The 144,179-nt window shown below is 41.3% G+C and overlaps 3 protein-coding genes and 2 non-coding genes across 10 annotated transcripts; 2 read left to right on the top strand and 3 right to left on the bottom strand.

Annotated features, from left to right (window-relative positions):
- Positions 1 to 28,365: 28,365 nt before the first annotated feature.
- Positions 28,366 to 53,376, bottom strand: TRMT11 (tRNA methyltransferase 11 homolog). Of its 2 annotated transcripts, XM_053381845.1 has the most exons (13): positions 53,235 to 53,372; positions 48,364 to 48,429; positions 45,829 to 45,902; positions 45,322 to 45,403; positions 45,107 to 45,199; positions 44,721 to 44,855; positions 43,536 to 43,692; positions 42,401 to 42,481; positions 40,818 to 40,982; positions 38,671 to 38,743; positions 37,128 to 37,259; positions 35,017 to 35,137; positions 28,366 to 28,922 (listed from the first exon to the last, which is right to left on the bottom strand). In XM_053381845.1, exons 1-13 carry the CDS (start codon positions 53,340 to 53,342, stop codon positions 28,791 to 28,793), a joined length of 1,419 nt encoding a protein of 472 aa, XP_053237820.1. In that variant the 5' UTR covers positions 53,343 to 53,372; the 3' UTR covers positions 28,366 to 28,790. The 2 variants fall into 2 exon arrangements, with proteins under 2 accessions (XP_053237820.1, XP_053237821.1); XM_053381846.1 differs by lacking the exon at positions 37,128 to 37,259 and having other exon boundaries at positions 53,235 to 53,376.
- Positions 53,377 to 57,273: 3,897 nt separating this feature from the next.
- On the bottom strand, positions 57,274 to 63,477 carry HINT3 (histidine triad nucleotide binding protein 3). The gene is made up of 5 exons (XM_053381847.1): positions 63,175 to 63,477; positions 61,507 to 61,624; positions 60,001 to 60,070; positions 59,632 to 59,758; positions 57,274 to 58,985 (listed from the first exon to the last, which is right to left on the bottom strand). The coding sequence occupies exons 1-5, from the start codon at positions 63,367 to 63,369 to the stop codon at positions 58,938 to 58,940; spliced, it is 558 nt and encodes a 185-aa protein (XP_053237822.1). The 5' UTR covers positions 63,370 to 63,477; the 3' UTR covers positions 57,274 to 58,937.
- A 2,940-nt stretch (positions 63,478 to 66,417) lies between these two features.
- NCOA7 (nuclear receptor coactivator 7) lies at positions 66,418 to 134,161 on the bottom strand. 5 transcript variants are annotated; one of them, XM_053381844.1, is made up of 16 exons: positions 133,391 to 134,161; positions 115,681 to 115,824; positions 104,685 to 104,929; positions 97,718 to 97,797; positions 93,918 to 94,025; positions 92,825 to 92,938; positions 92,173 to 92,298; positions 90,989 to 91,173; positions 88,383 to 89,347; positions 87,490 to 87,658; positions 80,702 to 80,849; positions 72,314 to 72,457; positions 71,605 to 71,757; positions 69,099 to 69,194; positions 68,020 to 68,093; positions 66,418 to 67,031 (listed from the first exon to the last, which is right to left on the bottom strand). In XM_053381844.1, exons 2-16 carry the CDS (start codon positions 115,728 to 115,730, stop codon positions 66,896 to 66,898), a joined length of 2,793 nt encoding a protein of 930 aa, XP_053237819.1. In that variant the 5' UTR covers positions 115,731 to 115,824; positions 133,391 to 134,161; the 3' UTR covers positions 66,418 to 66,895. The 5 variants fall into 5 exon arrangements, with proteins under 5 accessions (XP_053237819.1, XP_053237817.1, XP_053237818.1 ...); XM_053381842.1 differs by having other exon boundaries at positions 88,383 to 89,380; positions 133,391 to 134,160; XM_053381843.1 differs by lacking the exon at positions 133,391 to 134,161 and adding an exon at positions 132,917 to 132,937 and having other exon boundaries at positions 88,383 to 89,380.
- Positions 134,162 to 137,321: 3,160 nt separating this feature from the next.
- On the top strand, positions 137,322 to 137,393 carry TRNAE-CUC (transfer RNA glutamic acid (anticodon CUC)). Its single transcript has one exon. It is a non-coding gene; the product is annotated as a tRNA-Glu (tRNA).
- A 2,799-nt stretch (positions 137,394 to 140,192) lies between these two features.
- TRNAE-CUC (transfer RNA glutamic acid (anticodon CUC)) lies at positions 140,193 to 140,264 on the top strand. Its single transcript has one exon. It is a non-coding gene; the product is annotated as a tRNA-Glu (tRNA).
- The last annotated feature ends 3,915 nt before the right edge of the window (positions 140,265 to 144,179 follow it).

Raw genomic sequence — 144,179 nt, 5'->3', positions numbered from 1 at the left:
GACTAACAATAATATCACATGGGAAAGGTTGTTTTGCATCCAGGATGAATGCCTCATTAAGAAGTATCTGTCTTTCTTGAAACTGTATGTCTTAACTTTGGATTTGTGGGAACCTACCATAAAAAGAGATTTTTGATGAGGAAATACATGAGATAAAGAGTTTGGGACAAAAGGAAAGCAGGAATGGAGAAAATTTATATTTAATGTCTGGAAAATTTCAAAGATATGCAAACCACATTTTAGTTTAACTTGAAGGCAACTCTGTGTTTCTCTTTTAGTAATACTAACAGGATCTCAGTAGAAGACGCATCTGTTCAAAAGTAAATATGCCCAGAGGCGTTAAACTTTATCATAATCTGATGGCAGATTTTGGATTGTTAGCCTGCAACTCAGTGCACACTGATCTGAGAAGAATCTTCTCAGAACATAATGGGACTTATTTCTGAGTAAACATGCACAGGATGGCACAGTAGGTGCTTCATCCCCAACATCCTGAACTTGCTGAGACAGAACCAGAAGAAAACATATTATAGTTTTGGTTTGGAGGCCTACAGCAGTCAGGTTGCGATTGTTTCCCTCCAGTTTCCAACCACAAATGTCCAGCAGAGGATAGAGGTCTGAGATAAAAGGTTTGGTGCTCAGTTACATCATTTTAATAGACACAGTTAATGGAGCTATTTGGGGTTTCAGATCTGCCAAACCTCATCATTCAGGTTTGGCTCTGGAAAAGCAAAAACATGTTCAGAATGGTTTGGATCTTGTTCCGTTTTATCCAGATCAATAAACTGAGGAGGTGGGATTTGGGAAAGGAAGAGAATGGTTGAATAAGACATCTAGTCAGGCCCCCACCTTTAAATTAGACAGCAGATTAATAGCATAACATTTCTTTACAATGAAAGAAACCAAATTTTAAAAGCACCAGAACTCATGATTTAATTTAGGGCTCTATCCAGCATGGCAATGAAACCTTTATATGACCACAGCAACCAAGAACAACTATGGTGGCAGGACTGATTATTTAGTCAATTCTGGACAGGAAGAGATAAATCTCAGTCCAAGAGTCTATCTGCATGTGAGCCTTCTGTGTAGTACAGCACTATGTATAACAGCAGTGTAGGAATGTATTTGACATTATATAGTTTCCACATAGCAAGGTTCTACTCAATTAAAATTTCTGCAGATTCCATTTGAATAGACCTCCATTAATAGAAGCTAGACAAAGTAGCATCTGGTCTATTTTGTATTTCTCAAGTGCTTGCACCAATATGCCAACACGTTATGCTGCCAAGGCATCTATGAGCACATGCAGAAATTATTGTATAAACTGGGTGATATATGGACAGCAAAACAGTGGCTGTTGGTAGACAATACATCCAAAATCTTTTCTTCTAGTGGTTTTCAGTAAGACAGAGAAAGCATGCTACCAAATTAATATTGATGATTCTGAATGGTTTCATAAGTTTATACAAGTCATGTCTACATTGGTAATAAATTGTACCACATTGCATTTTTGGCTCACTCAGAGCTGGAGTTCTGAGCAAACTATCTTCAAAATCAATTATAACGTTCTGAAATTTTCTCTTGCTAGACTTTTAGCAAATTATTGAATTACAGAATAAAGTATTTCCTCCTAAATACACAGAAATTAAGTTAATTTCCTTTTGTGTTCTATAGATTCCATGAACTGCACTGCTATTCCTTAGAGATTCCACCCTATATCCCTACTCTGGTTTCCTTTCACATTTCCATTCTGCAATATGGTTCCATTTAGACACAGCTTGATAATTTCATAACCCAATTTATATTTTCTTCCACTATAAAGAATGGCTTTAGTTTCCTTTTATGCACCCAGTGTGTAACAAATGGGGAAATGAACAAACACAATATACAGTGCCATTATGATTTTATGACTCTATATGAAATTAATTGTAAAAATCATTTTGCTTCAGTAACAAAAAGGAGGGTTATATTTCCAACATTAATGCCTGGATTTGTTTTCTAGACTCAACTAGTTCAAATATACATTTTAATTGCACTGGAATAGTGCTTCATGGCTCATGAATAGTTCTTCCTGGCTCATCTCCTTGACACTGGCTAAGCATTCTAGTATATTTCTGAGCAACAAGTCCCCTGGTATTCTCAGGTACTTCTTTGTTATCTTCTCTGTGAAATGAGAGGGGAGGATTAACTTGGAAGATCCACTCTAGCTGCAGGCAACAGCATTTCACTTATCAATGAAATAATGAATGGATTCCCTGGTGAGGTATGATTACATGCCCGCCCCCAGCACAGTACCCTATTATTACTCAGCTAAAAGGAGATTAAGTAATCTAATTCTGCATAGCAGCAGCTTTTTTTTAAGAATAACAAGAGTGCAACAATACCCTTCACAACTACTTTATCCCCATCCCTAACCCCTTTCGTGACAGAAAATTAAAAACAAAGTAGTGGTCCAGCGATAACAATTTTAAAAAAACAACTCACCAAAATTAAGGGGAGTAAGAATTAGAAAAACTCTCAGGAGATACCATAACATATGCAATAGCAGAGAGAAACTTTTTTGGAATCATGTAGATGGAGCAACCTCATGATGAAAACACTAATTTGTGCAAATAAGGTAGAGACTGCATACACACTAACCCATTTGTAACACAAAAGTGTAGTTTTTGTCAATCCAGAATCTTCCTGCTCACCCTCAACATGCTGCCTTCAATCAAAATTGATTTGAGAATTAGCTTTTATGTTTTGAATGCATCCAGTTTCTCAAGAAGCACTTCTCAGGGGCAAAACATGTGCAATGGAACTGGATTGTGCGTGAACTACATAAAAAAAGCAAGTCTCCCCAGTCCCCATGGATTCTGGGATAAAATGCCATGTTACGCAACCTGTGCTTCTGAGGACCAGGGATCACACATTTGAGGGAAGGGGAAACTGTAGCTTTTAGAGTTTCTTTCCCTGCATATTACACTCCCAACACCCACATTTTTGTGCAGCCCACAAATATATAACAACAATATATAAAACACATCATTTTAAACTAAAGGAAAAACACTAAAAGTAACAGGATTAATATATAGCGCTCAAGACCAGACCTATAAAGGGAGTCTCTTCTAAGATGCTATAAAGCCTGCTGCCTCTTTCGTTTCTCTCCACTTCTTTTCAGTCCCAAACCTATTCAAGAGATGATGTCTGCACATTCCTAGAGTCTATCTCATTACAATAATTTTGATAGCACAGATAATAAAGGGGCAGGGAAATGGAACTCTTGAAATAAGGGAGACGAAGTGGTCAGTTGAACTTGAATTGAGGAAAGGCTACAGAGAAGAAGAAGAAAAGCAGACTTTTAATTATATGCCGTTCAGCAGTCCCTCTTTAATTGTGTTGTGATGGTAGGTGATGCCCTTCTGCTATGGACCTTTATTTTTTCACAGTTCAGATGTTATTGCCATGAACGTTTTCCTCAGAGCTAAAATTTGGCACAAGATCTCAGAAAAGGGGTGTTGTTAAATCTGAATGTCAGCATATTTCATGCTTATGAAATGTTCTTTTATATTACCGTTTCTTCTACCCACTCTGAAAAACGATGGTGTCTATTTACAAAATGGGTACATTATTAGTCCTTAATGGAGCATGGTAGCTTTAGATCAAAATTGTTATGTGGTTTTCAAGGAGACGTTATTGTTCCCATGTGTGATGACTTTTTTATATGGCCAATGGATTTTGTTGTGATGTTTTCAGCATATGGCATGAGTATCACACTTGACAGTTGACTTTAATTTTAGTCCAAACCAGTCAATCGACATGACTTAAACAAAAGGACTTCAATCCGGGAATAAGAAACTCCTAAATTTAATGTGACTTGCTACAAAGCTTTAAGCAAGTCTTCTGACCGCTAACATGGCTCCGCCAATTTGGATTGCTGGAATAATTGAATTGCCCAATTTATGATGCCTTAAGTTTTGTAAGATCTAATCAAACACAAGGCCAACTGATTCAGTAAAAATACTTCTCATTTCCAGAAGATTATGGAGAGGTAGCGTATGAAGGACCATGTGAGTTAGAAAGTCCAACCCCTCTCTAGAAGCAGGGGATCTATCTACATATTCCATTTTCAAAAATCTGTAAACCCTTATTTCTATTATGATCGCTCACATTTAAGACTGGAATAAGACTTTAAGGAAGGTATGGGGAATCACTAAGCTCTGATGAAGACACAGAAATGCTCCCCTCCCTGGACAGTTTTCCCTGTTATTTCAATGGTAAGCTACAAGCCACACATTCATTTATTTGAGGATGTCTAAATTAGTGTTACCAGACGTCCTCATTTCCCAGGGACAGTCCCCGGATTTGCAAATAAGTTCCCGGACAAATTCCATCCCCAGAATGTCCCCAGATTTCAACTAATGTCCCCAGGAAACGCAGTCTCAGGAGCTTGGAGCAGTTGGCTCTGGCTGGCTTCAGGAGCTGCTCGGAAGTCCCCATATGATGGTAGTGCAGGGGCTCTAAGATGCAGCTTCCGGACTGCCTCCACCTTCCCTGACCCCAGCAACTAAGCTGCGAAGAGAGGCTTCACGCTGCCTATCAGAGCTTGCGTGCAAACGGGAGGGGGCAGGGATCTCTCAGTTAGGCAATGGGAAGCCTCCCTTCCCAGCTGAGGGATCCGCGCCCCCTCCTGCTTGCAAGCAAGTAGGAATGGGATTGGGGCTGCTCCAATGGGAAGGGAGGCATTGCGCTACCCGAGCCTTGCTGCCACTGCCACCCGCGGCCCTCCTTCTCCGTCTTCCATGCTTGACCCACCACACACTGCTTCCCCACTACCACCACCAAAGAACCAACAACTCAGGGGCTGCCCAGGCTAATGGAGAAAGGAGATAGAAGCCTCGGAGGAAGGGAAAATGTGGCGGTTGAGGTCAAAGCAGCGGCCGCCCCTCTGCCACCACCATCGCTGCAGCATCAATGTCCCGAACATGTAGTATTGATTGATTGATTGATTCTGTCCCCGGATTCATTGAAAAAAATCTGGTAACCTTAGTCTAAATGCACAAGAGATATGCCTGCTTACAGTTGCATACACACATGTTTAAAACACTGTATGTTGTTTGAAAAGTCTATTATGTCTCCTATAAGCGGCCAACAATGGCAATACCCTCAAATAAGCACATATTCATGTAAAATAATACTTCAAACTAACAGTTCAGCACCCAATTCTATGGCTACAGTGCTAGAAATATTATCTGTTAGTACTGAAAATGATAATTTGTCATTCATACTTTTAGAACTATAATTTAAAACATTTCTATACTGCCCTTTGTCAATATTACCAGGGTGGTTCACAGCAACACAATTAAAAGACAATAAAATACATTGCACTCCACATTAGACCAGCCAGATGCCACCCAGGCTCAGTATTAACAACACACAAATGCCTGGGTGAGCAGATGGGTCTTTTAGCAAGCATTGAAAGCACATCAAAGTCAGTGCTTGCTTTATTTCAGAGAGGAGGCAGTTCCATATGAGTTGAGATGTCCACATATTCCACTTGCAGAAACTATCAAAAGAACAAAGCAACAGTACAAAAACAACCCTGCTATTTGTGGGCCTGCTGGCAATGATTTAGTCCAAAAAGCTTTCACAATGGAACTAAGTATGCACAATTTAGAGACTCGTGTAATTAAACAAAATATTGTCTAGAGTATTGTCTGCTCTGCAAGCCAAACTAGATGCAGTATTTTTAATGTAGTTTGGCTTTATATAGCTGATTTTTGTTTAGTAAATTATGCCTGGAGAGGGTGCAAGCCAGATCAGGCCCATGGCTCGGAGGAGGTGGGCTATAATAACCCTTTGGGCTCTGCCATGGTCCCACTTGGAATTCCTCCTCCATGCCTCTTATCTGAAAGGGGGTGAAAATTTCCAATGGTGCCAGTGGCAGGTTTCCTGCACATTGTCAGTAGAGTGCCTGACTCTGACTGGTACTGTAAGGGTGAAGGGGAATAGTTAAAATACAATGGTCTTGCTCATTGGGCCTGATGGGACAGAACACCTGAGGCCAACAGTAGCTGATGTCTCAGCTAATGATAGGCAGCGCCAACTGACTGTAGTTTTGTCTCCATCCTCCTCTGTTGAGTTGTAAAAGGGCAGCACAGAAACTAAGGTGAGGGAAAAAGCTGGCAGGCAGTGCCATCCCCTGGGCGGGTTGTTAGAAAAAAGGCAGGCAGGTGGAGGCTGGCTGAGGGCAGACTGGGCTCGATGCGGCAGTGCTCCATTTGTCCTCCTCTCCACAAATTGGTCCTGCTACACCAACTATCTGTTGAATAAATATAAGCAACACAAAACAAAACAGTGTCAAGCCTAGTTTGTCCCTGAGGCTACATTTAACAACAACAACAATGGAAAGTCTCTCATTATTTGAGAGACGAAATACTGATGATTGAAGCTAGACAAGAATTTGGAGGTGATGTGGCTTCTAGAGAAAGCAGCGCCCAATCTGTCATTGTCTTCTCTTCCTTGGAATAATCAGTAGTGTGACAAGTGTGCCATGTCAATAAGTGCTGCGGAGTTCCTCCATCGTTGCCAATCACTTGCAAGAATGAAGGGAACTCACAATGTGAATATCCTTCCAGCAGAAGTTCCATTTCAGATGCATTGGCTACTGCTGGTCTAACGCTAATGGAAAGAAAGCTAAGACGGAATGGGCCATCCCTTCCCAAAACATTCATAACCATTTCTATATCTTAAGCATACCAATGTCAGAGCTCAGATTCAAAGAAATGGACTGTTGGGATAGCAATTAGACAGGAAATAAGGTGGCCAACAGTATTGCAAAGAGAAAAGTACCTAGGAAATATTATGAAATGGCCCTAAGAAAGGCTGTCCTGAGGTTGGCAGCTTTTTAACCAGCTTCGAAGTCTTGTTTGTTCCAAGGTGCTTTTGACTGATAATTTAATGTCCTCTAATTTAATTGCCAGTATTGTTAATTTTGAATTCCTGTCTGTCCTTGGGAGTGCCAGCCAAAAGCTGAGAACAAATAAAAGCAAACTGTAGCAGTGACAGATATTAATGAGTATAATAATTAAAAATAATTGTTTACAGCCCCTGGTTGTCTGATTCAGCTCTTATCTACAGCATGCTAATTTGAGTGAATGTCCATGTACAGAGCTTCAAGAAAGCATCAAGGCCTGCATGGACATGTCTCCTATATGTTAAGTTGTGGGTGAACATATCAGATGACACAGCGATTCTCCAAACAGCTCTTGTTTATTCACAGGCCAGAACAGAACTGAACTGAAGGGTTCAGCCAGCCTGCTTATATAGAGCTCCACCAGAATGCAACAGTAGCAACTTCCTGTAACTAGCCAATCACTGAACGTCACTTTCAATCCCTTATTTGCATATGTGGACCTGCGTAAAAACTATCTACAGTATCCCCCTGCTGGCCCAGGGTGAGAACTTCAGTACATAACACTATATATCCCATTGTTGCGCTTTCTACTAAGTAGCAAAGGTGTTGATATTCCATATCAATGTTTTGGGGAATAAGTGGGTGGGAATTGGGTAGCTATCATGTGGTCTGATTCTACTTTAAGGATTTATGCAAGGAAAAATAAGTAGAATTTGAAAGCGTGAATTTAAAATAAATAAATAACACCATCCAACCTTAAACAGTCTTAGAAAATAATATTTGATCAATTGACAAAGCATGCAAGAGGCAACCTTTTCATTTCCTGTTCATGGTGAAGACATAATTTGCATAATTTAAGCTGTATTTGGGACATATAATGAGAAGCTGAGCAGATATAAATGTTCTTTGACATATTATTTGTGCGTCCTTGGTACTTATCTGCCAGGACCAAACACCAGTAAGGTTTATGAGAAGCCAGTCGTGTTCACTTTCCTCACACTGATCCAACTTTTGCAGATAAATCTAATGAAGCTCTCCAACCTGGAGGAAGATTTGTTTTCTGTCAGTGGGATTCTGACTCCAAAGAAAAAGAGAGGATTTGCTGGGAAGGTGGGTGGAGGGGTAGACCACCAAGAATAATATACTGCATTTGAACCCTTCTTGGTGGTATTTAATATAATGCTCATGTGGTTATTTACATGACTACAGAAAGTTTTTATTTGTAGTCACCTCCATTTCAGCAGGAAAACAAAGAGCCAGGAAGGAAATTTCATTAAGAAAGTAATATTTCACAATTATAGGCTCACTGAGCATCACTCATATTGCAAATGGTCAATGGGGTGGAGGGTGGGGATCCATACAGAATAGCTTAATAACATGCAACAGAATCAAAAAGCTGGCTGCAAGCCAATCAGAAAGATTAATATTAATATTCCCACTGCATCCTAAAACAATCTTTTCTACGGTGGTTGAAAGAAGCATATTGAGCTTAAGTCTGAATTTCCTTTTGATACAGGCACTTAAAATAATAGGCCTTTATATAAAAATTGTCCTGGCAAAGTCTCAGTGTTTCTTCTTGGTGCCAGGGCTGGTTAGGTACAAGAGATACTTAGTAAGAACATAAATATTTGCTTGGTAGATCACACCAAAGATCCATCTAGTCCAGCATTCTGTTTCCAACAGCCATTAGCCAGATGCTTCTTAGATGCTCAGAAGAAGAAGAAGAAGAAGAAGAAGAAGAAGAAGAAGAGGAAGAAGAAGAGTAGTTTGGATTTGATATCCCACTTTATCACTACCCGAAGGAGTCTCAAAGCAGCTAACATTCTCCTTTCCCTTCCTCCCCCACAACAAACACTCAGTGAGGTGAGTGGGGCTAAGAGACTTCAAAAAAGTGAAGCAAGCACCAACACTCATATGTTTTCTATGTTTGCTGGAAACTTCTCTTTTTCACCAAGGCTTCATAAATTAGGGCACAATTCAAACTCCCTTTGCATGGCTGGTGGTGGATTGGATGGAGATGTTCCTTCACCCAGCCCTGCTGGTCTCTTCCATCCTCCACTCATGGAGTGAAGCTAGTACATATTTAAACTCGTTGTCGCCAACTTAAATGGATGCCCCAAGAGCCAGTCTAAACTATAGTTACTGGCCCTTTGAAAAGAGGATAATCATTACCAAGCCTGCAGTTATTTTCCAATACGGCACATATTTTTAATACTTTATACTTATATCATTTCTCCATTGGTGTTCTTGCTGAATGCAGATGGAATGTGTTTCCTCCTAGGAAATTAGACTCCAAATTTAGAATAAGCTCGTGTTTCCTCTACTTAACAAAAGAAAATTGAAACATAAAGCCTCATCAACTTTACTACTCATAATTGCACTGAAAATGAAATGTATTTGGCTCATATAAATTTGCTAGCAAATTGTACTTGCTAAAACCCTGGTGTGCAGTTTAGAGTCATAAATCCTCCCCATGCCGAAAATGTTCATAAATTATGCGATTTCATTGAAGAGCCAAGCTCTGTCCATGGAATGTTTCAATTGTATTGAATTTACAGCTTTCAAGGAGCCTTTTTATTATCCTTAATTCTTTGCAATAAAAAGATCAGCAGGGATCCTTTGAATGGAATATCATTTGAAAATGGAAAGAAGTAAGAGATACAAGTGAGAGTCAATTCAGACAGAACCATAGTAACTCCAAAGCCTATCACTATGAATTCCTGTTCCAAAACTAATCATGGAAGATCTGAATACTAACCTTATACCTTGCTGAGAAAATGTCCATTAGCATTTTAAATTCATTCATCTTCCACTTAGAAAGTGTGTTTTGCAGCTATCCTTATGTATGTCTTTGAATCTTAATAAATGTATTGACAAGAAAGCTGAATTCATACCAAAGCACAAAATCAAAGGACTACTCCATTTTTTCAGAAGACAGGCAGAAATAGCTTTTTGTGAACAGCAAGCACCTCTGTATTGGCAGAAGAGAAAATGCTTTGTTAGCACACATGATGCAGCATTTTTGCATTCTTACAGTGCTGTCTTACACATACATTTTGCATCTTCTTCCAGTTTTATGATAGCCTTCTTGAGATGATGATGATGATGATGATGATGATGATGATGATGATGATGATTGATTTTATATACCGCCTTCTATCCGGAGGTCATTCTTGTATTTATTGTTTTTACATAAACCACTTAGAGACTTTTATTATATTAAGTACAAATACTAAAATGCAATAGAAGGATGTGTTGACTGATCATCTGTTCAAGCACTAATTGAACCTAGGACAAAGAGCAAGCATTATTAGAAAAATACTCTCAAACTCTTTAATTAATGAGCTTATTACAGGCAGACAACATGTACAAGACCAAATGAGAACTGTGTGTGCTTTTTGGAATGTTTGTGGTTATTAAAGATAAATTCTGTGCTTTATGAGTTCTGAGCCTTCAAACATTCTTATGCATTATCACTGCCACAGAAATTATAGCCTATAAAAGAGAAGTAGGATCATACATTAATTCTCTGTCTTGGACCACTCCTATCTTTCCTACAAAGAAAATAGCCCCTCCAACTTACGCTGACTGCTATTCTCAGAGGCAGAGCCCTTTGCCACGAGATCTTGATGTGATGACAGCAGCAACTGAAAAGGAGTTAAGAGTTCAGCCCAACTCCTTCAGAATTTGTTTTTCGTGGTCTCTCCTGGCTCTCTGGTGTACCAGGAATCCAGGCAAATTCAGGCATATTTCTGTAGTATATATAAGCCCAAGTGCTGACATCTATATTCTCATTCATTGCTTACACCCCAGTGGAGACCTATGCATAATCATGCCCTGATATATTCAGTATTCAGTGCATGTTGTAATTCAGGCATAGGCAAACTCCGGCCCTCCAGATGTTTTGGAACTACAATTCCCGTGATCCCTAACTAACAGGACCAGTGGTCAGGGATGATGGGAATTGCAGTCTCAAAACATCTGGAGAGCTGGTGTTTGCCTATGCCTGTTGTAATTGGTAGGTTAATCTCTACTTTTACTCAATAGGCCCACTTTGCTCAATGGTTTTCTCCCTCATATAAGCGTGCATAGGATCATAAGCGTGAAGCCCAATCCTATTGTCATGTACTAAACTTGGATCCTAGAACAATAGGCAGGTAGGATCCTAGAATACAACAACCAAATTGGCCTGCAGGAGCAGCCCAATCAGGCTCCAGGAGAGAAGCAGAATCAGCCAGCCAGATAGGACTCATTGTGTAAATAATGTATATAAAGTCTGAGGTTTGGGGGGAAATTCATTCACTGTTTTACGAGCTGTAATAAAGAGCATGAAATCACTACGCGACTCCTAGTATATTTCACCTATGAATGTTTAATTGAAAATCTTGGCACCGGGCAGAAATCACATCATATCAACATCCACTGCAGACCTTAGCGGTGCTTTGTTTTAATGCATCAGTCAGATTCCCCTGATCTGCATCAGGTCTAAGTTGGCTGCCAGGCGTCGGCCGAGGCAGAATGCTGCCTCACCCATTCCCATGAGGGAGAAGTCCCACTGTGTTCAACCTCAGGCCACTGTATCCTGTCAATACTTAACTAGGAGTAAGTCCCATTGAACTCAGGATTGCACCTACATTATGCTGCTGAAATGAAGAAAACTAACCAGAAATGGAAGCTGACCAGATTAAGCTAACCAGGAGTGAACTTTTAGCAAAAGCACTGTAAACTTGTAATTGTTCAGTTCCCAGGCTGAAAAAGACGCCTGCCTGAAACTCTGGGGAGAAACTGCATGTCTGGGGATCACTAACTTCATCTGGAGCTCTTCCATACTTATATACCATGGAATAGACTTCCACATAAGACAGCTTCCTATATTCCTATCTTCCATTCCCTTCTGATGTAGCCGGCAATGGAAAAGATACTGAACCTAATCTCGGCTGCTCTTGCTGCTGCTTACGAGTGCAGAACCTTACAGTCCAATCCAAACTGTGATCATAATGTCTTTCCAGAACACTAGAAGGCACAATTTGGAGATAAAGTGCTGTGCAGGCTGTCCTCAAGCTAAATGAGTCATAAGGGGAAACAATTTTCCAAATTATAAGAAGTTTTAAAATGACAAAGCCACCTGAAAAAAAGACATTTGCTTAATCGTAACCAGATCAAAATGAATTTCGGTGTCATGAATCTGAAGCAAGGCTTTGGAACTGTCCTTTGTTCTTGATGTCAGCTATGCTCAAGGAAAGCCAGTTCAATCCTGGGGTGGGGAAAAAGGCATTTTAACATACAGCTGTCACAGCTTTTCAAACATAGGGCCCACCAATTTAAGTAAGTTTTTGGAACCTCTGCTTCTGTATAATTTTATGTGGTTTCCTGGTATTCTATAAACAATTCTTTTTCTTCTCCCATGAGGTAACAGGAGCCTATGAAGCTGACTACCTTTGTTGCTGTTGTTGGCTTCTGTCTGTCTTGAAATACGAAGGAGTGAGCCTCCGGGGGTGAAGTTAAACCACTGAGTCAGCAGCACTGAAGTGACCTCCTCGGGGTGCAAGCCTGGGCAGTGTGTATCTGGGCTGCCCAAACAACAAGACCCTGTTCTCAGCTTCACTGATGCAATACATTTGGCATCAGCTTGGCTGCAAGAGTTGCCATTTTCAATTTCAAACTCCATTCAGGAGTTGCTAAAGACCAGTTACCATGGATCAGGGGAGCTGTAGTTTAACAACCTATGTTGGGCTGTTGGTTAATCAACCTCAATTTAGTTCAACGCATGCTTTAACCTAATGGTTTTTGTTGTTTTTGTTGCATTTTTTACTTACCAAAAATGATTTCCCCCCTCTCTTAGTAAAAGGACTTAGGACTATATAGTTGTCAAAGGCAGGCTGAAGCTCTTCATTACTTTAAAGAATACCTCACAAGCCCAGTCTAGGGAGCTGCCCATGATTAACTGCTTCTGCCAATCCATCGGTTTAATTGAGAACAGTTTATCTGTAACATTTACCTCAACTTGTGGGCTCCATTTATGTTTTTGCTGGCCTCTGCTCTCAAAACGCATTACTGAGGTTGTAATTACATCTCTTTGGATGACATCCAGAGATATGAGACAGAAGATTGTGGTCACATTCTGCTAAAAACGCTACTAATAAGACCTCAGAGCCAGTTGACATGGTGGCCTTGTGCAATCTATAACACTCTTCCCCTAAGGTAGAATTCTAAGTGAGCTTCCTGTAAAGGTCCCTTGGACCATTATAATTCAGTAAGTCAATGTGAGACTTTCTATGTGGCTCAGATCCCAACTATAATAGCTATGATGGGACATTTGTGTACACATTTGCCTCTTTCACATATACAGTGGGGACATATAGAGTTTCACATATAGAGTTCTATATTATTCTATATTATTATTTTAATCAATCAGAGTGGAGATGTGGTAGTGTCTTTTGTTTACATGACAGGGAGCATGTGGGGGAAGGGAATGTGTGTGTCCACACACACACACCTCATAGTGGCCTACTAATTTAAATAGTGTTTTTTCTGGCCTAGGTTGGATACCAAGTGTTAGCCGATAAGTGACAAATCTGCTTTAAAACAGGGCTGGGGAATATTCAGTGAAAATGAGTTTTCAAGTAACAAAGCAGTGAATACTTGGGGGGCGGCTGCCAGACAAAACTAGACTAGACCAAACTCCTATAATACTCAATGTATTGTATTAGGATATCTCTAGCCCACTCTTTATCACAATGAATCTCAAGGCAGGGTACAACACAAATTACCCCCCCAAAAAAAAATCAATTAAGAGGTGCATGGACATACCTCTTGTTAAGTCAACCTATCAGCCACCATCCTTGTACACTCCATTCATTCATTGGTAAAACTTGAAAATTGTGCTTAAGCATGGATTCTATCAAACAGTTAGCAACGAGGGGTTCCAGGTATTTTGAGAAGGGTGAGCATGCTTTCAAAGTTGGCCCCAAGCACTTACCGTACTTTTCCGTGTATAAGACTATGTTTTTTTACTCTAAAATAATGTTCAAAATCTGGGCTCGTCTTATACACGGATAGTATCTCCCCCCATTTTCTTAAATCGGAGTCCCCCAAAATAGGGGGTGTCTTATACATGGGGGCGTCTTATAGACAGAAAAATATGGTATCTATTTCATCTCATCATAAAGATTTAGTAGGAGTGGAGATTTTAGATAGATGCACAAGCAGGACCAGCCCAAAACATTTTGCTGCCTGAAAGATGGTGCTTCTACACACACCAGCCAGACTGGTAATTGAGTCTTGCTTCTTCCACCGCACCTGAGGCAACCTGACTAGTTTAAGGGACCCTTTAGCCACAGACAGCTCTGTCCTCCAAGGGAGAGAGAAATAACTGTGGGGCTCAGAAATAATTGTGGGGTTTGGGGCTACAGCTACTGCCTCACTCTGGCTAATGGTAGGACCCTCCCTGTATACTGGAAATTTCTGTTCCAATACCACTCATTTGTAACATGGTCTTAGCTGAGCACCCTTAACCAGGAATCATGGCGAAGTTTTGCACAAGGCTCCCCACCTTCCCATAAAGATTTTCTGTCTCCTCAAAAAACAAAAGGAAACACAAAAGAAAACAGGAAACTGGCTTTCTCTTTGCAATGCTTGGCTTCCTAAACCTTACCAAAGCAGTCTGTAGGATTTTGACTGGGTGTGCCTACATGCTAATAATGATCTGACAGCAGAACACTTGCTTGATTTATTATGCTTTGTGTGAAAGAAAGCAATGCTCACCCTTTTCCACCATGGGGATAAACCAGCTCAGTAGAAAATGAAAACAAGAACAAATGAAACACCAGCCAGAAATGATTCAAACATGCAAACTTTCTAATAAAAAATTGGAACCAGATGTTGCAAAAAAAGAGTGATAATTAAAGAAGATAAATTAAAGACATGTTTTCCAGTGGATGACTCTGTTGTACTCCAAATTGCTTTTGCATGAGAAAGAAATTAACAAATTACTACTGCTGTCTGTTTTGAAGAGTTTCCATTAATAAGAGGCAGAGCAGGTTCTCTCTCAAATCTACATCCCACTGGGCTTCAGCTAGTTTAATCCCAGTGTGGTTTAGCAGAATGAATAAGGCCACTGGGAGCCAGACTTTCTTGGGTTCCAACATTGACTCACTGTGTGGGCTAGAGAGCAAGGAAAGTGTATTTTTGCACCTTAGAAAATGACTTCATACAAAATAGAACTGTAGCACTCCATAAGTTACCCATGTCCCACTTGTTTCTTTATCAGGTATTTCTGGTTTAAGACTAGCTGCATTGGCTTTGATCCAACTGTGGCCGCAGGCAGGTAATTGCAGGTAATAAACTAGTAGATTCAGATGTACAGCAAAATATGTCTCCAGTCGCTTCGATGGGGTTCAAATGAACATTATGATGTGGGTGAGGACTGATTATTTTAAAATATTTATGTGTCATTCTTCTGTTTTGAAAAGAAACTTACAGAAACTTGAATAATCATCATCATCATCATCATCAACCCTACATGGCCAGCAGGGATGGGAGGGCGGATTAAAACCAATAGGTCAAACAGAATGATCAGTTAAAGGCAGGAAGGACAGATTACTCAGCAACAAATTGCACATTACTTTAAATGCTAGATCACATTTAATGTGTTTTTAAACACATTTGCATCTGGAAGAATTAGAACCAAGGCCACTGTGCACGGGGACAGGTTTAAACCTGTTCCCAGAGCCATGGTCCCAGTGAGACTCCCTCTCCTCACACTGCTATTATACTTTGGCCATAATTTAAAAGCATGCAAAAATGAAATGTGCTCACCTAATGGTTAAAAGTGGGGGTTTGCATCAGACTCAGATGACTCCTAACCAAACTTGGCATTTTGGGGCAGATTTGTGGCTTGTTCAAACTGAAGTGGGGCATCTCCAAAGCATCCTGAAACAAATTTGAGGACTTCTGAAACTTTTCAGTTGCTCTGGAGATTCATACAATAAAACCCCCTGCATGCAGTGTTTCTGCAAAAACTTGCTATTCTTCCTCTGGCTAGTGGGGTATTCCAGCAGGCCTTTAGAAACTGACTGTTTTTAAGGAAAGGTCTGGTGCTGTGATGTTTTGATTGTTGTTTCCATTTGTATTTTTAATAGATTTGTATTTTCATATTGTTTTGATTTTATAAGTGCTTAGTTACAGTTTGAGGGTAGCCTTTTCTATGTTTTTAGCATTTCTGTTTTATCTGTAAACTTCCTTGAGAAAAGTGGGATACAAATATAACCATGACAAACTGTTCTTCCTTCTCACTGATTTCTTCTCTTTTAGTAACTACTTGCTACTTTCTTGCTACTTTCTCTTTTAGTAACTACTTTCTTTCAGGCTTTTATTTCCTTCCTCCTTCTTCTTCAAATGAGTTAGTTCAAGCCAGTTGTAGTATGAGCTAGTGTTAACTGCTTGGCTTCACTTGGCCATACATAAAACCTATCCTTGGAATGGCTTTGTTTGCCATAAGCTGTAAACCTTATGTTTTCTTTATCCCTTCAACCAGCAGTCCCACCATACTTTTTCTTTCTGCTCACTGCTGCAATATATTCACTGAACTCCAACAGAAGGGGGGGGGGGCGTTGTTGATAGCAACAAAAAGAATATATAGTGATACAGAACATGCTGTGCATGCTGATGTCCTTAAAAATGATCCAGAAGCTCCATCATGGGCCAGCAAACTGTCAGCTCCACAAGACCAAGTTGTTCAAAAGGCTTATTTTATTACCAATGTCAGCATTCAAGAAACATGAACCTTGCGTGTTGTAAACAGCTTGATCCAAAGGAACATCAGGTCTTTTCATGCAGTGAATTCATCACAATTAGTTCCAAATCACATACATTACAGGAACTGAAATGGCTTTACTTTTTGTTGGCCGACTGTAATGCTGTTAGTCAAGCTTACTAAGCTACAGTGCAGAGTCTGGGGTCACAGATTAGTATGAATTTTCTTTAAACTAGGATAGAATCTTTGTGCTTTATAGAAGGTAATGATTGCAGTTTGGGGCTAGATTGAACAACAGTCCATTAACTTAGCATTTGGTCTTCAGTAATGACCAGGAAGAAGTTCAGAAGCAGGTTATGCCCTTTCCTATAATTCCTATTACTGGATTATTATTATTATTATTATTATTATTATTATTATTAGTGTTAGAGTGTTGAAAGGACTTTGCATGCAGTATCTTGGCGTAATAAGCTTGTATGGTAGATTGTATGGATCTGAGGTTGAGATACCATCTAATCTGTCCATGGAAGAGACAATATTCTTGAATCATAACTCAATCTCTTGTACTTAACTGTCTTCACCTGCTTTTCAATGAGGCAAGTTGGATCAGCACTGGGCAAAGAAAAGGTATCGTCTACTCCACATCATTTATCTGTTTGGAATTTCCCTCCTTCCCTTGAGATGAAGATCTCCTCGCTCTGGGGAGACAGGTACAATACTGATACTCTTGGAAGGTGAACTTCAAGTGTGGCAACAGGCAATCTGAAAGAGTTAACTGTGCTTCTTCCAGCTGTGTGTTCCAAGCAAATTGGAGGGTCATGAATACTTTTCAGCTCTGAAAACAATGATAGGAGATCCAGTCACAATCTTCTGTGCCTCACCTGGTTTAGTTTGGCTTTAAGTGGTGTTGGACACGTCACTCTTACCCTCTGTCCTGGCCGGCCCAAGACCTTTTAGTGCCTGAGGCAAAGTGCCACTGAGGCTCCCCCTCAGACAAAGATCTGGGCCCATGTGCCAGGGGGTGAAAGAAGAATGCTGCCCAAGGCAGGTTGCCTCAAGTCGCCTCCTTGGTATGCCAGCCATGCTAGTGCAGCAAGTTAGCTTAAGGGCTGCAGGGCAGACTACGTGGCACACATTTCTATTTTTTAAAAAAATATATATATTAAATTTTACATAACAAATTTAAATTCAAGCATTAAATATCCACATCATCATTGAGGATTCCCTGAATCCTTTGACTCCCCTCCACCCTTCCATGGTTACCATTATCAATCTTTTCTTCCAACTGCTTCCCTTATTTTCTCTATTTTTAAGAGAAAAATAATCTATTTTTATCGCAGTTTTTGGTACATTAAAGCATTACTCAAATCCTGCCAAAGCTTTTAGTTGTTTACAATGTTCTCTTAAATACTTTACAGTTTTTTCCATTCTTTCTTAAAATTCTTCTCTTCCTGGTTTCTGATTTTCCCAGTGAATTTTGCCATTTCGGTGTAGTCCATCATCTTCATCAACCATTCGTCTCTGGTTAGGACTTTATCTTCTTTCCATCTCTGGGCCAGTAATATCCGTGCAGCTGCCGTTGCATACATAAATAGTCATTTCTGTTCCTTCAGAATTTCTGTACATAAAATACCTAGTAAAAAAGCCTCTGGTTTTTTCACAAACGTTATTTTAATCATTTTTTTTCAACTCATTGTAAATTATTTCCCAGAATGCTTTTGTTATCTTGCACATCCACCACGTATGGTAGAATGTGCCTTCCTTATCCTTGCATTTCCAACAAACATTGGAAGCAGTTCTATACATCTTTGCTCATTTTACAGGTGCTAAATACCACAGATACATGATTTTCATACAGTTCTCCTTCAACGCACAGCACGCTGTAAATTTTAAATCTTCCCTCCATAATTTCCCCAAAGATGAAAATTGGATATTGTGACGTGGCAGGCCTTTCTAGCCCCTTTCTTTGTTGGCATGCGTTTGTCTCAGGGGACAATGGAGGAGTTCGCCTTTGGGGTGAAGTCAAACCATTGGGGAGTTACAGCGCCTGCTGTGCCTATAGAGACCGATACAACTGCGGTGATGCAGATGCACCATCATGTTTCTACTTTCTGTGCTCCTCCCAGCAGTCATTCTACTTTTCATCCCTCATAATTTGCCGTCTGAGACAGCTGTCCCACAGTAGGGCCAGCCCTGCCTCTGTTCCCTAATTATTATTTTAAACATTTTTAGGATAGGAATTTCAAACAGGAAAAAGAGAAACATAAAGGATTTTGCATCAGAAACTTTCATAGTATGAAAACAATAGAAGAGGAAGTAGTAAGCCTTTTGGTTGCTTTAGTTCCAGCGTTCTTTGAAAAATATGCTTTATTATAATTCCAGTGAAACTTTTACTACTACGATTAACAGCCTGATGATGCTTTTAAAGAAGAGGTTGATGATCTTTCTATGAGAGCTCACAACCACTTGTTTCAGTCCAGTCTCAGGAGAATAGCCGTGTTAAGCTGTTGCAGAAACAACCAACATTTATGTTGGCGTTTATATTAGCCACACAGGTCATTTTCTTTGGGGGGGGATGAAAAAAGGACACAGAACATTAAAAATAGTACATAGGCATAAATTACATTACACTGCAGTAATGGAGTCCCATTACAATTTTCTTTACTTTTTCCAAAACCTAAAGCTGTGGGGCAGATTACATCTGAATAAAAGGTCAATGGAAAGTGGTCCCTCTGGTTCTTCTTACCTCAACATGGCCCTCTGACTTCTCCACATTGCTTTTTCTTTGTGTGGGGAAGCAATAACAAAAAGGGGGCACTGGTTGTTTTTTCCTGGCCAAAAGTATACCATTGGAGGGCACAAAATCAATCCACAAGATTCTTATATGCCATTAATGGTCCCAGTTCATAAATTTAGGAAACAGGAAAGCATATAATCAGAAAACAGTTGGTTAATCAAATGATTAATTAGTTCATGAAAGCACAAACCATGCCAAACTTGCAAAATTCTTAAGCATGACAAATAAAACTTTAAAAGAAACCCAGAACCCTTTTTTATGCTTTATTAATCCAGGCTACTATTATTCTAAATACAGTATTGTCCCCCTACACACTTGTCTGTGTAGAGGCAGTGAAAAGCAGGTGTTTGCCCATCTTATACTGTATCCCTCTGAAATGTGACTTCTGGGATTAGAATCGGGACAAGGGGGGGTGCATCTTAAAGATATTTAGAAACGTTAAGATGTTAAACCACAAAAGAGCTAAACCAAGATGGGGATTTGGCATCTCTTCCTATTCCTATAAAGTCACAAGGCATAAAAGTGTCTCTTCCTGCAGCTTTCAGAAATATGCTACGAATATAAATGATGATGTTTTTTCTTATCAATATGGTACTTGCATTTCTGAAATTAGTGATGGACACACGATGGAAAATAAAGTTTCTGGATCTGAAATTACCTGGCTAAGCAGCCAGCTAAAACTAAGTAGTTTTATGCCACAAGAGATCCAGCAACTGTGAAAACACATTAAAGTATAAATCAAGTCAGATGGACTCCCCCCTCATCTCCCCACATAGTCTTCATGCTGTTATAATCATGAATCTAGTTCTTCTGAAGAGGGGGAACACACATCCATGCAGATTCAGAACGACTGTGTTGTTAAACACTTACCCAAATCCTGAAAAGTCCAGCAATAGTGCTATAGGGCTTGGGCTGCAATCCTATACTGACTTATATGAGAGTAAGACCCATTAAACTTCCCAATGTGCAATTTGCGCTGTTTGCTTTGGAGAAGAGAACAGGTCTGTCTTATTGACAACTTTACATAGTGGAAGGAGATGAACTCCAAAATCAGGCAGAACTACTGCTAATCCTACTTAAGATACCTCAGACTGGGAATCTGAATCTCCCATCTAAACTCACAAGTTCTCTCTGTCTCAGTCAGTATCTAAATCAAAATTGCCAAATGTTTTCTTTTCTTTTATTTCAATAAAAATATTTGAAATAAAATATACAAAGGTTAATATAAAATATGCATTTTTAATCAAAGATTTAAAAAACTAATCTAAATACAAACACAAACCAAAAGGAGGAAAAGAAAAAAGAAAGGGGGGGTTGAGAGAAAAGAATAAAAAAGTAAAGAGAAAATATCTCATTCTTCGTCTGTCAGCTATATACAGAAGAATATTCAAAACATCTACTCCAAGATAACATTTCCAACATTTCCCCTTTCTATAAAGTCCTCAAATCCAGATATCATAAATTCATTTTCTTTTTCATACGAATTCTATAAGGAGTTTCCATTCTTTAATAAATATTGACAATGATTTTTCTTAAACATGTCAACTTTGCCATCTCAGCTAAGTCCAATAATTTTACCAATAATTTTAACAACCATTCCTCCATCATAGCTAATGACGAATATTTCGGTCTGTGCATATAAATGTCTCACAAATGTTTTCATTTCTCACATACAATCCAGCAGGACATTAGTCTCAGACTCTACCCAGAATATTGGTTATTCCTTCGGGGGGAAATTGCCATACCGGTAGCACTTGAGGAAATATTAGACATTTATTCCTCTGAATTATCTATCAGCTTAACCAATGATGGTCTCCCAGAAGCCCTAATAATACTTTGCTTCTATAGACTGCAGCATCATATTTGTTAACAAATGTGGATATCCAGCAACACGTTGCAAAACTATTTTAGTGTAATGCATTTTAGTAGGGTGCTGCAGGATTCTATCCTGGGCCCATTGTTGTTCAATGTCTTTATAAACAACTTGGATGAAGGAATTGAGGGGTGCTCATCAAATTTGCTGATGACACGAAACTGGGAATGGTGGCTAATGCCTCAGAAGACAGATTCAAAATTCAAAATGAACTTAACAGATTGGAGAACTGGGCACAAGCTAACAAAATGAATTTCAATAGGGACAAATGAAGGTTCTATACTTAGGCAGGAAGAACCAGCTGCACGCATATAAGATGGGGGACACATGGCTTGCCAGTAGTACACATGAAAAGGATCTAGGGGTCTTGATGGACCACAAACCTGAGTCAACAGTATGATGCAACAGCAAAAAAGAAAAGAAAAGGAATGCTATGCTAGACTGCCTCAACGGAAGTATAGTGTTCAGATCAAGGGAAGTACGCTAATAGTACCACTCTATTCTGCCTTGGTCAGACTACACCTGGAATACTGTGTCCACTTCTGGATGCCACAATTTAAGAAGGATGTTGACAAGCTAGAAAGTGTGCAGAGGAGGGCAATCAAGATGATCAAGGGTCTGGAAACCAAGCCTTATGAGGAACGGTTGAAGGAGCTGGGTATGTTTAGCCTGGAAAAAAGGAGACGAGGTAATATGATAGCCATCTTCAAATATCTAAAGGGCTGTCACATGGAAGATGGAGCAAGCTTGTTTTCTCCTGCTCTGGAAGGTAGGACTTGAACCAATGGCTTCAAGTTACAAGAAAGGAGATTCTGACAAAACATGTAGGAAAACTTTCTGGCAGTAACAGCTGTTTGACAGTGGAACAGTCTCCCTCCAGAGGTTGTGTACTCTCCTTCCTTGGAGGTTTTGAAGCAGAGGTTGGATGTCCACCTGTCATGGATGCTTTAGCTGAGATTCATGCATTGCAGGGGGTTGGACTAGATGGCCCCTTGGGTCCCTTCCAACTCTATGATTCCTTCCATTCTACATATCAGCCTTGATCCATGTCTCCCCCCCCCAAAAAAAAAAAATCTGGTAAAAAGTGAAGCAACAAACTAGGAAGCCAAAATATCAATTGTCCTGTTACCTATGCATCCTTTGTGTGTGGGATAGTTTTGTAATAAATTAGTTTTGTAATAAATTATGTATTTAAGTTTTACTTTGGTTATTTCACTATATATTAACAAGTGCAATAGAAATACATTTTTCATAGCCATCTTTATTTCAAGGATTCGTTATGGGTATAGGGGAACAGTAGTTGAGAAATTCTACTCCATCCTGGAAACAAAAATGCAGGCTGTCATGACAGCTAACAGGATAGGTCAGAGACATGGTGTTGTCTTACCTCTCACCTTTAACAAACAGAGTGTCACTCACCACAGAGGGAATTATTTTCTAGGAGAACAAATAGAGAAACTTTGAAAAATAATCTGCTCTGCATATGCTGCAGTGACTCTATCCCCACCCCACCCCCGCCGCCACCCATCTCATGCTGATGTGCTGCACCCTCTGAAGAAGACTAACTCAGACCCACTGAGATGTTGTGGCACTTTTTTTCCACACCTTGTCACCATTTTGCTGAGTGACAGAACTGGTTCTGAAGGGCCCTCTCTTCCATAAAGGAAGTGTCATCACTGCTCTAGATTTCAGATTTGGTCAAGTATAGCTGAAAGCAATGCAGAAGAGAATTAAGGTTCAATTCTTGGGTCACTCACCAAGTAAAGCCTATCAAAAAAAAGCAAACAAGCAATGTAAAATCTCTCAGAATATCATTATGCTTAATAATCTGAAGTGCTGCAAAGGCAGGTGAAAAGAGCCTACGTTTAAAAGTTCACTGCAAGGGCGATAGGGTTGATCAGTAGATTTATTGTGGTGTAAACTATTTTATTTTTATTTATTGTGACACATCCCACCTTTCCTCCAAGGAGTTCAATGAGGCACTTACGGTTTACCCTCAAAACAACCCTGTCAGGTAGGCTAGACTGAGAGACAGTGACTGGCTTAAGATCTAAAAAGCTTGTTTCTCTAAAAATATACATTTTTAAAGAGCTGAAACACTGGGGAAGTGTGGCATCTGGTGAAATGTGCAGATCAGGTTCGTTTGATTGATCAGAATTCACAAAGACTGAGTGTCATAACGTTAACAAGTGTCGTAGGATGGTGCTGTACTTAAGCAAAGGTCACACTGAGACTACAACTGTATATCCATTTACCTGAGAGCAAGCCCCAATGGACTCAATGGGACTTCATTCTGAGCAGATTTCAGTCACCATAAAATAAAATTAATTGTATATTGTTATGTATGTAACATTTAGATATGTAACATTTACCTACCTACCTATATCCTCTACAATTAATTATGTTAGTGTGCATGTTTTAATTTTTTTAAAAAAGAGAGCCTCCTGAAAATGGGATTTTTGAATATTAAAAATGGAGTATTCTTTCATACAGTTAGAATTCCAAAGCCCAAGGAAGAGATATAGCTAACAACTGAGATTAACCAAATTATCCTGTGTTTATTTATATTGCCTCAGCAGATAAGAGCTGTAAGAATACTAGATGCTGTGGGGCCTCAGCATTTCTTTTGCCAGGATTTTCAGTTTGAGGCTTCCAAACATATACTTTAATCCAAATTAGTAGGAACTTCAGAAAAGCACTTTGGCAAGGTCGCAGCTGGAAGGATTTTTGTCATTGATTTTGCCAAATGTAAGAAAAACAGGCGTTAAAAAGGAGGCAGAAAGGAAACTCTTGGCACTGGCATTCCTTTTACTTTTTAATATATTTTAAAAATCAGGTTTAATTATGAAACATTCCATAATTTTGCTCACTCTATAATTTTCATGCATTGGTGAAGAGGCTGTTAAAAAAGCTTCTCTCTTTTTAGAATTAGGAATAGTTACCTTTGTATTGTGTAATAGCAATTCATAAATCCAACGTCTTTCACAAACCTTTTCATTTTTGAAAGGTTGTGCCCTGGACAAAACTTGTATACAGTAGTTAACTTAATTTTCCACCCTCACTGTGTCAAACCTGGAATTCAATTTGATGGGCAGACATGTACTTTCATGTGAAACCACTGGTAAAACTGTAGGGCAATCCAAATGCATTACTTAGCATTACCTGCAAGCAATCTCAGTTAATAGCAGGTACTGATGAAAATTTCTGAGATCCAGCACAATTAACAAAGTAGGCCTTCGCTTCCTATACAGTACTGTGTAAGATTCCCTTCCTCCACCAGTGGTTAGTGTCAGATCCTCTTGAGGTGGTTTTGGGTCCATCTCAAGCTACGTAATGCAGTTCCCTGACTTTACCTCAGTGGAATGAGCTTTTCCCCACTGTATTCCAGTCACATCAGAAGAGCAAAATCACATAAGGAAACAAGCGAAGTTGTCACTACACTTAGGACCACACTCCACAGTTATGACCCAAACTCTTTCTGTCATTATAGACCTGTCATAACCTGGATCAGGGTCAGCAACCTTTTTCAGCCATAGGCTGGTCCACCGTCCCTCAGACCATGTGGTGGGCCAGACTATTTTTTTGGGGGGAGGGGGGAATGAACGAATACCTGTGCCCCACAAATAACCCAGAGATGCATTTTAAATAAAAGGACACATTCTACTGATGGAAAAACACACTGATTCCTGGACCGTCCGCGGGCCGGATTGAGAAGCAATTGCCTACCCCTGACCTGGATCATTTCCCCAACTCTTCATTTTCATGGGTGGCCCCCTATGTCATGCAATTGTCTCCCCACAGAGGTGTGCCTCACATCTTCCTTATGTACTTTCTATGGTGTGCTGAAGAACCTCTTTACCCTCACTTTTGGCATGTGTGTGTAGGTAAAAAAAGTAAAAGGTAAAGGACCCCTGGACGGTCCAGTCAAAGGCTACTATGGGGTTGTGGCGCTCATCTCACTTTCAGGCTGAGGGAGCCGGCGTTTGTCTACAGACAGCTTTCTGGGTCATGTGGCCAGCATGACTAAACTGCTTCTGGCGCAACGGAACACCATGATGGAAACCAGAGCGCACAGAATGCCATTGACCTTCCCTCTGCAGCGGTACCTATTTATCTACTTGCACTGGTGTGCTTTCAAACTACTAGGTTGGCAGTAGACCCAGGTGTGTCTCAAAAGAGATGGCAAGCAAGGCATTTGGACTTGCAGCATACCATTGCTCTCTGTGGCCATGTCAATAGCAGCACACTGCAGCTTTGATTAGATACACTACCGCTTTAGCAGTTAGGAAGGACACTCCCTGTATTGTCTTACACTCCCTTGTCCATGTCAAAACAGGATTTTCAGTGGGAAACTTAAAGCTCCATTTGCCCTGGTTAGCTATGGCAAAATAGAACTTCTTGAGACAAGGCACCATTAACAGGACACACAAAATGATGGTGGGACTGCAGCACCATGCTTTGTGGACTTTTCAGAACCCCCCCACACACCTAAAGCTCCATCTTGGAAAAGTAAGAGTCCAGTGAACACAACGAGGACTCTTGGAAGAGTGGCCTCGTCAACCTAAAAATGCTAGTTCTTCATCCCTAGTGGCTAGAGATGAGGAAGGGATCGAAGTCTCAAAGCAACTACAGAGTAATGGTTTTACCAGATAAGATTTTTTTAAAAAGCTTGGCAGAAATTGGACATACCTTGCTCTCTTGATAAGAGGGCAAAAAAACCTTACTGATATTTGTCATTCTCTGCAACAAGAGGGCCAAATCTCTTTTCTTTCCTTGCATACCGCAGCAATAAAAGAGCAGTAAGAAAAGAGAAAAAAAAGTGGTCCAAAAACAATATTTTTAAAACTCTGGAAAAATCTTCAAAGCACCCCAAAGAACTGTCAAAGACAATGATTTCAGAGCAGGCTTCTGAACAGATCGTCTCCGCCAGGGGTAAGAGGCTGGAATTTAACACAGGCTGGAGTCAGTTTGGCTAGGAGGCTGCTGCAAATGACCAGTTTCTGGCAAGGGCAAGCATCTATCCATCTCTCATGGAGGCAAGAGGTCACAGAGAACTTGCAAGGATATGAATAAGAGAGGCCCTGATTCAGCCACTTTATTTTTGAGCAAAATAAATCTACCGCTGCCCAAGGCAATGCTTTCTCTGCAGTGGCACTGCTGTTTTGGAAAAGCCTCTCAAGGGAGCCCACCTTATTGCTTTGTTTCAAGAGTGCCACTAAAACCTTATTACCAGTAATTTCAGCAAACAGGTTAAGGTCCTTTTCTCTGTAGTGCTAATGTCTTCTCTCTCTCTCCATCACTGCTGATGGCTGCCTTCAGATATGCTTACTGTATGGGGGATCTTATTTTGGTTACACCAGCACCATGCATTTAAAGCACATGGCTTTCCCTGCCCCAAAGACTCCTGGGAAATGTAGTTGCTAAGGGTGATGGGATTGTAGCTGTCATGGGGGAAGCTATGATTTTATAAATGTGACTTGTATCTATCATGTCCTGTTTAAGAGAAGCAAACAAGGTAGGCAGAGCCTACCTTCCATTTCTCTCATGCCAACCTATTCTTCCTTCCCTGAAAAGTCCGCCACATACTAGCACTAGGAGACAAACACATCGTTCATTCCATTGTCCTCCTTACCTCAAAAAATCCCAAGTTAAAATATTAATTGTATTGCCAAAATACTTACTTATTCTTTGATATCAGTGCTATGCCTTGGGGGTTACTCTGCAACAGTGGAAATGGATCTTCTGCCTAGGATCCTTAGTACTGATTATATTATCTTAATTTATCCTTACCTCAAGTCAAAAATTAAGGTTATAACTGCCCATGGCCATGAAAACCACATTACAACTGCCCCTAAATGAACATAGCCGAGGAGGTGGTAGCTTTTCCAGTTGCCAGACAGCATTTTCTACAAAAGGTGGTGATGATTAAGTTTTGCATAAGCAAGTTACTACTGGAAATGGATTTTCAAACTGTGATAACATAAAAGGTACAGCTAGCACCTAGTGAGACATGGAAAATGGTTAGAAACAAGAGTAAATATTTACAATGCAGGCTGGAGCCAATTCAGCTAGGAGACATAAACTCTTATACAAGTAACTAGTTTCTGGCAGGCAGAGGAGAATCTGTCCATCTGTAATGAATGATACAGAGACCAAATATCCATGTTCTATGTATTGTGCATGATTTCTTGTCTTACAGCCAAAACTGTTAAAAAAAGGGGGGGCTCCAGAGAGTCATAGGTACCCAGCATTGATATAATACTGTAAAAGCTGGGATGAAGAGTGGTATATAAATTTAAAGTGAAATAATAATGTGTGGCTTAAATTTTCATCATTGCCAGAACTTATTCTTATCTGATCACATCACTGCTGCCTGAGAATCTTATTCCATGTTTGGCAACTAAGGGCAACTAGCTTGCACTAAGGTTAGATTGAGTGTTGAATACATAAAAAGTCGTAAACACAATGTTCAATGCTTTCCAGACACCATAAATTGTGAGTATCAGATAATTTTCATTGAAAAGCAAAATCTTCTTGCCGTTGTGTTGACCATCATGATGCTGAATTAAGCCAGCGAACTTACATGAATGTGCACTGACCTATATAGCAATAAACTTGCATGGGGTCCTGCAATACATAGAACAATACAGAATTGTTATGAGCCACTAAATTTAAATGACAGTGATGTAAAGGAAACTGGAAATGACGTATTTTTCCAATATCCCATGGGGATAGGCACAAAAAGCAGAACACAGGTTTCATGGTTTTCAAAAGTAAGATGTTGTTATGGATTCCTTATTCCAGATTTGAGGAACTATTAGTAAGCATCCACTGGCCGCATTTATACTTACTAATTTATCAGCTTCCAATTCCAAATGCAAAAGTAGACAGATGAGCTTCAGATGTATAATGGATTGAAAAGGTTTAATAGCCTCTGGATCCTAGACCTGGGTGCGGGGAGGGAGTGGGTTTATGGTCCCAGAAATGTTGGTAAGAAATGATAAACTGCTGCTGTATGCAACTCAATTTTTAAAATGCACAACAATTCTTACTGACTTTATTGCATATCAAATACAAAAAAGAAAACAAATGAAATCAATCTTCCTAATAATAAAAAAACTTAATCATTGTATTATGTCTATTTAAGACTTCCAGATGTTCACAGTTTAAGAAGCCAAACAATACTATTAGTTTTTTCTAGAGGTAATGGGTTAAAAAAAATTGTGATAAAAAATGTAGTCAATTATCATTTGAACTTTAAGTACAAAAATAAATTAAATAAGGGTCAAAAAACCTTTTGCAATAATGTGGTATAAACAAAGTTAATGAAAAAGAACTGTTCTTAACTTGTGGTTTTTGCTTTGAGTTTTTAAAAAATTCAAAACAGTATTTGTTCTCTGAAGTATCCATATAATGTTGAGGTCCAGATGTGCGTTCTTTGCTTTTAGTCTCATGTATATATATATAATTATTTTTGGCTGTCTTTTTCTTCCTTGGCAATCCTCTTTGTCACTCCACTGAAATATTTCTCACGAAAGCTATTGTGACTTTTGTATGGCAGGTACTGGCTGTCCAATATGTAAGAATCACGGTCTTCATCCTGGTGTTAAAATACATTGTTTAGACATACAGTATATATTGCATCAGTGCAACTCAACAATTTTCTTCAGAATTTATTTACAAGATCTCAAAGGAACTATTAAAAACAAGCTTGTCGCTTGGTCCTAGGAACTGCTGTAATGGCATATAATAATTTTGGATGGAATGTATGCCATTATATTATCAGCACTGTCACAAAATTTGAAAGTCTCCACCCCATGCTGTAGTTAAATGCACCTGTAGCTGGATCAGGCACAAATCTGTTGTTGTAAAGGCACAATGACAGCTTTGCCATGCATTTTCTGTGAATCAGTGGGATACTTTTGTCATCAGATATTGGAATCATCATCATCATCATCATCAAATGTTTCACATATATTATCTCAGCAATCCTTGCAAAAATCATGCAGGTAGGTCATTATTATATACCATATATTGCAGGTGATGTAATAATGCTTGCCTAAAGCCACCTAATGAGTTCACAGCAGAGACTAGATTCAAATCCAGCCCAGCCGCTCAAACACTATGCTATCATCAGGTTATTTTAGACTGAGATTTTGAAGGTTTGAAACTTATTCCATTCCCATCCTCCTTGATTGGTCTAGCTATGTGACTTCTTCCTGCAACACATCTGGGTCTTCAACTGAAGTCTGTTCATCATGGCAAATTAAGCCTCAGGTCCTTTTAAGCCCACCAGTTTACTTCCTTGACCAAAAAAGTAGGAAGGTTATTTGTTTATGTGCAGTTTGGAAAGACTGCAGTGATCCACCACTCATCTTGTTCAGTGGCATTACTTTACCTTTAGAAAGCTTAAGTGCCAAGTTATGTTCCAGTCTTTTGACTTTATCAGTAGGCAAGGGCTTCCAACATACATAAAAAGGTAAAGGGACCCTTGACCATTAGGTCCAGTCGTGACCGACTCTGGGGGTTGCGGCGCTCATCTCGCTTTATTGGCCAAGGGAGCTGGCGTACAGCTTCTGGGTCATGTGGCGAGCATGACTAAGCCGCTTCTGGCGAACCAGAACAGTGCACAGAAACTCCATTTACCTTCCCTCCGGAGCGGTACCTATTTATCTACTTGCACTTTGACGTGCTTTTGAACTGCTAGGTTGGCAGGAGCAAAGGGAGCTCACCCCGTCGCAGGGATTCCAACCGCCGACCTAGGCTCTGTGGTTTAACCCACAGCGCCACCCGCGTCCCTTCCAACATACATACTCTTGAATAAATCAGTTGACAGCTCTTGTGCATGGTAGATTTACAATCCTTTCATCAACATCTGGAGAACACCACACAGACTACCCAGGTTTACTAAAATAAGCCAACTTCAAACCTTGGCTTATTAACCTGGCGTATTTCAATGAGCTATAAAAATTAACAACAATTCATTGCTGTGTCCAAAAGTAGCCATTAATTTTAGGTCTGGTCGAAAAACGTTGCTGGAGTTTGATGAAACACACCCCAGAGCAAGTTATAATCTGCATAAACAGAACTGCTTTGTTTACTTATTGCCTTTATATTCCAACTCTTCTCCAAGGAGCTCATGGTACATGGTTCTTCCCCAACCTCATTTAATCCCCACAACAACCTTGAGAAGTAGGTTAGGCTGAGAGGCAGAAGCAGGCTCAAGGTCTGCCACTCAGTGGACTGGGGATTTGAACCCTGGTCTCTGAGGTCCTAGTACAACAGTCTAACCAACATTGTAGCTTTATGTCTACGCACTAAAACTTAACATACATGGATTTTATACTCAAGGGCTACAGCGGACTGGGGAGTTAATAGGGAAAGCCCAGTAGTGTTGGCTTCTTTATCCTTTGCTTTTTGCTTTTCAGCAAACTCTAAAATTAAAACAAAATGCCTTGAAAAGAGCAGTTTAGAACCTAGCTTTGTTATTTAAAAAACCAACCCTGCTGCTTTTAAAAAAAAGATGAAGAATTTGGCAATGATTTCTATTTATTTAATTTCAGATACATACATGTACCTCTAAGAGATGTACTGTTGCAGTTACACAGGTTTATTTGCTCAAAGCAATGCAAAGTGGTTTTTTTAAAAGAGAGACTGAATAGTGAAACACAAATCTATTAAAACAAAACAGAAGAAGAAAAAACAATACAAAAGCCAGTTTTTCACCTCTCAGTTTTCCTGTTTTTGCAGTATGTATATTCAAATGCAAGTGCTTAGAATAGGTTAGAATAGGTTTTATTCCTTTGAATTTTTAAATGTTTCCTTCTTTAATTATTCCTGAGCTTAAACTGCAGACAAACGCAAATTTCACTTAAGGGAATAAAATCTGCAAACGCTCACATCTCTCCAGGCGCTACATCCCACATGCTTCTGAGTCTGATTTCTGAAACAACTCATATGTTGAGAGAGGTTAGAGTCAGCAGAAAAAAGATTATGTGGGTAAATCCTTGAGAGAATGCAGAGTATAAAGGAAACTCAACCTGCCAGTCAAACATTCTCAAGGGAAGATTATTATGTGTTTGCTGCCCTAATAGCAGGCTCTCTTGTGCTGAGCTGTGCTGAGATCTCAGAATTTGATCAATCAACACAGATACAATTTTCAAGTGAAATAAGGAACCAGTCTGCTTTTTAAAACAATCTCTTTCAAAACTGTATTTACAGCCCAAGATGAAACTAGCTGGTGTAATACCTCCTCAGCAACCTTAGCATAGCGTTCACCAAGTACTACACTAGGGCAAAGTCACAGGGAGCCAGCTCAGTTCAGAAGTGTATAATCAGGATAGGTATGTGTGCATAAATATATGGAAACTGTTTCGTTGCTATCATAGTTGTCATACAAACAGTAAGTTAAGACATCAATACTCATTCCTTGTGCTCAGAGTGCTAAGAGTTTGTCTGCTGAGTTCAGTGCTATTTCTGACCATGGGAAGGCGAGGAATATTAATCTCTGCACTATGCTCAGCAAGGACTTGGAATGTTCCATAAAACGAAGCAAAGGCAGAAGTTATTCCACCAACAGTATAGGCAAATAGTAAGGTAAAGGGACCCCTGACCGTTAGGTCCAGTCACGGACGACTCTGGGGTTGCGGCTCATCTCACTTTACTGACTCAGCTGCTTCTGGCGAGCCAGAGCAGCGCATGGAAACACAGTTTACCTTCCCGCCAGAGCGGTACCTATTTATCTACTTGCACTTCGTGCTTTCGAACTGCTAGGTTGGCAGGAACTGGGACCAAACAACGGGAGCTCACCTCGTTGCGGGGATTCAAACTGCCAACCTTCTGATCAGCAAGCCCTAGGCTCTGTGGTTTAACCCACAGCGCCACCCACATCCCTAGTATAGGTAAATAGTTTACTGCTAAATATGCCATGTTTTGGACATTATCAAACCCCTGTGCATTTGTTGCATATTTTCCCTTCCAAATACAGCTTCTCGTGATGTAGCAGACGACCATCTAAAATGTCCTTTGGGGTTTTTTTACGAGCTACTGTGCTGGAATGAGAAAGTTTTGGAGTGTGACTTTTAGGATTCTGTTCTTGTTGTCCCTACCATGCATTTCCATCTATAAAAACCAGATATTTCCATGTACAAAAGTTGGAGAAAGAAGGCAAAAAAGATAATGCATAGTTTTATCTTTCCATTCTAAAGAAAATATCATCACCACATCTGCAAAGGAACATGCATACATCTGAGAGTGCACAAATCTCTTAATAAAATCTCTTAATAAACTGCATTAGGAATTGATGTGCTGGCATGCCCTTGTAGGTGAAGGTAGGAACTGACGGTCAACTATCAGATAAAATCCCAGTCACAAACAGAACACAGCAAGGATGCATTTTTACTTGATATCTGAGCAGTGTGGTAGTTTAGAGGGAGGCCACTTATTTCCAGAAAAAGTTGGAAAACGCTGTCATATAATTCACGTTCTGTTAAATGTGTTTCTTTAAGGCCGACAACACTGGACATATAGGAAACTTTTCTTGAAGTATTACTATGGGTTTGTGTAATTTAATAGTGGTGTAGAAGTTGGCGTATCTCTTCACAGGGTGTGAATCAGATATGAGACTACAAGGCAATTCTATTCCGATCATTATTGTTAAAGTTTAGAAGGAATGCCAGCCGTGAGAAATTAATGCATTTACTGACTAAACGGGTAAGACGTGTTCAGAACTGCAAAATCAATTGCAATAGCTCTGGAAAAAGCATTCAAATTTTAACAGATCTAGAAAAGGATGTGCAAGTGAAATTTCTGGTTAGGGTTTTCCATCTGTATTTTATGAACACAGCCGTAGGAAGAGTCTATTTGTTCATTATGCTCATTTGTATTTTATTTCTCTTTCAGTATGCATGAGTTTATTCTTTGGGTTATAATGATCCATATGAAACTAAATGGCTGTAAGATCTTCTTTCCCCCCCCCTCCCAGGGAAATTGAATAATGGCTTGTCGCTAAAAATGTAATAAAATATTGATCTAAATCTAAAGAATCTTTTCGTCAATGGGGCCCAATGTATTTGGGGTGTGGACCAATCATTGGGTGTCTAGCAGCAGAGGGAGGATGCAAATACACCTGGCATGGACCAGGGAGTGGATGCACCCTCTTTTGGGGGCTGCTGTCAGAGGAAGAATCTACCTCTGAGGATTCCTACTGATAAACCTATATTCTCTCCATTTGTGTTTACCGAGATCTTATTTTTTTATCCTGATAAATTTTTGGTCGCTTTTTAAGTGGTTATTTATTTTAAAAGGGAACTTCAAAGCTGATAATCAGACCCTTCACCATGTACAAGGTAAAGGTAAAGGTACCCCTGCCCGTACAGGCCAGTCTTGACAGACTCTGGGGTTGTGCGCCCATCTCACTTAAGAGGCCAGGGGCCAGCGCTGTCCGCAGACACTTCCGGGTCACGTGGCCAGCATGACAAAGCTGCATCTGGCGAGCCAGAGCCGCACACAGAAACGCCGTTTACCTTCCCGCCAGTAAGCGGTCCCTATTTATCTACTTGCACCCGGGGGTGCTTTCGAACTGCTAGGTTGGCAGGCGCTGGGACCGAGCAACGGGAGCGCACCCCGCCGCGGGGATTCGAACCGCCGACCTTTCGATCGGCAAGCCCTAGGCGCTGAGGCTTTTACCCACAGCGCCACCCGCGTCTCACCATGTACAAAGCCCTATCTTAATGCTGCATTTAGACAACCCCAAAACTTAATAAAAGTTGTTGAGGGGAGAACAGAGGCTCCAAGGAATGTAGGGCTAAAATCCAGACAAAATGCAGGAGTATCCTCCTAACTGAACTTTAAAATCCATCTAGGAATGTACTGGAAGCTGTTGTTCACCTTTGACTAAAAAATGCTTGAAAACTGCGCTTCTTTTAGAAGATGACAACATTTATTTCCTTATGCTGCATTGCAAAGTAATGCTCATATGTATATATATATTCTTTTAAACTGGGCTTGCTGTCTTCAAGGTGAGGGGCACAGAAAAATACATAGCCTGAGCAGTTATGCATATTGACTAAACAGCAGGTCCTATTTGGGAACTTAGAGCCAAGTAACACACATGGTTTTCTGCATATGATAATGACGATGATTGATTACCTACCCTTACCCTAAGGTTCCAGGGCGGGTTACGACAATGAAAACACAATGTTAAAAACAATGTACATAGAATAAGGTGTTTCACTCTCTTCTACACCCCTAGCAGGTATTTACAAAAATATACACAAGTTTTACCGATTTCAGTGGGGCTTGCAACTACATCTTGCAACAGGGTATAATAGAAACAGCAAAATTAATCGTTCTCGTTACTTCAGTTCTAACCAGACAGCACCTCAAAACCAAAATAATAAAAATGGAACAAGAAATTCCCCTGCCTCAGTATTAACAAGTTTACTTAACGCACACGTACAAGTAAGACAAGCATCCTTCAATCACTGCCGCCCATGTACATCAGCGCAACAAGTACTTTGGCTTCCTGTTTTGACATTTATGACTCTTTTACAAACCTTCTAAAACCAACTTATAAAAGCGCTTTACGGCACACTGAGTCTGGTACGGTGAATTCTCCCTCCGTTTCTACAGTAGAAAAACCTGTTCCGAATCTGACAACTGCTATTTTGCGAGAAAGCCATCAAAACAATTACCTCAAAATCTTTTACTTTTTCCATGGTTATCAGGTGTCTCGACGTGTGGCTGGAAAGCGTCTGTTCACAGTTGCTAATAAGTTTCAGGCATGGGTGTCGGGGTATAATCTCTTCTGTATATCTGGAAGAAATAAACAGTCAAAGGGCTACAAGGGCTTAGGAACTGTAATAAGTGAATCTGAAACAGAACAGCCAGAGGGCTGATTCAAACTGAGTTAAACTGTACACTTCCACATGGTTCACGGCCTTATTAAATTTCCCAGAAACAATGTATGCTAATTGCTTTCAGAATCCACAGCCACATGTGCAGCACAAAGAGAGAACAAAACAAAAGGCAGGATGCAGGTGAAAGTTTGGCTGCAAACAGGAAAAGAACGTTTCATGTGGGTTTCTCTTGCGCTTCAGCACCCAAACCATTTAAAGAGATTATGAAAAGATGTCTGCCAGCAAGCATTCCAATAAGAACTGTCCTTTATACAATGCTTAGCTGTTTTTCAGCTCTACATCCAGCAAATATACTACTGCCATCCTGAGCTCTTTGGAGGAAAGGCAGGATACAAATGAGATAAAAGGCAAACTGCTCAGTCGGTATATTCCTTAACAAACTACCCCCACCCCCAAAAAATGACCACCTGAAATTATTTCATCTGCAATTAAATCTAGCCACACCTAAATTCCTTAGCAGTCACCAATATATCCTCAATTCCAAAGCAATCAGTACACTAATATGCAGTACAAATGTGCAGTACAAATGTTTGTCACTTGTTCTGATACTAGCTAGTATACGGTGCAGCGTAAAACTGCTAGCACCTTTGCAAAGCAAAGCAGGGTCCAGAATGGTTTAAAATTGGATGGGGGACCATGTGTTGAGATTCCTGCATTTGCAGGCGGTTGGACTAGATGACCCTTGGGGACCCTTCCAATGCTAGGTAAAGTGTAAAGGGACCCCTGACCATTAGGTGCAGTCGTGACCGACTCTGGGGTTGCGGCGCTCATCTCGCTTTATTGGCTGAGGGAGCTGGAGTACAGCTTCCAGGTCATGTGGCCAGCATGACTAATCTGCTTCTGGCGAACCAGAGCAGCGCACGGAAACGCCGTTTACCTTCCCGCTGGAGCGGTACCTATTTATCTACTTGCACTTTGACGTGCTTTCAAACTGCTAGGTAGGCAGGAGCAGGGACCGAGCAACAGGAGCTCACCCCGTTGCGGGGATTCTAACCGCCGACCTTCTGATCGGCAAGTCCTAGGCTCTGTGGTTTAACCCACAGCGCCACCCGTGTCCCAATGCTACAATTTCCAGTGCTATGATTCTATAATTCCATTCTCCCAATGCTACGATTCTATAATTCCATGTCATCAACAGAGTTAATTGAGAACGACCCCATTCTTACTGCTTCCCAACCACTGTCTAGGACACCCTTTCCTAACCTGGGGCCCTCCAGATGTTGGATCGTAACTCCATGATAACTGGTCATGCTGGCTGGAGCTAATGGGAGATAAATGCTACATGCTAAACTAGCTTATGCATTTACCATGTGTTATTTTTAGATATGCTATGGTACCCTGCAGACACTATTTATTTATTTATTTACTTATTTGTTTGTTTGATGTCTTTAAATCCCACCTTTCTCCCACATTGGGACTCAAGGAGGCTCACAACATGTTTAAAACATTCTTATAAAATCCAACGTAATGAAAACAAACTAGTTAAAAACAATTGTCAAAATAATAGCAAAATGTATCTAAAGCCAGTATTAAGATAGCAATTGCCCTGATATCAGTTCAGTGGCCAATATCATCTGCAGCTGGTTTTCAAAGGGCTATCAGAATAGGGAGGTCTTAGCCTGCCGGTGGAAAGATAACAAGGAGCGAGGCAAGCTCACCTCTCTTGGGAGGGAATTCCACAGTATGGGGGCAGCCACAGAAAAGGCCCTTGGCTCTCCCTTGTGTCACCAACAACTGTGCCTCTGATGCTGGTGAGACCAAGAGAAGGTGCTCACTTAAGGATAAGTCTGCCCCAGGGTTCCCCTAGACCATGCCCATCCTTAAAGTCTACAGAAGTTACCATGTAACATATTAAAGACATTCAGTGCATCTGAATATATACATACTCTGGTTTATACACAGGAAGCCAGTAGACCAGTCTTCCTCCAAGTACCAAGTATTCAGCTGCAAATTTTAACAGGTCGAAAAGGATGTCACTCAGATGATAATTGGAAGAAATTGAGATGTGATTTTCTGCGCTGGGTAAAATTTTGAAAAAATAACTAATTGGTAGCAGCTTCATTGTTATTTTGTATTATTTAAACACAGCATGCTGATTTCACAATAAGAACAGAACCTAGGGTATAGCATCCATCACAGGTTTGTCAAGTCTCTCTCCCAATTTTGCTAAGGTTAAAAAAAATACATTGAAATATGACCTAGATTTATGCTGGCCACAGAAAGCAGTTCTGGAGGGGAAAACAAAATATAGTGAAAGCAGGGATTATCAGAGTTGAAGCCTGACAAATTCCCATGGGTTCCAAATCTGAGTCAAAAGTAAGCTAAAGGCAACATAATTGTATGTGTGGGTGGTTGCATGGTAGAAAGGGAAGAGGCAGTGCATATTAAAATAAGGCTGTGTTGAGAAATGACAATACAGTACCACTTTGTTTCAATTTCAGGAAAACTGCCTTTCTGTTCAAGTTTTAATGCAACACACCATCACAGTAGGATGCAGATTATAATGTGAAATATAGAACTGGGCCATAGCAAACCCTGATTTGGCAGCAGGCAGCAGGCACTGTCCTCATAACTTACTGAATGTTGTATTAGTTTAGTTAATTAATTAATTACATTTATCGCTTCACACAGCCTGAAGGAGTCATAAAGCAACATACAAAAATAATGAAATACAGTCGTACCTTGGAAGTCGAATGGAATCCGTTCCGGAAGTCCGTTCAACTTCCAAAACGTTCGCAAACCAAATTGCAGCTTCTGATTGGCTGCAGGAAGCTCCAGCATCCAATCAGAAGCTGTGGAAGCCCCATATGACATTCAGCTTCCAAAAATAGTTCACAAACTGGAACAGTCACTTCCGGGTTTGTGACGTTTGGGAGCCAAAACATTCAGAAACTAAGCCGTTTGAAAACCAAGGTACGACTGTACAAGAATATAATGATATATCCATCACAACAATACTAAAATACCTGGGATTTCAGGCGCTAAAAAGGTTGCTACCTGCTATCCCAAGTCCGAAAAGCCACCACATCATAGTGGTGAGGCATGGGGTTAGGGTTCAGAAGGAAACCTCCACTGACATTACTGAACAACTTTCCCCACCAGTTTTCTACCTGCTACTGTGTAACTGCATCAAGATGCACACTAGGTGCCAGACTCCGATGTCGAAATCAGAATGAAAGAGGCTCCCCATTTTCCATATGGGAAACATGTAGTAGTCAGATTCCTAATCCCTGTGTTTTAAAAACTCGAGAGACACACTGACAGAGTGGTTGCTACGTACATACAAGCAACGTAATTAAAAACAGCCCTGTCGGATTTGTCGCTGGTTTGGCAGAAGTCTGGAATGTTTAGCAAAATGCAAAAATGCTTCTGAAGCCACAGCTGTTTTTCTATTTGGACACCTGCATTCTCAACCCACCGTTTACCTACCCTCTTTCTGCCATCTTTGCCATTTCCTTCTGCGAACCGGTTCTTCTGGTGGCTTCTCGTATGCCGTATGGAGCTGCACAGATCAAGAATGTACGACACGTATCCATCAGTACAACCTGTTCAGAAACTCTAGCTGGGGCTGAAGGCAACAGTGAGCATTCAAGACAAAGCCTGATCCCTGGAGCCTGAAACTATGCTATCTATAGAGGTTTCAGATTCATTTCAGCCCAATTCAAGACACTTTCAAAGCCCTCCATGCCTCCTCCCACACTTGAATAGGCACATCCACTCAGGAATAGGCGAATCTCCACATCCTGCAGCCATCAGAGACACGACTAATAGTGATGGGAGAGAGTCAGCTTTCTCTATAGCAGCATGGAAGTCTGTCGCAGAAAAATCTGCTTGGCTTCTAGATAGACAGGGCTCCAACACCACCCTGTAGCCTTTTTATTTCTTTTCAATTTTTTCAGCAGACTATGTTTTTATCTCACTGTTGGTACTTGGTTTCTTCCTTTGTTTTTCAGACTATTGTATGTGATATTTTGCCTGCCATTCATATTTCATCATTGTGTTTGAGCTTCGGGCAGCTCAAATGATCTGGCAAACTAAGATACAAATAAAATAATTATCATAATTTATTCACCCTTAAAGCACAGGGTCTCATTAGATGTACATAAATTTGAAGTTTTTTCTTTCTTTTAGTAAATCTTAATAAGTTGTGCTTATTAAGAAATTATAAAATTTATTACAGTATTAGATTGTTTTTACATCAAATGAATTATAACACTTCAGTGACTGTAGACAATGCCTCTTAAACTTACACTTGATGCAATGATTAAAATGTGTATTTTTAACAGACCACACTTCCTACTGCTGGAAAACCATCCACGCATTTTCTAAGCTATTAGTATGTTTTTCTCCATCCATAGCTAGTGCACTGTTTTATTAAGAAAACAAATGCCTTTCGTACTTGTATGTGGAAACTGTAAAATTTAGAAACTTGGTACATATTTTCTTCAGATATTATATATTCCATGTTCAGATATAACTGCATGGTGTCAAAGTGTTAGTTGAACATTATTCACAGTCTTAAAAGCTGCTTAAGACTTTTCAAAGACACTTGGGGGAATATTTTCGTAGTCACTAATTAGAGAGAGGTGTTTAATTCACAATGACTTGCAATTAACATTGTGGAGTTAATTTCCAGTTCTGCATCTGAAGAACATTTCTCTGCTTCCCAAATATTGCCAACACCTACAAGCACTGCCTTGTAAAGGCTGTGTATTCAAAAGAAGGAGATTGAAGAGTGAATTCTCCTGTTTAATAAGAAATGGCATATCTTTTTCACGAACAGCTTGAACAATCAATACATAGTGAGAGATGGTTATGTTTTGTTTTCCTAAGCTTCCTGTATATGAATAGGCATGAAAGAACATTTAAATTCTTTAACAAATTACTGGCAAGCTAATGTATAACCAAACTGGAAACCAAGAATTTTCAGTATGGAAACACTCCAGTAAGCAACTGTCTATTAAGATCACTGCCACATTCAAAATGGCTTCAAAGTGCTAATCTCAGAAACAAAAAAGAGAAAAATTGAGTATTTCCCCAAAAAAGATACAACTCCTAATAATATACACATTCAATGTAAAGAAATTTACATTTACCGGTACACAAAAAATTATTCAGTGGATACTTGCAGGTGGTCAAACTACAGACCACAATCTGTTTTTACAATGCGAACTTGAAAGCTGCCAGCTTCAATATACGGGGTCTAGATGTCAGCATGAGATTTGCGTTTAAGGCTACACAGAAGCATGTTTATATCCATTATGAGGTTGAGATGCAATCAGGGAAAATATGCTTACTCTCAGGGAAAAAAGCTATTTTAGCACTACTAGCCCCAAGTTACCGGGAACTGCTCCTGCAAGACTTCGTTCTTCATAAAATAAAAGATGCATGAACTGAGGAGCAATTGGCTCACTACCTCCTTGCAAACAAGTCAGCAAATTTCATTCAGTCTGGATGTTATTGCTCTAGCATTCTCTTTGGAAGAGCAAACTGTATGACAAGCTTGCAGATGTTTCCAATATCACTACAGACTGAATTTATGAATCATACATATTTTAGGCTGTGCATTAACTTACGGTCTGTAATTACTGCATCAAACTTCACCCCCTTCCTCCATATGGCTTTTGATGCATCAGAAACTAATACGTCAAGGTAGTGCTTCTCCAGACCATACTGACGGAGGTTCGCTCTGATATTTTCATCAGGTCCTCTCCACTTCTGGTTCTTCCTGCTAGCTTTGCCTGGGAGCAGTGGGGAGTAAATAACGCCAACTCAATTTCATGTCATATTGGATTCAAATGATTATCCTGTGGCCTTCAATTCCTGCTGCAATTTATTTCAGTTCCGCTCACATAAGGTATCTCTGGCAAACATTTCCAATTTTAAATCTATAACAAGCACAGCTACTGAACACATCCCGCATCATCCATAATAAGTATAAGAAACTTAAAAGTTATTCTAATAGTGTAAGAAAATGAAGTAAATGTCATGGACATAGTTTGGATGCCACTTAACCCTTAGAGCTGCAGCTTTATTTATCAAGTGGCTTTGTAACTTCAAAAAAGGTAAAGGTAAAGGACCCCTGGATGGTTAAGTACAGTCAAAGGTGACTATGGGGTTGCGGCGCTCATCTCACTTTCAGGCCGAGGGAGCTGGTGTTTTTCCACAGACAGCTTTCTGGGTCATGTGGCCAGCATGACTAAACCACTTCTGGTGCAACGGAACACTGTGACAGAAACCTGAGCGCATGGAAATGCCGTTTACCTTCCCACCACAGCGGTACCTATTTATCTACTTGCTTTCAAACTGCTAGGTAGGCAGGAGCTGGGACAGAGCAACGGGAGCTCACCCCATTGTGAGGATTTGAACTGATCAACCTTCTGATCAACAAGCCCAAGAGGCTCAGTGGTTTAGACCACAGTGCCACCCGCATCAAAGAAACATTGGCAAAGGTAGAAGTGACTTCTTCTTTGAATGCGGTAACATGAAAAACTGGAACTCATCCATCCCTTTCTCTGCTGTGATATGTGAGCTCAACACATATCTGTAATTTGTGTGTCTTCTGCACAACCTAAGCATGAGTTCTCTATCTGCTTGGAGGTCATACATCTCATCGTGCAGCAGATGCACAGGGATCACGTAAAAAAGGAAACTCCAACATGTGCAGGCAGCTCCTAGGGCAATCATGTGTAGGGATCTGTACATTGTGACTGCAAAATCCACAGGGAAATCTCTACATTGTGAATGCAATATGGTGTGTTCTCTTGTGAAAAGTACTACTCAAAATCAAAGCATTTTAGGAAAAACTTTAGGAGGGTTTTTGACAGTTACCTTAATTTCGTCTTGGGTTTGGGTGTAGGTAGTTACCTGACATAAACGTGAATCAAAAGCAAACAAAAGAAAACTTGCACTCTCATTTGCATCATCCACTGCAGTTCCATTAAAAAAAACCCTTTCTGCAGTCAACTTGCCTGTTGCGCATGATCCACTATGCCCAGGAGCGCATAGGTATAGAGGGTAGGTTTAAGTGAATGTGCCCGTCTCTGACCAAGCTTGAACAGGAAGATCTCTGATTCTTTTCCAAGATCAAGCAGTTGCTAAACTTGTGTAATAAACCAAATAATTACATTTTCACTGCTAAGAACTGAAGGCAACATACCCAGTCCATGTACGGTGTTATAATCTATATCTGTCCCACATACATATGCTCCAAAGTGTGCTGAAGCGATAAGAAGTCCACCTGCAAAACAAAGAAAAAACCACTTGGTGCTGACAATGCAACTATTTGGGAATACAACAGCAAAAGGTATTTGATACATGTATTTCATATTGCAGAAATATAGCAGAGAAGCAAATAGATGTGTGCCAAAACAAATAACGCCCCTCAATGCCACATGTTGCCTGGCAAACACAACTGGCATACACACATATTATTTAAGAAGGGTGTGAAGCATTGCCGGCTAGAAGGACAAAGGCAAGAGCCTATTTCTGAATCTAAATCAAATCTCATACTTGACATCAGCCCCAAACTTGATACAGCACCATTTGCCTTTAATCCCTTGAACGTCTTATGTCTTCTGCCAGAAAGCCTTCTTTTTTCATATTATTGCAATTGCTTTTAAACTCCCTTTATGCCCATTGCTACTTGCGGTTTATCTTGTCTTGAATACACACACACACACACACACACACACACACACACACACCACAGAGCTGCTTCTAAATGAACAATATAAATGGGATAAACTCGCCCCCTGCTGGTATATCAGAAAAAGGTCATCAAAGGAAGAAAATAGGTTTTCTATCAAGCCTACAGAATGTGAAAGAGTATTTCCTACCTACAAACCTGGAAACATGATTGCAATGTTTATTCCTATATGTGCTACCGACACTCCCAGTCTCCAGAGAAAGCTCTGTTGCACATTCACTCTCTGTTCCTTGACTTCCAATGCACCACTTCTTAGAAGTGAAGTAGATGTATTAAGAGTACCACTCCCTGAGCAGGCAAGTGAGGATAACAAAGGGCTCTATTGTTCTTTCAACATCAGAGATTGCTAACATGAACTGTCACAGGATAAGGACAGATCACAAATGGCCAAGCAGTAATATGGAACCAGTGTTGTCATGGATGAGGTATACTTAAGAAAAACAAATTCTTCTAACATGTTAAGAGAAAAGATAGAACCCAGGGAGATAACTTAACAAGTACAAATTAGACAGGCAACTTTACACATGGTGCGGGCTGTATACAAATTACAGTAATTTTTTTTCCATTAGAGGAGAGAAAAAAATACCTGTTCCCACAAATGGATCAAAAACAACATCATTTGGTTTCACTCTCCCATGGTTTGCCATAAGAAAAGCCAAGCAGGCGTCCATGCTTGTGTTCCCAATAAAATGTCTCCTTTTTACACTGTATGACTCAATAAGGTCCCTTTGTCCATCGGCAATCTGTGGCAAGGTGGAGAGAGAAAGGAACCATTAACTTTGGTAACCAATAACTACCCAAAATACTCAGAACTGTACTGGTACCTTGGTTTCCAAAAGCAAACACACATGCTATGCCGGCTCATAACACTGACTGACTAGCCCTCTAATACGCTTTCTTGTCCAAAACTAAACTTAAAAAAAAAACCAAATCAAAAAGCCCTAGAATCCTAGAGTTCAGCCAATAGGTCTAAATTTTACAAAGCATGCTAGGCATCTCTTAACCTGGGGCAGGTGGGCTGTGACCCTCCAGATGTTGCTGGATTCCACCTCCCATCAACCCCAGCCAGTATGGCCACACTATGTCTTAACTGATGAGATGTAAGTTATCTCAGCTGGAGCAAGTTTAAGAATGTAAGAACTGACTATCTGAATTAGGCCGAAGTCACATAGTTCAACTTTCTTTGCTAGGCAGCTGATTAAGGTTGGACATCTGCCCATCACTGCTATTTAGTGTTGCAAATGAAAAATGTGTGTCAGAAATATTAATATGTCATCAAAGATGCTGATAACTGGGATGGCAAGATTTCAGGCAGGATCTCTTTGGATTCCGCCCCCCCCCGAACCCTAAAATCCACCGACAGGAACTGGGTACAAAATAATTATGAAAACCTAGGAATTTGTTTTGTGTTACCTGAACTGAGCTTGCAGTCCTTCCACACAAAAATACACTCCTAGTTAAGCCTGTCCTCCAATCAGTTTTATTTTGGTAATATAATTTGGAGTGGGGGTTGGGGGGAAGGGAAAGACTCATTTTGTTGCTGCCATGGTTCAAACAATTGGGAGTTAGAAATCCTTGCTGAGCTACTTCAAATCATTCAGATCTTTGAGTAAGTCCCAGTCTGATTTTGCCTACCACCTGCTTATGGTATTAAAAAGATCCATGATCAAAATATGAAGAAATCATACCCCACTATCAACTTATTTTCAGCTATCATTTCTCTTTCATGCTGTAACAATTCTTTAATTATTAATAAAATGACTGTACTCACCCATCTCCCAAAATATAAATCAAGGGGCTGTTCTGGGATATTGTTTGGATCCATTCCATAATCTTCCAGAAGCCAAAATATATGATCTGGTTTCTTTAAATTTACTTTTCCTTCAAATGGTAAAAATTCTAAAGACTGTATTAAGGAGGGGGAGAGGGAGGGGAGAAACACATAAATATAAGTAACTATTACTGAAACATACAATGAGTCCTGGCTTACTAAACCCAAATAATTATTAAAAGTATTTAGATTATAGTTTTAAATATGTATATGGTGCCTTTCCAACAAGTTACCAAAGAAGGTGTGAAAATCAAAAACACTATCACTCGTTATTAAGGAAGAGCACAAATATAAGAAATGATTTCAAGAAATTACAGTCTACTTACATCTATCTTCTGAATCTTCTCTTCTTGTGTTAGTGTTTTGTTAAAAGTGTGAACCTTTATTTTGTAACTTAGATTGGACTGTAAAAATGGGGCCTAAAACAAAGCAAAACAAGATTTGATTAGAACATGCAGCAATACACCATTGCGTACAACTGTGTAACAAACAGGCTCCAAAAAGACAGAGCAAAATCCAAACCAGCTTCTCTTATACAAACCATTTTCTCTGCTGGATAGTTCTTCAGTGAAGAGTACAGTTCTTCTGCAGATTTCCCATGTCCCCACAGTTCAAATATAGATCTGAAAGTATTGTAACAGGTTACATTCAGCAAAGGGGGAAAAAGATTCATAAATGCTTTTCCTAGTTCACTTATAAATCTTCTGATTCAACATGCTCATGAACTCCACAATTTTACTTTTCATGATTTACTTTCAAGTTCTACTGAAAACAATCAATGGGCCATATGCATGAGTAACTTTGAAATATTTTCAGGTAACAAAACTGAACAAAATGTTGCCACACACCAAAAAAAACACCCACGTAGTCCTTATATTTGGTTTATTAACTTGTACAGCAAATGGGCTTTTCAAGAGTTAAAGCTCCAGAAACAATTTCTGCTTCAGCACAGAAGCAGAGCTACATCCCAAATAATCATGAGATGGCAAAACTTAGATGGAAACTTAATACGCAGGCCGTTTCTTTTTTCCAAAAGCATAGCCCTTACTTTGCACACACTGTTCGCTTCATCAGTCCTCTTGCCATCTCTTCTGAAGGCATGCTAAGAATCCAAAATGGAGACTGCAAAGAAAGAAAGAGAAAAGATCAATAATGCTAAGGAAAAGGCCCTGTGAAGAATGACAACCGGACTGCTTGTGCCGCAGTAGGGCAAGGATGTGCAACCTGTGGCCCTCCAGACGTCGTCGGACTCCCAACTCCCACCAGCACCAGCCAGCATGCCCAATGGTCAGGGGGGGTGCAAACTGCTGTCCAGCAAAATCCACTGACATAGGGAGAAGACAAATGGAACTACAAGAGGAAAGCTAAAAACGTGTATTCTTCAGTTGTCACAGATTTGAGAGACAAGCATGCCAACTAATCCAATGTTCCTTGAACCTCTCTTCAGCTTCTGCCGTCCTTATTGTTGCCATCACTGTTAGATAAATTCAGCTCCGGTCCTCCGAGCTGATACGGCTCATCTTCGCTTGAGCCCAGCAGAGTATAAAACACTCAGAGTCCGCAACGAAAGGATGAGGCAGGTATGGCTACATTGCTACGCTTTATTACTAAGCTATGCCGAGAGCATACAAATATACATCTTGTCTCTGTGAGAAGCAGAGAGCAACTGCAACAAAGAAACTCCCTTTCCCGTGGGAATCCAACAGTATCTGGACTGTGGAATGAAAACATAGTCCTGTGACTACCAGCAGCTGCTCAGTGAGGGAAACAGAAACCAACAATCACTTCTACCACTTTCTCCTGCAGAAAGGTAACAAAGTGCAATAATCTTTCTATCTCAGATATCTGTGTCCAGCCCAAGCAGGAAGTGGTGTTTGACGGGGCGGGGGGGGGGGAGAGCTAAGACTAACAGCTTTGAATACTTGGCTTTCATTTCAGTTTGTGAAGAGGTGTTCCGTATTGCGTGAACACGCTATAAGTCTCTATATTTTATGTCCGGCTTCTTACACAGACGGCTCTATCACCACTTGAGTTTGTGGTTGTGCTCCTTCTGGTTGTTTACCTACTCTGTCACTTCAGGCCTGAATCAATGTTACAAAAAGACAGCAGGACCCTAGGATAGAATTCAAGTCAACCTCTATATAGAAGGTCCTTTAATGTATGTATCAATGCATCCTTCACGAGATGATTCTGTTCTGACACCATTGCAAGGTATGCTGGCAGCATGCAGCAAAAGTTGAGTTTAGGAAATTTGGTTTCCTCTAACAAACCTTGACTATATGTAGACTATATGTAGATCGTGGTTAAGGAGGGGAGAGTGATCCCATGTCTAGATAACACACTACGTCAAACTTTAGTTTGGCTCCTATGCAACACAGAGCTAAAAATACCAGAGAGGAGCAAAGTGCAAGTTCAGGATATGGAGCCTGCAAGTTCACACTAACCCATGCTTTGGCTAAGTGTTATGTGGAAACACAGCCACTGAAAAATGAATCATCTACTCAGCACAACAATAGCAAGGTAACAAAATATTGTGCAAGGTACTAGATCCTTCAGCAGACTCAGGGTGTGTGTACAAGCCCTTTGATCCACATCTGAAAATTATTATTCATATTTGTTCGTTGCCTTCCTCATGCAAGTGACCCAAAGCAACACATTATAAACAGTAAAACCAATTGCAACAAACGCAACCAATAAAAACCTAAAAATGTATCTTTACAAATAAAAACCCCACTAAAAGAGGCCACAAGCACTTTGAAACAAAAATCAGTGTAAATGATGGGCCACTGTAGATTTACTGTTTGGCTTTGCAAACCCGTTCTTGCTTGGCTGCAAAATAAATAGTAAATCTATAGTGGCCAATTTTTACACAGATTGCCAAGTGCTAAAAGAGATAAAATAGCACATTAATTCCTTCATTGGCTCTTATATAACCATAAAGGGATTAAGAATTTTGCAGAGGTCCAAGCATAGAGAGGCATAATCCTTGCATCCTAGGGAGTACAGTGGGAATGAACATGCAGCAGTGATATTCTAACAAGAGTAACCCCTAGCAAGAACTACAGCTAGGGCACAGAACTACACTCAGTGGAATGATACTCAAGCTCATTCTGTGGGTTGCATGAACCTGGTTGCTGCATGTGCTTTGTTTGATTTCATTGTTGGTCAGGAAGCGAGTTTTCCAGCAGATGGCACTATGAATTTTAAAAACTGAATACAACCCACTAAGCAAAGATCATAACGCAAACCAGAGAAAGCACGGTCCACTGATCCATCCTTATTCCTGACAGATCTCTCCAGTGTCTGACAGCCAATCACAAACAAACAATCACACCCTAGGCCAACCCCAACCTCTCTCACCACCAAAGGAACACAAGCGGATAGTAAAAAGAACCTGAACAAGCGATGCTGACACAACCCCCCCCCAAACACATTAAGTAGAATAGTAGAATTGCCACCTAGCCCCACCCCCACTCACCATGGCCTCATCCACCTCATTCCCCCTTTTCTTCCTAATTTTGGGGAAATAATAAACCACACAGGAGGTGAAGATTCACAGATTTATTCACAATCTAATACTTACATTTAATCTCAATTCCTGTTGATCGCTGAATCGTCCACCACAGAGGGAAACCAGAGACTTTATTTCCTATGAGAAAAGATTACAAAACAAATATTTTTAAAGAACATAGGAAGGTCATCAGGCAACCCTTTCTGAGGAGAGCATTCAACATAGGCTATGACCACTGAGAGCGCTCTCTCCCTAGCAGCCCACCTACGTAAACTCAGTGGGACTTAGTGGCACTTACTCCAAGGTCTGCAGGTACGAGAGTACAGCTCTGAGAATCACAGAGAACTGCATACAACAGAAAGCATCCAAAAATCAGTGTCCATATACACTTGGTCTATATAAACACTCAGCACACAATCTAGATAAAGTAAAAGCATGCAATTTCAATGAGATGGGCAATCCTATGCAATTGTTACTTGGAAGTAAACTCATTCTGTTCAACAGGTTTTTTCCTAGGTGAATGCAAATAGGATTGCAGTAAGAAAGATGCTCAGCTTTGGCAGGAATAAAAGGCTCACATTTTCAGTATGCACATTAAAGGTACCTCCTAAGAATCAAACCTATGAAAAAAGCACAGACACCCTATTGATGAGGCTATCTTTACACAAAACAGTGAAAGGTAAAGCTGGAGAAGTTGATCTTTTTAGTCCAGTGAAGACCACTAGAAAACATTCCTCTGTGCTCTTCCTTACAGGCATCTAGGGAGCTTTCTTCACTGAATTTATTCACTGCAGCACATCTTGTCAAGAGGATGCAGTTCCAAATCCTGTCATATCATGTTTCAATGTGCAGATGTCAGAGTGGGAGATACCTTCTCCCTTTCTAAGCTATCAGGCATGAGTTCTTCCTTTCCCCCCCAAGCTCAAATGGGCTATCAGATCTGCAGATTGTGAACCAACGGGCACACATACCTCAAGTACCGCCTCTCCTCATCCTAACTGACCCAGATCCTGCAGTCCTCATCCGATGCCCTTCTTCGTGTGCCTCCTCCATGAAAGATCCAGAGGGTAGCAACATGAGAATGGGCCTTTTCTGTGGTGGCCTTCCTTACATATCTTTAGGCAGAAACATTTCTCTTCTCCCAGGCCTTTGGCTAATTAAACAATTTATGCCCCCGCCACAATCTATCGTATTGGCCTGAATATAAGCTGCACCTGAATATAAGCTGCACCTTTAAAACTGGAACCGGGGGAGAAAAAAGGGGGAAATACCCGAATATAAGCCGCTCCCTTCCTCGCTGTTCCTGGCTGCATACTGGGGGGAGAGATCCATGCTGCGTTTCCCCTTCCTCGCTGTCTCCCTTCCCGGCCTTGGGTGAGAGAACAGGGGACTAGGCACGGGGAGGGCACTGCTTTGCCACGCTCCTGGCACTGTTTGCCCCACGCTCCTCGCTGCATACTGTAAGGTCACGAATGTAAGCCACACTTAAACTTTTCACAGTTGGAATTGTAACCAACGAATGTAAGCCGCCCTTAAACTTTTCACGGTTGGAATTGGGGGGGAGTGAGGCTTATATTCAGGCCAATGCAGTATGTGTGGTGGGGGTATTGCTTTTGGTTGTTACTGTGGCACAGGCCCATCCCCTCTGCAGGGAGGTGGGACCAATTCGGATGATCCGCCCCCACCACTTAATGGATCCAAATGGTTTCCAGAGAGTGGTAGGGGATGCTTTATCCCATGTTGATGGCCTTTCAGCCGATTCCCTGGTGGCCCGCTGGAATGTGGAGTTAACCAGGGCTATTGACTGTTTGGCTCCGAAGCGCCCTCTCCGATTGCATGGAGCCTGGACAGCCCCGTGGTTTTCCACGGATCTGAGGGCAATGAAACAATCGTTGAGACGGCTAGAGCGCCGGAGGCGGATAACTCATTCCGAATCTGACCGGACACAGGTTAGAGCTCAACGTCGAGCCTACCAAGTGGCGATAGCGATGGCGAAGAAGAATTTCTTCACCGCCTCTATTGCATCTGCAGAAAACAGCAGCAGGAGACTTTTTCAGGTGGTTCACAATTTAGCGGAACCAACTGCAACATCGGGGCCCAGTACGGGCCACATGTTCTCCTGCAATGATTTTGCAAAGTTTTTTGCAGATAAAATCGCTCAGATTCGGGAAGAAGTAGACTCCACCGTGGGAGCAGGGCTGGGGCGGGAGAGTGCTAGAGTTCTGTCTAGTCAAGTTGAGTGGGATCAATTCCAATCTGTTACCTCCAAGGATGTGGACAGGCTGCTTGGATGAGTGAAACCAACCACCTGTCTCCTGGATCCTTGCCCATCCTGGCTTATAAAAGCTAGCCGGGAAGGACTGGGCGATGGGCTTTGTGGGGTGGTGAATGCTTCCCTCCGTGAGGGAGCCTTCCCAGACCCGCTGAAAGAGGCGGTTATTAAACCGCTTCTTAAAAAACCATCTTTAGATGCGGCCACGATGGCCAACTATCGCCCAGTCTCAAATCTTCCATTCTTGGGCAAGGTGATTGAGCGAGCGGTTGCCGAACAACTCCAGGCACGCCTGGAAGAAGCGGACCATTTGGATCCCTTCCAGTCGGGATTCAGGCCTCATCATGGGACTGAAACTGCCTTGGTCGCACTGGTTGATAATCTCCAGCGGGCTAGGGACAAAGGTGAGAGCTGTTTCCTAGTTCTGCTGGATCTCTCAGCGGTGTTTGATACCATTGACCATAACATCCTTCTGGACCGTCTTGAGGGGCTGGGAGCTGGGGGCACTGTCATACAGTGGTTCCGCTCCTTCCTCCTGGGCCGTGTTCAGAAAGTGGTGGTGGGGGATGAGTGTTCAGACCCCTGGGCTCTCACTTGTGGGGTGCCTCAGGGTTCTGTCCTCTCCCCCATGCTTTTCAACATTTACATGCAGCCGCTGGGAGAGATCATCAGGAGGTTTGGGCTGGGTGTTCATCAGTATGCGGATGATACCCAGCTCTACCTCTCTTTTAAATCAGAATGAGGGCGGTGAAGGTCCTGTGTGAGTGTCTGGAGGCGGTTGGAGGATGGATGGTGGCTAACAGATTGAGGTTGAATCCTGACAAGACAGAAGTACTGTTTCTGGGGGACAGGAGGCGGGCAGGTGTGGAGGATTCCCTGGTCCTCAATGGGGTAACTGTGCCCCTGAAGGACCAGGTGCGCAGCCTGGGAGTCATTTTGGACTCACAGCTGTCCATGGAGGCACAGGTCAAATCTGTGTCCAGGGCAGCTGTTTACCAGCTCCATCTGGTACGTAGGCTGAGACCCTATCTGCCTGCGGACTGTCTCGCCAGAGTGGTGCATGCTCTGGTTATCTCCCACTTAGACTACTGCAATGCGCTCTACGTGGGGCTACCTTTGAAGGTGACTCGGAAACTACAACTAATCCAGAATGCGGCAGCTAGACTGGTGACTGGGGGCGGCCGCCGAGACCATATAACACCGGTCTTGAAAGACCTACATTGGCTCCCAGTACGTTTCCGAGCACAATTCAAAGTGTTGGTGCTGACCTTTAAAGCCCTAAATGGCCTCGGTCCAGTATACCTGAAGGAGCGTCTCCACCCCCATCATTCTGCCCGGACCCTGAGGTCCAGCGCCGAGGGCCTTCTGGCGGTTCCCTCATTGCGAGAAGCAAAGCTACAGGGAACCAGGCAGAGGGCCTTCTCGGTAGTGGCACCCGCCCTGTGGAACACCCTTCCAGCAGATGTCAAAGCGATAAACAACTACCTGACATTCAGAAGACATCTTAAGACAACCCTGTTCAGGGAAGTTTTTAACGTGTGATATTTTACTGTATTTTTGGTTTCTATGGAAGCCGCCCAGAGTGGCTGGGGAGGCCCAGCCAGATGGGCGGGGTATAAATTATTATTATTATTATTATTATTATTATTATTATTATTATTATTATTATTTAGGTTTGATGAGGCCCTACGAAACTGAAGGTATATGTCCAGCTTTCCTTTGTAAACAACAAATTGTCGCTGCTTTTTGTGTTGAATATATGCTATATGGTAGTTTATGGACTTGAGAAGAGAGGACTCCCTGGAAAAGACCCTGATGTTGGGAAAGATGGAGGGCACAAGGAGAAGGGGATGACGGAGGACAAGATGGTTGGACAGTGTTCTCGAAGCTACCAACATGAGTTTGACTAAACTGCGGGAGGCAGTGGAAGACAGAAGTGCCTGGCGTGCTCTGGTCCATGGGGTCACGAAGAGTCGGACACAACTAAACAACAACAACAAAGTTTATGAACCTAATAGGTATCTAAAGCCATTTGCACATAACAAAATATGTATTTTATCAAAGTACATCTAGGTTTTTTTCCCTTTAATTTTTTTGGGAGCCCCCAAGAGAGTGGGACCCTAAGCTATAGCTTGTTTAGCTTATACGTAAATCCGGCACTGCCCATTACTTACATCATAGGAACCTACAAAACACTGTTGCTATATGTAGGTTTTGTTTTATTTTATATTTTGGAAATGTACATCCAGTTTTTCCCTTTAATTTTTTTGGGGGGGCCCCAACCTAAGCTACAGCTTGTTCAGCTTATACAGTGCGTAAATCCGGCACTGCTGTAGCACACGTATCTGTGTTTCTATACTGTACATCCAATGTATGAATCAACATTTCACTGGCACACCGCTACCACAATGAAACTAACGGGCTCTTCCGCCATGTCAAGAAAACGGGGGTTTGCAGCAGCCTCCCTCGGGTGCGATTTGTACACGGAAGGAGGGCCTTTGAAAAGCCCGGGGCTCGTTCGTAAACAATGCATTTTGTCAGCAGCCCGGAAAGCGAAGGCTCCTTCCTTCCTTCGCTTGTCCTGTGCTTGGGGTGGGGGAGAAACAGCAGCGGCTCCGCGCGCGCGCTCTGCTTTCCAGGCGTCGCTGCGGCACTCGCGCTCAGGACTCACCGGCAGCCGGAATTCCAGGTTCTCTTGCGCCAGCAGCAGCAGGTAGCGCGGAAGACCCGCGCTGGGCAGCGCCATCGCACCGCCGCCTCCGCCTCCCAAAGCCCGCATGCGCGCGGAGGAGGAAGAGCAGCATCACGGCGGGAAGGCGGCGCTTGAGGGCGAGGGGAGGAGAAGGGAAGCCGGGGAAGGAATGGCGGGCGGGAGGAGGGAGCCCGGGACTGGGGGCAGCAGCGCATAGACCCCCCCCTGGAAGTGTCTCCTTCCTTTCTTCTCCTTACGGAGATCCCGTCAATTATATACACGTGCAAGAAAAGCGACCGCAGCCTGCGCCCGGGATTAAGGTGAGGATGTTTGCAATAAAAATTCCTTTCTATAACACTCGTTTTTTCCACCGCGGAGTGGAAAAGAATGTGTAGCATTCCGCTACTCGACATGCATCCTTGTCATCAGCTGCACACAGCGCTTTGAAATGCGGTTCCAAGCAAAGTGCATTTAGTTCGCATGTAGGAATCGGCGCCATAGAAGTCAGTGTGACTTCTTATGATAAATTTGCTGCTGAGGTAGATGGTTTCGAGGCACAAATAGGCAAGCGGCTGCAAAGCCTGAAAACTTGATACAGCGGCTGTCAGTGGCGCACACTCAATACTTGTGGATAAAGGCGAAAGGTAAGAATCCAGCTTAAAAAATGAGCGCCTGCTGTTTTACACAGGCCTATCATAAACTAGTTACCTGGTGAACATGCATTTAGCTACATGCTAATTTTCTAGAAATCTGAGGACTTGCACCCATCAGAAAATGTTTGCTGCTGTTCATGTACAATGAATTTGCACTGCAGGAGTGCTGGAACCTTTTTACTAGGGTTATAGAAACGCGAATAGTTAAGCTGATGGTGGTCTGTTTCCATTTTCTACCTATTAAAGTAGGGGTATTGAAGACTGCACTCACAAGCCTTTACGGAAATTGCTTTTATATACCTGGTGCTATCTTATATCAAGTGGAATATATTCTGTAGTTAAAAACCTACAGGAACCTCAAATAGAATCTTGTATGTACTTTCCATCTTTAAAAATGCACAGCTGTAGAAGGAATCACCACCCCTTTGTGACAATAAGGTGACTGTACTCTGGTTAACTGTGACTTCTATCAAGAGGTCGACAAGGCCATGCATCATAATTATTGGCATGCTGCAGAGGTGGCAATTCAAATTTCACTCACAGAAAAGAGGAACTCTACAAGATAAGCATATATTTAAATATAATGTTAGCTTTTCCAAGGGCACATTGATCCAGACCAAGCAATCAATACCTTTGGTGTTACCTTGAGCAAATGCACATAATTGTTTCACTTGAATATATCTAGCATGTAGGAAAATTGGTGCAATCCTGTGCACATTGGTAACACCATTGACTATAAAGGGACCTGCTTCCAAATGACATGTATTGACTGTAACCTATGTGTATATAAACTTGGGAGTGAGGAATAAAGCAGAAGTGGGATGGTTAGACCAAACTGGGTTATGCCCACCTGAAATGTGAGGTAGTTATAGGTCTGTCTGAAAAGTGGAATGGCACCCACCACATCCTACACCACTGGACCCATGCTCTATTTAACTTGGTGAGATTTCAATATAAACATGCATAGAATTATGTCTAAGTAACCAAACTTGTCTAAAGGATAGTACAGGGTTGACCTACTGTTTTATCTTTCAGGTCATGCAACTATACAGTGAAAACAGGTGCAACAGGCTGGGTATGATCTGAATTGCTATTACGAATAGAAGGCAAGTAGAGCACTATTAAGGGACGTGGGTGGTGCTGTGGGTTAAACCACAGAGCCTAGGACTTGCCGATCAGAAGGTTGGTGGTTCGAATCCCCGCAACGGGTTGAGCTCCCGTTGCACGGTCCCTGCTCCTGCCCACCTAGCAGACTGAAAGCACGTCAAAGTGCAAGTAGATAAATAGGTACCGCTCCAGCGGGAAGGTAAACGGAGTGTCCGTGTGTTGCACTGGTTCGCCAGAAGCGGCTTAGTCATGCTGGCCACATGACCCGGAAGCTGTACACCGGCTCCCTTGGCCAATAAAGTGAGATGAGTGCCGCAACCCCAGAGTCGGCCACGACTGGACCTAATGGTCAGGGGTCCCTTTATCTTTACCTTTAGAGCACTATTTATGACAAGCAGATGTTTTGTGGTACCTTAGACAATGTGTAAAAACTACTCTTTAAGATGCTCTAAGACTTGTTTTTTGTTATATCAGACTAAAATGCCTACTCCTTTGAATATATATGTGCTGTTTTACTACCAATATTAATTTATGCCTTTATATACCACAAAAATATTGTTACCTTGATACAGTACAGTGGTACCTTGGTTTACGAACTTAATCCCATTACGGAAGTCCGTTCTTAAACCAAGGCGTGCTTTCCCAAAGCAGCAGGGACTCAATTTACAAATGGAGTCAACAGGAAGTGGAACATGTTCTGCTCCCAAGGCAAAGTTCACAAACCAAAACACCTACTTCCAGGTTTGCAGCATTCTTAATCCAAGTTGTTCATAAACTAAGCTGTTCTTAAACCAAGGTACTACTGTATACGAATTGGCTAAAATAAATGTGTGTGTGTGTTTGGTCTCCACAGCTGCAATTTCAGAGCTCTGCTTTTTGTTATGTCACAGCCTCAATACATGGAAGCAAAATGCAGAGTACCAAAGCTGTAAGAACTGATCTTAGCTCTGTGGGAGAACTGACAAGAGGCTGGCAGAGCTGGTCAGAGGTTCATGCCGATTATCAGAGACGGAACCCCTTCAGCAGCAACAAGCCAGTAACTCGGCATACTGAGAGAGGAGATCCCACCTATGGGAGGCCCCCCGAAGGCTCCAAAACAGAACGAAGAGGAAAGGATGCTCACACACACATAGGCAAGGAAGTGGAAGAATTATGCTTGGTCATAAGTAGTGTTGGAGAGAGAGGGCAAGATGGACAAGTAAGAATAACATTTAAACAGCTCTTTGACAGATATGTAACTATATCCAACAAAGTAGTAGGTATCTTACTGAGGGCAAGGAAGCACGGCCTCGTTCATTTTGAAGGCGAAATGCTTTGGCAAGGAAAAGATGATGATGTAGTTATCACCTTACTTGAATGAGATGGTTGGATAAGCATGAATGCATTTGGCAACTCCTTTAAAAGCCTTAATCAACAACGTCGGCTGGCCAGGATGTGATGAAGAAAATGCTATCTGGTGGAAACAGGTTAAAAACAAAAATGAAGTAGAAGTTATGCATATTTAACTTGTGTCCATTCACTTTTACATGTGTGAAAATTAAAAAAGAAAATGGAAAGGAGGTGGGGTTATGGGAGAAATGTCTTCAGCAATTCCACCCACCATTGAATCCAGTATTTTGAATATACACGATTTTGGCTTTAGGTGCTATCCCTGTGCAAGTTGGAGGCTTACGGTACCTGTCATGTTTTCCCCCTCTATGGTCATTGCCTATACATTGTAAGTGACAAGGGCTTATTATAAGACAACAGAGTGATAACTCTTCTGAGTTTACATGAACTGGAAATCTGTTTGGCTGCAAAGTGGATGTATTTCACATGAGTCATGGCACTGGAAATGTAGATGCTAAAAAATGGAAGTGATGTGAACACATTAAAAATAATTAGCATTTTCTTGAGGTAAGTGTTGTTGTACCACCACTGATATTCTAAAAGTATTTCTTACTTTGCAGTTAGCAACATTTTCCACTCCAAAATGGATGTTTTTAACATTACAAACTTTGGAAAAGTAGATAGTAACTATTTTAAGAGTAGCTAGTTTCAAATTCATGCAGAAAAGCTAATTCTTAAAAGTTTGATTTTTGGAAATAGTCTATAAACATTCAAATGAATTTGGCAAAATGTTTTCAGATTATAACTAACGTTACGTTGTTTGACTAGATGGCAGGCTTATCATACATAGAGTTCCCGAGATGTTGAAATATAAAGGTACCAGTTCACAAACAATATTCTCAAATTCAGATACAATAACATTCAAGAGGTTCATCTCTACACGTTGATTTTTATTAGCTTCTTTTTCAAACAGTATTAAGGTTGCTGTTATGTTTCCAATGGTACATAAACTCACAATCACAACTGCTTTTCATACATAACACATTTCAACATGGTATAAATACAACTATTACTCCACTAAAGGAAGACATTTGTTGATTATTTTAACCAACAGTAGTTAGAATCCAGACTCAAGTATCAAAACGAATACATGCCAACAAATACGAGGATTAAAATGCTAAAGCCATAAAGGAACATAAAGGGTTATTGTATTTTGGCATACTTTGAACACTACGATGTAAAACTTTGCTAAATAATTGGATGTTGCTTTAGTAATGCAGTAGGTACCAGAATGCACAATTTCAGCAAGTGCTTGTTCAAGTTAATTTTTCAGTAAGAAATCCAATTAGATTTGAAATGTGCTCTAGAAGCCATTTCATGCCAAGTCTTAAAAGCATCTGCAATCTTGACATTAAGGCTGTGGAGGTAGATTAAGAACAAGATAATTTTTGTTGGAAGAGACGACTTAGCTAATGTTGTGGCCATGTAAGGTGGACAAGCAGTATATTATATAAGCAACTCTGATGCCTCTACTGATGAGCACTTGGATGAAGGCTTTAGGTAGTCGACATGGGACATCTGTGAATAATGTATATCCCTCCAAAGTTTGATAAACAGATTTGAATAATCTAACCTTAAGAATGAGTTTAGTGTTTTATGTTTGATTTTAAAGAAAACAGAACCAGGCGACATTCATGAATTCACATACTAACAAACTCTTTGTTGTAAGATGTTCTGGGTACTTAACTATTGTATAAATACTAATAAATTACCATTCCAAGGTCTGTCTGCATAGTGGTAGTTTCCCACAGTAGGCAATGCCTCCCAACATGCTTAAGATTTCCCAAATATCCAAAGCTATAGTTATGGTTACAAGTTTAGTTTCAGCAGAAGCCTCTTATACTTCGTATATCGGATACCTTTCACTAGTAACAAAGTAAAAAGAAACCATTGCTCTACGTAAACCTGCACTGCAATTCACCTTCTAGCTATTCTTAATTACATGCAATTAACTGGTTACAATTGTTTACAGTGGTACACATTCAAACAATCTTATCCTAGACCAACATACTAATGGTGTGATGTCTCACATTGTAAGTACAGATGGAAGACATACTCTGGTCACAATGGCTTGTTAAGAGCTCTTGCTGTGCATACAGTCATGTACATGTGTGCGATGAGTGATTTAGCACCAAGACATCATAGCTATCACTAGCATTGCAATGCCAAAAATGTCGCTAATGTGTTGTATAGGCACAAACCTCTTGCATTGTTTAGACAAAGAACAGTCAAACCCAGAGGCATATATTAAACTTTAATTACCTTTTTTTACAAGATCAGTATTTTCTTTCAGAGAAGGATAGGTATTTTTACTTTCCGATTGGTAGATATGGATGTTCTCAAAAGTGCTCAGTTTTTCCAGGTATTTGCCTGAGACATGCTTTGTACAACGTTCTTTAACGATGAGTTCAACCATTGTATAGCAGCAGATTCAAGTGCCATTTTTCACACACCTGGCATATTAACAATTACATCCAACCCTATAATCAGTGGTCACAGTTCACAGAGATGTTTGATCTGGAACAAGTGCTTTTCAGATAGTAGCACTTTCAGCCTTCAGCCGTTCCAAGAGTTGCTCAGCCTGTTAAAGAGATGTTTATGTTGCATGTTAATATTTCCCAGAGATTACTTGCTGCCCCCTTGAAACTGGGGAGATAAGTAACAGAAACCACTGAGCAATAGTACCATTCCCTCACTGCCAGCCTAGACGCAAAAGCATCTGTGGTAACAACTTTCAGGAAGGCCGTTTTAGAAGGGAGGGGGCAAAGCATGATCTACAAAGGGTCCATGCAAGACCATTTTCCTGTGGTGTCTTCTATTACAATGAAGAAAATATGAAAGATGGCTTCTAACACTTTAAATGAAGTTAGTTAAAATCTAGACATTGTTAACAGTTATTAATAAGTTGACAGGACTATTTCAAACCGACTTAATTCAATATCAGACAGTAAACAGTAAGGCTGAGAGTTACAAAAAGAGGAGAAACCGTGCAAGTTTTTCAAAAGGAGTAGTCGGGGGTCAGGCACAGTGCCTTGGAAATGGAATAATAATTATTATTATTACAATGGCAGCACCTCAATGCCTTTTGACTGCAAAATGGTAACATCTTAGAATTCACTGGCAGAAGAAGTAGAAAAGGGAGCCTCAAAGTTTTGCACTGGTGGTGTCCAGTTCTTTATTTGCAGTGGAAGGGAAATGGGGATCACCAAACCAACTGAAATACTTACTGTTATAAACCAGTAGGAATTGATTCTGTAAACCATTCGGGACAAGAATCCCAACTGACTAGCTGGAGCTAGGACATGAAGATGTAAATGGGCTATTGAGCAGAACGGAGGCCAGTGAAAACCCATCCTTGAGAAATGGAGGAGAAAAAGAATCGGTTACCAACTACTTAGTGTTCTTTTGAGCAAAGCATGTGAAAGCTCTTAAGGACTTAAAACAGTAAGCAGGTCTGTGCATCGCACTAATGCAAAATTCTAAGACCTCCAGCTATTATTTCATACAACATAACCAAATTACATGCACTTTCCTTATGTATTATGCAACTCTATTATAACGAACATTACCATATACTTCCCTTTCTGGAAACATACCTTATATCATTCAAGTCATTAAATTTATTCCGCTGAAGGACAGTCTTTCCAACTGCCATCATTCTTTCCACTGTCAGATCGGGGAGAAAAGAATAAAATCAGATTTAAAGCTCATTAGATTTCCGATGCATTATAGTCTTCCCAGCTTAGTCCTAAACTGAAACTAATGCAAACTCTGTTGATTTCAGTAGAATTTATTCCAAAGTAAGCCTGGCTAACTTAATAATGGGCCTCTCTTTTTAACTATAAAGAAGCATACATATTATTATGTACAAATTTTAACATTTATTCTTAGTGATAATGTCACCTACAAAAACATAGGCCAAATCAGGCTGAACCACAAGGGATCTGTAAAGGGCAGATAGCCATATGGTGAAAATACCCACAACAGGTTATGCAAGTTGAAGCAGCTCCTCTTTCCCTTCTCAACCTTCACCTTTGCTTGCTTTTCTACCCAGGTCTAACCTGACTGACAATGAAGACTGTTCCCCACAAATTTGCCCAATGCAGGCTTAAGGACGGTAATTTTCTGTGTTTTGTATACCACTTGGTTCACTACTGGTGCTATGCAACACACAGCAAGTGTGATGGACAGCCAGTCTTCAGGCATCCTTTCTGACTAGTTCTAATATACTATGCCTAGGATTTGCTTATACCAAGAAAACTGTAAGAACATATTCATGGGGGAAAACAGAAGACTTCAGCTCCACATAGCCGTATGCTGCTGGCATGTAAGGAAAAGTAACGGCTCCCAGATTAAGTTCAATCCAAGCGGAGCTGCAAATATGCTGGATCCCCAGTGCCAAACCATGCAAGTTGAGTAAGCATTCAGACAGAACTTAGCATCCAAAAAAGATCTCAGCTTCCATTAAAAACCACACATGGTCATTTTATACCCTGCAAGACTTAAATGTGGGTGGTCTGTGTCCTGTGAAATCTCCACAGCAATGGGTGTGGGTGGGTGGTACAGGGTATCAGTCAGGAGTCATCAGGTAGTGGGACATCAAATATATAGAGTTGAAATGGCACGTGGGTGGGTCAAGGCTACCCAGAGAATCTATGACAGAAACTCTGGTTCAGACCCATATCTGACAGGATCCAGTCCAATGCTTTGTCGGTGGCCACCCTAGAAGTAGTTTCATGGAAGAGACACTTTGAAAATGGGATGGAAATGGCAGATATGTCTCCTTGTCAATCCCCCAAAGTGATTGATAGCAAGTTGCCACAGCTACTGCCTTCTACTTCTTGGTAAGCAACAGGGTGGGGCAGGTGTATGTGTGTGCTGGGAAACCCAGCCAAATGGGCAGGGTATAAATAATAAATTATTATTCTTATCTGCAGTACAGATGGGATCCAAGGGATCCAGTTGTTGAGATCCATTCTAACTGCTAATTATATAGACTCTTGTTTTGTAGCTAATTGCATTGAACAATAACGCACTGTTGTTGTTATGTTTTATTCATTTACTTTCAGTTCCAGTAATCTGAGTGCTCGGTCCAGACTTACCTAATGGTATATGCTCACTCTTTAGAGTCTTGCAATTCCCTATATGGTTTTTTGGCACCACTAAATAATGATGTGGCGCTCCAGGCCTGATATCTCTGAAGCACACCAAGTCTTCATGCTAAAAAATAAAGAGAAGAAAAGCCTGATAACAGCAGGTCGTGTAAGAAACAGTTTTGCAGGTACCCATCTGAGATAGCCATGCATGTCAGTAAGTAAAGCTAGCAAGCTAGTACCAACTGACAATATTAATTGTGCAAGTGGCTTCAGCCTTTCAGATGATCAGTCTGAACTATGAGATAACAGTAGAATTCAGAAGTATCATCCCCTTAAGCATACAAAGAATGTTTGTCCCAGTCCCCAATTTCCGACACCTATGTAATATTAATGAGTTATCATACAGACTGATGGATATAACTTAATTAACACTGGAGCCCTCATTTGTTAGACCACTTTGTAGGCCAATATTTGTAAACCATGCAGCAACACCTAACAACATTTTGAAGGCTATATTTTGAGTCCCATCAGAGCCATGTTCCAGCAGTATCAGCCAATCCCACTCATTTATTTTTCTTTCCATAAAATGCCACTGTCCATTAACCCTGGTTAAGTAGGCAGGGAGAAAAGTTGGGGGGAGGGGAACCTGACTTGCATATAGCTGCAACTAGAGATGTATGTATGAGGGAAACACAATTAAGATGATGTGTGAAAAGCAAAGGGTGAAAGGATGCGGTAATGGGAGAGAAGCAGAAGTGTGTTAGCACTTAAAGGACTGAGATCAATGAATCATGTTTTCACCCCCAAATTTCTAGCACATTGGGGGTTAGAACGCTCTTTTTGCTTAAGAAGCACATATATTTTATTTATGTCATTATATAAACAATAATCTATGTTATTTTAAGGTTACTGATCCTGGTATTTATGATGAGAAGTGGTGTGCAAACATTAAGAATAAATCTACAATTGGCTGAGGCTGAAAACCAGAGGCCAAGCTTCTTTTCACTATCCCAGTTTATTTATTTGTGTATTTAATAAGTTTTTGTAGAAAAGGCTTCCTGGGCAGTTTCCCAAGAGAAATCATGCAGCCATAAATTACCTAGCACAATATAAAAGGAGGAACAGCCTAAAACCCATAGAACAAACAGCACCAGAAATGGTGCAACCTTAAAAGCTTCAAATCCATAACTCTCTTATTTTTAATCACGGAGTAAGCACGCAAGACCTGGTGATGGACACCGGCTTTAAAGATTTCTCACCTAAGTCTATCAATGACTATAAGCCGTAAAACCTCAATGGAACCTCCAGCTCCAGTGGCAGTTGCCAAGGAAGAGGAGGGCAAGGAGCGAGTGGGGGCTCCTCGCTTCCATGCCCTGCAAGGCCAAGCAGGGGGTTGGTTGCCCACCGTGGGAAACGGGCTGAGCGGGGCCAGAATTTGAAGGGAAGGCGGGGGCGAGCAAGCGGCCTTGCAGCTGTTGCCGGACTACAACTCCCATCGTCCCTGGCTACTGGCCACGCTGGCAGGGGCTGATGGGAGTTGGAGTCCATTCGCCCATCCCTAGCACAGGATGAGCCTCCAGCCCGAGCTGAGCTCTACTTCGCGGCACGGCTGCAGCCTTTAGACGTGAGGAGGTGAAGCACCCGCCCGACTCCCTTCTGCTCGCTGCGCCTCACCTCACAAGGCAGCAGCTCCGTGCCCGCCTCCTCTCCGTGCGTGATCCGGCAGAAAACGCACTTGCCGTCGTAGGCAGCGCCGCTGCCGCCGCCGCCTCCAGCGCCCTCTCCGCCAGCCGCGCCAGCCTCTCCGCCGCCGGGACTGGGCTCCGCCGCCGGAGAGGAGCCCGAGCTGCCTCCTTCTTCGCCGGCCATCGGGATCCTTCTCTCAGGCGGCCTTTGGCCGGGGGAACGGGGCGGAGCGGTCCTGGGGAGAGGGGCCCGCCCAGCGGCACAGGCGCTTCGGCGACTCCGCCCTTTGCCGACCCCGGGTGCGCGCAGGCGGAGCGCAGGCTGCGGCGCGGAGGGCGGTCCGCTCGCCTTGGCCCCGCCCCGGGCTCCGGGACGCCGCCGCGACGCAGAGATGATCACCGGGGCGGGCTTGGAAGGCGAGGGCAAGGGGTTTGCGCCCCATCAAGGAGTGCGCAAGAAACCAGGTGCAGCAGTGGAAGGAGTGGTGCCGCATGATCAGAGCAACCAGAGAGGGGGATGATTTGGGCATCAGCAGATTGGCTAGACGGGAAGCAACGGGAGACCAGAGAACGGAATGTTTCAGTAGTCTAAGCAAGAGGTAGTCAGGGTGTGGTGGACCAGAGTTTTTGCCTAGTGCACAGAGTGGAAGGGCCATATCCTGCAGTACTGTAAAGGGGAAAGTAACATGTCTAGGGACTGGGTGCGAGAGGCAAGAGAGAAAGGGGCGAAACCCTGTGCCTGCCGAACAGAATGAGCTGGTAACATTGCCATGGATTGGGCAAATTAGCAAAGAGAGAACGAACAAAAGGCAAGCTCTCTTCGTTTACTGTTGCATTTCTATCCCGTTCTCTTTCTTCGTCACCAAAATTGCTATGAGTGGAAACAGTGATTAAGACCCCAGTTCGCCTGCCTACTTGGAAATAAATCCCATTAAACTCAGTTGAGTTCGTTTCTGAATAAATGGGTCGTAGGACTGCACTGCACAATGTGCAAGGGCTGCTTACCTTGCAAGATGTTGAATACGAATCCTATGTGTGGAGGGTACACAGGATCCCTTCGTTTCCAATGGCTTTTGATTCATTAAGCATCTTCACTAGTGAATAGGGCAGACACACAGGGGACAAGGTGAAAATAATCATATATGCAGATGGCTTGGATGTGATATGGAGCACTGCCACTTGGACACACAGCATCCAAGCGACAATGTTTTTCCGAAGAGAGTTTCAAAGTGGTTCAGAGTTCAGCGTGAGGAATGTGTAATCCCTTTGTCATTTGTACCAGCTACTCTCTTGCCTACTATTACACATTGCCAAATTCCAGAACTAGTGCCTTCTTGTTCCAGATGTAGCAAATGCCCACTGTGTCACTAGCAGTTTGATAAAGGCAATTTCTGGGGAAATCCAACATTTAGAAGTTTGAGTGGAAACGTCAATAATTATCCCTCTGAAGTATTATAGATCAAATATGGCAAGCTAGCCTTTAGTGCTCCCAGCTCTGTCACCTTTGACTATTAAGTCTGGGGTGGGGAGAGAAATTTCACGTCAAACATATGAATGCATAAATTCCTTTATTGAAAATGTTGCGATAGCACTGCATTACATATATTAAATATCCATAGTTTTCTGAAGGGTCACAGAATCTTGAGAGGACAACACTTTCGAATATAGAACACAAACTTTAGATATGTTCTGACAAGTACAATATAATGAAATGAACTGTGTATAACAGTAGTGAAATACATCCATTATTTTTTAAAAAAACCCTTTTGCTTACAACCTACAAGTGTCTCATCCTTGTTAAAACTGTCTTTCAAGGTTCCCTGGAATGTCTCCAAAGTATTATGCTAATATGTAATGGTGAAAATCTGTCAGAGTAGAACTGATGGTAAGAAAAGTGAAAAGTGTAGGCTGCAGGTGTTAACAAAATGCCCTAAAGCGGTTTTGTACACGAAGGCTATTACTCCTGTGTAGAGAATTATATGCCTACCACATGTGATGTTTTCTATCTGCAACAAGCCCAAATTGTTAGTGTGCAGCACTATGCACTCCAAAGCAGACATGTGTGTGTCTGCCCCATGTCACTTGTGTACAGAGTTTCCTAAACAGAAGCAATATATATGTGAAGGAAATTACTCTTTGTAATCTGGATCTGGTTGACCAGGTCATATAGCAGAAGATGGATGGTTCCAGTTATTTCCAAGTCATTTGGAAGCAATGCCATCATGAGGAGGGGAAGACATGGTTAATATGTAAGGATGCAGCCTAGGTTGACACAGGTGGCCTTGTGAAGGCATCCTAAAGGGTGACAAGCATAGTGTATCGACCGATACTTTTTCAGGAGCATAGGAAGTACCGTTTGTTTGTTTTAAAAAATACCCCTTCTCTCAAGTTGACTTTATTTGCTTTTTTAAAAGGCTTATCAAGGGCTCCCAAAAGTTTGGAGAATGTCAGCATTTCAGGAAGGAATAGCACTGTCTTTTCATATCTTCTTCTTCCTAACAAAATATTTTTTAGAAGTGGCAAATAACCAAAAATGGTTTCCAGTTTCAATTAACTGACAGCACGTAGTCTTTCTTACTGAATTTGGACCCAGTGCTCTCAAGTACTGCTTCATTACGCCATTAAAAAAAAAATAAGCAGAAAGAAAAGTGACTGCTTAAAAAGCAGACTGCAGCCACAGGGTTCAACTCTTATTCAAGAAAGAGAACATTTTCCAAGAAAAAAGAAGAAGGGCAAAGCTAGTCTGGCATGACACAGTTTTCTCTAACAAAGAATTTCAAATAATTTATAGGGCACAGTTTAAGAATCTGTTTTTTGCCCCATAACAATGCCACTGTTTCAAAAGGTATTTCTTTATTGTTAAGCCTCTTAAAAAGAGGATCTGTCTCCAGCACGCAACCAGACAGCTGTGTTTGATAATGGAAACTGACAATGCACCGCTTTCCAACAATCCAAAGTAATGTGTTCTGCCCAAAAACAAGATTCCTAAAATAATAAGAACAAAGCAACAACGAAGTCTTTTACAAAAATTAAAAAAACCAGCAAAGTATAAAAAATACCTAAGAAATGAAATGATTCATCACCATTCGCCCAGTTGCCTAATGGTAAGACATTTACTTCAGTCAATAAATCTTCCTAGCAAATTTTGAAATTAAAATATTAAAAGAAAAAATATGCCTACTACATTTCATAAAAATGTACTATACAAACAATAAATACGTTCCTTTAAGAATGCTCCCTTTAAGTGCTGTATAATGATTTGAAAGACTAACCCCCTTTCTCATGGAAACCATCACTATACGCAGTAGAATTTGCTAACCCAACTTTTACTTCTTTTTGGTTTTCATGTAAGCAGAATAAAAATACACATGGAATGTACTATACAGGTCTATGTTTTTCCACCAGTATTCTTTCACAGTTACAAAAAATAATGAGACTGCTTTAAACAAACTTGTATATCGCAAATGCCTTCCATAAACATCTTGCATCCATGCTGTAAGATCACCGGCAGGGCAGAAATACGACATAAACGAGGTCATTTTTTAAAATGCAATTAAGTCTTTCCACTTTTTGACCTAAAATCTTCTTGTGCAGCCAGGCTGTGACCAGATTTCACGGGCAGGAGAAGCATGTTCTATTGTGAGGCAGTCTACATTCCAATATTCAACATCCACTGAGTGCTCAGTAAACTTTTTAAGGCAGCATGTACATCATTCAAATGTCCATACTTCCACATCTTGTATGACAAAGTCTTCTTTTTTGGATAAGATATCATTATTGAATGTGCTGCAACAATTGCTCCGACCATGATATAAATCAGCATCTAGCCATAAACCAAATCTGCCACTGCAAGGAGAAGAAAATTAGCTGAAAACTTTGATTTATTTAGTTTTGATTTATTAAAAATGATGACACAATTTGCCCAATTTAACTTTCTGTTTCTTTCAGCTAGAGGGTTAAACATTTGCTTAGCCTTCTTCCCATGAAGTCACCAAGACTTAAAAACCTTTGGTTGAATCCTGTCTGTTTGTTTTTGCCCCAAAGTAGACAGGAGAGGATTGTTGCTGTTTAAAAAAGGAACATGTCAACATGGCCTTTTTCCAGATACAGTCATACCTCAGGTTGCGAACGTGATCCATGCAGGAGGCACATTCACAACCCACAGCGTTCACAACCCGCAGCGCCACGTCTGTGGCAATTCGGTGCTTCTGCGCATGCATAAAGCACGATTTAGTGCTTCTGCACATGCGCCGAAACCCGGAAGTAACCCGTTCCAGTACTACCAGGTTCGGTGCGGTCCATAACCCAAAAACACGCAACCAGCAGCGTTCGCAACCCGAAGTATGACTATATATGGAACCTGGATATAGGCTTCTGCACATGTTGTGTGCATGGTTCTTCTGACCTCAATGGACAGGGGCAAAAACTCATGTGGTTCCTTTATTTACTGTCCTGGATTATTTAACTGAAATAAGTAATTAAAGGCTGCAATTCAGTGACAGAACACCTGCTTTGAATGCAGAAAGTTCTGGGTTCAACCCCCGGCACCTCTAGGTGAAGCTGGGAGAGACCCACCTGAAACCCTGGAGAGCTGCTGCCAATCTGTGCAGACAATACTGAACCAGATGAACAAAGTGTCTTAACTATGCATAAGGCAGCCTCCTATATTCCTTTGCCCACAAGTCAGTGCAGCTATGTGCACAAGAGCCATGCACGCATTCAGAGCTTTTGTTCACGTCAAGTTCTGATGGTTGAAGAGATTAACCCCAAAGGAAGAGGTTGCCCATAGAGGGTTTTCAACAATATGATTAATAAAGAAACTTATTCAACTTACTCTCCACCACCAAGTTCTAAGGAAGTTACATCTCCGTTGATAAAGTAGGTGTTTTCTCCACTCCACTTAAAGACCTAAGGGAGAAGAGTATAATATCATAGTTATTCAACACAGTTGCTTGTAGCTGTGGCAGAATGACAGTAAGCACTTGTCAGGGGGGAGAAGTGCAAGAGAGAGTTACATGGTTTGTGTCAAAAATTCACCATCTTTGCCTTTGATGGAATAAGGGCCTGCTCCTGCTCAGAATAAGAGAACAAGGGAGGCGTTCATGGTGAGTTCTGGCACCTCTTTTCTAGAAAAACAGCACTGCTCAAGACTTTTTAGGTAGAAACATTTTCATTCCTTGAGAAGCATTCAACTTTCCCTTACAATGGCCCCCCTGAGAGGAGCCAGAACTAAGTTCTGGTGAGCTCTGGCTGGAAAAAAAAGCCCTGGTCTTAAGTAAAAAAAAAAGTTGTCCCAAGCACGTTTTAACAAGAAGCATTAAACATTCCCTATAGTGATTCTGATATAGTCTTCTTTTTTCTTGAGTTGTTCTTGATCCTCTCTATTTGTGTGTCAACTCATGCTCCTAGGTGTGAATTTTATTAAAAGCAGAATATTTTGCAATGTTACAATGTGGCTGCTTTCGCCTTCCTCATTTTTCTGTTTCCCTATTGCAAAAATTAAGTCAGCTATTCACAGTATTGACAAGTCACTGTAGCTCCTACAGTCTTGTATGTCCTCTTTTACATTCCCTACAACTCACAGAAGATTTGTACAATTTCCACCTGAACAGCCATGTTAAAAAAATGTGGCCTCTGTCAGAAAATGCAACCTTTCCTATTTATTTTATGCGGTTCTTCCTTCAAGAAGCCCAGACTTAAGTTGGATCCGCTCACATCCAGACACCAACAAAGCAGAAGCTTGTTCAGCTGTGTCAATACAACAACATCAGTATATTTAAGCCCTTTCATTGGTGTGCTTAATAATGTATTCAGAAATGCAACTTCGAGCTTTTGTACAAGTCTCAGCATCATTTCACATAAACAAGCATATGGTGTAAATAAAGTGTTAGGACTTTCCTCAGTGAACCTTACCTTGAAAAGAGGATCAAATGTGTATAGGAAAGTTTCTCCAGTGCCATAATAGTGATCACTGAAGTGGAAAGGATGCGTTGCATAAGCCCCAAAAACCTGCCAAAACAAAATTACGATTACATCGGAAGATACTTCCACATTTAAAGGCATAAACATTCAAATACATTTCAAACAAGTTTACTGTTGTTTTTACTTACTTAACCAACCTATGAAAAGCAAACGATGAAAATTTTCAGATCCCTTAAGCGTTGGTCATTTATTCTGTATTTTATGATTTTAAAAATTTTATAATATGTTTCAATGATTTCATTGCATGAACAATGGTTTGTAATGAGTTGGTAGTTTATAAATATTCATAAATAAATATGACTGCAGTTCAGAAATGGATAAGGAAACATAGATGCCTTCATTCTGCTGAATTATCAGGAGCTGAAAGCTCAAACATCTGCAGCATGCACACATGTAAATAGCCCCAATAAAAGGCACAGAGAGGTTCTATCAGTCCTCTCACACCTATCTTAGTGTCAGTTTTGAATACACAGATTGGCTTTTAATACCATCCTTCTGGACATTCTTATCAAAAAGCTGATGGAACTAGACCTTTCTTCTACCATCTGTGACTGGATTAAAGACTTTCTGAGGGATCGGACACAAATAGTGAGGATTGGGCCTGATACATCTACCTCCCTGAAGCTCAGCACTGGCACCCCACAGGGATGTGTGCTGAGTCCCTACCTGTACTTGCTCTATACATATGACTGTATTTCATCTGATCCATCTACTGCAGTTATTAAGTTTGCAGATGATACTACCATAATGGGTTTAATTGCAGGTGGAGATGAATCAGCGTACAGAGGGGAGGTTCAAAAAGTATCTACATGGTGCCTAGAGAATAACTTGCACCTAAATATTAGCAAGACAAAGGAGATGGTGTTGGACTTTCAGAGGAAGAGAGGGGAACTAGCCCCGTTGTATATCAGGGGGGTTGTGTGGAGAGAGTCTCTTCCTTTAAATTCCTGGGAGTTTACCTTAGTGAAGACCTCACTTGGAAAAACAATATAACCCAGGTGGTTAGGAAGGCCCAACAGAGACTCAATTTCCTTAGGGTTTTGCGAAAGAACAATGTTAAACAACAATTGATGACCTCCTTCTACTGGTCCACAATAGAAAGTGTCCTCTCATATTGTATCACAGGGTGGTACATTGGCTTGACAGCCACGGACAGAAAGTCTTTACAGAGGGGGGTGAACACAGCACATAATATCATGGGCTGTCCCCTGAGCCCACTAGATGACATCACAAGGGATCCATGCCTTAGGAGAGCGAGAAAAATTCTCAGGGACGATTCACACCCCGGCCAGCACCTCTTTAATCTTCTACACTCAGGCAGGAGATATAGAAGTATAATCAGTCGCAAGTAAAGCTAAAGGGACCCCTGACCATTAGGTCCAGTCGTGACCGACTCTGGGGTTGCGGCGCTCATTTCGCTTTATTGGCCGAGGGAGCCAGCGTACAGCTTCTGGGTCATGTGGCCAGCATGACTAAGCTGCTTCTGGCGAACCAGAGCAGTGCACAGAAACACAGTTTACCTTCCCGCAGGAGCGATGCCTATTTATCTACTTGCACTTTGACATGCTTTCGAACTAATAGGTTGGCAGGAGCAGGGACCGAGCAACGGGAGCTCACCCCATCGCAGGGATTCGAACCGCCGACCTTCTGATCAGCAAGTCCTAGGCTCTGTGGTTTAACCCACAGCGCCACCCACGTCCAGTAATCAGTCGTACCAACAGGCTAAAAAACAGCTTCTATCTTTGGGCTGTAAGGCTGCCGAACGGAAAATAATATAGTGCAACTGACTTTCAGGGTTGGTCTGTTGTGCGATAAGCACACAAAGTGCAATGAGATTGAGTGTATGGGAGGGACGCTTGGTTAATTTCATTGTACACAGGTTGTACATTGACAATAAAGGTATTATTATTATTATTATTATTATTATTATTATTATTATTATTATTTCTCTTCTTGTGCAAAAGTTACAAGTATTCTAAGTTGCTCCTCCATCTAAACCCCTAGCAAAATCCAATGTAGCATGAGCAGATGTCCACTAGGGCAACAGGGTTTCCATTCCAGCCCCTGCATGCCCCAAAATTGCTCTTGAGAGCTGGAGAACCTTCCAGAGCAGTTTCTGGGGTGCAGGCTGGAGGATAAGAAACCAGAAGTCCCATTGAAAAGTGGGGCACAAGCAGACAGACATAATTAGATCTCAACCATTTTAAGACAGAAGAACAATGGCATCCATAAACTTGTGCTTTTTTATGCCAATGTAATCTAAAAACGAACACGAAGCAAAAGTACTTTTCACACTATGAAGCACTCAAGTAACTTGGAGCCACGAGACAGAGATCAATTGTGCTTTTTGTTATTTTAAGCTACGCTCCTACTGAAATACTTGGAAACAAGAGGGAAAACAAAACACAATTAAACAGGATTTGTTGTGGTGCCTAACCTGATTGTCCATGTCTTTGATGACAAGCAGGACAGGGCTATCAAGAGATGCCGATTTACGATACAGTGTTTTCAAGCTGGTTCCATGTTCTTGTGTGCTGTAGACTAGCCTCCAGGGATATCCCTGAACCCTTGCTGGCAGGCACTGGGCAAGCTAGAAGATAAAAGACAGCATTGTAGTTAGTGTAAAATGCAACTGATGTGGCACTAGAAATTTCATTCTGTCCTGTATGAGAACTGAACAGTTCAACCTATAATCAGAGCTGTACCTCTGTACAATGAGGTGCATGAACAAGCTCCATAGGACGGGGCTCCCTGGTTGCCATTTATAAAGCATCAAAAATTAATATGCATTGCACACAATTAAGAAGAGTTTGGATTTTAAGAAGAGTTTGGATTTGATATCCCGCTTTATCACGATCAGAAGGAGTCTTAAAGTGGCTAACATTCTCCTTTCCCTTCCTCCCCTACAACAAACACTCTGTGAGGTGAGTGGGCTGAGAGACCTCAAAGAAGTGTGACTAGCCCAAGGTCACCTAGCAGCTGCATGTGGAGGAGCGGAGACACGAACCCGGTTCACCAGATCACGAGACTACCGCTCTTAACCACTATATCACACAAAACATGTTCTGATTTTATATAAACACACACACATATATACATATATACTTACACACACACACATACATTCTCCCCTTTATAAACTTTACCTGTTCTATATGCATATTTTCTAAGAGCACACTCTGGTTTTTTAAGACAGGCAAAGCATCTTCATCTTCTTCACTGCATCGATCATCTTCTTCACAATAGCTGCAAATGCTCTTTCGCCGTTTTGCCTCTTCTACAGTAATAATCTAAAAAGGGTTTAAAAAAGATATACTTTAAAAAAAAAAAAAGTCTGACAATAGTGTTATTCCATAATGCTAGATCAGTGGCACTCAAATGTTTTTATAAGAGAGAAAGTGACCCAGCACAGGGAAGGCTAGGGAAGCAAAACCATCTATTCTTACCTTTTGGGGGTATGCCATGTGCATCTTGAAATTTATTTATTTGATTGATGCAGTACACAATGTGTGAAAAGAAATGCTCTATAAAAGAGCAAACTAATGCCCAGGTAACAATGGCATAGCTCTATCTCATTCAGAACAGGTTTACCTAGTCACGGGCGAAAATTAGGCAAACTAAATTGTGAGGGAAACACAGTAAAGGGCTGCTTTTAGCATCAGCTATCCCCCCCCCTTTCTTTGGAGCAACTGAGTTTGTAAACAGTACCACAAACTAAATATCTCTTACTAAAATCTGCAAGAATTAAAATACTTAACTTTGGCTGGGATTGTGCTCTTACTTTTTAAAATGGGAGGATAAAAGGGGAGGCCTAAAATAAGAATGTGTGGCTGGCATTCCACTAACAGCGCTAGGGGAATGTGATTTCTCAAATCTGGGAACCTGCAGAGGGGGAGAACATTCTGCTGCGCAAGGAGAAATCCTTGTGCTGATGGAACAAGTGATTTATCCTATGCCCCCAATCCAGGCACCCTGAAGGGCTCACAAACCAAGGAACTCTTGTGTTTGCTGTGATCTGTACAAGGGGACTCCTTTCTTCCAGATTATCTAGCCAACAATGGTCAAATATTGTCAACTGGATGGCAACTGACTGGCCTTATAACTAAGCCTAGAGGACTCTTTTGACCCTAAACTGTAATATTCATTCAGCAAAGGAAGAAGTTGCCTTATTTAACATGTATGCTAAGGAACTGTTCTGTAACGGGCAGAGAGTTCATAGAGAGGATGATATTATAATGTGGAGGAGTTTGCTCTCTGGCTTTTACCCATGCCACCACATTATTCCAACCACATGGCCTCTCATAGAATCACATCAGATATAATAGCTAAAGGGGTTGTTTTATGGTAATGGACATCTATATATATTGATCTAATTTGTTCACTACATTATATTTGACTGTCAAAGGAAGAGGACAGTGTAAAATAAACATGGACATTTATTGGCTTATGGTAAAATTAGGTCATCGTATTTGAAATGTTTTCCATTACAGCTCCTATGCCGTGAGCCTCCAACTTCTACTACCATTGCAAAAACGAGGGAAATGTTTTTAAAGGATTTACTATTTAGATAGCTTTTTGTTTGATGGAAACCTGTAATATACTTTTATTTATTTTATTTCATTAATTTTTTTGTCATGTTTCAGAATAAAAGCCTGCTCGAGGTAGTTCAGTCATAAAAGCATTAAACATTAAAACAACTGCAAAACACATATCCCAATCTAAATTAAACCTAATAAACAACTTAATGTGATTTAACACCTCATATATGCTACTTGTCCTTTAGAGGAGTGTGTCTGCCTTTTTCAAGTCCAGGAAGGAAGTGCTCAGGGACGGCTTATGGAAATACTTGAACTGATTAATTAAAATCTCAAGGTACAATAATGAAAACAAGATAAAAACAATGAACAGAAAAACAGAAGATAGAAGAGCCAGTGTGTTTCCCAAGTTGGGAACAAAATGTTGACTATGTGCACCTGCAATTGAGATGCAAAATATGCATTTTATTTGCATGTGAAGAGGCAGTTGCATACACACTGAAGGACAGGATTAAAAACAAACAGCAACAGCAGAAACTCCTTTTACAGCTCTTTTAGTGCCGTAATCCTATACACAGAGAATAAGTGCAACTCAATAGTACGTACTTCAGAGTAGGAATATGTACCAAGATGAGAAATCACAATTTCAACAGAAATGCATTCTACAACAAGGGCAACAACATGATCTCACACCATGTGCAGCACTGCATTTGTCATGCATATAAAAAATGATATGCAACGTATCTTAATTGCAACTACATTTCAATATGGTCTATGATGAGAACAGTTTTATTAACCAGGAAACAGCACTCCCATTCTGAACGTTCTATGTTGAGAATTGGCAAACAAAAGAACTAAAAGACAACAACTTTCATTTTAACCTACCTTCACAAAGGGCTCCTGGTCAGGCTTGGCACAGAATATTATTTGAAAATTCACAGCCGTTTCCTTTTGTCTGTCTCTTATGATTTTCATTTTTTTAATTACCTTCTGATTTCTCCCCACAAGTAAAGCTCCTGTCTCTACAGCTAACTCTGAAACAAGCTGCTTTCTAACTGCCTTATATACCAAACTTACTTTCGTTTTCTCTAGAACGAGCCCAAGGGCAGCCTGGCAACAGATTCAAGGCAAAAAGACTTTATTGTAAATAGGGTATGAGTCAGATAGCAGCAGCAGTCCATTTTCAGATTAGGTTTTGCAACAACTTTTACTTTTATTGCCATTTCCATGCACTACCTAAACATAAATTTACGGTGGCTCCAAGATTTCACAAGAGCAGGCTCTCTTACCTATTCCCAAAAAATTGCAGGAATCCCAGGATTCTCTTGTACACTCTTTATCACCTGTCAATGCACTTTTCCTCTAAACCAAACTGATCAAACATCCACTGATCAGCATTAGATAAGGGATATCACTTCCTAATAGCTGCAGTGTCCTTTCCTGATTTCACTTATCTCCAGCCATCACAAGGAATGCTGCTCTCTTAAGTAAGGCTGTCATAATAACATTTTTAAAAGGTAAAGCGCCCCCAACATTTAAGTCGAGTCGCAGACGACTCTGGGGTTGCGGCGCTCATCTCGCTTTACAGGCCGAGGGAGCCATTTGTCCGCAGACAGTTTTCCTGGGTCATGTGGCCAGCATGACTAAGCCGCTTCTGGCGCAATGCAACACCGAAACCAGCACATGGAAACGCTGTTTACCTTCCTGCCGGAGCGGTACCTATTTAGCTACAGTGGTACCTCAGGTTACATATGCTTCAGGTTACATACGTTTCAGGTTACAGACTCCGCTAACCCAGAAATAGTACCTCAGGTTAAGAACTTTACTTCAGGATGAGAACAGAAATCGTGCTCCGGCGGCGCAGCAGCAGTGGGAGGCCCCATTAGCTAAAGTGGTGCTTCAGGTTAAGAACAGTTTCAGGTTAAGTACGGACCTCAGGAACGAATTCCTGGGTTCAGGAAACTATATGTCTATCAAGGGACCATGCTAATAATGGCCAGAATATGTAGAAAAGAATATGGGAGTCTTCCCAAAATAAGCTTCAGGCCACTCCAGATCATACACCCACATATCTAAGGATCCTGTCTTCTGTGTGATGGCAAATACCGTAATTGCTTCAACTGATTTCTCTGTTTGGTCTCAATATGCAGTCAAGCCTCCCTCTACCATGCCACCACAGGTCATATGTACCCACAACCTGAGAAAAGTGGGTGGCATTCAACTAAATACAGGTAGGTAGCTGTGTTGGTTTGCCGTAGTCGAAACAAAATAAAAAAATTCCTTCCAGTAGCACCTTAGAGACCAACTACCGTACGTTTGTTATTGGTATGAGCTTTTGCTTGTTTTTTCCTGGAAGACCAATTGCAGTTGTTAACAGTCGTCAACCATTCCCACCACCCTTCTGAGTAGATACCCCTCCCCAACCTCTCACTATATATATAGTTGGTCTCTAAGGTGCTACTGGAAGGAATTCAACTAAATAGTTCCACTAGTGCACTGATTACCGCTAGCGTGATGGAATTTCTTCCCTCTTTTCCTCCCACATGTTTTCTGCACTATCCCCAATCTGCTCTGAAGGGATGGGGGAATTCTCAGAATAGATTTCATTGGGGGAAGGAAGGGGGCAAATGTTCTATTGCGCAAGGAAGAATCCTTGCCCTGACTGTTCCACTTAGTGCTACGCTGAACACATCCCTATGCCACTTGCAGTTTCTTTAACTAGTTTGTTCTCTTTTTTATCAAAGAGATTTTTTAAAAAATGCAAGTGGAGATTTTTTTTTTTAAAAAACCTGATTTTAAAGTTCAAAACTGATTTAAGATGAATGAAATCAAATCCAATTAAAACAAATTAAAACAGGTTAAACCCATCTTTCTTTAAACTTATCACTGTGCAATTGATATTAAATCAGCATATATAATGTAATCATTTAGGCTCCCTGTCCTGGGTCACAATTTGGAGTAGCCCAAATTTTCCATTACCTCATTTATGAGTATTGCAGTGATTTAGAAAATTACTGTGCATCTGAAAAGAGATAGTCTCCTAGTCATAGAGGTGTGATACTTATAAGAATATAAACTGCCAACTCATAAAAATATCAAGGTGGTATACAGTAAAACCATTAAAACCTATTGTATGTAGTAGACCAAGCTTATTTTGGAGTTCAGGGGTATATAAACTCTTGTTCCTTTTTATGCTTTCTGACTGAGTTGTGACTTTTCAACACAAGGAAGAACTTGAAATTGGTAACCAACGTCAGCACTGAGCTCAGAAAGTGGAAGGGCACATGGTAAACATCTGTGTGTTCTCACTGCTAGTCTCTATATCCTTCGCATGCGGCAACTTGAATGGCCCAACCAATATGTCATGCATTGCTGCCTTTCACAGTTTCCAGTGCTTGATTAATTCCCTGTAACAATTAACACTTTTCCAGGTATGCCCAGACAAAGCTAGCCCCTCCCATTTTTTGGAAATGGGTAAACTGCTTTCCGGAGTTTAGGCTAAAACAGCATGTCAGAGGAGCACACACACTGGATAAACGGATAGCCTATTGTAGATTTTACTTATTTTAAACTAATGTTTATGGCTGTTATCTTATAGTTTTATATCATCCAAATCAGTTTAATTTTCTGCTCTAAGTCAGAGGAAAGGAAGGACACCAACAGATCTTAGTGCCCCGCTGCCAGGAAATCAGCAGCAGGATGGATACCTGCCTACCTGTGGCAACTTGAATGGCCTTTATCCTGCCTTTTGCTTTCCAGCCTTGATTCATATCCTGGAACAATTAACACTTTCCTAGGTATTCCTAGACAAAGCTTGTCCCTTCCATTATTTGGCAACAGCTAAGCCGCTTCTGGCAGTTTAGGCTAAAACAGCAAGTCTGGACCTATTGACTTTTTTTAAAAGTGTAATTATCACACACCTTTATATCAATAGCCACCCTCAGCTTCCAGTCAGAGGAATATAAAAACATTTATATAAATGAAATTAAAGGAAATAATAAGGTTCTTTGAATTTTTTTAAGCAGCCCTGTACAGATGTGTGTGTGTGTGTGTGTGTGTGTGTGTGTGTATATATATATATATATATATATATCAAAGAAAATAACTGAATGATTGAGATAGCAATTGTGCCAACCTTAGGCTTCTGTGGGGAAAACAGAAACGACTCCTAATGGTACCTTCCTGTTCATCTCATATGTATACTCATATTCTCATTCTCTCTCTCTCTCTCTCTCTCTCTCTCTCTCTCTCTCTCTCACACACACACACACACACACACACCACACACACACACACACACACACACACAGGTCGTCTAGGGACGGGACACATTCTCACTGCCACCACATGCAAACAATGTAGTAGAACCAGTAGTTCTCTTGCCTCAAAGAGCATCTCCCATTCCTTCCTTCCATAGTGTAGTGAGTAGCTGCAGGATCAGTGAAGCTTAGACTCAAACAGGACAAATTTATCTCCCCAAAGACGATTTTTTAAAAAAATCAAATTTTATTTTATTCACAAAATGCCTCAGTCTGGATCAGGATCTCCCTTCATATTGTTTTCCTGCCAAAATTTTCCCCAACTTCACCACTACCACCACAAAAATCAGGGCACATAGCAGTTTTAGGGAGTGATGTTTTAGGCAGTGATGTTTGCTGTGAGATTGGCCACTTCAGGGATTCCTGCCTGAGCTGAGAGTTGAATAGGAATTTTCTGCCCATATGTCATACTCCTAACGGGTATAATCCACTAGCTTTCTAACTCTATGCTTTTTGGTACATTTAGTATAGGAGCCACTGTCCAGAAAAGTTATTTGGGTTAGCAGGGATTACGTTCCTCAAGCTAAATGTGATTTCTTTCTGAATGTTCTGATTTGCTTTAATGTAACAATGCTTTAATTGTTTTTATAAATCAAATATATAAATACTACTGGGAGGAAATAAACGGGAAAAGGGTTGTTAGTTTTTATCAACTGTCCAAACCAGTTGTTCCAAAACTACACAGAATGTGGGACAGGGGGTCACTTAAAAGGTCAGGAAAAACGAGGAAATGAACAAGGAAGAAAGGAGCTCTGATGGGGAAAATTCAAGAGGCAGCAGGGGCTGCACAAAATGAGGTTGCAGTTGCCCAACTGTGAATTAAGATACATGTCATTCTTTTATTATTGTCCACTACTTCTTGTCCTTCATGAGCTAATGTGTTCTGAAAATTTTTGTTCTGTATCATAATAAAACAGGTGTTGTGATTTTATGTTGTACACCGATCAGTTTCATTGCTGCCTGGAAGGTGGTCATAAAGTCATTTTGAAATTACAGGGATTTGTATGTGGGGTTTTTTCAATAAATTCCCACTGCAAAAGAAACTCATTTGATGGCAAGTAAATTGAACAATAATTCTAAAATAAAATAAAACTCTATTTCCTTTTAAGGATCCTATGTTTTAGACCTGAAGGAATATCATATCCCATTGTTTCCTCAATTTTATCCAACAAATCCCTCCAAAATCTTTGCATAAAAAATTGCTTCGATAGAGCTGCATCTCCCCCCCCCCCCATTTTTTAAAAATATCCTGAATGTGTGTATGCCTCTGAATCAAAGATTCTAACAATTTATCTTACAGGCAGATGTTGCAAGTTAACATCTGATCCTCAACTACATAACCTGTATTGTTGTTTTTTTGTCCTGTTGATGACACAAATCTTTAACTCACCCTACAAATCCTTTGATTTGTGTGAATTTAAAGTATCTGTCTACAAAAATTAATGGCAGTAATAAAGTGTGTATCTGATCTAGACAATTTTGTTAAACACAAGAAACTTTGCTTCAAGATTAAATAATAAATATTTAACCATATAATTATGTAACTGTTGCTCTGGGCTCCTTTGGGAGAAAGGGCAAGATATAAATTTAATACACAAACAAAATGAAGAGTTTTGCAGGGATGCCAACAAGAACAAGAAGAAATTATACTAACAACTCTTAGAAAGATTGTTTCTGTAGTGGACAAATTATTTGACCATGAATGAGCCTCACAAGGTTGCTGTGAAGATAAAACTGCATGCCCTGAGCTCCTAGGAGTAGGGATAAGATAAGACATGGGACTGATTAAATGTTTAGGATTTATTTTCCACAAGTGAACCTGAATATATTTCACTGAAATATATTTTGCTAGAATTCATAGTCTTTGTGTTGTATCCAGTTGTATCTCTTTTCCTTGTAGCATATTTTATACAAGTATAAAGTTTTAAATCTATCAATGTTTAATTGTATTTTCCAGTTTTTAGCCATTCTGGCTTTTGTCTGTAAACTGCCTTCAGTCCCATTAGGGGAAAAGGCGAGGTATAAATTATTAATAATAGTAATAACAGGGAATTTATGTCTGGTTTCAGGAGCACTCACTTACCAGGAAATATGAGAGGAAACAGGCCCCAAAATGGCTACTGAAAAATCAGAGTGGAGTGTATATGTATATAATGAATTTATTAGTACGACAAAAGAAAAATATTCTATAGAAAAATGGAGTATTTTCATACTATACAGGAACCCAAACGTACAAAATACAGTAATTCATTTTATTATATTTGGAGTAATTTTTAAAAATTGTAATAATATGTTTACGTATTTGTTGATGTATTTATTTGTTGATTTTGGAATTATTAAGTTGAATAAATAATAAATACATTTTTCTTGTCACAAATGCATGTAGTTCTTTATTTGAACTCTACAGTTCAATACCTGCGATATTCAGTATAAAACTAACATAGGACTGTATTATCCATTTATTCATTGTAGCCGAGTCCATGAAAAGCAGAATTTGTACTTTGTAACACATGGTCCAACCATGCATGCAACCATGAGGACTATGAACTTACTTTAGAAGAGGCCAACGACAGGTTACAATCAGTAGGAATAAATCTCCTTGGCAGCCAGATGTGTTGTTATAGATCAATCCTGCCATGGAGTTTCAAATACTTCTGATTTGAAAACAGATACCACTCACCTCCCAGCTTTTTGTTGAGGGTTCACTGAAGAAGTTGTCTATCATGTCAAGCTCCTCCTTTTCCACCACAACAAAGCCCTGTTCTTTAGCATCTTTGCCATACACATCTGGTGACCACTGTACAAAGAAGGTATACAGGTGATCGACCCTGTGAAGTGAAAGCAAAAAGATAGGGGCTGAGCATTCCAAAACCCTTCGTGGGAGGCAGATTCACTAACAGTAAAACTCTGTGCACATCTTCTCAAAGGTAAGCCCAAATCAGTTAAGTAGAACTTACTCCTAGGCAAGTGTAAAATACTAACACCACTTGCCAACTACCTAAATGAAGCTTTTTTGAACATGTTCAGTGAATGTGGCAGCAGCTCTTGATTTTGACCAAATATTTGGTGAGAGCTGGACTGAACTTCAGGCTTACACTTTCTCCCTACTCCTACCTCACAGAACACCCAAACTGCAAAATACTGCAGTTATTCAACGTTGAATCTCTCTTATCCCTCGATTTTGAAGCAGCTTTGCATTCAGTATACGGATTCAAGGGTATTCCTGCATCCAGAGAGCATAGGAAACAAACCATCCCTTGAAGCTGCAATTATCAAGTGATAAACATATATGAAAATAAAAACTCATAAAGAGATAATGGGCCACTCTGGCTGAGACCAAAGGCCCAGCTCATCCAGTATTTTGTTCTTCCAACGGCCAACCAGCTTGTGATCCGCAGCCTGAGTTTTGGTTTTCCATGAGAAACAGAGGAAAGGCAGGTGCAATTTTATCTAATCTTTCTGCAACCACTTCCTACCAATCCACAGTGCGCTACTCATGATTGAGTTATTCCACTGGGGTGGGGGGAATCCCTCTAGAAATGCAGGTGACTCACTTAATGTCTTTCCACATGATGTTTCACTGTTTCATTTTGTGTCACTGCAGCCTTTCCCAGCCTGGTGAGCGCCAAACAGTTTGGACTACAGTTTCCATCAGTCCCAGCCAACATTGCCAATGGTCAGTGATTCTTGGAACCTGTAGCCCCAAACAACTGGAGGACAGCAGATTGGGGAAGACTGTTCGCAAAATGTATATATCACTTGATTGGGAGGGGGGACACCCCCCAAAAAATCTCAAAGCGTTTTACAAATAGGATAAAACAAGAAAATCAAGCAAAAACTACAAAAGTACTTTAAAACATACAAAAGTTAAAATACTAAAACAGATTAAAATCACCTCAACTTCCTAAGTACCTGTTTCCATAACAGATCAACTTGCCTATTTCCAAAGTGATATATCAAGTAACTAATTTCTAGAGAACCAGACAGAAACATAAACCTGCTGAGGGAAAGGCAATCACTTAGTTAAAGACTATCAAATCGTAAACATTTTACTGCATGTGAATTCTGGTAGCCAACTATTAATCTCGTCACGGTTCTTAGATAAAAAGATAAACCATACAAATCACTCTCATATACACATTTAAGGCAATGAGTTTCAAGCCCTTGGAAGCAAATCCTTCTGGCATATTTTCAAGCAACTGTTTTGGGAATCAAGCATAAGACAATTTCAAGAAACACATACAGCATTGATATATTTCTGCAAGATGCCAGTTTGGAGCAAACAGTATATTACCATTATTCTATCCCACCCTTCTTCCCAAAGGAACCCAGGACAGCAAACAACAAAAACAAGAAAAATGATACAGTTATTGTTGTTTCCTCAAATATCCTCACAACTAAATAATTTCAAGGTTCCAGAAACCAACATACTTCTGCAACCACGTGCCTGAGTAAACACAATGATTTTTCAATTCCTCCTGAATAATAAGAATGAAGGAGGGAGACACATACACTGTGTACCAGGGAAGGCATTCCATAAACAGGGAATTACTGGACAGAAGGCCCTATCATGGGTCTGAGGAAGCCCGGTAGCACTCAGTTGCAGCACCACCAACAGGACCTTGCCTGCTGATAGCCCACTGCTGTCTTAATTTCAGGGATTCTCAGCTCACTTTCTTCGAGTCAAGCTTGTCAACTGATTAAAGCAGGGATGTCCAACAGGTCGATCATGATCTACTGGTAGATCACCACCGCGAGGTTTTGGTAGATCGGGGTCGATCTCTGGCTCCCTTTCCTTAGCATCGCTAAAACTGACTCCTGCCCTGTCCCCTCGCCCCTCCCTCCATTGTTGTTTGATCTATGGAAGCTTTCTCTGTTCTGCTGTTTTCATCCAGAGATCTTTTTGTGAGTGACTTTGTCCCTTTGTCCCTTGCCTTTAAACCCACCTCAAAAAGCTTTTCTATTCCCTAAAAAAAGCTCAACTGAACCCCCCAAAACGGGGTTTTTTAATTCTGAAAGTAGATCACAGTCACTTGAGAGTTGGCTACCCCTGGATAAAAGCAACCATGAATAAGTTCCAGCCTAATAAGTAGGTCTAATTAGTCATTTAGTGCCAGGTGATTGACAGGTGGGTGGACCCAGCTACCTGTCAATGTAGCCTGCAGAAGATTGGCTGATTTTGGATCTGGCCCTGCAAGTAGTTCCCCACCCCCAGCTTAAATCATTTTGATTTGTAGGCAAAGGCTAGTTGCCAAATTTGCAGACAGGGAATACACAAAGAAACTAGGGGAGAACCTGACAGTGCTGAGTTTCTGGAAGAGGGTGGGAAGAAGGTAGGGAACTGGTCAAGAATATATTTTGTACAAATTTTGCACTGGGCACAGAAAATTCTCTACCTGTTGTGCTTCCACCTAGATGTGTTAAGTGCAAACTTAAATGCCCAGTTCTCCTCATTTGAAATAATCTTACTGAATCACATCATTCCACAAGTCACACTAGCGGGCGGGCATGAGATGTGGCTCTCACTCTTTATTACCAAAGCTTAACTTACTGTAATCATGTTATCTTGATCAAAGGCTTTAAGGTCTGAAATGCTAAACACGTAAAGCCCATGCCAGTCAAAACAAGCGAGTGACCTTGTTTGCCAGCCTCTCACAGTCACTCCAACTCTTCTAAAACAAAGCTTTATTTGTACACAAATAAGTTTGACCAGGTGGTCTTATGGGTAACTTACAAAGGACGCAGTCACTGCTCAGAGAAACAAAAACTCTGTCTTGGCCACCACTGCACCTAGAAGGTGGTTGTTGGAAATGCAGCATAACAGTTGCATGGAGCAATGTCAGGACTGGGGGACTGACGCATAATTAACAAGCAATAATTAGCATGATTTATATAGTTACTGGCTGCAGAAGGGTAGGTGAAGGGCCAGATTTAGGTCTGATGAAGCCCTAAGCTACTGAAGTAATGGGGCCCTTTATATGTCCAGCTGTCCTTTGTCAACAACAAATTGTCGCTGTTTTTTGTGTTGAATATATGCTATATGGTAATTTATGGACCTAAGAGGCATCTAAAGCCATTTGCACATAGCAAATAAGAGCCTACACAACACAAAACACAGTTGCTGTATGTAGGTTTTATTTTATTTGTTTTTTATCTTATTTTTTGGAAATGTACACCCAGTTTTTTTTCCTTTAAATTTTTGGGGGTCCCCAAGAAAGTGGGGCCCTAAGCTATAGCTTGTTCAGCTTATACATAAATCCAGCACTGGATAGGTGGAAGAAGAGCTAACATACTGCTTTATCGTTCAAGGAAAAAGTTATTTTGTTCTTCTCTGCATTATACTACCACTCCTGCACTGCCAAAATATCAGAAATAACTTTAAAACCAAGGCTGGTACTATTCAAATATTGTTGGAGTTGAACTGCCATCATTCACAGCCAGCATTGCCAGGGATCAGGATGATGGAAGTTGTTGCCCAGCTACTTCTGAAAGGCTACAATTTCCCCACCTTTGCAAAAAAAACCCCAAAACCCCTGTTTTGTGTGTGCACACAAACTTCCTTTTGAAAAAGTAACACCATGCCAGGCTATGACCCGTAGTCCTTGATTCCAACGCATTCCCATCTGTATCAAGCCTTACAGAGCAGTGTTTAAAATAGGATTCACCTAATGAACTTCCACTTGCCCAATGGACCTCTCTGTGTTTCTCGAAATTGGCTCAGAACCTCCAGAACAGCATGAAGCAGGACAAAATGGTCATTCCATCTGGCAAACTGAAATGCCTGAAAGATGGCACGTTTCTAATAGGAACCATGTACTCTTCCCTACATTGTTTCATTCCAATATTGTACTGGGGGGGGGGGTCCTCTCTGGTGAGAGTGGGCAACTTTAATCATGGCTGGAGAGAGAAGAATTCAACCTCTCCTTCCTTCATGCTGCAGTCCTGATCCAGATCAGGGCCCATCCTTACTCCTGAGTAAATGAAACAACACATATGCTGACTTGCATAATTACTGCTATGTATTCTTCGACTCAAATCACTCACCATATTGGCTCAGTGTTTTGGTGCACAAGAAGAAGCAAGCAAAGGACTCTAGTGAAAGGCTGCTTTGTTTTCACAGCATCTTTTCACACATGTATTAAATGCATAGCACAGGATACAGACCGAGGGGATTAGATGTGCTTCACCATTGATATTTTAAAGGATGTAAAAACAAGTAATTTAAATTGTAAAACAGAAAAGTATGTGTGTGTGTAAAGATGTGTTTCACCAAGTCAACTGATCTCTGAAGCAAGTACTATGCCATTAAGACCATGTACCATTACTCATTACTCCCTCTCTAATATTACCTGAACCATAAAATTCTGCAGCAGGGGCTGCTTTGCAATTTGCCAGTGCTTTATAAGCACTGGTAAATCTCTCTAGTCATCACTGCTTTTAACTCACTGGCAAATGGAAAGCAGGCACTACTGCAGAGGTTTATAGATACAAATTACTAACCTATTATTCTTCAAACATAACAAGCACATACAAAAGTAACACAGCCTATTTATACTTATACATCCGATGCCCTTTTAAAATGTGGGGTTTTGGGGGGGAGGAGTTATTGGGTTGTTTTTAACCTGATTATGTATTTTGTGGTTTTATATTTTGATTTTATTCTGTGAACCGCCCTGAGACCTGAGGGAGGTATATAAATCCAATAAATAAATAAATAAATAATATACTTACCCTCTAGAACTGTTGAAATTCCCCATTGCAAGATACACAATGAAGGACTTTCAGTAAGCTGGCTAGATGCAGTGGTACAACTGGGTCAACATAAAGATTCACGCAGAGAAAGAAGGACCCTTATAAAGCATACCTCCCTAATGATTATTGCTTCTAGAGTTTCGTGCCAAAGATAAGGGCTCCTCCTATTTCACAATCACAAAGGCAACAGTGGCCAAAGTCACTGATTAACCGGTTTCATTGTCTACGCTGACAAAGTGAGATATGCTTTGGGAGAGAGCGCTTGCTGCATGTCCAAAGTCACATAGAAGACAGACGTGTCCAGCAGAAGACGCCAAGAACTGCAGCTGTGGCACATTGTACCTTATTGCAAAGTCAGTCATGCAGATGGGCTGCATGATCCATCAGCAAGCTTATCAGCTACATGACCTCGTTTCCAGGATGGATGGCATTGCTAGTCTGTTGCAGTGAAAACAGCCAAGAGTCTTGTAGTACTTTAAACACATCTATATATAAACTTGTAAGGAACTGAATCCATCATTTCGTCAAATGGTTTAATTTTGTTCTTGGAACTTTTAAGAATGTTGTTATGGGTCATGCTTCAATATCAAGAGATGTGTTGCAACATAAATAAAATGCAGTACAGCTCTTAATAATAAAACATCACCTTGGAACAATTCTAAGAACTCAAATGAAATATCTCACACACACACAGGAGCTGCAGCTGTGTTTCATTTTAAATACTCTTACTACTGCCTTGTTCAGTCACCCCATTAGTTCACTCTTCAGCTTTGGAAAGAGTCTAGAGTGCTTCCTTCCTCAGACTTAATCTGCTTTCCGCCAAGTCTTTTCTGGACTATTATTCCCCTTAAACTATTTTTGCCACCCATTTATTTTAGGCTTTTCCCCATTCATTCTTGACGAAGCTGTTTGAAGGTCAAACTAGATGTGAGATGAAACATGCAAAGGCAGGGAAGAAAAAGGGAGTTTTTTATATATATAGTGGCTGCCAGGGAGGGGATTTTTTTATCAGGACCACTGTGCAAAGAGACAGGAAATACAATCATTTCCTCTACCGTGACTGTTGTGATAAAAACCACCCTCCTCCCCCACTAGCCCACAAAGCTGTCCTGGAGAGAAACTTCCATTAGGTCTTCTCCATGTGCACCTTGGGGTTTCTTGTATACATATAAAAAAGAAGTTCAGCTAACATAATCACAAGTGACACATGTAGCTTTTAATCTAGTTTGGCCTTCTTTACTTGAAATTCTGTGAACATCAGTTGTTGCTTTTAACTCATTTTTAAGCGAGAAATCCAAACCCCAGATCTGCTAGGATAGGCGTAATTATGCTGGCAAAGCTTTTAAAGGTTTGTTTTCCCTCTGTCAGGCTTACACCGGGCCAGCCAGCAAGAGCTACGCTCCTGAACAGAGTTTGTAATGGGGTTTGTGATACTTATCACTAATCACATCACACAGTTACCAGCCAGGCTGTGTTATCACATTCCACAAAGCAATAAGAATATGCTGAATGTGCCTTGGACAGAAGGAAACACCACGTATCTGCAGGGACAAACCACCCTGTTCGGTTCCATTCACATGATGTTGGCAACAAAACAATAACAAGGATATCTGGAAAATGAAAGGCTTCTCTAACAGAAGCACTAATCACACAGCTGGTGGGCAAGAAATGTAGTTCTTATAAACTCCGGAATGGTCCTGAAAAGTGACAGCTTACCTTTCTCGTGGAACAGCAAACCAGTACTCCGGTTGCTTTCTTCTTTTATTATATTGCTGAGCCATTGTGGAGCTTTGAGAAGTAAAGGACTTCCTCATAGGCTTGCCCACTTTGATGCACAGAAACATCGGAGGGGACTTGCTTTTCTCTTCCTTTGAAGGAAGCATATCTGAATCCAAAAGACCACAGAGTTAGAACATAGCAAATGGAGCACAGTGGCCAGGCCTGCAGCACAATTTAGCCTTTATCAAGGAGTGACTTAAGAAATGTAGAATATGGTTTTGAATTTATTATATTTAAATGTATATTCTGTAAACATTCTGTACTGACTGCCCTTCAGTGCATTTCAACTGCTTTTAATACTGTATTTTAAAATGATTGCAACGCACCCTGCAACATCATGGTGAAGGTCTGGTAGGAAATTATTGGGCTTATTATTCTCAGCTTACATAAAAATATATATAAATTGCAGCCGGTTTTCCTCCAAGACTAATTTAAGGGAATCAACAAAAATACTTTGCAGAAAGAAAAGGGGAAAAAACAATGTATGAAATAACTTCGATACTTTGACCTGCAGAAAAAGAAGTTCAAGTGGGTTTTAATGTAGCCCCTACAATTAGGAAAATTCAATTTTTTGACACATTCCCACTTCTCAACTATATTCAAGTCATAAGAAAGAAAAAAACCCAAGAGTATTCCACTTCTCTAGAAACAACTACAGAAAGAGATTAGAATCAAGGGCAGACTCGTTAATTTTTTGTAGGACATAACTGTGATGTTAAGCAATCTGTAAAAAAAAAAAAAGGTTGAAAAGAACTATTGGAAACTGAAAGAGAATTTCTGTCCTTCATTAACATAGGGTGCTACAATAACACTATGGCACGCAGGCCTACCTTCAATGGGCACTTGGATTCTCTGCAGCAGCCAGAGTCTGATTTCAGACTTATTATCTAGCTGAGATGGCAATGAAGAGGCTATTGATCCTTCATGGTCCTTCTTCTCTGCTGTTGCGCCAACTTCTGACGATGCCTCTTTCCTTCCATTAGAACACAAATCTGGCCCTTCTCTTTTGCCTTTCACAAATTTATTGGCTTGGGAATGTGAAGAGCTAAGGGTGAGGTCTATGCCTCCTGGTATACTGTTCCCCTCTTCCTTGACGTTAGCCTTGCATAAGTCATCAGTAGTCTGTGGCTCATCCTTATCTTTACTGAGGTAAAATTCAATAAGTTTGTCTTTATTCAGCTCCTTGTTTGCATCCAGAGTTGTTTCCACCTTATTTGTTGGTGAACTACCCCCCTTGTTTATTTCAGGCACCACATCTAGCTTCTCACAGGACTCTAAATCAAGGACATCTTTAAGAACTTCATGCTTTGTCCCTGATTGGTCACAATTTTCTTTATTTGTTGCTTGCAACCAAACTTCCTTTCTCATTTTAGAGTCATTGGGAACACCAACTGTTCCAACATCTGTGCTCTTTACTTTGCTATCAGTCTGTGATGAAGTCTCTTCCAATTGAATAAAACCATCTTCTTCTAGAAGGGAATTATCTTTGGATAGGTCCAGACTAACACTCTCTACAGAATGTTCCGTGGTACATTCCAAAGCCACCCTTTTTGAAGGCTCAGGAGTGTTGGAGTCCCTTTGTGTTTCCTCCAACTTGGAGGTCACCAAGGAAGAACTTTCAGGAGGTTTAAGTTCAAGATCTGTAGACTTCTCCTTCTCCGTGGGCTTGATTGGTGTGGAATTCAGGGTGACAAAGTTGTCCACTTTGGGCTTCTTCTTCTCCTTGTTTATGGATTTAAATTTGCTGAAAGGGTTGATATCCTTCTCAGAAGCAAGGTCTTCCCACTCACCAGGCCTGTACAAAGGACAAAGATCCTTTGGAATGTCGCTGTCAGGAAAGATGGTGGATGCATATGGAATGTTAAAATGGAGAACAAAATGATAACAAAATGAAAACTCAATAAATACTAAAATAAATAAACAAAACAAATGGCAAAAAGGAACTTTCAACTAAAATACACCAAAGCAACAGTGAAATAATTTGAAATAAACCAATTTTGCTTCTCGCAAAATAAAATGCAAGCCAACTGAAATAAGTAATTATGGAGTTGAAAGAATTGGTATAACAAAATATTTGTATTTTGAAGTTCATGTTGTGAAAGTGGAGAGATGGATGTATCATTAGGTACTCTGCAGGTATTTTTAAGGCCGAGGGGACAAAAGACAAGACTCAGCCTGCGTCTTCAAGTTACTACAAAAGGAGCAACAGAATGACTATAAACTGTATAATTTCTTTTCTGTGACGGTTTTCAGGCCACTGATAGCAAACAAATCCCATCTCATCAGCTGAGACTGATACAAAAGACTAGAAGCAGACTTAAGAGATCCAAGCTCAAAAACATGAGGAGGCCTCAGAAATCATAAGATCTACAATTCTATTATTTTCAAGGGTCTTGAAATTTTCCTTCTCTCAGCTGACAGCATAAGCCTTTGAATGAGCCAAGATTCATGCTCTCAGCAATCACAAATACATTTTTTAAAAAGAGAAATTTTTAAACAGTTCAGCAAATTGCCCAACCTTGCTTCAAATAAATAAATTGAAGCCTGTGTATACGTATAAGCTCTCAGTTTCTCATCCAGTATACAGAGATTAATAACGAATAACTTCAAGCCACTAGAAGACTCCCTGTATTTGCAAAGTGATTTCACAACCCCAGCGCTTCTCACTACTGGAGTAAATGTTCAGTTAAGACATGAAGATCCCTCTCATTACCTATGTGGTCATTATATGTGATGATATGAATTATGCAATTGCAGCTGTACCTGTAAAGTAGCTGTATAGCATTATTACCATTCATACAATCATAGGAAGAGATTCAATGACATTAGTACTAATTAGTACTGTCTTCAGAGGAAGATCCTACATATATCTACTCCTATACAGATCAGTCTAATCATTTAATATGCCAATAATTTGGAGCTCACAGCAGTGAGAAAAACCTATTCAAATAAAGAAACTAGCCTTACTAGATCCTTGACACTTTATTTCATTTCCCAGTTCCTTTCCCCACCCCCCTTTACATTGAATCTGTGCTTCTTAATTCAAAAATTAAGATTTAAGGCCAGTTTACATGTCAAGAACAAGAAGGAGGTCCTGTCATCTGGACAGTCCAGGACCTCCATACACACGACCCATGCTTGCTTGCATGTGGTATTTTCCGGGCAGCAATGTATAAACAAGTTGTGGAGGGCTTTCCTCTCTCCACAAAGGAGGTCACTGTATACAACCTCACCACTTGAAAAAATGTGTGACCTGGGCGTAGCCTATACCACCATTCCTAATGAATGCAGAACTATTCTGCATCTCCCTTCCCTCCCTCCCTCATTAGCTGTTTTGCTCCTCAATTTCTTCAAAGTTCTCCTTTCACTCCCCACTGATTGTCCTCCACATCCCACTGGTTACATTCAAACATGGTCAACAAAGAATACTTCTTACGATGGCAGGGCATCTTTAATCTTCATGTGAGAGATATCGTTGTAGAGTGCAATCGAAACAACCTCATCCATGGGGCAAATGAGCCCGTACTCTTCACAGCCATTCTCAATTACCAGAGGGTCTGATTTGTGAGGATCAAACATGATGGTGTTGGGAGTGACTATCATGACCCCTCCTACCACACCCTTAAAATAAAAATAAATGAATTAGCACATCAGATTTTCAAGACATGTTGTCCCTTATGTTCCCTCTCCCAAATTCTTTATACACCCCTCATTGTCGTTCCCCCACCCCGCCCTTGCAATCATGTTTTCTACCAAAGTGCTCACTCTGAACAGACAACAGGTCAATACCCTACTGATACCAAGCAGTGATAAGGATTCCAAGTGCTCAAAACACATCTATCTTCAGCAGACAAGGCCAGGATTATAAAAGGGGATCAAGGTATTTAAATTTTATCCTTAGCTGCAATGAAATGGGAGCGACAGCTTGTTAATTAACTAGAGTCAAAATGTTAGAATTCACGAGTCAAGCAAAAACCATTCTTCTCTGATCTTGGCTGCTTCCATGACACCTATCAAAGCTAGCAGGCCTCCTTTCTCATGTTAGCATGACTTCATTTCTTATGCTGATAATTCCCAACAGGAGACTTGGATGGCTATAGCACACTGAAGGCAAAATGGCAAATGTCTCTGCCTTAGAGCTTAGGTACATGTAATATGCATACTCATGAAATAAAAGATTTGGAACACTGAAGGAGGAAGGGGGTGAATTTGCAGCAGGCACACAATTGGTAGAAAGACAGTGTAGTACTCCTTCCCTTCCTATGAGGCTTCTCTGTTCCAAATTACCTCCTCTTGCAGCTGCTGTCACCTAGTAAAAGCTGCTGCTAGACCCTAGCTATGTTTCTATGTGCATAATGTGTAGTTTGCTATTGAATCTTATGTGCCCAGAACCCCAAGCACACACACAGGAACCATCTACAAAACAGCCCATTTTAGACTGTGGTCAGCCTACTTAGTAAAGCTAATTTTCAAATGTAAATAGATTTGTAGACAATAAAGATTAACAGTTCCAACATTTGCACACCTTATGATACTCTAATTGTTATTTGCCTATCACACACACACACACACACACACACACACACCCCTGTTGCAAAATAAATCACCAAAGCCTTCTACCTTGCCATCTGTGAAGTATCGACAGTTCATTTTCAAAAACTTGACAACAACTGGCTCATCTTCCTCTGAGGTGGAAGACAGGACTCTTTGGATTGGTCTGCAAACCCTTCTTGCTAAGTCAGCATCCTTGAATGATAAAGGTTTTTTTAAAAAAATAAAAAACCAGCAGACATTTGTGTGCCACAGTTCCTTGTGCAGGTGGGCGATGCCACCACAGATTTCCCATTGTTTGCTTGTTTCTAGCGGCATGAAGAAAACCAGCAGTTCAAGCAGAGAGCCACGGCAAGCAAACAATGGAATATGTGGCAAATAGCCGTGGAACTACTATCAAGTGACCCTTATGACATGCCAAGTGTTCCCATGTCTATTGAAAATATGATAAGCAATTTTACACTTTCAAGGAAATCAAGAGCAGTAATATCAAAAGATAGTTTATACGCTTAACTGACTAGACAGTACTTTCTAAACAACAGAGTCTGTATAACGTCTTACTGGAAAAGTAACACAAAAAATCTTGTGCAACCTTAAACTCTAACTAATTTATTGTGGCATGAGTTTTTGTGGACCAGAGCCCATTCCCTGAAAGGCTATGCCAGAAAAAAAGTATTAAGATGCTTCTTGGCTAAAACTGACTCTAACATGAAAGTCTTACCGGAAGTTTATCATACTCTGCATCTGATGAGGAAGGTGAAACGGTAGCGCCAGGGCTTGAAGAAGCTAGTTTTGCAGCAGCAGAAAGAGGCTCACTATCTGGCACATACAGAACCTAGGCCAACCCCCCACAAAAGAAACAAGATTATTACAACAACATACACTGTGAAGACACAAAGCATTATTTTAAAGCACCAAGCTATATATATACACAACTATTAGCTTCTTGAATTTTGTCCCTCTCTCATTGCAGGATAGTGACAATCCTGACTTAACACAACCAACTAGTGAAGTGATTATGCACCTATAAATGTGTTTAAAATCACCTTAAATTTATATATATATATATAACAATATTTACAGTGCAATCCTATACATACCCCCTCAGAAGTAAACACTGTTAATTCAATGCAGTTTACCCCCAGGTAAAGGGGTATAGAATTGCAGCCTTAAGCACATATAACTGGTACAGGATTTCAGCCCAGTGCAGAAGTTATCACAGGTCTGCCTGCACCGATACATGCGAAGGGTCCCAGGTTCAGTTCCAGGCATCCCCAGATGTGTCTGGGAAACACTCTTACCTGAAACCACAGACAGCTGCTTCCAAGCAGTATAGGAAACGCTCTGCTAGTTGGACATATGATCTGAGCATATAAAGTCGTGTTCTTATAAAACCAGTGTTATTTTGCATGCAGACAGCAGGGAGGGGCTGTGCCACTCATCTGACTTCTCACTGGCTGCATAACGGCTGCATACCAGGAGGCAGCAGCAAGGTTGGTGTTGTGCAAACTCGCCAGCAGGTGCAACAGATTGGCTCCACCAGCGTGTCTGCACTGTGTCAACTTTATTGCTACGTCACCCCTTCCTTTATTGCTGCATCACTTTATGCAGCAGCAGCACAGCTCCACCATGCTATCCACCACTGTGCCCGGTGCATGTGGCTCTGAAGCCACTGCATGCCTACAATCACTTATTAGAGCATGGTGTCATTTCCATTGTTCCAGTTATTTCAAAATGATACTAGAAGAGCCTTCTTTAACTTCTTTAACAGATCACATCTTTTAGAAAATTGGATTTAATCACAACCCGGTTACCTGGCCCGGAACAATTGTGTGTGTGAAGAGCCTGTTGAGTTCCACAAGTTTATTTGGAGTGATGTTAAACTTCAGAGCTATGCTGTTCAGAGTATCTTGGCTTCCAGCCTGAGGGAGGGAAGATAGAAAGATTAAAATATTATTGCACTGTCCTCAATCATGCCTGTTTAAAAACAACAAATATAAAACCTAAATTTAGGAAGACCATTTCCTCGATGCAGGGGGAAATAACCAAAGTATGTAGCACTTCAAAAACCACCACACATTTCTAAGTAGGCTCTAGTCACAAAACAAAGTAGATTCTGGTGCACAAAAGCTTCTGCTCTAATAAATTATTAGCCTTTAAAATGCAATGGGACATGCACTTATTTTTTGCTGCAAGAATTACTGACGGTAGAGGAATGGCAGACAAAGATGATGGACTATGCAGAATTAGCAAAGCTGATGGGGAAAATCCAAAAGCAGAGTGAACAAGCGTTCCAGAGAGAGTGGAGTAAATTTATTCAATATATAGACAATCATTGTAAACACATAAAGACGTGTGTTTACACATAAAGACACACTAGCCGGGCTGCATTAAATCTTGCAATGTTTATTAAGAGGAACTTTTCTACAAATATGCTTAAAAACTAATATAATATTAAGAAAAATGTAGAATTGTGATGATATAAATGTGTGGAAATATGAGGTAGTTATATAAAAACCAGATGACGAGATGGAGGGAAGTCGATTAGCTCACTGAAGCTTAAAATTTGCAAAAGTAAATAAGATGTTATATCAATGTTAAAAATGGAAAATCAATAAAAAATATTAGTTAAAAAAATACAGTTATTTTTTGCTGCAACTGATTAACATGGCAATGCCTCTGGAAATGTATTTTGGCAGAATGTGTGCAACACTACAGAATAAAGTGGATTTATTAGCTACAAATTACCCAGTCTCTCTTACACGAGAATGCTCATGGCTTAAAGTAGATTCAAAGTTGTTGTTAATCTAACTCCCATTCAAACCCAGAGCCCTAACTTTTCTTGTATGCATTCTCTGGTGCTTGCATTTGACCTCTGGGAGCAGCCAAGATCAATCAAGCCTGCCAACGCATAAAAGTATCTTATCTTTGCAATACACGTGAGGCTTGTGGAAAATACTCCCATCTTTTGAATCTGGACTGGAGGGAGAATTTAATTGAAGGAACCTAAGTGAAAACAAACACTCATATACAACAGATCAATAGGATTGACCCACTTGGGTCTCTGTTTATAGCTAGTTAAGTCAATCCTTTATTGGCTTTACAAGATAAGAGGAAGTTGTATCCAGAGCAAACTTGTTTTCTAACCATTGTACATAATCCACTGAACCACAGCATGTGTACTAGAGCTTGAGCATGTAACAGCGTCTTGTACTTTTCACCCCATTCCTTCTTCTTGCTAATCTATTAATTTAGAAGCTTCTTTAGAACAGACCCTGGAGCTTTGTGGACAATGAAAACATCGATTCTAGGTGCAGTGGTGATTTTTTATAAAAAGACAAATCTGATTGCTAGAGATCAGAAAGGCTCCGACAGCCACCACCTACTCATACAGTCAAGGCTAGACCTACCCAACAAGGAGGCCAGTAGGCACAATTCCCACCTTCCCTACACTCCGTGAGTCTGCAGCCAAGATTATATGTGTAGAAATCCTTGACATGAAGGGAGATTCTCAAAGGCCAAGTACTCATGCAGAAGAACAGTACACACACAGAACCGCTTTGAGCATGTGATGAATGTGCAGGCAGATGGGAGTGCGACCATCAAGCACACAGGATGTTGATTAGCCTGAATAGTTCCACAACACCTTCACAGGTTCCTTTAACATGTTTGGGGTGAGGACTGTCAGAACTCTTCTATCATTAGGAAAGAGACTGAAAATAAAACCAACCAGGATCCTAACAAATGTATATGGAAGTCATATTTGAACTACTGCGTTCAATTCTGGCCATCACAGCTTAAAAATGAAAAGGAAAAGAAAAGGCAAGCATGGAAAATGGCAACCGAAAAAGATCAAAACTAAAATGAAGCATATGGAACTAGTTTAGCATGATGCACAAACCAGGCTGCTTTCTCCTCTGCTAGTCCACTTGGTAGAAGGAATCTCCCCCCCCCCTTTTTTTTTTCTTTTTACTGGACTGCAAAGGGAAAGAATTCCATACTGGGCACAGATAAGGGACTTCCCCCTCTTCCACAGGCAACATGGAAACTACTTGAAGCAGGGTAGAAAAAAAAATGTTTGCAGGCTAGTAACTTTTTGCAAGGCTATTGGGGGGGGGGGTCACACAGTTAAACTGACTGGCAATAAATTCAAGGCAGGAAAAAAATACTCCTGCATAATTAAGTTATTAAGGCTGCAATCCCAGACACAATTATCTGGGAGTAACCCATATTGTACTTAATGCAGCTTACTTCTGAGTAGAGACACACTGTATTGCACTGTGAATCTGCTGCCATACAATTTGTTGATAGCTATGGTTCATGATAGCTAAAAGGAACCTCCAGGATTCAGAAATAGCATATCAATTACCAGAGAAGGGAGGGGAGGCTGCTGAGTTCAAGATACGCATTATTACTACTACTACTACTACTTTTATTATTTACTATGTATGTGAATCAGATACAGGATATATTAAAAGTTATTTATACTGTGCAGCATCTGTGCAGCAGTGTCTGGGCGGAAATCGGTAAAATGTCCAAACTCTGCCAAAAAAAAGCTCAACCCTACTATAATTTTCCCTTTCTCCTGAAGAAGAGAAATAACTTCACTCTAAGATGCAACACACAACAGCAGCTTTCAAAGGCCAAAGTATGTAGGGCAACTGCATTATTATGAGTGGGGAACTGATGCTAGGCTACAGATTCTGCTGTAAGGATATTTATGAAACATCTTTCCCTGTATTTATGTGCCTATTGTACAGATTTAGTGAGATTTCCATGAGCCAATCAGGAACGTTGGAGCAGAACAAGCAACTTTATGAAAATTGGGTTTCTGGTTCACATCTAGGAAAAGACATATTCCATGTTATAAGTGACACAGTCCTCTATTTCAGGGGTCACCCAACTTTCTGGACCAGTGAGCACACCGGGAATTCTGAGAATGTGCCTGGGGTGCCCCAGCTTTGCTCTTATTATTGCAAAACTACTATTGCATATCACTTTGAATTTTAATATATGTGCTGCCGAAGCGAGCACTATTGCATATCACTTTGAAATGAAATAGTGCCTGCCGTTGCTTGCATGCTCAGTGAGGTGGGTAGCTGCAGCAGCGAGGACAACCCTGTGTTGGGCAGGTGGCTTCAGGGATTGGCACTGGGACCCCTACTTGGGTATGGGCCTTGGAAGACGCCCAGTGATTCTAACCCCTGCTGCTGGGCCTGGCTCCATCCCCTGCCCTATTGCTTGATTTGGGAGGCACTCCTCTCACATTTTGTTCTTGAGAACAGTTACTTGAAATGTGGTTATGTTTAAGAGGGGGTACTCAGTATAGGTAAGACTGAGCTAGTGCATGCAGGAACCAGGCAGGAAGAGGAAACAACCTCTTGTATATTGTGGATATTTAGAGAGACCTTTAGTGGGTAGATACCATTGGTGGTACTAGTGGAGACACAGGTGGCTCCTGCCTGGTTATACTCAGGAAAAGGATCGCTTCCTCTTGTGAATAGGATAAAAACAACAAATTAGGATGTAGAGGAATTGCATAGCATGGGGAAATAGAATGGGCATACCACTTCCAAAAATATTCATGCAATAGATTCAGAGCAGCTACACTTACCGTGTATTCTATTGTACCATGTGGCTTCTGAGAGACCATTTTCTTTTCTTTCTTCTCATTGGTTTTGGTTTGATTGTCCTCTGAAAGAGAAACCCGGAGACCGATTACCTAAAATGTAACTTTCAAATCACTAATTGGTAAATATAAGCAAAATAATATTAAACCAGGTTTGTCTTGGCCAAACATGAAAACTGGTGATTAACAAATCATAAATAATAATTATAATATTTATACCACACCCATCTGGCTGGCTTACAACATATATAAAAACATTATAAAACCTCAAATATTAAAAACTTTTCGATACAGGGCTGGCTGTCACAGAAAAGCTATTATTGACAATATTTTTAACAGTAATGCTTGAGTGTTGCATTAAGTAAGGGAAGTATCACTGATCTTTTATTGGTAGGCTGGTAGCCACAAGTGAGTTATGCCCTAAGCTAAGGTGGGTCACCAACATTTTCTTATCTGTTTGTGTTTTTAGCAAGGAGAAAGAGGAAGAAAAACAGGCATGCTGTAAATGGTAAAGAATTAAAAGTGGGTCAACGGTTGCAAGTTGAGGCTAAATGTGGGTGTTACGTCAGGAAAAGTTGAAATACACTGTGACAAATGTTAACGGCAAAAAACCCCGCCACTATCTACCTGAGGTGTACACAGCGTGCCTAAGGGCTTGGACAAAGTTGAGATCATGACAGGACAAATCACTCAGGCATTTGCAATATCAACAAGAATTGTGCGTTCTGCTGATGTCACAACTGCCTATGTGCGCTCTTTCCAGTCATCCAAGATTTTTATGGTTGGGGCTACTGGGCTCAGCAGGACTCCGCAGAAGACCTTGTATGGGCATTAGTCTTTTGCAAGATCAGAAAACAAAACTTATTTCGAAAGGATATCCTTTGTGTTCTGCTAGATGCTTTTGTTGAGGACATACATAAGCGATTAATTGTACAATACTGAAGCTTGATACTGTCAGGCCGTATTCACACATAAGCAGTAAAGGTACCTCTGCTGCTAACAGAACTAAAACATTCTAACATTGCCCGCATTAAACAAAGTTAAACATCAGAATAGCCTTATTATTTTTATTTCTAGAACCACTCTTCAGCTGATGATTGCAGGGCAGCACAGCAATACACAAAATCTTCCATTAAAAGAAACACAAATGAAACCAAATGCAGCCTTGAAACATCATAAAATATATTAATATCACCTCCAAAGTTCTAAGTGTCAGATAGACCCTTGTTATCTCTGCTTCTTCCAAATGCTAAATGACTGAACCAGTGCATCTTTAGATGGGAGGCAAAAAGAAAATAGTGAGGGGGTCAGGAAAACAAAGTGGGGAATGATGGGTCCATCTAGCCTACAACTCCTCTGAATGGCAGCAGCTTTTGAGGGTCTTCTTGGGCCTTTTCCAGACATCCAGCATCTCTTAAACTGGAGATGCCAAGGACACACAAAACTATGGCTGCTTCTCCCACTTTGAATATCCCACACAGGATCTGCTATATATATCTGCTACAAGAACCTACCTAAGGGCCAAACAAATTATTTTTAAAAATGTCTATCCCAGGATAAACATTTTGAAGAGCAGTATATAAATGTCTTAAGCAAAGAAGCAAGCATTTCTTTGAAGTTTCTTTCTTTCTTTTTAACCAACACCAGCCTCTGAGGTTAGAAATTTCAGTTGAAAAGGAGCAGATAAAGGGGGCCAGGCAGGAAAAAAGCAGCTGATTAACTCTTTCTCTTCCAACCATTTTGAAGCTCAGATTCTTCCTGCCCTACTTGCTTTTTACTTTGTAGAGGGGAAATACAGGGCTGTATATTTTCTTCCTTGGTGGAAACAAACAAACAAGCAAACAAACAAACCAGCATGAGATGGGAGATTTGAAGTGAAAAACCTGCTAGAAGGGAAAGGTATGAGGCCAATTTATCTTTCTTTCTCCACGGACACACACCTCCAACTAAAATCAACTTCAGAGACAATTTTTGTATGTGTGTGTGTGTGTGTGTGTGTGTGTGTATATATATATATATATTAAAGAAAACATCAGAGAGAAGATACATGTGCCTGTGTTTAATGTGCAATCCATCAGAATTACTATATGAATTTTTAACAATAAAGCATTGAGGTCCCATTTTCTTCCATAAGATTTGCTTCGGCATTATATTTACCATGGGAGTTGAGACTTCAGCTAGCTGTCCAATGATGGCTGCTTAATGTTTTAAAACACTTAAAAAAATAAATAAACATTAAATGTACATTTCTAGGTGATTGTCATTATCACATGTGCGCACACAGTAGCGGATATGTCATGTTTTCAGTGGGAGAGCTGTAGATGTAAAAAGCTGTAATGAAAAATATGGTTAGGTATCCTCAGATAGCTCTGAAAGCCCATTCACCTTGTCTAGTTTCCCAAGATCTATTCTCCCTGAGCCCCACTCCTCCATGTGTGATAACCATCAGCAGACAGGAATCAGTGGTTTGCATACCTAACAACAGGTAAGGCTGCCTGTAATCCACACACCAGGAAAAATGCTTTGGGGCTGAAAAGCTGTGCATAACCTTTAGGAATTTCTTCTTTGCCATCTCACTGTGATCAATGGCCACAGCTTCTGGCAGAGACTCACAGCTGTCCCCGGTTGCAGAACTGTAGCCTGAAGATGGCAAGCCCTCTTCCCATTCCACGTTAATTATCCTCCCCGGGAGTTTACAGGCGGCAGCGACAGCAGCAGCTTGGCAGGCCTTCCTGGGCACTTCCGGCAAACAGCTCTTGCAGAATCCTCCTGGATGGTGGGCACAGCAACACTCGACCGCAAACATCTTTAAGCGCAGGAATGCCAACAAGTAACCTCTAAATCATATGTCCAAAAGTCCTGAGTTTCCCCTTTTACAACTTTCTTTTTTAAAAAAAAAAAAAGCAAGGGAAAGGTTCTTTGCCACGCCTCTGCTAAATCAGCCTCGCTGGACTTGAAAGCAAGCAAGGCTGACGGAGAACGGAAAATAAGCCACAGCAAAATCACTCAGAATACAAATTGGCCAATATCCCCCCACTCAGAGAAAATTAGAATCGAATAGTGCCGTTACTTGAGTGTGTTTGTGCGTGTGAACACACACACTCTCTCACACACACAAAATCCCCATCTTTTTCTCTGCTAGGGAAGTGGCTGAGGAAGGGGCTTGTCCAAGTCTGTGGAATCCAGCTCTGAGGAAAGTGAAGCAGATTAGTGTAATTCTGCATACTCCACCCCTCAGCTGAAATATGAGCACAGTCTCCTTGTAGCAAAGGGAACAGGAGGATCCCAAGGCACAGAGAGGGCACGTAGTGTGCTGAGTTTTCACAAGCAGGGCTTACGCTAATTTTGGTATCTCTCACAACTCGATCATAATGAAATTTATATAGAAATTTCCACAGCTGGTAACTTTACAAGCGCTTTTGCATTCCCATCGTATGTAATGCGAATGTAAAACATGTACAGAGGACTAGCTAACACATTGGGAAGATGGGCATGGAATGTTGGGGGGTTGTTTAACACAGGGGTGGCAAATTTCCAGTTTGGAGGCCTGATCCAGTGCCCTCCCCCACCCAGCAAATTTTCCTGGCCTCTTGATAAGATCCCATCAATTTTGACAGTGGTGATGAAAATGAAATGAAGTGAAGTGAAGCTGGCACAGCATTGGGTGTTGCTGGGTGGTGTCGAATGTTCTGTTGAGGATGCAAATCACCCCCTCCCCATAAATCTTAACAATCATCTGATGAGTGTAGAGGTAGAAATATCCTCTCCAACATGGATCAGCTGAGTAAGGTTTATGTGTGGAGTCACATCCACCACTTCTCTTTGGCCAAAAAAGTCTAGCCCCACCCCCCACCCCTGGTTTAGTGTTATGAAGATAAGCCACAGTGAGTCTCAGACTCACACACTTTTCCTTTCTCCTCCTCCAGGATGGTCATGAGAATATCTTTATGTTCACACACAATATATAACAAGTTATACCAAGAGTCCATCAAATCCAGAACTCTCTTCATTGCCCTGGTGAGCACTAGCTCTTCAGGATTCTCAGGCAAAAATCATCACAAGATCTATTAACTGAGATGTTTTGGGACTGAATCATGACCTCATACCATCAAAACTTTGGGCTCCACCACAGCTCCTCCTAAGCATCAGTTACCAGCTTTCTGACTTTTACAATCTAACATATTTTTTAACAAATATTGAATAGACAAGTGTCATTTATTCTGATAGTCAGGAAGTGTATTTACAACTTGAAAATAGGTTGAAAATTTTGATCTCATCCCAAAAAACGATGTAGCCCCAGTCACCACAGGGATGACTAGAGGGGGAAAGATTTGGATGCCACTACAATGCTAGCTTTGAATTTATTTGTTTTTACTTGTTAGAGCAGTAGGTTTCTGGTTACTGATTTACAATGTTACGCCTTTAAACTTTGCCCCTTCGGTGGAAACAACCGTGTGAGGAAACAAGGCAATAGCTTGTAAGGACGACATTGAAGGAAGCTACAACATAATTGTTAACTAGAAAAGCTGAATCCAACTTAGGTTTTTGGTTAGCCAGCCCAGCCATTTGAGGTTCTAAAATGGACCATCATAAAAAATAATAGCAAAGGAATAAACCCACCGGTGTGCCCTCAGGAGATGGCCACAAATCAGACATTTGAGCCACTTGTTCTGTACCCGGGGTTTGAAGCTATTGGTTCCTAATGAGAAGCAATATAACCAGACCTTCTGTATCCAGCTACGTCACTGGCAATTGGAACAACTTCCGTAAACCCAACAGAACTGCCCCTCTGTCTCCTCCCACTGCACATGGCCCAAATCTGCTTCAGGGAGCAAATTTCAGGTTGCAGGGCACAATAGGAATATTACGTTTTAAAACCTGGCATCATACTATCATTTGATGGAAGCCTTAACTCTTACCAGGTATGTCTGTAACTCTACATAGATGTGTAGGTAAAAGTAAACACACTATGTTTTTCACATACCTTCCCCCATCCCAAATACAGCCTTCAGTCCTGTATTACCTATTGCCCCAGAGGACTCCCCAACTCTGAGATGCATATTTGGGGCAACCATGGAGTGCCACAGTGCATAATGGAGAATTGAGAAAAATGTGGTGTTGGCACCACCTTGTGAAAACAGAAACGCTTTCTGCTTGCATAAAGCCACTACAGGATGCAACACAGAGACTGGTTAAAACCCGTATCAACCAGCATCAAATCTGGAGCAGGAACAAACAACATTGCGCCCATCAAATGTTATGGACTATAGCTCCCCAGGTTGGGGGGAATGGGAGTTGCAATTCAAAATTTCTGGAGGGCACCACATTAGCTACCCCAGCTCTGGAGTATACCATTCAAACAATATTTGGTTTTCCCCCCTATATCAACAGGTATTTTGTGTTGCTTTAGTTGCAAAAACGAAACAGGTGATTTTGTAAAAACACACACACAGATATCTATTATTTCTCTGATGCTCCAATTCAAATTTAAAGTGGCATCAGAACCTTCATTATCAGACTGCTGGAGAAAGGCACAACCATGGGATCTCTAGCAATGGAAGAAGCTAATAGTCCCTTTTCAAGGTTGCTAAGAAGGCTGAAATTGCACTGTTGCCATGTAAACGCTAAACAGATTCATTATGCTAGCAAAATGTTTTATGGCTCTCCTGGATAGCTGTCTTACAAGCTCCATTCTAGTTATTTGGAATCTTTCCCAACTTCACGGGCAGACATTATCCTTGTAGTGTCCTGCCAAATGATGGAGTCATTTTTGCAGATTCTGTTTACTCTTTAGACGGTTAATGGGCCATCATAAAAGTTACTTGGGCTGGGCAACACATGCCGTTCTTCATATTCTTCCCAACAAGGAAAAGCTAGAGCAGTGGGGCATTTTTACCTGGGGGGGGGGAGAGGAATAATAAAGTGTATAATGAAGATTGAGACAGATACTTGCTACTCAAGAGTCTTTCACTAAAACTGATTAGCAGTAGATTAGGGATAGACAAAAGTGCTTTTTCACAGAATGCACAGTTAAATCATGGAATTCACAGCTGTGGGATTTGGCGATTGCTATCAACTTTAAATGCTTCAGAGAGGAATTAGACAAGATTATGGTCCGCCAATGGTTAATTAGTCATGGTGGCTATAGGATCTTATGTGATCAGAGACAATATAGAACTGAATTCAACTGGTTAAAGAGGCAACAGCAGAAGAAAGACATTTCTCCATGACCTGCTTACTTAGTGATATTCCCAGGGTATCTGGTTGACCACTGTAGGAAGAAGGATAAGATATGATCTTAGTGGGATTATTATTATGTTCTTAAGTCTTAAAAGACGTGTGTGTGTGTGCACATTCAAAAACCTCCACACTGCTAACTAACTCTTTCAATAATGTTATATTTCACTTGGTTAAAAGATATTTTATACTAAAAATAGAATGTTTTCAACAAAATGAAAAATTGCTAAGAAGCAGAGAGATTAGGTGAATTCCTTGTGGCTAGGAATCCTTTCAAACTGTTACACTCATTCCACTATGCTTTACCTTTCCCAGTCTAGCTGGATCCAACCTCCACTTACAAGGTGCCAGATTGGAGACAGGTGCCCATTCTGAAGGTAAAAGCCAACCCATTCATCCACTACATTCAAATATGTAGAAAGATATTTTATTTTGATGCTAAGAAACTTCTGTCATTTCTAATACATAGAATCTGTGCTTGCAGATGGACTTCGCACGCTTAACCAGTCCTGCCAAGATTCAGCAATGTTACAGAATCCAAATGGGAGCTTATAAAACTGAAACGTGTTTATATATTCCATATTGACTTACAGAAGGTTACTGAAGGTATAGCATCAATATAATGATAAGAAAAAACACAACACTACAGACTGTTACACTTTAAAAGTACTTAAAAGATTTTAAAGAGGTAATACAGTATTTGCCTTAAACTCACCAATACTATAGTATCGCTTAAGATCTGTGCGCCTAATATCCTTTGGCTGACTGCTTTTCTTCTTCTTTTTCTCCAAGTCCTCCTTTTCCCCAGACTTTTTGCCATTTTCTTGAGAGCCATTGGTCTGCACCAGAACAGCTTTACTTCCATCATCTCTTCCAGCCTGAGTTCTACCTGTGGGGATCCCACAAGCATTTGAGGAGGCTGCCTCTGAATTTTGCTTAGCTAGCCTCTTCTTCTTCAAACTAGAAAAAAGAAACACAATAAAGCAATATAGACAATAAACTAATTTGCAGAAATCTCATTGGCTAACCATTCATCATTATAATTTTATGTACCTTGATCCTGCTAAATTGCAATGATCAGAATAACAATTCTTTGTTTATCTAATTTAGCATACCTTCCAACATTTCTCTGATGAAATTCCATGATAATTTTACTATTTATACCCCACACATCTTACAGGGTTGCCCCAGCCACTCTAGGCAGCTTCCACATATTTAAAAATATAAGAAAACATTAAACAGTCAGGTGATTACTTCAAAAGGGATCCCTCTTAGGGCCTATCAGGTAACTGGAGCCGAGAGCAGTTCCACTGGCTGCAGTAGTGCAGCCAATACAAACCAAACCTTCATCTGCTCCATACCTGATGCTACGCATGACAACTTATTTTTTTATTAAAGACCTATAAGCATCCAAACTGACACACACAAAATGAGACAGATAGAATCTTAAGATGGCACAAATTTTATTTGTAAAAAAGCCAACACATTTTTACCTGTGATTATCTTAGGCTTGCACCAGAGCTGTAAAAGGAACAATACATATGACATTTTCAATTTTGTCTACTGCTTCTGCCCCTTGGTGCCGATGTTGCTGTGTGTGTTATTAATGTTATTTCTATTGTCTGATCTTTGACCATAATAGAATGACTGATTGATCGATTGACTGAATACATCACATAAATATTCAGTGAAAGTGACAGTGTGACTTTATTAACCTAGATTTCTGCAAACTACTTCTACATTTTACATTGAGTAAATATATATTAGCATATAAATAACGTAAATATACTTAAACTGGTTTTTAATTGATAAAAATGCATGTGGTGCCTTGTTCCTAAAATAACAAAGGCCTAAAATAATCACAGGCCAAAACACATTAGGCTTTTTCTTTTTACAAATAAAATCCCAATTGTGGCTAAACTTGAGGGTTTTTCCCTCTCATTTTTGGAACGTACTTTACATGGCAAAGCAGTCTTCATTTCAGCAGGTTATGTGCTGCTGCAACATGTCATCTTATCATGCTGCTCGGGTAATATCAGGAGCTTGCGTGCAAGTGTGAGGATCTGGCATGTCCTTCCCATGCCAAGATCACTTGACGAAGAAACTGAGAAACTGCTGGGATAGGAGGAGCAGTGGCAAGGTGACTCCTCCCAAGTGAGCTTGGATGTCTGATGTTACTGGAGCAACACGGGACCAGTTTCTGATGGAAGCAAAGCCGGCTCCAGCCCATATGAGCCTTAGTAAGGTTCTATGTTAATCCCCATCTCAAACAATACTACACTGATTAATATATTTGGCCAGCATCTATTCGTTATGTCATCGTCTAAACTTATAATTTCACAGTCAGCTGCCCAGGCTTTATTATTAGCTTTGTTTTCACATAAACATGTCATTCATTCAAGGTTATCTTAATCAATGCCCTCTAATACATGTTTGTTCTGAGGCTCTTATAAACATCTACAAAAAAAGAGAGATCTGAACGACTCCATTGATGTATGAAGAATAACCTTTTCTTTCAAAAGTGAGATTTAATATTTCCCCCTATTTCTGTACTACATCTTCATTAATTATGTTATTGTTTTTAATTATAGTGGTAAGTCACCTTGAGCCAAAGAGAAAGTAGGAAATGGAAGGGGTGTAGTGGAAAGGCACAATACATGCTTTGAATGCCCAAAGGACCCACGTTCAACCCCACATATCTCTGGAAAGGGCTGAAAAAGGGTCCTGTTTTGAGTTTCTGGATAGCTACTCTGCTGGTCAGTGTAGTAGCTATATTGGGTAGAGGAAGGGAAGAAGAAATTTGGAGAGTCAAGTCAGGCCAGCAATGAGTAGAGCCAACTAATTCTACTTTCGTAGAATTGTAGAGGTGGAAGGGACCCAAAGGTATATATACTTCTGTAATGGCCTATCACCAGAGAAAGAGGCTAAGGATGCAGAGTGAAATTGTTCTCTGGGCCAGCGGCAGATGACACTACTAACTACTATCAGCACAAGAGGAGCCTGGTGTGCTGGGACCTCTACAATCCAAGAATGCTGCCTTGCCCCTCCATCCATGCACAAGACAGAGGTTTCAGTAGGCTTGGTGGAACCCCAAATTTAGAAGCACCAAAGCTTTGCAAAAAGGTTGGGGCCCTCAGAGTAACTGAATAAGAGCTGTCCATGGTCCTGCAACTTCTGACCAGACCCCCCCTGCCACTTTCTGTGTGGGATCCAGCATCAGACCCGGACACAACATATGGTACAACTTTTGGGAATACAGACACACCTTCAGGAACCCTGCCATTACTAGGCACTGTCAGGAGCTAGCAATCCTTAACAGGATGAAGAATTGTGGCAACCTACTCCAACTGCAGCTCAGCAGTACAGCATCTGCTATCCATGCAGATGGTCTCAGGCTCATAGAATCATAGAATCATAGAATCATAGAATCATAGAGTTGGAAGAGACCACAAGGGCCATCGAGTCCAACCCCCTGCCAAGCAGGAAACACCATCAGAGCACTCCTGACATATGGTTGTCAAGCCTCTGCTTAAAGACCTCCAAAGAAGGAGACTCCACCACACTCCTTGGCAGCAAATTCCACTGTCGAACAGCTCTTACTGTCAGGAAGTTCTTCCTAATGTTTAGGTGGAATCTTCTTTCTTGTAGTTTGGATCCATTGCTCCGTGTCCGCTTCTCTGGAGCAGCAGAAAACAACCTTTCTCCCTCCTCTATGTGACATCCTTTTATATATTTGAACATGGCTATCATATCACCCCTTAACCTCCTCTTCTCCAGGCTAAACATGCCCAGCTCCCTTAGCCGTTCCTCATAAGGCATCGTTTCCAGGCCTTTGACCATTTTGGTTGCCCTCCTCTGGACACGTTCCAGTTTGTCAATGTCCTTCTTGAACTGTGGTGCCCAGAACTGGACACAGTACTCCAGGTGAGGTCTGACCAGAGCAGAATACAGTGGCACTATTACTTCCCTTGATCTAGATGCTATACTCCTATTGATGCAGCCCAGAATTGCATTGGCTTTTTTAGCTGCCGCGTCACACTGTTGGCTCATGTCAAGTTTGTGGTCAACCAAGACTCCTAGATCCTTTTCACATGTAGTGCTCTCAAGCCAGGTGTCACCCATCTTGTATTTGTGCCTCTCATTTTTTTTGCCCAAGTGCAATACTTTACATTTCTCCCTGTTAAAATTCATCTTGTTTGTTTTGGCCCAGTTCTCTAATCTGTCAAGGTCGTTTTGAAGTGTGTTCCTGTCCTCTGGGGTGTTAGCCACCCCTCCCAGTTTGGTGTCATCTGCAAATTTGATCAGGATGCCCTTGAGTCCATCATCCAAGTCGTTGATAAAGATGTTGAATAAGACCGGGCCCAAGACAGAACCCTGTGGCACCCCACTAGTCACTCTTCTCCAGGATGAAGAGGAACCATTGATGAGCACCCTTTGGGTTCGGTCAGTCAGCCAGTTACAAATCCACTGAGTGGTAGCATAGTCAAGACCGCATTTTACCAGCTTCTTTACAAGAATATCATGGGGCACCTTGTCAAATGCCTTGCTGAAATCAAGGTAGGCTACATCCACTGCGTTCCCTTCATCTACCAGGCTTGTAATTCTGTCAAAAAACGAGATCAGGTTAGTCTGACATGACTTATTTTTCAGAAATCCATGCTGACTATTGGTGATCACAGCATTCCTTTCCAGGTGCTCACAGACTGTTTGCTTAATGATCTGCTCCAGAATCTTCCCTGGTATTGATGTCAGACTGACTGGGCGGTAATTATTTGGGTCCTCTCTTTTCCCCTTTTTGAAAATAGGGACAACATTTGCCCTCCTCCAGTCTGCCGGGACTTCGCCTGTTCTCCAGGAATTCTCAAAGATGACTGCCAGTGGTTCTGAAATCACATCTGCCAGTTCTTTTAATACTCTTGGATGCAGTTCATCTGGCCCTGGAGACTTGAATACATCTAGACTAGCCAAGTATTCTTGTACTATCTCCTTAGTTATTCTGGGCTGTGTTTCCTCTGCTGAATCATTTGCTCCAAATTCTTCAGGTCGGGCATTGTTTTCTTTATCGGAGAAGACTGAGGCAAAGAAGGCATTGAGGAGTTCAGCCCTTTCTGTGTCCCCTGTTTGCATTTCACCATCTTCTCCTCTGAGTGACCCCACTGTTTCTTTGTTCTTCCTTTTGCTACGAACATACCCATAAAAGCCTTTTTTGTTGCTTTTAACCTCTCTAGCAAGCCTGAGTTCATTCTGTGCTTTAGCTTTTCTGACTTTGTGTCTACACGTGCTGGCTATTTGTTTGAATTCCTCTTTGGTGGTTTCCCTCCTTTTCCATTTTTTGTACACATCCTTTTTTAATCTTAACTCAGTTAAAAGTTCTTTAGATAGCCACCCTGGCTTCTTTAGGCACCTTCCATGTTTCCATCTCATTGGTATTGCCTGAAGTTGTGCTTTTACTATCTCCCTCTTAACAAACTCCCAGCCATCATGAACTCCCTTTCCTTTTAGTATTACTGTCCATGGGATCTCACCCAGCACTTCCCTAAGTTTTATGAAGTCGGCTTTCTTAAAGTCGAGAAATTGAGTCCTAGTATGCTTGGCTGCTCCTTTCCGCTGTATAGTAAACTTCAGAAGAGCATGATCACTCGCGCCTAATGATCCTTCCACTTCTACCCCACTAACCAGGTCATCAACATTGGTTAGGACCAGATCTAAAATGGCTGTTCCTCTTGTAGCTTCTCCCACTTTCTGGACAATGAAGTTGTCTGCAAGGCCAGTGAGGAATCTGTTTGACCTTATGCTCTTGGCTGAGTTTGACATCCAACAAATATCCGGGTAATTGAAGTCCCCCATTACTACTATCTCCCTTCCTTTTGCATGCTTGGCCATCTGTTCCAGGAAGGCATCATCTATGTCCTCCGTTTGGCTTGGGGATCTATAGTAAACTCCCACAATGAGGTCACTGTTATTCTTCTCTCCCTTAATTTTGACCCAAATGCTCTCACTTTGGCTTTGAGGTTCTAAATCTTGGATCTCTTCACAGGTATACACATCCCTGACATATAACGCCACTCCTCCTCCTTTCTTGTCTGGTCTGTTTCTCTGAAATAGATTGTATCCCTCCATTATTACATTCCAATCGTGGGACTTATCCCACCAGGTTTCAGTGATGCCTATTATGTCATATTTAGTTTGCTGTACCAAGAGCTCAAGCTCATCTTGTTTATTTCCCATACTTTGCGCATTAGTGTACAGACATTGAAGTCCATTAATCATTCCCCCGTGTCTCTTATTTAAGGATTTTTTCCTCCCACCACTAGGTCTGCGTGCTGTTTGCTCCATTCGGTCTATGACATTTGGATGATCATCTTCATCAATTGATAGACTCCTACCTTCAGGAGCACTGTCTCCCTCCCCCACATTAGTCAGTTTAAAGCCCTCCTGATGAGGTTTCTGAGATTTTTTGCAAAAACATTCCTACCAACCGTTGTGAGGTGCAGCCCATCGCTTGCCAGAAGTCCATCTTCAAGGCTCAATCCTTGTCATCTCCAAATAGGGCTGGGTAAAGGCCCTGTCTGAAGAGTTGGAGAGCCACTGCCAGTAATTGCTGAGCTAGACTCAGTTTAAGGTAGGCTCCTATGCTCCAAATATGTATAACTCCTTCCTAGGTTATTCAACCTGGTGACAACAAAACGTTGTAAAGTGGTTTTTACTTTGCAAAAAATGCAAAAGCTAGCCCCCAAATATGCCACGTGTTCTATAAAATTTATTAGGAAGTAAGCTTGAAGGGGAGGAATGAGTTTTATAGTATACAACTAAGAGGAACTACCTTGCTATTCTCATCCATAATTGGGCAATTAACTGAAGTCCCTTGTCCCAAAACAGGGCACCTTGCAGAATAAGAACAGGTAAGTCAAACCCGTTTCATGCACACACAAAAGGAACAAATGTTTTTAAACCATATGCTTAGCATCCTGCTTTTGAAGGCCAGAGCCAGTGGATCCTTGCTATGCAACATGTTTTCAATTTTTTTTTCTTTCCCTTTCATTTTAACACAACATTTCTACCAAGAAACTGGCTTTCCCCTACAAGAGAAAATCAACACTATCAGAGGCTAAAGCTACACAGAAAGAGAGCACAGACAAAACAGACAGGGTTTCCCTCCCATTTATGAAACTGTTTATTTCAAGTACCTAGTAGAGATTATCCTGTTATTTGTTTACTGAACTCAAAGGGAGCAATTGGAATAATCATTGTTGTGGTTTAGCTTTTGGGATCTGCCCCACTTTTCCTTACAAAACTCAGAGCAGATTTGGCGCGGAGGGGAGGGAGGCGCTGGGGATAAGGAGGAGAAGTTCCTCTGCACAAGTTGAAGTCCTTGTACTAATGGGACAACTTCATTGGATAGTCTATAGTTTCCAAGTCAGGAGAAGTAATAGTTTCCCTTTACAGTGGTACCTTGGGTTACATACGCTTCAGGTTACATACGCTTCAGGTTACAGACTCCGCTAACCCAGAAATAGTACCTCGGGTTAAGAACTTTGCTTCGGGATGAGAACAGAAATCGTGCTCTGGCGACGCAGCGGCAGAAGGAGGCCCCATTAGTCAAAGTGGTGCTTCAGGTTAAGAAAAGTTTCAGGTTAAGAACGGACCTCCGGAACGAATTAAGTACTTAACCCGAGGTACCACTGTATTTCCCTTTATTCATTCGTAGAACAATTTCCAGTTCTATATGCCACACTTTAAGAAGGAAATACAAACTGGAACAAGTTCAAAGGAGGGCAGTTAAGATGGTCAGGGGTATGAAAATGAAGAAGGAAAGGTTGCAGGAACTGGGCATGCTTAGCCTTGATGAGAGAAGACTTAGGGGGGACTTGATAGCACTCTTCAAATACCTGAGAGAGACAGAAGAGGGCAAATAATTCTTGTTATCTACTGCCTCCGAACACAGCTAGATCTAAGTTACAGAAGAGCAGAGATTTTGACTGAGAATTAGAAGAAACTTCTTGGTGCTAAGAGTAACTTGACAATGGAACCAATAATTCAGTAAGGGTGGGAGGCTCTCCCTTGTTGGAGATCTTCAAGCAGAAGCTGGACTGCTATCTCTTGGTTGTGATCTCTATCTCTGAATATCCTGCAGTGAGCTAGAGTCTGGGTTAATGGCCTACAACCCCCCCCCCAACATGACAACAGTTCTGAATATACACATTGTCCTTGCTTGCTCACTAGACTAGGCCACAGCCTCAGAATCCTTGCCACAGGCTCTTTCGAAACAGATCAATTATCCCACAGTTTTAACCGTGATGTGAAATTTCAACAGGAGGGGGGAAACAAGAGTGTCTGGCAGATAAAACTATTTACAGTATGCAGACATTGTGCTTACAAAACCAATTATTATTTCAGTCTACAGCAAAGGCAAAAAAGAAAACAGGGGAAAGGGAGGGGACACCCAATTATGAGCAAAACTAAATAGCTTGCGGGGGCAACAATAAAAACATTCCAGAGAGCGAAGGGTTCTGTTTGTCTAGAAAAGACACACTATTTTTAAACAAAAAATGACTCCATATTTTTAAATTAAAAATGAGGTGCATATAATGTCAAAAGATATACTCTCAAACACAAGAAACACATAATAATGCATTTCAGACCCAGAGCAGATCTGTGGGTACATTTATCACATCAAAATATGTGGTGCGCTTGTACCAACTGGTGACTTTTTCTGAGCCATGCCTAAGGTTGTTACAGGAAATGATAGGAATCAAAGATTTTGGGTGTGCTTTTGTGTAGGGAAGTGTGCTGTGTTATTGGGCAGCTTTCCATGCAAACTTCATATTTTAAAAAAACAAAAACTATTTGTTTTGAAACCAAGGTTTCCAAAATAGGAAACAGCTTCCATGAGCAGGGAGCAAAAAATCTGTCACGGGGGCATAACAATAAGTCTGAAACTAGCTTAGAAGGGAAAACCTAATACAACTCACCTACACCTAAACAAAGCACCGGGGGGAGGGGGCGTTTGCAGTGAGACATAGAGAGAAAGGAAATTGCTGCTGATTTGGCCAAGGGGATTGTTTATTCACAAAATGTACTGCACAGCAACTCTCGACTATAAGGGTCTGTTTGGTGGCAGTTCCCAGTTTGTGGAATTTGAAATTATCAGCTGTGATTAGTTTTTATTTTACTTTAATTATATTATTTCAACACTATTGTGTTTGCCACCCTGCACTCCCCTGGGAGAAGGGTTAGGGTGTTAATTTATTAAATAAAACAAAAACATGGCAAGCCACATTCGGTGCTGGGCATCACCACTTGTTCTGCCTTCCCAGGATTACAGGATCGTGACAAGATTAGGCTCACCATGCTGACTGAGCCAATAATAACCAAACCTGCTCAGAGTTGCCCCATAGCAATATTAAGCACTCAACACACCAAAACTGGCTGTCTGTTTTCATAATAAATAAATAAATAAATAAATTTTATTTATACCCCACCCATCTGGCTGGGTTTCCCCAGCCATTCTGGGCGGCTCCCAACAGAATATTAATAGCAATAACAAAAAGGCGATAAAACGTCAAAAACTTCCCTAAACAGGGCTGCCTTCAGATGTCTTCTAAATGTCAGATAAATTGTTTATTTCCTTGACATGTGACGGCAGGGTGCCACCACCGAGAAGGCCCTCTGCCTGGCTCCCTGTAGCTTCACTTCTCGCAGTGAGGGAATCGCCAGAAGGCCCTCAGAGATGGACCTCCGTGTCCAGGCTGAACGATGGGAGTGGAGATGCTAGTTTCACCCTAGTGCCTTGCCTTACTGGTGGTATTATGGAGCAAAGTGTTGAGAGGGATGGCCTGGGAGAGGATTGGCCAGAGAGGCCTGTAGGAGTGCTTTGGCCCCTAAGTCTGAGTTTGCTTTCATAGAGTGTCTATCACTGGCAACGTGCTAAATATTTCTCTAGGAATATGGTTTCTTCAGAATAAGTGTTCCCCAGTTCACAGCATTTGATCACTTCTGTGGGTATTTCAAAAAATAATAATGGGGGGGGGGGAAACAACCCTGGAAATCTTAACAACTTTGCTGCCTTTCAATTCACAAATTATTTCATGACCTTCAAATGCCCTTCTTTTTCTTCCAAAAAGGTGTCATAACAGCACGTTTGCATAGTTAAATAATCCTTAAAAGATCTACCGCACTTTAACTACAGTTTACATTCCACCATGGCGATCTGGTTTTGTTACATCAAGGAGTGTGTTTATAATTCACCTACAATAAACACAGAATGAAGAGCAGAGATGGCACAGAACCACCACAGCAGCTCTTTTTTGCTGATGCTACAGCAGATTTAAAACAAAAACAAAACTGTATGTTTAAAGGAACAAAAACAGATTTCCCCCCCTTTCATTTTTCAACCAAGAAAGCTATATAATTTGATCATAGCAAGTTAAATATACCTATTATTTAAAATGAAGGTCAACTTCCTAACAAAAGACTTTAGGCTTTGATGGGAAGTAAAATTCAAAAGCCATGGCTCAAGTATAACAAACCTGTGTTAAAGTTAATAAAAATGTTTATATTTATAGGTAAAGGTACCCCTGCCCGTACGGGCCAGTCGTGTCCGACTCTAGGGTTGTGCGCCCATCACACTTAAGAGGCCGGGGGCCAGCGCTGTCCGGAGACACTTCCGGGTCACGTGGCCAGCGTGACGAAACTGCTCTGGCGAGCCAGCGCAGCACACGGAAACGCCGTTTACCTTCCCGCTAGTAAGCGGTCCCTATTTATCTACTTGCACCCGGGGGTGCTTTCGAACTGCTAGGTGGGCAGGAGCTGGGACCGAAAGACGGGAGCTCACCCTGCCGCGGGGATTCGAACCGCCGACCATGCGATCAGCAAGCCCTAGGCGCTGAGGTTTTACCCACAGCACCACCCGCGTCCAGTTTATATTTATATACCATGGTAAAAAAAATAAAAATGAAATGTTGCCATCCACACATGCAGCACAATCCTAAGCATATTTACTAAGAAAACTACATTGACTGCAATGTAATTTATTCCCAAGTACCGATGAACTAGATAGTAGCCAGTAAGCTGTAGGTAACTAAGTCTAATTACTAATTTTAATTCCTAGATATTTTATTTTAGTAGTCTGCAGAGGTGCATGAAATACCAGTGTTGTCAGTCATTTCTGTTTCAAGTTAATATTCTTCCTTTTATGAACACTGACGTGTGCTGTACTCAGAAACCTTCCTTGCAGCATTAGGGGTCAAGGACCCCCAGGCTTTCAGATGTTGTGGTACTACAAGTCCCATCAGCTCCAGCCAGGGATGATGGGAGTAGTAATCCAGCAACCTCTGGAGGGCCACAGATTCCCCACCCTTGCACTACATTCTTGGTGGAAAAGACTTGTGACTTGCAGCTTGGTTCCACCAGGGTTAAACAGGTTAGACAGGAAGCAGATCCCTAACGTCCAGATTCAACATACAGTAGCAATAAAATAAAAAGATTCAAAGCAGTTTGAAATTAGTTGCACTCTGGGGGCTCTAACCTGTACGTGTCACAGAAGTGTGGATACTCAGAGACAACAAAGAAAAAGAAAGCAAAGCGTAACTCACGTAGCAAGCAGAAAAATGCCGTCAGAGTATTTGCCCTAGATTAAAACGTTACAACCGACAGAGGGGAAAGTCCACAGTTGCATTTTGAAACAACAGAAAGAGCAGCAAGGAGCTTACCGGGCAAAATAGCCTTGTCTTCGTTCTTTTTTCTCTTCCTTGATCTCCATTGTAAACAAATAGTAAAAAGTGTAAGGTGAAGTGGCTGAGCTTCTGAACTTCCAGTTAGTGTCTCATGTTCACACACGATCCATGCAGTTATCACTGAGGAAGGGGAAAAGAGGAAGCTCAGAAATTAACATGTCGACAACACCTGATTTGCTGCTGCTGCTTCATTTTTTTTTGAAGAGTTACAGTGCATAGTCCCACAGAATGGTAAATTAAACCAGTGAAAGCACTGTCACATGACAAAGCTTATTGTACCAAAAACAAAAGAAAAGAAAAACAATAGTCATGGCTCAATTCACTGCATGGGGAACACAAGGTTCCTTAAAATAGAAACACAAATAGGGAAACATAAGTTGCACATGAGATTTTATGTGTGTGTGTATATGTGTCAAATAAAAACAGAAGACTGGCATCAACGTTAATGAACTGCCTTTAAAACCACCTTACAAAGAATTCATTCACCATCTAACTGCAATTATTTTAATGCACTGTGGTGCAGTTCTATCAACAGGTTAAACATCTCTGTCCATATATCCACAAAAGACAAGAAACCTGGAAAGGATGAACAACCTGAGTGCTGTTTGTTTGCTTCTGTTGTTGTTGTTTTAATGCTCAGAAAAAAAGAAACAGACACAAACAAAGACAGAACATTCAAGGCATCTGAACTAAAACAAAACACAAATTTGAGGGGGGTTCACTTGTGGTAGAAAATAGATCTGGCATTTTGCATCTTCGTTTCACAGAGCGTGCACTGTTTTCCCACATAGCACTGTTAGTGCAAATTATCTGCAGTCTGTCTAAATCACAGGGGTCCAACACACAACCCCAAGGCTGCATTTGGCCCTTGATGCCATTTGCGTGGCCCTGGAACCAGCCAAACCAAGGTTGTCCAATACAATCACTACATTGCTTTAAAAAAAAAAAATTCAGAAAGCATTTTACAATTGAGCCTTCTATTTTTATTGTGGGCCACATAATATATATTTCTTAACTTTCACTTAGAATAGTAGCCAGTATGATTATAACTGTGGATATTCCAATACTCTCCTCAATATTCTTATGCTGTGTATAAAATGTAGAAGGTAAAGGACCACTGGAAGGTCAACTTCAGTCAAAGGCGACTAAGGGGTTGTGGCGCTCATCTCGCTTCAGGCTGAGGGAGCTGGCATTTGTTCACATACAGCTAAACTGCTTCTGGTGTGATGGAAGCCAGAGCACACGGAAACACCATTTACCTCCCTGCCACAGTGGTACCTATTTATCTACTGGTGTGCTTTCAAACTGCTAAGTTGGTAGAAGCTGGGACAGAGCAACAGGAGCTTACACCATCGTACAGATTCAAACTGCCGACCTTCTGGTCAGCAAGCCAAAGAGGCTCAGTGGTTTAGACTACAGCACCACCCACTCCCAATTATGTTGTTGTTGTTTAGTCATTTAGTCATGTCCGACTCTTCGTGACCTCATGGACCAGAACACGCCAGGCACTCCTATCTTCCACTACCTCCCGCAGTTTGGTCAGACTCATGTTTGTAGCTTCGAGAACACTGTCCAACCATTTTGTCCTCTGTCGTCCCCTTCTCCTTGTGCCCTCCATTTTTCCCAGCATCAGGGTCTTCTCCAGGGAGTCTTCTCTTCTCATGAGGTGGCCAAAGTATTGGAGCCTCAACTTCACGATCTGTCCTTCCAGGGAGCACTCAGGGCTGATTTCCTTAAGAATGGATACGTTTGATCTTCTTGCAGTCCATGGGACTCTCAAGAGTCTCCTCCAGCACCATAATTCAAAAGCATCAATTCTTCGGCGATCAGCCTTCTTTATGGTCCAGCTCTCACTTCCATACATCACTACTGGGAAAACTATGGCTTTAACTACACGGACCTTTGTTGGTAAGGTGATGTCTCTGCTTTTAATGATCCTGTCTAGGTTTGCCATCGCCTTTCTCCCAAGGAGCAGGCATCTTTTAATTTCATGACTGCTGTCACCATCTGCAGTGATCATGGAGCCCAAGAAAGAAAAATCTCTCACTGCCTCCATTTCTTCCCCTTCTATTTGCCAGGAGGTGATGGGACCAGTGGCCATGATCTTAGTTTTTTTGATGTTGAGCTTCAGACCATATTTTGCACTCTCCTCTTTCACCCTCATTAAAAGGTTCTTTAATTCCTCCTCACTTTCTGCCATCAAGGTTGTGTCATCTGCATATCTGAGGTTGTTGATATTTCTTCCGGCGATCTTAATTCCGGCTTGGGATTCATCCAGCCCAGCCTTTCTGCATATAAATTAAATAAGCAGGGAGACAAAATACAGCCTTGTCGTACTCCTTTCCCAATTTTGAACCAATCTGTTGTTCCATATCCAGTTCTAACTGTAGCTTCTTGTCCCACATAGAGATTTCTCAAGAGACAGATGAGGTGATCAGGCACTCCCATTTCTTTAAGAACTTGCCATAGTTTGCTGTGTACTATGTTTTTAATCATTATACAGTGGTACCTCTGGATGTGAACAGGATCCATTCCGGAGCTCCGTTCGCATCCTGAAGCGAACACAACCTGCGTCTGAGCATGCACGGGTCGCAATTCGCCGCTTCCGCGCATGCGCGTGACGTCATTTTGAGCATCTGCGCATGTGGCGAAACCCGGAAGTAATGTGTTCCGTTACTTCCGGGTCGCTGCGGAGCGCCACCCAAAGATGCTCAACCCGAAGCTACTTCGACCCGAGGTATGACTGTGGTGCCTTTATTTTTAGTTGTTTGGAAGATTAATCTGAAAAGTGGGTAAAATAAATAAAACCCAATTTAGAAAAATAATACAGTCCCATTAGAATTCTCTGTAGAATAAAAATAATGTCCTAAAAGGGCTAAGCTCTTCAAAACTGGAGAACTATTCTAATAAACAAAAGCACTAAGTATATCTTCAAAGATTCACTGGAAGGAAGTCAGATCACTCCCATGTGCTCTTAAGAAAAAGAAACAATAATCAAAGGTGGGAGGAGACCTTTTGGAGAAGGCATTAGTAATCTCCCTGCAACCATAAATTAAGTTTACCATATCTAGTGTTCCTCTTTTCTTTCCCCACTTCTTTTTTTTATTTCCTAGTCTGCTCTCTGAAAAGAACAACAAGTAGGAGTCAAAGGGATGACTACCGAACTTTTAAAATAGATATACGGTAATAAAATACACATCACTTTCCACAATTGCTGTATTACTACCACTGAAACTAATTGGTCAACATTTACTTCAGAATTAAGAGATAACCAAGAACTGCTTTTGTGCCAAAACAGGCCGGGATTCTCAACCTCTTTGCTGTATTCAACGTAGAGACAGCTTTTCCTCAACAGCATACCACTGCTGCATGATTGACAAGGTTTCCTGCATACTCTTTAGAACTAATGTAGTTCAGGGTGATGGCTATACAGTTTTGAGCAGGGGTTGGCAGCGTGCGGCCCACGAAGCCCATTTTACCGCCCCACAAGCTGCCCCCGAACTAAGCCGCCTGCTCGGTAAGTCCCACGCACGCTGCGCTAAACAGGCACAACGCGGCGATTCACCAAGCGGCACCAAAAATCGCATCTGCGCATGTCCAGACGCTGAAAATTGCTTCTGTGCAGGTGTGATTTTCGGCATCTGGGCATGCGCAGAAGCAATTTCCAGCACTGCAGACATGCACAGACGCAATTTCCGGGGCCACGCTTCACCAGTCCAGGCCACGGACGATCTCCGTAGGAGTGATCCAGCCCATGGCTGGTTAACCTTGCCGACCCCTGGTTTTGAGTATATGTAGATGTTGTAAACAAAAATCTGTTAGTTAATAAACTGTAGGTACACATGAACCAGTACACAGCCCCTTCACAGCCACATCTCTCCACCCTTTGCACAAGCAGCTGAACAGAATATAAAATGTTAAGCCACAATTCCCAAGTCTGGATGCAGCAGGGAACTCTGGCTTAATTGAAGCCAGAATTTTCCACCAAAATATGACAAGAGGAGGATAGAGATGGGGTAACACTTGCTCCTAGACTCATAGTGTTTTTCTGTCTCCCTCCTAGTCTTGCCATGATTTGGTGCAAAGATTCTGGCTTTAATGGTTTGTGAACCAAGGAATGGTGATCTGAACTGGGCGAATATGACCACAGCTAAATGTCACAGCCAAATTGTGGCTACCTCTGTCCCCAGTAATGTTCGGAAAGGGTTCGTTCCGGCAAGGAATGCCAGCACTGGACTGTTTCCATACCTGCAGCAGCCAATGACTTTTTTTCATTTCCCACATTTCAGAAATAAGAGGAATAGGATGGGGAAACTTGAAACATGTCGAATTATGCATTCTGCCTCACTTATTTTTCAGTCCACCTGGGCCCCTTTTGCTTAAGGGCAGGCCATAAATATATGAAATACATAAATAAATAAGGACAGAAAAGAGAAGGAAATATTGAACCCAAGCTTTTGGAAGCAGCCACACACTAAATGCAGATGTACAGTTCTGGCTCAATAAATTGGAATAGTAAGTAGGGAAGAAAGAAAGAAAGCTTTAAAAAGTGGAACCAAGTATTAAAGGTTTCGGAAACACTTTTTAAGTCTGCACATAAGTGAGTAAAGAAAAAATCCTGCTGTTATCTTCACTGACTGACCTCAGACTTACTGTAATGTTGTTTTAAAAACACATTTGCACATTATGTTTATTATACACACACAAGCCAGAAAAGGAGGGGTGCACTATTCAAATAGAAACTCATAAGATACTAATATGAAACTAATAAGATGCAGGCAGCAAGTACCGTATTTTTCGCTCTATAAGACGCACCAGACCACAAGACGCACCTAGTTTTTGGAGGAGGAAAACAAGGAAAAAATATTCTGAATCTCAGAAGCCAGAACAGCAAGAGGGATCGCTGTGCAGTGAAAGCAGCAATCCCTCTTGCTGTTCTGGCTTCTGGGATAGCTGCGCAGCCTGCATTCGCTCTATAAGACGCACACACATTTCCCCTTAATTTTTAGGAGGGAAAAAGTGAGTCTTATAGAGCAAAAAATACGGTATTTCCAAGACTGGTTCTGTAGCCTTCTAGTCAATTTAAGAGACTAAGCAGCACCCTCTTGTGGATCCACTGCAAGTCCACATGATGGTTTTAACGTTAAAGAAAGTAAAACATAAAGAATGTAAATGTTTCTAAAAAGTTCACCCTGATTTTGGTAAAGTTACTGGATCCAGTGGGTGTAAGAGTCCCTTTCAAGCCACCTCTGTCATGTTCTCCCACACACAAAGGATGGCTAAGAATGTGGACATCCCAGATTATGTACTGTCAAAAATAAGTACAGGATTCTGCTGCAAGGAAAACCCAAATATATCTAATACCTCATTTTCTTAAAACAAGAAGATTTGATCCCCTGTACTCAGTGGAATTTTTGCCCATGATGCTAGGATTTAAATCTGGGGTAGGCAACCTAAGGCCTGGGTGCCGGATGTGACCCAATCGCCTTCTCAATCTGGCCCGTGGACGGTCCGGGAATCAGCATGTTTTTACATGAGTAGAATGTGTGCTTTTATCTAAAATGCATCTCTGGGTTATTTGTGGGGAATAGGAATTCGTTCATTTTCTTTCTTCAAAATATAATCCAGCCCACCACATGGTCTGAGGCTGAAAAAGGTTGCTGACCCCTGATTTAAATGGTATTTGCTTGCAACAAACCCCTGTTGAACTGAGCAAAACTTACTGGTACTTCTGAGTAAGCACATATATGATAGATGGGGAAGAAGATTTTTTAAGAGGAGATGCATCACTGCATGACTTGTCAATACCATTAATGTGGACAGAAAACAGAAGAGAGCTATTTTTCAGGTCAAACATACATTTTAGCCATCGTAGTCTTCAAAATTATGGATGCTTGAAAACTAATTTAAAAACATTTGAGAGAAAGCTGGGGAAGGGGGAGTCAAAAAAGGTAGCCACCATATGTTGCAATGTATTATTACGTGTGCCAAAAAGAGGGGGAAGAGAACCTGGAAACAACTACTATGGTAACTTAGCAATGCAGAGAATGCTATTTTTTGTACAGAGGCAGGCAGCTAAACCCTCCACAGATTATCCACATTATAAAGCCAAAGTTAAGGTTTCTATAGCAACTTTAATTCCAACACACTGAGCACAGTGTACTAATGCACAGCATGAAGGGTAAAACATATATATATATATATATATATATATATGCACAACTTAAGAAAATTCAAGATCTCTACATCAACATTCAGTTTTCATTTTCTGAGTTCATGCAGAATCACTGTACTAATCGGAGGTTTCCGGCAATTTTTTTCCTTCTGTTCCTTCTGTTGAGTGCACCCTCAATATTATTTAATATGCATTGGTTACTTCTGGTAATCACCTAACCATCATGATATATTCACAATCAAAGTGATTCCACAATGATAAAAGGGTAGAATTTTTCACTCTTCTAATACATATTACAGTATATGTAAATTTGAGATTCTAATCCCCTTAGAGGTTTTTGAGTACAGAAGTAGCAGTTATTCTATCTAAAACAATTAATCATTTATTAGAGAAAACATGATTTTATGCATGCTGCATATGCTCCCACATCTAGGAGTTTGTTCCTTATATTAGTTGGAAACACAGGAATTACCTTTTTTCAGACCACAAGCAATTTTACTGGGCATATATATTTCCCCTTCCCTCTTTCTTTCATGCACAAGGAAGGACAAGTTTCTGTTTTCACAAGTTTCTGTTTTCACACGAAATCGGGGTGGTGAGCCTGCTGCTGGATTACAGCTCCCTTCAACCCCATCTAGCATGGCCAATGGTTAGGGATGATGGGAATTGTAGTCCAGCAATATCCGGAAGGCCATAGGTTCCCTATCCCTGCCAATCTCACCAGAATATCAAACCATGGTTTGTTCCAGGTTTTAACTAAGCAATTATAACACACCATGGTTCACCAAGTTTGCCCATGACAGGGACCTTTACTTTATTATAAAGTGAAAGGTGACATGTTCACTCTCCCCTTTATATGCATGATGGAAGAGAGAAGCAGAGCCCCTTGATCAATGCAACTCGTTTCCAAACATCAAAGCCATGGCTAAGTTCACTGTCCAAATTAGGTCCCTGTGCACTCCTTTCAGTCCATTGATCCCATGGATCCCATAAATTATTCTGTTATCAGTCCAAAAGACACATTTTTTATGAGCAGAAGGAATACATAGGTAAACTTCCAAAGCAAAATGGGGGGGGGGATGGATTTCAACTTACAGAGGATTTGTATGCAATTCCATGATTCAAGTAAATATTATAAATCAAACTGGCAAAGGATCAGTTCATTAAGGAGATTCAACATAAACCAGAAGAGAAGCACTCATTTTTTATTACATAATCATAAGTGAGGAACTTAAGTTTATAACGCATGTAGGAAGAGACTCCCCACGTACTGCCACATTTATTAAAATCTATCAGCTGTCTGGTAGTCACAAATGCCCTCGGCCTGCAGCACCTACTATCTTTCTAGCACATGGGAATTCCATAAATCTGGAATTCATGTAGAATAAAGAGAAGGCCTTGAAAAAACTTGCCCCTTAGCCACCTGTTACAACAAATGGGTATCACAAAATTCTTTGAGTTCCTTGTAGCGACAGCACCTTGCAGACCACAAGTCTCTACCTTCAGCATGTAAACAAGGCCTTGGTTACCTTCCAGATTAATCAAAGTACAATTGAATTCCACAACAGATAGCACTGTAGACTAACCTTGTTTCCTACAGCAGGAACAACTTTATTGACCAGTTAAATGAACTCCATTTGACTCATCACCAGTCTTTCTTCATTGAACTCACCAGCAAGCATATAGGCACTGGCCACCAAGCAGTGTCAGAGTGATGTATTAATTGCCTAGACACATCCCCAAAATTTTCCCCCAGAAACAGACAAAAACTCACTTATCACATACACCAAGCTATTTAACAGTTGGAAAGGAAGGGGCATTTTTCTTGTTATGCTTTTAAAACCTCAGCTTTTGAAAATAGTAAGAAAAAATATATTTCCAATGTGCTTTTGCCCCTAGCCCATGGGATTTCAAAGAGAAGCTTACAGGATGTGACTCTAGTAAGTTAATGTTTTAGTTCTCAAGAAGCTGTAATGATCACACTCACTTTAATCATCTGCACTTCTGAAATCAGCAGCCAAGGAGAGTAATGGAAAAGGGGGCCCGATTGGCATTTGTACAGTAGCTAGTACTTTAGCTTCCAGGCACTCAAGCCATTAGTATGATTCATTTCAACTACAGAAAGCACTTTAAAAACTGCCCACAGTAATGAAGCATCAAGCAAGCAGTTGCCAACAATAGATGCCAACTTAAATCACATAGGCTTTAAGCCACAGATAGCCGTGCCCAATGAAGTGTTATGCGCGACTAGTAATGTGTGAGTAACAGCAACATGCAAGTGGTCTCAGTCTGCAGGCTATATGGATTCCTATCTGCACTACATCCTATCAGAAGGCATCTATGCACAGAACTGGTTCGCACGTTACAACAGACAGTGGTTTTTAAGTCTTACTGTAAGAAGACCCACACCATACATTTAAAGCACATGACCCACCTCGCCCCCCCCAAAAATCATGGTAACTGTAGCTTTCCCCTCACATTACAATTCTCAATACTCTTAACAAACTACAGTTCCCTGCATTCTTTATGAGAAGGCATGCACTTTATATGTGCAAAATGCTAATAATGCACGCTCCTGTCTCTGAAACCAGGAGCAACAAACCACAAGCCTGGGCTTAGTGCTGTTGCACCCCTTCCTGGATGAGTTGGTCACATTCAATTACTAGATCAGTCTTCTTGAAGCTACCTTTTAAAAAAGCATCATAAATGTCAGCTGGTGGCTAGATTGACCCCTGGAGCCCCTAAGTTCTAGCAACACTTGTTTCCGGGTCATCGTCAGTTGCAAATGCACATTCTGGCCTCCAAAGAACTAAGTGGTATACGGCCAGGATATCTAAAATATGGTTTTCTCCCATATGATTCTCCAGCTGCATTCAGCATCTGCAACCCAACACCTTCAGAGATAAGGTTGGTTGGTACACAGTAGCATCCAATCACTTTTGTGTTTGTTAGGGCAACTTTACCAGCACATGCAGGGAATACACAGGGCCTATTTTGGCATTAATTGGGTCCCAAGAGGGAGAATGCTGTTTTGTTCAGCTTATTCCGTCCATGAAGGCAATTATTGTAAAGGACAGACACAACTTGATCTTGCTGTTCCTTGCACCACACATTGCTGTTGCAATGCAGCTTGTTTGGCAGAAATCCATCTTGGCCCAGTTTTCCATCAGGATAAGCCAGAAACAAGCAAGTACAAACCAAGGACTTGGTGACAGTGTACGCCTCATGCTCACCACGTAGGGACCATTTGAAAGCACCACCATAGCTCTACACTGCAGCAGAAGCGTCTAGAGCAGCTTATTCTCATGAATGCTGGCATTGCATAGCACAGGCATCCCCAAACTCGGCCCTCCAGCTGTTTTGGGACTAAAATTCCCATCATCCCTGACCACCGGTCCTGTTAGCTAGGGATGTTGGGAGTTGTAGTCCCAAAACAGCTGGAGGACTGAGTTTGGGGATGCCTGGCATAGCATCTCTACACTACCTCCACATGTCATCAAAGGACACTGCACAAGCATGGAGGCAGACTCTCGTATGATGACAGCATGGAGGCTCATGCAATGACCCTCTTAGGATGGCCATGTGGGAAGTCGGTCCTTCATTACAATCTCAACATGGGCCCTGGGAATGGCAGTTTACTCCTCACAGAGCTGCAATCCCCAGCACCCTTAACAAACTACGCTTCCCAGGGTGAGGTGGGAGGGAATGCACTTCAAATGTATGAGGTGAATTCATTTCAAGAAAAACAAACCAGGATATTAGTTTGCCCACCATACTACCATTTTTGAAGATTGCAACACAAACATAAAATACAACAGATGATGTGTGGGACAGAAGCAGAATGTCAGTGACTACAAAAATTAAATGGCACTGCTTTAAAAACATCAAAACGTTGTCTAATGAGTCAAGGATGGGCAGATCCAAAGTGGTTTTTGGTACAGATAAACCTATTGCTGCTTGCTTCAATTGTCACCACAAAAGCTAAAACTGTATGGGGGGGGGGTAAAACAATATACATATTGGAGTTAATATATAATTATGTAGCCACCAATAGCTTTATCATCCATACATATGTCTAGTCCCCTTTTAAAGCTGTTTAGCTGTCCAAGTTGGTAACCATCACATCTTGTGGTAGAAAATCCAAATGTTAACTGATTTCAAGAGGCATTAAGGGTTAGGGTTAGTAGGAATGGATCCTCTCAACCCCAGCTAGAACAACCAATGGAAGTTGTAAGCAAACAATGTCTGGAAGGCCAGAGATTAGCCACCCCAGCAGATTAACCTTATGCTGAACATATGCCTTAGCTCTAAATCAGGTGTAAGGGGCCATGGGTTTGAACAGGATATTCTCTTTATTTTTACATACAAGCTATTATTCTTTTTGTTCAGCATATCTAAAAAGCTCCTTGCGCACACAGAAGCCATTACTGTACTTTGTATCTAGACAGCCCTATTTGGCTGCCAAACAGATAAGAATGGGACAAAATTCAACATAAGAAGAAAAAAATGGTATCACTAATGGCAATGCATTCAATCACTGCTTTAAACCACACTGCATTGTCCCTTCTTTTTAAAAAAAGGTTTAATTAGCTTTCAATTTTTTGTTAAGTACCTTCTAGGTCGAGCACTTCTACTACATAAAGTATTCAAGCAGCTTTTAGAATAAGAATATATGGCATGATCAAAGCTGCCGCCTAAGAATGTGAGAGCAGCCCTGTTGGATCAATTCACAGAGTCTAGCATTCTTTTCCCAACAGTGGTGTTGGCCAGCCAGATGCCTTTGAGACACTCACAAGGCAGTAAGCGTTATTGCTCCCCAGTAACTGGTACCAATACTGCCTATCAACCTGGAAATCCCCTATTGCCACCATGACTAAGAGCCACTGACAGACCCACCCTCTACAAATGTGTCCAAGGTCTTTTCAAGCCATCCAAGAACTGCTTCCTTTTGTCTGCCCTGAAATTTCTGCCAATCAGTTTCATCGGTTGAATCTGAGTTCTACTATTGCCTGAGAGAGAACCTTCTCAATGCCCCTTCCCCACACACTACACAAGTTTAAAATAACTATTAGGTTCTTCCCCCAGCCAAATTTTTCTCAACTAAAAAAACCCAGCCACTGCAACCTTACCTCATAGTCAAAGTGCCCCTGATTCATCCTGGCTACACTTTTCTGTTCCTGTTTTTGAGATGGGCAAACCAAAACTAAACGCAGCATTTCAAGTGTAGCCAGACCAGAGATTTAAGGGAAGTGGCATACTGACTGGTAGTTTTTCTACTTGATCCCTTTCCTAATCACCCTCACAAACCTGTCACACACTAGGTCAATGATTTCAATGAGCTACCCTCCACAATCCCAAGCTCTCTTTCCTGACAAGTCACCACCAGTTTCAGACCTTTCAATGTATATGTGAAGTTAGGTTTATGCAGCACAAACATGCATTACATTATTCTTATTTACACTGCACTCTATACGCCCATTGAGTTAGTTTGCCAAGCTCCTTCTGAAACTGCACAATCTGCTTGGTTTTCACTACCCACACTAATTTGATGTCATGTACAAACCTGGCCACCAGACTGCTCACCCCTAACCATAAATGAACAAGTTTAAAATCACAGATCTTTTGAGAGTAGATCTTTTTTCACCCTCCTTCTTACTCTTCTTCTTCCTACTCTGTCTTTACTAGTCCTTTTATTATTGTTATTTATTAAATTTGTTGGTCAATTTATCTTGCCCCAGGCAACTCAATAAGACTTAAAAGCAAACAAACAAACCCCATACGGTGGTACCTTGGTTTACGAACTTAATCCATTCCGGAAGTCCATTCTTAAACCAAGGCGTGCTTTCCCATAGCAGCAGGGGACTCAATTTACAAATGGAACACACTCAACAGGAAGTGAAACACGTTCTGCTTCCAAGGTAAAGTTCACAAACCAAAACAGCTACTTCTGGGTTTGCAGCGTTCTTAATCCAAGTTGTTCATAAACTAAGCTGTTCTTAAACCAAGGTACCACTGTATAGAGACATTAAAACCAGTGAGGGAAATACATTGAAAACATAATATAGTTATTTATTAATCCCTAAATCATGGTTAAGTATTGACCAGACTGCAGACCAGGGTGTGAAATCAAAGTTTCAACTGAGTTTGCAAAACATGTTTAAGCAACCCATATGCACTAAGCAAACCACAGTGAGGGTTATTCTCTGGCCTCTTTAGCCTGTCTGCTGGAAGGTGCTTAATTTGTCTCTCTCCTGCCACTTTATAAAGTGCCCACTGGTGTTAATATGCCACTCAGCAAATTAAAATGTTGTTTCACTGTATTTTGGACCGTAACTGGGATCATCAAGACAAACTATGGTTAAAACTAACTGGGATTGCTTTTACTTACTTATTTATAAAAGTATTTCCATACTGCCATTATCATAAAATAGCAGGGCGGTGTACAACATTAAAACATAAAGCACCCTGAAAAACAATACAGATAAACATTAAAATGACATGCTAATAAAAAAAAATATTAATCTGCTACAGAGGCCTGTTGGCATAAAAAGGTCTTCAAGAGATGCTTCAAAATCAAAAGTGAGGATGCAATCCTGTACAAGTCTATTTAGAAATAAGTGATGGCATTCAATGGGTCTTACTCCCAGGTAAGTGGGTATAGAATTTACCATGTCAAACACATACTTAATTCTTTGCTACATCTTTACGGATGTCTTCCACATTCAAAGCTTTGGGTAAAGTTTCCATTTTGACTTCTATGCTCACATTTGTGTGCTTCCTTAAATGACTTTTGACAGTTCAGTTTGTAACCTGACCTGGTGTCATCCTTTCTACAAACATTGATTTAGAAAGCTGCAAATATTTGTTCATGCATTACACTAGGAAGACCCTCTTCAAAACGGCTGTTAAAGTTTGTTCAAGCATATACACACACTATTTCAAGCACTGTTTCAGAATCAATTAGCTGTCAGATATTTACCATTTTAAATTAAAATTCATTGTTCATTACAAAAGCTAGTGTAACAAAGACACAGTAAATGCAGTACAAAAATAACACCCACAACATACATACGTAATTGTGTATGTTTACTCAAAATGTAATGGTTGTCAAAATCAAATGAAGTCCAATTTAAATAATAAAATGCTATGCCAAAGGGTACCAGAGAATCTATTTTCTTTTTTAATTCTAGTAGGCCATCATGACAAACTCTGTAACTGGATATCAAACTTTACTCTCATAACATATTTTTACAACTAATGAAAGCAAATGTATGTTTCATTTTACTTTTTTGGGGGGGGACTTAAGTACAGTGGTACCTCGGGTTAAGTACTTAATTCGTTCCTGAGGTCCGTACTTAACCTGAAACTGTTCTTAACCTGAAGCAGCACTTTAGCTAATGGGGCCTCCTGCTGCCGCACCGCCAGTTCTCATCCTGCCAAACTGCTGTTCTCATCCTGAAGCAAAGTTCTTAACCTGAAGCACTATTTCTGGGTTAGCGGAGTGTGTAACCTGAAGCATATGTAACCTGAAGCGTATGTAGCCCAAGGTACCACTGTACTCTTTACTAGATCAGAACTAAACTGTATGTCAATTAACTTCCATTGTGTTCCTTTTCCCTTGCTTATCTATTAACATATATCATGATAAAGGTTATGTAACAACTCATACCATCCTGTTTTCAAATTCAGGTAACAAGAAGGTATTATCCTAGCCTAAACATTACATGTGTTATCAACAAAGCAGTTCTTATGCACCTTTACCACAGAGTAAGTCCTGACTACCAAGCAAGCAAACACACACACACACCAGCAAACAGGGTTTACCAGTTCTGAAATAGCTGGGATAAAGAAAGAAGGGATAAACATTTTTAACTATTGGGCATTTCTTATTCTCCATTCCTCTATTTTCTTCTTCCACTTAAATAAATGCAAAATAAATGCTACCAGCAGGGGCGTAGCTAGCTGCTCTGACACCCGGAGTGGTGGGGATGCGGCAAGCCGCTCACAGGGGTGCTGCAGTGATCTGTGCACGGGGGGGGGGGGGGGCAGGCACTGCACGGGGACGCCAGAGTGATCCGCCCAGGGGGGCAGGGCGGCGAGTTGACCACAGAGTCCACCTGGCAGACGCAAGCCCCACGCTGCCATTTCAGGCAAAGTGGGGCCTCAAGCCACCACGTCACTCCCAGGAGAGACACATGGCTCAGGCACACTGCAGGCCAGGCCCCGTGGTAAGTGCCGCCCCCCGCGGTGTGCCATTTTGTTTTTTTTTTTTTTAAAGATATTTATTGAGTTTTTCCACCTTTATACATTAAAAAATCCAAAAGGAAAAAACAAAAAAGTTAAAAACACATAAAGTTTACAATCCTTATTTTCAATAACATATTTCCCTGACTTCCCCACACCTCCCCTTCTTATATTCCAATTCAAATTGTTAATTCAACAAGTTCTTGTCCCCAATTTTTGACCTTTTTATATTTAATTCGTTTTAAAAAAACCCACCAATTTTAACTTATAAACATCAGTATTTAAACATCAGTGCTCATTCTTAAAACTTTTTTTCTAAAGTCGACCCAAATTCCCTTCCACGAATTCCCCAATTTTCATACTAATAACAAAACAAAATAAAAAAAACAGATTATTATTCTGCACCCTTTGGATTCCCAAACCCCACCCCACCCTTTCCCGGTTTCAATCCCCAACAAATGTCCATCAGTCTTAGTCTACTATCAGCCTGGAGACCTCACGTCCGAGGCTCTTAATTCTCTCTCAATTCCTCTCTGCCGGTTTTTTTGGTAGTCCTTAATATTAAACACCAGATCTCGGAGAAGCTCTGTCCCGATAGGGTCCATATTTCTTCCAGCCAGACCTCCATACTTAAAAGTGGAGCCTGAATCTTGTTTCTTACTCCTTTTAAGTCCAAATGTCCCAAAAGCTCCAACTTTCACCTTAATCAAATTTGTAATCCATAGGTCTTCAGATCTCCACATAAGGAGATCTCTCCATTCTTCAATTCAAAACAGATTTTCATCATCCAGTACTTATTTTCCTTTGTAGCCATCATGTCAGGCCTCTGGCTCTCCTTTGTCATCTGCAACATTACATCTCCTCCTTCCTTTTCCTCAGAAACAACATATATCTCTTTCTCCACACTCTCAAATCTTTCAAGTTTCTCTTCTTGTCCAGCTGCATGGACTTCATGAGTCAAGTCCTTATCAAATTCAATGGTTTTGTTTACTGTTAAGTCGAGAGTTGCAACATTTGTAGCCAAAACATCAATTTGGTCTTGTAAATTTCCCAAGAGAAGAAACAGTCTGTCCAATTTAGCTTGAATTTTTCCTCCTTCAGCCATTCTTGTAATGTCCCAAAATCCCCTCTAGAGGGATTTTGGTTACTTTATCTTCCTTCCAGTTCAAATCCAAAAATCAAGTTAGTTTGTATCAGTTCTTCCTTGTTTTCAACAAAATATAACCAAATTGTAGCAAATATATCCAGCAGAGATAGCAGAAGCAAAGTTCTCTTTTTCCTTCTTGACAGCTAATTTGACAGCTGTCAAACTCTTCTATATCTCCTCAACAGGCTCTCTCGCGGATCACTCCCGGGTCCGGGGGGGTGGCACTTCAGCTCTCAAAATTAGCTCTTATCCTCCAGTGAAATTACTTATACTGCCAAATCGTGAAATTAATATCTTTTACCCAATAAAGAAGAAGAAATTCTCTCGACCTTAGTTAGCTAGTCCTTGCTTTAGATTATTTATAAGACGGGGAGACGGACTTCCTGTTTGCGCCTTCCCCGATCGTGCCTAATTAAAAAAAAAAATTCTTTACAAATCCAATTTCCGTATTACTCACGGGTTGTTACTTTTAGAGTCCAATTGTTCACAAGAAGAAGTCAGCGCTCTCCGACCATGGCTTGCGGCTTCACTCCGCAGGAGAAGCAGTCGACTCTCAGCACCGCGCCGCTCACCCAGTCCCCTGTTCCGAAGCGTTTAAAAAGGCTCCTTCGCGGGTCGGGGGGCGCAAATGGTGCCCGCCGAGTCACCAAGTTCACAGGCTTCAGCGCCTGTGATTTCTGAGGGTCCCCGCGTCGCCAAGACCCGGATCCTGCGGAGCCGATTCCCTCCGGAGCTCGGAGGGAATCCGCCATTAGCCGATGGCGCTAACCCGGAAGTCACAGTGTGCCATTTTTGTCACCCCTCAGCGATGACACCCGGAGTGAACCGCACCCCCCCTTCCTACGCCCCTTGCTACCAGTAAAGTTAGAATAATATTTTTAAAATTCCTTCCTTTCTTGTACTTAAGTGTGTCTACTCATAGATTTTAAGTGTCTACCCCGAGGCAGCAACCTGTCATATCTGTTTTGTGTAAAGTGCCATGGGCATAGTTGGTGTTATTTAAATGAACAAAGCGAAACAAAACTTTTTTTTATTTACATGCTTAATGTCTCTTAACACAACACTTCTCAAATCTCAAAGCTGCACCTTGTTTTTGTCCAGTCTATGTCCAAGGCCTATGATGCACTGTATGCTAATATCCCTCCCATTTTTTAATATAATAAAGTCAGGAAGTCATAAACAACCTGATTATGAGAACTCCAAAAATACTCAATTTCCTTCTTTCAAAGTATGTTTTATCTGTAAGTGGCTAGCTAAGAGAATGGTTTCCCCTTGTAAATTACGGATGATTTGAAGTTCTGCTGAACAAGCTTAAATATTAGCTATACACCTCTCTCTGTACCTTCAGGCATGAACGCATTACTGCAGTAGATTCTTACCCACATTGCTGAGCATATTTTTTAAATGCCATTTTCATAAACAATTCCTCCAAGTGTATGTGAACCAGGGTCACAAACATCACTCCTAGACCTCCACCTCAGTTCACCAAGAGAGAGACATTCTGGCTGGCTGTGTAGCTAAAGAAACATACTCTTCCATGTGAGAAACCGCAATAAAGTCGGGAGGGAAGGCAACTGCATGATATATTTAAGATCACCGACTTGCAACAACAACAACAGCAACGTGGGTGGGCGCCTGCAACAAACCTTTTCGACTGCGCGTTAACTTCGCACGTTGCTGTTTGAGGCAGGCACTATCTGGAAAGCAAGTGAATCCATCATCCTAACCATTTCAACGCCCCCGTGGAGACAGGATTCGTCGCTCGACAAGCGATTTCGGGAGGAAAAAAGCGAGGAAGTGAGCGCCGGAGCCACACCCACCTCCTGGACCTGCATCTCGGAGCCGGGCAGCCCTGAAGCTCCCTCTTTGGCAAGCGCCTGCCGGGCAAGGCGGAGAAAAACAAGCTTTTGCAGCGGGAGGCAGCCAAGCGCAGGCGTTTCCTCCCCCTCCCCCTCGCCTCATCCGCCCGCCTCCTCAAATGCTGATCAGAGAGCTGGTGGGAGGTTCAAAAACACACACACACACACAAACACACACACATTTTTTTTTCTTGCAAAGAGGGAGCCTGTTTCTCTCCTCCCCCACCTCCCCATCAACATCCCCATCCCCTTGATGCGCACCAGCATTTGATGTTTTCCAAAAGGCGCACAGCTGGGCGCTGCGGCGGCAGAGGTTGTCGCTTCTCCGATGTCCCCCTCCGGAAGGTGTGCGGCAGTCTCCTCGGGCCCCCTAGGCAGGTTCTCCCTCGAGGATGCCCAGCTGAGATCCCCTCATTCTTCTACCTAGGAAGGGGCGCGTAGTAGACCAAAGCATCAGGAGACTGGCTGGCTGGCGGAGGGAAGGAGCTGCAGCAGCTGCTGCTGCAGCGACAGCCGCCGAAAGAAGAAAGCCGCGCTTGCCAAGATCCACCCTCGCGCGCCGCTGCGGCTCAGCCGGCCGTCCGGGGCGCGCAGCTGCCTGAGGCCGCCCGCCAGCCTTGCAAGGGCTGCAGCAGCACTCGCCGCAACGGCGGTAGCGGCAACAGCAGCATGGTTCCCCCGGCAGAAACAGGCACAAGCCGCCGCCCCTCTGTGCCCTGCGCGCACCCGCACGGCGACGCACACCCTCCCTCCCTCCCTCGCTCGCTCCTCTCCCCACCGCCAGCTGAGGCCGGCAAATCTCCTCAGAGCCCGCCTCGCCAGAGCGGCTCCCGCGGCCTCTCCCTTCCTCCCTCGCAGCCGGGCCCCGGCTCCGCCCACGTCGGAGCGGGGCGACCCCGCGGGGAAATGCGTAGAATCCCACAAGAAGCGGGGAAAGGGAAGGCAGCGGGTGCAGTCATTTCCTCGTGACGTGCTCCACTCTCCCTTCTCGCCCAGAATCAGTTCCTCCTCCTCCCCAATACTGTATCTGGCAAAAACACGTCCATTCCTAATGATATTTATTAACCTGTCATTCTCTGGACGGTGCCGTGTACACACAAGTCTGTGAGCATGCGTGGAGCGTCCACCTCTTATTAATCTGGGTTTGGGGTCGTTTTCCCTCCAGCGCTGCTCTAAGCAAAAAGTTCTACTAGAATCACGACCTGTCCCACAGGGGAGCTCTTGGCCAATGGCCCCCCAACATGGCCTTGTTTGAAATGTGTGTGCTTTTTCAAGCCCAAGGCCTTTTGCTGCCTGAGGGCAGGTTGTGGGGAAATGCCTTCTCCCAGAGGCAAGGTGTATAACACCCACATTATGTTGGCATTTAAGATAGAATATGCCACAAATGCCTCTCCTTGTGAGTAAAAATACCACAATAATCAAGTAGCTTAACACCTAAAAGCAGCCACTTTTAGACAAGCTTCCTCAGTCTGTCAAATGGTAGAGCCAGCTCATATGCTGCCATTTACCTGCCTTCAACAACTTGTGTTTCTGAGCGCCAGGAGCAAGGAAGCAGTCCCCCACCCACCCAGAAAATGCTCATGACTATTGTCCATGCTGGCTGGGCTTGAGAGCTCTTGGACTTGGGCAACATCTGGAGGACCTTGGTTTCCCCACCCTTAGTTTAAACAAATGAGAGGAGAAGAGAGCTAACCTTCTGATTCTTTGCTTCAAGGGCTAGGCCCGAACCCACCAAAGTGTCATATCCCAAAACTAAGAAGCTCTTTGCCCCTCCTTGCGAATATTCCGTAATATGCTTGTGCTTGCTCAGTTGTGAGTAAGAAGGGTATTATCTGCGTTTTTCCTGACAGACTCCATATGTTTCGTTCCAGTGCAAGAGTTCAGTGTGTAGCTTTTTGCATAACTGGATCATTAGCTTGCACTTCTACCTGTTCAGCTATTGAAGGCACAAGAGCTTCAGGCAGAAAAAAATGTAAGGCAAATAATTTAAAAGCATTTTTTTGAGAACTGAAATATTGCCCTGAAAAGTGGATTTTCCCATCATGGGTTGTGACTTCTCATTTTCTTCTTGACAATGCACTTTGGGTTCTGTTGCAACTGCAGCACACAACTCCCCCTGCTTCACAACTCAGCCAAGATGATGGTTAGTGTTTCAGTAGTCAGAGGGGCATGGTGTTGGCCTGTTTATGGGAGATTTTGAGAAGGCAGGCAGGGAAAACAGGAAGATTTCCCAGAACTTGCCTCCTATCTCCCCTCAGCATCTCAGCCATTTATTACACTCCTCATGTTAGATCATATCTCAAAAAAAAGGACAAACTACAAAGCAGGCACTGGTGGAAGAACAAGGTGATCAGATGCAAACAGTGTCCCTGTACCTTTAACAGCGGAGAACATTTTAAATTTGGGCAGGTGCAGTTTGTCATTCATGGGTAAAAAGGCTGCGCCTGCTGATATTGTGCCTTCTGCATACCTGTGATAAGTCTTGTGCACCTCAACCCTGGGCCTCCTTATGGAAACATTGTTAGTACCTTACAAGCCTTAGTTGTGTTGTATGTCAGAGATCCATATTTCTCAGTTGGATGTCAGCTTTTCCTATTCCTCCTGTGGTCACAGTGCCTTACCACTTATCTCCAGCAGCCAGAAGAAACTTTATCTGCTCAATTTCTATTTTCCAGGCTGCCCTTAAAGGCACAAGAACAAGAGACATTAACGATATGGCAAACCAAATCCAGAGGGGTAAGGCCTCGAGCTGATTTTAGAAAACCCAGGGAGACACACATATCTGCATTTGCTTTAGAATTCAGTGGGAGTAAACATGCATATGGGATTAGGCTGTGATACTATTTTGCTACGTTTTTCTTCCAGTTTGGGGTACCTAAAAGAAGCCTACCTTAACATTGTGGCTGTCAAAGTGTATGAAATTGTTCAATAGCATCAATAACCCAAAGAGCTACAATTTGGCTTTGGATCATTTTTGTTTCTTTATGAACCCATATATACCCTGCTGACTTGTTACAGAGCTACTGCAATTCTAATCATGTCTACTCTGATATATATTCAAGGGGACCTACTCCCAGGTACCGTACGTGGACGCAGTGGCGTAGCGTGGGTTGTCAGCACCCAGGGCAAGGCAAGTAATTTGCGCCCCCTAACCCGTGGATTTGCGCCCCACAACCCGTGGATTTGCGCCCCCTAACCCTAACCCCCAGATGTTGCGCCCGGTGCGGCCGGCCCCCCCTGCACCCCCCACCCTACGCCACTGCGTGGACGATACCTTGGACTAACAACCCAATCCTAACCATGTCTATTCAAAAGTAAGTTCTACTGAGTCCAGTCAGGCTTACTCCTAGTTAAGTGAGGTTAGGATTGCATTTTATATAGTTTTGCAAATTTGCACTGTAACTTTAATGAAGGAATTAAAGGGGTTAGGGGTAAAGCAGTGAGCTGGGCACACTAGTGCAAAGGATGTTCTTTCAGAACTAGAAATGCTAGTAGAGGTGGTGCTTGCATGTTTACATTTAATTAATTCATAGTTTAGTTTTTGTTTGGTAAATGCCATAAATCAATTCTAATCTAAAATGTACTTTGCTATGTTATTGCTTTGATACTGTAAACCAACAACTGATGTAAGTAAAAGCAATCGTGTATTTACATTTAATTTCACTTCCTGAAGTATTTATGTCCCAGCTTTTATAGTGATCCTTCTATTATTTTGATATAATCATTTGTCTGATTCACAAATAGGTCAGCATAGCTGTTATTAACAGTCCCATTACCTCTCCATTATATAGGATACTCACATCATCATGATAATTCAGTAAATAAATTGGAAAACTGAATTTGTACAACTTCATAAATGAGATAGGAGTGGACATGTTACAGTAGCTGCACTTAGATAAATGTGAAATAAGTTCCAATAAGAGATTTCACTGATATGAAAGAGCCACTCTTGTTTGGTATAAATTGCAATTACCATGCTCATTATTTCTATGGAATGTATAATTTAGCTATTGACTTTGGTCCAAGGTCTAGTGGTTAGGATTTGGTCCTCTCATTCTGCAGCGTGGGTTTGATTCCCAGCCAGGGAACAATTGAATTGCTCTAAATTTAAATTCCTTTTAAAAAATTGTCATGTGGCACCCAAAATAACAAAGTGTCTTACATAAATCAGACGAAGATATAGCTTCTCAGCTCCCTGGTGGTCTAGTGGTTAGGATTCGGCGCTCTCACCGCCGCGGCCCGGGTTCGATTCCCGGTCAGGGAAGTTGTGTTTTTTCAAAAGTTGTCATTTCGCTTTCCGTATAACTTTGAGGTTTTCTTCTTAATTAGTTCCCAGAGTGGTTTCACCCACTCTGAGCAGAACTCACGCCTGCAATATGGGTACTGAGATTTCAGTATTTTAGGGTTTTATGATTTGGTGCTTTACTGCTTTAATTTCAGGCTACTATGCTGTCCATGCTTTTTCTTAAATTCTATTGATGTCAGTCGAGCATATTCCCAGGTGAACGGGGTTAAGATTGCAGTCTCAATTGGTTCCGTTATTACCTATCATTGCAAACAGTTCTGAGAACACGGTTCTGCTAAAACTCAATGTGCAAATTTTAACGACCACAAAAACCCCTCAGATTTGTAGTACTGTATATTGCTTTAGAGTTGTCTGTCAATAGTCTCGCGGTTTAGAAAACTTTTATATAATATGCGAATGAATCCTCTTCCTTGGGACCTGTTAATTTTAAAAATAGTTAATTCTCGTCCCACCCCGAAATCTAGTTGTGTACTAACAAGAAAGTAGAAGTGTGTGAAAGTGAACGTTCTTGCACAGGGCTTGATAATCGCCTGCTTTATCAAATGAGTGATACACAGAGGTGTCGGTGAGAAGAAAGCTGGGCTGTGACAAAATGTTGACCTGTCAGGTAGTACAAGTTGATCCGTTGTGGATTTTCTGGGTTCAGATGCCATTGATCGGGTGCAGGAGAAATTATCTTTAGTCGTAACTACCTTCTTGCGCGCATTAAACCTCTATAATCCTAAAGCTGGGATCCTACGTTCTCGTATAGCTGCATGATAGGCAGAAATCGAGCAGGTTAACTGCACTCCTGGCACGTGCCCACTCACCGTAAACGACAACATCCCATTGAGTTCATCAATGACACTTAATCCCAAGTAAGTGTAGGGGAAGTACAGGCTAAATCACCCTTCACAGCCAAATAGGGGTGCTTAGATGAAGGCAAGCTCCATCTGCTGGGTTCGTCTGTCAGAAGTACTGCTAGGTGATGGTGACTTTTTTTTAAAAAAAAGCAGCTGTAACTGTGCAGTGCAAAGTGTAGCTCTGTTATGCTACAGCAATAACGCATTCAGCTCCTCGCCTTCACGATTTATTGTTCGAGATCCTTGTCTCGAAGGTTCAACGACACGGCGATACGAGCATTCAGACAGTGCTGTGCAATTCAATACGTGTCCCAGCCCCAGTCTGCAGCGCCGCAGCTCTTTATAAAAGCAAAAAGAGAGAGCACTTTGTGTAATTACTCTCCCTACCCCCCAAAAAAAAATTGCATCGAAATCCAGCAGATCGGCCTGAATAGAGGAATCGAATCGAACTGGTGGAGAAAGATGCCCTGATGATCTACCGTGATGCAAAGAAACAAGCAAAGGGAACGCGAAGGAAAAAATCCTTAAAATATATCTCACATATATGTCTTGCTGATCGTGGTTATACTGGTAACGATAAAGATAGAGGCGGTCTTTGTTTATTACAGCCTTCTCTTCAATTCTATCCTTTAAAGGATTCCTTTATTCCAGAGAAAGATTGAGATCCAGGAGCCGGTTGCTAAAGAACTTAACGCAACTGCAGCAGCGCGCCCGATTCCTAAAATTGGACGTGCAAGTTTTTCAAGAGATGCAAGGAAGAAACAGCGACGGGCATCCCGGGGACTGGAGAAGCCCGTTTCTCGGGCTCCATCCACCGGGCACGAGGAGGCGTTCAAACAGAAAGAAGTCGAGGCTCTGCGAAGGAAGGCTCTCCGTCCTCCTGCGCTGAGAAGTCGCGGAGGCGAAGAAGGGAAGAGCCGCACAAGCAGCAGAGGGGCTTAGGGTAGTTTCGACGGCGCAAGCTGCCCTGTGTGCAAGTTCGTGGCGGCGCACAAGTGCGTGCGTACAACTGGGGACTGGGTTTGGCTCAGGAGGGTTTGGGGATTGCCTGCTTCCGAGGGATGTTCTGTGTGTGGACATTTTACTGGGAACCCAGTCCAGCTTCAGCTTTGATCTGCAGAGAAGTCACTGTTTCAGAGCTGTCCTCTCTCACGCACATCAACTTATCTGCAAATCTAGATTGTGTTTGTGGGTTGGGAGCCTTTATGAGCATCAGGTTTGGCAGATTTTATTACGGCCGCATAATTTTATTGATGCCGTACTAAATATTTTTGTTTTTGCGTTGCCACAATCAGCTGCTTTTTATCATGTTTTCTTTTGCAGTTACAAACTCATGCTGAAGTTATGTAGGTTTGACACGTGTTGAGAATGTTTAAAGAGTAAACAAAAAATGTTTTTTTGGGGGGCGAGGGATGAACAGTCACTGCTCTTTGAAATTTGAATTTCTTGTTATTTCTATGAGCCGTTGCTCTGCCCCATAGGATATTTTGAAAGGTATTCCATGGTGAATCCGGAAGTATACCGCGCAGACAACGAATACGTTACTCTACACTTTTATCTCTGTGTTGAGAAGTCAACAAAACACGGGCCGGACAAAGAGAACGCATTTACGCCCATTCTCGCGATAGCCGAGAAATTGGCAGACTGGCTAGAAGAGCGACCTATTCTTTGTCAGATGCTGACAAAAGCAGCCTAGCCTGCTGCGCTGAGAAGGCGGAGCCAGCGTCAACGTTCGGTTGCAAAGCAGGGCACTAAATAGGAACGGTTTTAAGGTGCGGGAGCAGAAAGGCATGCTGATAGGTCATTTAACATCAAGAGGCGGGGTGACATGTATAGGCGGAATTTATGCAGATTAAGGGAAGGTAAACCAATGGAATACTTTCTCATAAAGAAGCAGACAAGCGTATTCCACAGCTCCCTGGTGGTCTAGTGGTTAGGATTCGGCGCTCTCACCGCCGCGGCCCGGGTTCGATTCCCGGTCAGGGAAGTTGCTTTTATTGTAGTTTCGATGTCATGTTCCTCAACGAGGATCCGAGATGGAAGCAAATGTGCTTTTTCACTCCGTATATTTGCAATTTTTTTGCATTCAATCTGTGGATGAACTTTCCACTTAATCAAAGTACTATTCAGCTTCGTAGCTTGCATCCCTATTTCTGCGTGGTAACAGAAATGCAGTACTCCAAAGCCTCAACAACTTCTTTTTTACCAGTATTTGTAATTATTATGTGTTTTTTAAAAAATATTTTTTATTAAATATTTTCATAGTTTTACAAAAGTACAAGCGTTATCTCTTTTTTCAGGTTGTTATTTCTACAGATCAGTTGCATTTGTTGTGAGACATTGGTGTTACATGCAGTAAAAAGGTGGGAAGAAAAAGGGGAAGAGGGGTGGCGTGGGGTGGTAAAGCTTATATTCTTTTATGTACTTAGTGTCAATGTGGGGTTTAGTATCAGAGTCACTTGGGTAGGTTCTCTTTCTATTTTGCTTGTTATACAGTATTTCCTGACCTGAGCTCTTTAAAGAAAGGGTAGGATGCAAATGTCGTAGTAATGATAATACTAATACTAATACTAATAATACTACTAATAATAAACACTGTCTGCTCTGACTGTTAGTGGCCTTGGGAAGAGAAGCTTCTTTTCCATTCTTCAAACTATTTTGCAGCATTCCAAAAGCCATTTGGTCTACTGTTGCTTAGAATAAATACAGAAGTATCCCACAAGGGGGCATGCTAGTCCCATGACCAAAGTTTCATTTGGGCCTAAAAGAAATTTCTGTGTTTGTTTGAAATGTAGCGATGCGACTTACAGTACAGTAGTACTTAAGACAAATGAAAAAGCAGCTGTCCAAGCTATTTCTTTGTAGGAAATTGTGAGACTCCTACGCGTCATGTGTGCGCACGCTTTTGGTTAATAATTCTTCCGTACCAGGGAATGCTTTTCATTGAATGAAGTGGTCCTGAGGTGCCTTCCTCCTAGCTGACAACAACACTTTACTTTTAAACGAAACCATCCTTTTTATAAATAATAGATGGGAGGACTCGTAGCTCCATTGTGTGGTCCGTGCGTTACATGAAGATCCCCAATTAAAATGATCAGAAGCCTTAGAAAGTGGTTCGGACTCATGCTTTCTTGAGCACAGGACAAGCGGAAATTTCACACTTGTTCAAATGTTGAGATGCTGTTCTCTAACCAAAGAAATACATATGTTAGGCAAAAGTATTCATGTTAATGAAAATAACGTGCAAAAATTGCAAAAATATTCAACAACTTTGTACAAAAATGCATATATTGAGAGGAAATTGCTTGAAAATTTGTACACATTTTTTTTAAAAAAGTGGGAAAATTGAACTTAAGACTGTAAAAAATGAGAAACTGAAGGTTCATCCATCCCTTGCAGAAACTCAAGCCTTCTGTGTTGTCGCTTTGTTAACAGAATTCTGAATCAAAAAATGTTTTCCTCCAGCTCCCACTGAAACAGTTTGGAGTTCTAAAAGCTTGTAGCCACCTGCAGGAAAAATATCAGGTAACTGTTTTACACATCTCATATATTGTAAATCGCTTTGGGATGCCTCAGGGAAAGCAATTCATCAATGCAAGAAGAAAACAAAATGTTCTGTACAGCTAATATGTCCCCTTAGATCTGTAGGCTGTTTGCAATGAACACTCTCGTGTTAATTCAGCGTCTTAGAGGGCCATCGCCCACAAGCAAGCACTACTGTGAAAAGTAGTGTGTTTGCCCCATATAACCTGTTCCCTCTTGGTCTATTAAGGAACGATGGCTACATGCGTCGGCCTCTCTCTGCACTGGTACTGAATGCACATCTGCTGGGGGCAACTCCAATAGGTGCACTGGCATGACTTGCACATGTAACCTTGCTATTTCCCCATTGTGTGAGGGCACTGTAGTATATAAACATGTGTCGTACAGGAGAGTGCCTATGTGAAAGGCTAAGTGGCAAGAATTTGCCTCCTGAGCTTCTAGGAAGCCACTATCTCCCATGTTTCCAGAACATCTGGCAAGGAATATGGGTTCTCAGCATGGTAGCTATGCTACAGCCCTGTATCAAGGATAAGGATTGCTTCATGTGCTAAGCTTTTTCTCTGGCTTTGTGTACACATGAAAGGTGGAGCTGAAAATCAATAATACTGTAGTCTGTATATTATGGGCAAACATTGGGCAAGATCCAGCTGGCATTAAGTTTTGTAAGTCCCATTGTGTGTTTTTAGTTTTCCCCCACTTAGGTTTAAATCTCTCCTCCTAGAATCAATGAGACATAACAGCACTTAACTTCTGGTTGGATCATACTCAGTATTAGTAAATATTATGTGCACAAATACGGCAACATTTTCATTCTCTTTACATCTGTGAAGTCTTTGGCACAGGGCAGAATGGTCCACAGAAAGACTGCCTGGGAAGCAGGCTTTACAGATTTCTGCTAAATTATTTCTATTTGTGTGTGTGTGTGCGCGTGTGGCTTTTGCTTATAATTCTGCTACTGCTTTTGGGCATCCTTGGCTTTTGACGGTCACATCAAAAGAGTTGTTGTGGCGTGAGAACTGGTCAGTATTGAGCCAGATAATGCCTGGATTTATTACTGAGGTCAGTTCCCATGATTGTCAGTGGGCAGCAGGCACTGACTGTCGTAATCCTCATTCTCTTAGAAAAGCACATTGTGGTTGAATAGTGATTTACTAATGTGACTCATTCTTGCAGGTTTACCAGGTCCTGAAGGAAGACAAAGTGGCACTTAAAGGAGTAGCCAAATATGTTTTTCCTTCATTATTACTGGCCACAGTATTTTATCTGTGCAGATCAGTGTTTGTGGCTTAATCCAATAAATATATTTGCATCTGATTTGCTTGAGCGCCTTGTAATTTTTTTGCCCCTCCTTTTTAAAAGAAGCTAGGTAAAGGGAATATTTTGCATCTATTTTTAAAAGCATCATGATGCTGAATTGTTTCTCAGTGTATTAATACAGCTATTCTTAAGCTTATCATTTGAAGTAAATTATTTGAAAACATTACATGGTTTAAACAGGATCTAAAAGGTTTAGAACATTTTTGGATTTTATCCCTTTCTCTTTTGTTATGATAGTGCTGTAGGGAAAAATATATATAGTTTAGACCATTTTTTTCTACGCAGAGTATCACTACAGCCAAACCAGTTCTGCAATGACAGAGCACTACACTGGAATAACACTTATGTCCCTTTGACTATTAGATTGTCATTCCCATGTGAACCCCTTGCTTTGCTCCCTGACAGCAACATGGGCACAAGCTGTAGGAAAAGCAGGTTTTATTTGAAAGGGCTCAACTCATTCCTGCTTTGTTAATTCAGCATCTTATTACAGTACAAGTCCTATCCAGCCCTAGCATGCAAGCAAAGCTTTTCACTAGCATTTTCTAGCTGACATGCACACACTTCATTCTCTGCTGACTTACACTCACTTTCAGTTCAGGCAATATCCTCTAGATATTGGACCACAGCTCCCACAATTCTTGCCCACTGGCCATGCTGGCTGGGGCTGATGGGAACTGAAATCCAGTGACATCAGCACCGCCACAGGTTCCCCAACTCTGGTCTACAGTGGTACCTCGGGTTACAGATGCTTCAGGTTACAAACTCCGCTAACCCAGAAATAGTACCTTGGGTTAAGAACTTTGCTTCAGGATGAGAACAGAAATCGTACTCTGGCGGTGCAGCGGCAGCAGCAGGAGGCCCCATTAGCTAAAGTGGTGCTTCAGGTTAAGAACAGTTTCAGGTTAAGAACGGACATCCAGAATGAAGTAAGTTCTTAACCCGAGGTACCATTGTACAGGCTTCAGCCTGAGGACCTTTGAATGGGGCAGAATCTGAGCCATAGTTCAGAAGTGTATATGTCAAGTTATAGCTTAAACTG

Source organism: Podarcis raffonei, chromosome 3, assembly GCF_027172205.1.
Source record: "Podarcis raffonei isolate rPodRaf1 chromosome 3, rPodRaf1.pri, whole genome shotgun sequence".
Taxonomy (NCBI): domain Eukaryota; kingdom Metazoa; phylum Chordata; class Lepidosauria; order Squamata; family Lacertidae; genus Podarcis; species Podarcis raffonei.
Note: the sequence above shows the minus strand (reverse complement) of the source record. Positions and strands in the feature narration are given on the sequence as shown.

Bases quoted from the DNA above. Each gene is read 5' to 3' on its own strand.
- TRMT11 (XM_053381845.1), bottom strand. From the start codon at position 53,342: ATGCGGGCTTTGGGAGGCGGAGGCGGCGGTGCGATGGCGCTGCCCAGC. The intron at 38,744-40,817 runs GTAAGTTAATGC...TGATCTGTGCAG, and splicing joins TGATGCAGTAATTACAGACC to CTCCATACGGCATACGAGAA. The intron at 28,923-35,016 runs GTAATTGTTTTG...TTTTAACACCAG, and splicing joins AAAAAGTAAAAGATTTTGAG to GATGAAGACCGTGATTCTTA.
- HINT3 (XM_053381847.1), bottom strand. From the start codon at position 63,369: ATGGCCGGCGAAGAAGGAGGCAGCTCGGGCTCCTCTCCGGCGGCGGAG. The intron at 61,625-63,174 runs GTGAGGCGCAGC...TTTATTTTTTAG, and splicing joins CGGAGCTGCTGCCTTGTGAG to CATGAAGACTTGGTGTGCTT. The intron at 58,986-59,631 runs GTAAGTATTTCA...TCTCTTTAACAG, and splicing joins ATTCCTACTGGTTTATAACA to GCTGAGCAACTCTTGGAACG.
- NCOA7 (XM_053381839.1), bottom strand. From the start codon at position 100,538: ATGTTTGCGGTCGAGTGTTGCTGTGCCCACCATCCAGGAGGATTCTGC. The intron at 94,026-97,717 runs GTAAGTGTAGCT...TCCCTCCCTCAG, and splicing joins ATGGTACAATAGAATACACG to GCTGGAAGCCAAGATACTCT. The intron at 72,458-80,701 runs GTGAGTGGTATC...AACCCTTTTTAG, and splicing joins CCTCAACAAAAAGCTGGGAG to ATTATTACTGTAGAAGAGGC.